At 43.3% G+C, this 144,179-nt stretch overlaps 6 protein-coding genes across 15 annotated transcripts in view; 2 read left to right on the top strand and 4 right to left on the bottom strand.

Moving 5' to 3' along the window:
• The first annotated feature begins 1,460 nt into the window (after positions 1-1,460).
• LOC308311933 (ras-related protein Rab-9A-like) lies at positions 1,461-14,607 on the top strand. 3 transcript variants are annotated; one of them, XM_080758740.1, is made up of 4 exons: positions 1,461-2,035; positions 5,053-5,100; positions 6,903-7,344; positions 11,169-14,607. In XM_080758740.1, exons 3-4 carry the CDS (start codon positions 7,001-7,003, stop codon positions 11,506-11,508), a joined length of 684 nt encoding a protein of 227 aa, XP_080614866.1. In that variant the 5' UTR covers positions 1,461-2,035; positions 5,053-5,100; positions 6,903-7,000; the 3' UTR covers positions 11,509-14,607. The 3 variants fall into 3 exon arrangements, with proteins under 3 accessions (XP_080614866.1, XP_080614865.1, XP_080614867.1); XM_080758739.1 differs by having other exon boundaries at positions 6,895-7,344; XM_080758741.1 differs by having other exon boundaries at positions 1,466-2,035; positions 6,895-7,339.
• An 11,305-nt stretch (positions 14,608-25,912) lies between these two features.
• On the bottom strand, positions 25,913-67,662 carry jam2a (junctional adhesion molecule 2a). The gene is made up of 9 exons (XM_080758274.1): positions 67,231-67,662; positions 53,919-53,984; positions 50,778-50,888; positions 48,037-48,186; positions 46,895-47,088; positions 45,917-46,019; positions 38,820-38,927; positions 31,270-31,309; positions 25,913-30,169 (listed from the first exon to the last, which is right to left on the bottom strand). The coding sequence occupies exons 1-8, from the start codon at positions 67,286-67,288 to the stop codon at positions 31,272-31,274; spliced, it is 828 nt and encodes a 275-aa protein (XP_080614400.1). The 5' UTR covers positions 67,289-67,662; the 3' UTR covers positions 25,913-30,169; positions 31,270-31,271.
• Positions 67,663-72,797: 5,135 nt separating this feature from the next.
• Positions 72,798-91,384, bottom strand: mrpl39 (mitochondrial ribosomal protein L39). Its single transcript, XM_080758401.1, has 10 exons — positions 91,245-91,384; positions 89,013-89,219; positions 88,468-88,607; positions 87,518-87,617; positions 86,041-86,108; positions 85,584-85,696; positions 85,029-85,094; positions 79,685-79,838; positions 79,058-79,105; positions 72,798-72,964 (listed from the first exon to the last, which is right to left on the bottom strand). Exons 1-10 carry the CDS (start codon positions 91,279-91,281, stop codon positions 72,890-72,892), a joined length of 1,008 nt encoding a protein of 335 aa, XP_080614527.1. The 5' UTR covers positions 91,282-91,384; the 3' UTR covers positions 72,798-72,889.
• Positions 91,385-97,000: 5,616 nt separating this feature from the next.
• Positions 97,001-117,918, bottom strand: LOC308311543 (ras-related protein Rap-2a-like). The gene is made up of 2 exons (XM_080758278.1): positions 116,959-117,918; positions 97,001-97,732 (listed from the first exon to the last, which is right to left on the bottom strand). The coding sequence occupies exons 1-2, from the start codon at positions 117,270-117,272 to the stop codon at positions 97,495-97,497; spliced, it is 552 nt and encodes a 183-aa protein (XP_080614404.1). The 5' UTR covers positions 117,273-117,918; the 3' UTR covers positions 97,001-97,494.
• Positions 106,774-108,852, top strand: LOC308311441 (long-chain-fatty-acid--CoA ligase ACSBG2-like; the record flags this gene model as incomplete). Its single annotated transcript, XM_080758129.1, has 1 exon — positions 106,774-108,852. The coding sequence occupies one exon, from the start codon at positions 106,774-106,776 to the stop codon at positions 108,850-108,852; it is 2,079 nt and encodes a 692-aa protein (XP_080614255.1).
• A 9,808-nt stretch (positions 117,919-127,726) lies between the features above and the next one.
• The window catches only part of LOC308311995 (muscleblind-like protein 2a), a 102,077-nt gene continuing 85,624 nt past the window's right edge, over positions 127,727-144,179 (bottom strand). For 3 of the 8 annotated variants that reach the window (XM_080758833.1, XM_080758832.1, XM_080758834.1), the window contains 6 exons: positions 142,744-142,797; positions 142,026-142,176; positions 139,775-139,807; positions 137,283-137,380; positions 136,365-136,454; positions 127,727-128,399 (listed from right to left, as the gene is read on the bottom strand). In XM_080758833.1, coding sequence (XP_080614959.1) covers positions 136,425-136,454; positions 137,283-137,380; positions 139,775-139,807; positions 142,026-142,176; positions 142,744-142,797 — 366 coding nt within the window. In that variant the 3' untranslated portion in view covers positions 127,727-128,399; positions 136,365-136,424. The remainder of the gene's footprint in view (positions 128,400-136,364; positions 136,455-137,282; positions 137,381-139,774; positions 139,808-142,025; positions 142,177-142,743; positions 142,798-144,179) is intronic. The other 5 variants (XM_080758836.1, XM_080758835.1, XM_080758838.1 and 2 more) reach the window with 5 other exon arrangements.

Genomic DNA, 144,179 nt, shown 5'->3' with positions numbered 1-144,179 from the left:
TGTGTGTGTGTGTGTGTGTGTGTGTGTGTGTGTGTGTGTGTGTGTGTGTGTGACTTTGTGTGTGTGCTCGCGCATGCGTGTGTGTACAGTATGTGTGTGTGTGTGCGTGTGCGTGACTGTGTGCGTGTGCGTGTGTGAGATGGGCCAAGAACCCTACAATATCCCATTCATTTGGAGCATAGCAGACCGGTTGGATGAGACATGTGACCCTTAGAATACAGTGAGCATGTGACTCAGTAATCTAGCTCCTTAGGAGTGTGTGTGTGTGTGTGTGTGTGTGTGTGTGTGTGTGTGTGTGTGTGTGTGTGTGTGTGTGCACGTGCAGGGGGGAGGTGGGTTGCTAATGTACCAGGATTCTTTGCTCTCCGCAAGGCTTATGTGGCACAATGACTCACATCCTGCGACATCCTAACCTACTGACTGGTTTTGGCTTTAGTTGAGCAATAGGAATTTAAAGCCTAAGACGCCTTTATTTTTATAATTGATGATAAGACTTGCCATTTTGATGAGTCGTATATTGTGGATCCATTTGGAATAATACATTGTACAAATTGTATTTTCAAAGGATTTTGATACATTTGATAACTTCAAATGGAACATACTGCACAATGAATACTTTTACTTTTGGTACTTTAAGTACATTTTGATGCCAATAATGTTGTACTTTTACTACTCAAGTACATTTAGATTTTGGGACTTTTACTTGTAACAGTAGTTCTACATTGCAGTATTGATACTTTTACTTAAGTAAAACAATTGAGTACTTTTTTCCACCACTGGCTATAAGTTCTGAACACAGCATTAGGATGGGTGCTATCACAACTCAGACATCAATCACTTAAGTGCCTGCTTTCAAGATAGCTCCCTATCTTTCCTGTTCCTGTGGAACCACAGCAAGGCTATCACTTTCCCATGCCCTTGTCTGTGACAGCCAGCATGTTTGACCACATCTATCAGTTGTGAGATGATCTAACTAAGCAAAACACCCACACCTAAAAAAGAAACATGATTGCAAACCAAGCCACAGATCCACCATGCACCCTCACTCAGCTACAGGTGATTGGTGAATCAAGAAGAGTTGAATTGGGGATGAAGTAGGCTATTTCACTCTGGTCCTTTTGATACAGTCAGTTTGACTGATACATTTGTATTATCCCCCGAGGGAAATTTAGTTGTCAACTTGTCATCATAGCAGCAGCACAGTAACGGAGAGATACAAGAGTTAAGGTAACGTTAAAACAACTATAGTTATTTAATTGGCTTCATGAATTAATTAATAATAAATAAACTAAACACATAGATATGGTAGACTTAAAGTTCCTGCACCATGCAGACATGTGGCAACAAGGGAACCCCATATGGGAACAAGTCAGTGTAATGCAATTATTTATGGTGTCGTCCACAGTTAACAGTTTTTGTATTGAGTTGTGCTTGAAATGTACTGTAATTCTGCAAACTGTTAATAAATACTTCAATCAATCAATCAATCGATCAGTCCTTGGGGGTATAGGGGGTATATATAAATCTACAAACTCATTTTAAACATTTGGAACATTTTAACAAATGTATGGGTGCTCCCTAAAATATTTTCAAACTTTTATTAACAGTTTGTAGACCTACAGTTCAAGGAAAGTAGGGTACAGGTCTGGTCAATACAAATGCAACCATTACGGGTCTATATTTGGTTTCATTTTACGCTCTCAAGAGTTAAAGATCTATAAAGGGTCCATTTAATTTGGTTACCAACTCTCCATTTAGCTGGGGACCACCTGGAACGCCCTCAGGACCACTGCTGGTCCCCGGAGCACTGGTTGAGAACCAGTGCATCTCCACTGAGGAGCGCATGATGTGCGGAGGCGTGACAAACTCGGGTCATATGAGCGTCATCAGCGGCTATCAAGGCAGGCGAGCAGCATAGTGTCACCCATAGGGTGTCACCGACCCTCGCCTCGGACCACCATATGTAAAATAATGGACCACATATTAACTTAACGGACGTCAGGCAGATGTCACGATCTTTGAATTAAAAGCAAAGGTACGTACCATCAATGCTGTCTTTTAATTCAAAGCGGATAGGAGTCGGGTTGTGCGATGCAGAGTCTGATGTCGGTCTTGCTCATTAGCCTGTTGGCAGCTGGAGAGCCGAGGAGGGTTAATTAATGTTTAAAAAAAAGCATGTAGGCTACATTGTTTGTATTTCACAGTTGTCGTTATCTAGAATATGTCGAGCAGGTCAGCCAGTTCGTTTCCTTTTTACACGGTCTGCGCGTGTCGGCTGTGGGCATGCAGTGCACACTTTAACAAAGATTTATATTGTATTTCTAAATAACTTTTGACAAGCGATGGACATTTTTTTTAACAGACAAAAGTTGTGTACGGACTTTTCTTTGCTTGCAAAGTTATACTATAAGCTTTGTTTTTGTTTTTTTGAGGAGGGTATGGCATGCGGATAACAAACTAGGCTGTGCTTGAAATGTAAATGAGTTAAATATAAGTCATATTAATTGGTAACTTTATAGGATATTAATTGTAATTAGGCTATTTGTGTTCTGAGTCTGACCCTTCATTGAAATAGGCACCCCGGCCCTCTCTCTCTGTAATAATCAGAATAGGCACTGCTCAGTTGTTTTGATAGAAGCTGGGTTATGTATGGCACTCCTTCATTTAGGCCTGTTCAATATATTTTAAGAAAAATGCAGTGTCATTGTCATGGGACACTGTATTAAACTACACATCATCCACATCTCTGTAGTCTGCAAAACGAAACTTGGATAATTCATAATTGGCTGCAGACTGCTCTTGAATCAACCATTGAAACTTAGGAACAAGTCTGATGTATGCTCCCTCCAAAGATATTAGTAACCCAACCCTTACTGAAATGGGTGCCAGTGGTCTATTGTGAATCAGGGTGTAACTGTAACCGATACCAGGCCCATCATGTCTTGACAGTCTGCTTTTCAGATTGTTCCCTGAATTCTCTTTTTCAATCACAGTGGTGCAATGATCTCTATGGCAATTTATCAGGCCTATATCTCCCGCAGACATCAACAATGAGTTTATCAAATGAAACACTATTGGAAACCTGGATATGCTACTTAGGGATCTGTTTATTTTGAAGCCAATAATTTGTATGGTGTGTTATATTTTTCTTGGTATACCATCTTGTAATGACCACATCATATTTGCTAAATGAATGGCATGCATTGCACACAGTATGCAGATTGAGTGTGCAGATTGAGTGAGCATGCCTATCTCAATCACAGTAAACTCATTTCGTTATCCAGAATGATGTATGAGGCCCCTTGCTGAATAGAAATGTCCCACCATCGTCTTCTGTCATATTCATTTGTGTTCTTCTCCAGTGCTGCACATAATTCATCTAAAAAAGATTGAGATCTAATCTCATTTTGTGAAGAATCATAAAGAATCGTTCAGCACTAGTTGGCTGTCCAATTCATTTTAGTTACTCTTATATTACGGTAGGACTATTTTGTTTTGGAGTTGAATGTGGCTTGAGTGACCACTGCGATACTAAGACTCCCTCTGTTAGTTAGTGTTATTGGATTAAAGGTACACTTAATATAAGTTCTCTTTGAAGGTGAGAGATTTAAACCTTACTAAACTATTTCACCCAATAGGATTGGTCATAGGAAAGGGAAAAGGAATGAACCTAGGTTACTACCATACTAAGTGAATGAATGAAGTCCCTTTACTATGGCTATTGGCCAACAGCCACATGGATTTAGTCAAACTGCATAGTTGACAAACTTCATTGATGATGGAAGCATAGCTCTGCTGTCTGGAAGAAACCACGAGTCAAATGTTCATTTTTCAAGAAATTAATAAAAACATCAAGCTCAAGGAGTTAGGAGGTTTTTGCCAAGGCGCTTTTTAATACTCTTCATTGGTTCAATATTTCTGTAATCAACACACAGAAGTAAAGGGTGTTCAATACCACTGATTTATGGAGAAAGTGAAAAGATGGCTAAACTGGTGGAGTTGGCTGATTTGGCAGATAGTTTGAGGATCCAATGGAGTATAGGAGGTTTTCACTGGAGCACTCTTTAATACTTTACAAGTTTCCATTGGTTCAATATTGTTTTGAGGGGTGCTAGCCCCTGTATATTCAGCTATTAGTGTAGATTTCCGTCCTACACAAACATTCAATTCCCATTGACGATGGGTCATAGTGTCTGAGCATATCGGCTTATTGTCTATTTTTGTCCTACACAAACATTACATTTCCATTCCCATGGAGAATTTTACGTCATAGTGTCTGGGCAAAAAGGCATGTCTATTTTACGTCATGATGATGTACGATGAAGCACCCCTCACTTCACACGGGTGTGATTTTTAACCAACACACAATGCAAAAAATCAGACCTGTCTGAAGTGAGTGGTGCAACAGTCCCCCCTGTTGGTACCCTAACATACATAGGCGGGACGCAGGGACACAGCCAGGGACTGACAAAGCTGGGCATCGGAGTGGCTGCACCCTAAGGTTGCACCACTCAAAAATCCCGAACCTGATGGTTTGATAGATGGTTTCTTCCGACAGCAACGGCAATTTATTGAACGTTCTTTCTCCAAAACACTGTCACATCACATTATACTGTTAACAAGCACCACACAACAACAGCCACAACCTTCCTGGAAGATTATTATTACCCTACATAAATCCCCCCACCACCACACACAAACACTTTGTCTACCTTTGGTTTCTATATTTTAACCTTTTTAAACTAGTTTATTTTTCTGTTCTAGTGTGAATCGACTTTGAGTACCGTGGCGCTATATTAAAATGTATGCATTAGTATTTTTATTTTTTTATTAATTCCTACTTTGCTATACAATAAATGGAAATGATCTACTAGCTCACAATGCGTCGCATCACAACATCAGGTTGTAGACCTGCTATTCATTCTGAAAAATGAATGCATTGGAAAATAAATTTAAGAATTTCTTTACCCAAAATAGGGTGTCAGGCGTCAGGACAGGGTTAACGCGGTTATTGAGAATGACCTTCTGTTGGCACTCTTCTCTCCCTCTCAGGTGCTTGCCTTGGATGGAAAATGAGCTGCCTGCAGTAATTGTAACACGGTGAGAAATGCCATTAGCAGTTACTTGTCATGTTTTATACATTTGTTCGTTTCATGTACATTAGTGTAAATCAGTGGTTCTCAGCCATTTCAGGCCACCCCCCCCCCCAACCTAATCATATTTGAACTGGTGACCCCCCACCCTGACAATTACTTGGAATTTGTTATCTAGAATTCTAGGAGTCGGGGCATTTTGTTTTTGTCACAGATACTGTGAAAATGGCAGATCTACCAGCTCACAATGCTACAAAAGCTACTTTTACAATTCACCTCTTTCTTACACACACACACACACACACACACACACACACACACACACAGGTATATGGTTTTTTTTAATGCTAAAGGTCCTTATTTTGTCACTACACTATCATCTGGGGACTCGGTCAACATTACGTGGGGACCTCCCTAGGGGTCCCAACCCATAGGTTGAGCACTACTGCAGTAAAGGACTGAGGAACATGTGGCCAAACAGAAGGTCCTGTGATCTCAGTACATGTGATACCCAATGCTGCACATCACCGACATCCTACATGTTGCACATACTGTAAGAAATTAATCTGATTAATCGTCGGCTAATGAGGAAGCTAAGGCAGTGTAACTGTATTACATTATAGCTGACTGACATCAATGAGTCGTTTACGTCACATGGACATCGACATGCTGATCAATGAATTTGAAATCTTCAGTTGGAAAGTAACTGAGAGACATAAAAGTGCATACGCCGCCATTATGTGCATTTCCCTCTATAGTGGCAGTTATCAGCCACTGGAGTAGTGTGCTGGCGTTTACCTGCAGAAACACACTGATCTCCAGTGACAAATCATTGTGGGGGTCCTTGACATGAAATAGTTTGAGCAATTGTTTAAGTTTAAGTAGTTAATTTTTTTTTACAGTTATCAGAGCAAAATAACTATACATCCCAGACTCTATGTATGTAATTAACTTCCCAGTGCAATCAGAATTGCAGGCTCACTCCTAATCTTCCACTGTAGTACTATGAACACTCACCTCTTCAGACTCCACCTTAGCCCATAGCACTTGCCGTAGTGTTTGCACTAGCTTAAACGACCTTACAGGCATATGCAAAGGCTACATTTAGGTCATTTAGATAGCATTTTTATGTAGACATCGCACGCTATAGTGTATACTCATAGTTCCATTCATTGTACAGATATTCTACTGTTAGACGGAGGTTAGGCTTGCTTATGATCCTTGATGACTATTTCTATGTATTGCCATGTGTTGTTCTGGCTTACTGTAAATTTCTCTGGACTAAATGCTGTTTGCTAAATGCTGTAATTGTCTCCACCAGGCCGAAGGCATGGGGATGGAGTATGTTTTGCACTCCGTCCATGTGTGTATGCGTCCGTGCGTGTGTCCGTCCGTCTGTTTCCAGCTAATCTCCGGCACTGTTAACCCGGTCTTGGTCTTGGCTTTGAAAGTTTGCAGGATTGGCCCCTTTGAAACAAAAAGCCTCAAATCATGAATGCAGCTTGCAATTTACGTGAAATCTTTCAGACTTTCCTACTAGGCTGAGGAATATATCCCACCCTTTTCACATTGGCCACCAACAGGTGGATTCTTGCAAAACACATTTTTGGAACAAAATCATCCAATAACCATCCAAGGCGTAAGAAGAAATGGCACCCTTTTCACATTGGCCTATTATAGCGCCACCAGGAGGCCACAACCTGACCTGACCTGTGCCCAGAGGGGCACTTTATCTAGTTTCAATCTGCTTTCTGCTCCATATTCTATTGTTTTATTTAATAAATATCGTCTTTGTGGTTAGATTCTCAGGTGGCAGGCTTCTGTGGACTCCTGAATCCTGAATAGATAGCCACCCTGACCCAGCCGGTGTCCAGCCTGGTCCGTGCCCACCCCGGGCGGCTCCAGCCATGATGTCTCCCAAGTCCACCCTGCTGAAGGTCATCCTTTTGGGCGACGGTGGCGTGGGCAAGTCGTCGCTCATGAACCGCTACGTCGCCAATAAGTTCGACACGCACCTCTTCCACACCATCGGCGTGGAGTTCCTCAACAAGGAGCTGGAGGTGGACGGCCGCCACGTCACGCTGCAGATCTGGGACACGGCGGGCCAGGAGCGCTTCCGCAGCCTGCGCACGCCCTTCTACCGCGGCTCCGACTGCTGCCTGCTCACCTTCAGCCTGGACGACGGCCAGAGCTTCCGCAACCTGGCCAACTGGAAGAAGGAGTTCGCCTACTACGCCGACGTCAAGGCAAGGTTATAATAGTTCATTGGGGTTTTTCGTTGTTGGGATCTTTCGTTAAAGTTTAGTTTCAGTTTTGTTTTGACTTTTAATTCACATTTAACTTTAAAGCAGCTTTTAAAAGCTGAAGCTTTTAAAAGCTGCGTGTAGCCAATCAGTGCACAGCGTGGTTTGAGGAGGCGGAGTTGAGCTCATTTCACAAAACCAAAAGCCTCTGCGAAAGCTGTCCGGCCAGATTCTCCGCATTAAAAAAAAAGCTTTTTAAATATGGGCTGTATATGAAATATGAATGGATATTTGGCAGACCATAGTATATTTATGGAAAGAAATTAAAGTTTATATGAGAAACAAGTTGTCGAAGCGGTGAAAACGGGTTGTGTTCCGTGTTCCGTCGCGAGCCAGTTCTATCCCAGTGGATTGGCACGGTTTCTGGGGAGATGTGCTCCTGCATTCACCCCCCCGGTTCTCACCGCCGAAGCTATGGACTACTGACCAGTCCGAAACGCTATCCGTCTGATTGTGGACTAAACACACACACACACACACACGGTTGATAAATTAGCATATATAGATAGATAGACAAACAACTAACCAATATAGTTCAAACCGGTTGTTTTTTCGTGTCTGACCCGCTGCCTTTTCCCCCAAACTTTCCCCGAGAAGAGGGGAGGAGCAGCCCGCTCTGCAGGTCGTCAATTTCGTCGTGTGTGTGTGTGTGTGGGTAGCTGCATTGTATGTTGATTGTTGAAACTTGGGCACCGTCAATCATACCTTTAAAAAATAATTAATCGCCTTTATATCAGTTGTATGTACCCCCTCTATTTATGCAATATGTTGCCCGTGTTTTGTGATTGGTTTGCTGCGTTCTGAATCGATAAACCAATCGCATAGATAATATTTTTTGAGGGAATCATTTCAATTGGTTTATTGCGTTCATGTAGGCCTATCGATGAACCTCATAGCAAAAGTTGAAAGACAGTAGATAGCCTATATTTATAGATAGATAGACCACTGTGTGTGTGTGTGTGTGTGTGTGTGTGTGTGTGTGTGTGATATTGATTATTTATGGAGTAATAAAAGTATGCCTACTAGGCTACTATAGTGGCCCAAGTTTTACATAATCTGCTAAATAACAAGCAAAACTTGCGCTAATGGGGAGGGAGCGGTGGTGGAGCAGTGAGCACCGTGGAGGAGCCGACGACACGGGGGTCACTTCTCTCTCAGTGCCCCTGCAGTAATTACCCCCTCCAGTTCTCTCTCAGTGCCCCTGCAGTAATTACCCCCTCCAGTTCTCTCTCAGTGCCCCTGCAGTAATTACCCCCTCCCGGTTCCCACCGACCGGAGAGGTGAACAACTGAACCCCGTAAATGACGCTGACCGTGGACTAAACACACACAAGGTTTATAAATTAGCAGATATATAGTCTATAGACAAAGAACTAAAGTCCCGAGTCCCCAGCGCGCTCTTTCGGTAGTGTGCACCGTGTGTGTGTGTGTGTGTGTGTGTGTGTGTGTGAGAGAGATATAATGGCCCGTATATATATATATATATATATATATATATATATGCCATATACCGTATATACTGGCCCTATTAACTATTAATGTTAATGTTAAGTAAACGATATCTCTCTCTCACTCATGCACACACACCCCCCCCCCCCCACACACTTACTGCTTACTTACTTACACACACACACACACACACACACACACATGCCTGTTGCAATTCAATTCAATTCAAAGGGCTTTATTGGCATGAGAAAACATACGTTTACATTGCCAAAGCAGAAAGAACAATACAGCAATACAATCAAAACAAAAATGATGTACATTTGAAGGTCAGAATCTTCAATAGATCAAATTCTACGTACCAAGGTCCGTTGCACTGTACTCCGTTCCGGTGATATTGATTATTAATTAAGTAATTAAAGTATGCCTAGCCTACTAGTTGGCACAATGTTTCACATCATCTGCTAATTAAAAGCAAACTTTAAATGTGCTGATGCTGTAGTGTAAATGGTGAGGGTCCGGGGGGGTGGTAGAGGAGCGGTCTCTTACTGCCACGATAGCCAGCCGAGGAGGGTCAGTGACAGACAGACAGCGCCGCGATAGGGGCTCCCTTTCCCGGGAGACTTGGGACTGAATGTCCGGAAACGACACGTAAACATAAGCTGTTTTAATTGCTTTTACGACGTGCTGGATATATACAATTGTATTTCTACGGTATGCTCTTTCTAAATCAACATTAACATTACATACAGAGCCGTTATTTAAAAAAATGCCCGGAGGGTTTCGCTCGAGAGGGGGAGAGGAGAGCGGAGTGGGGGGGAGATGAGCACTGAAGACGGGGGAGGATTGAGATCCGGTCCGTTAGGTTATTTACAAAGAAGTTTACCAAGATTATATTATTTATTCATCGATAAATAGGTTATGATGTAACTAAATATATAATTATTTCTCCTCTACAGTCGCTATTTTACATTTTAGACTTTCAAATGCAAATCTGCTTAAACTGCCTGTTTTCTTTTTCGTCTCAAAGCCAGTCCAGGCAGCTTGAGTGACAGGTACCTTGTACACGCCCACTTTCTCATAAAAAAGCTGCGTCGAAATGAGTTTTGCTGTGGTTTTTTTCCAGCTTCTTTAGGTCTGAACGGGGCTTAAGTAGACCGGAAAGGGGGAGAGAGATGCAAAGTTTGTCGGGATCGGGAGTCGAACCCGCGATACGCTGTAAAGCTGGCTTACCGGTGCCTTAAAGGTGCCTTGACCGCTGAGCCACGGCCCAGGCCTAGTTGTAGTGTTAGTTTTAGTTTTTTGGGGGGGTTATTTGTCAGGTGCAGGATTAAAAAAGGTCAGAGTAAGTAGGTATTGTATAATAATAACTCAACCAAAGGTACCATTTAAATAATACATATATTCAGTTACTGTTGGTAATGAGAAAAACTAAAACTAAGTGCATGTTGTGTATCATTTCAGTTAATTTTAGTTCGTTTTGTAAACACATAATACAGTTTCAGTTAGTTATCGTTTTTTTATATAGTTTTTATTTAGTTCAGTTGACGGAAATTATTTTTTCAAGTTACTGTACAATTTTGTGTCCTTTTTCCACCACTGGTTTTCGTTAAAGGACCACTTCATATAATTGGTCCTCACTAATGATCATGATAAAATAGCACCTTTTTTCTTCCTACTCAGTCTGTGTCTCAAGGGAGGGCTGAGGGCAGTTCAAAAACCCGTCCACCAGTGACATCATCGATGGGGAATACAAGCTAATGGAAACTGCAGGCTTTCTATTCCAGAAAAGCCATCGTTCTCACAATAATAAAAATTGAAATATATATATATATTTTTTTTAATATATTTTTTATCCCACGATTTTTGTAACCCATTTTTCACCCCTGTGCCAATCATCTACTGTGATCCTGGGCTCTACACACCCTCCGCCAACCTGGGGAGAGCAACGGACTTAACTCATGCTCCCTTCATGCCTGAGTGTCCAAGTTGCTCCTTTACACCTGACAGGGGGGGAGTTTCCCTGGTTGGACGTAGCACATGGAAGGAACACGTTATTCCAACCAGTTCCTTTCCCCTCCATCAGGCGCCCCGGCTGGCCAGGGGGAGGCAGTATATATATTTTTTAAAGATCTTTTAAAGAAAAATCTGCCTAACGATGATGTCACTGATGGATTTCTGAACTGCCCACAGCCCTCCTATGAGACACAGACCGAGTAGACAAAAATGGTGGTGTTTTATCATAAACATTAGCGAGGACCATTTATATGAAGAGCGGTTAAAAAGTGGTCCTTTTAACCATAATAACCTTGATGTGTCAAATCAAGGACCCCGAGGGCTTCCCGTTCGTCGTGCTGGGCAACAAGCTGGACGTGGGCGAGCAGCAGCGACAGGTGTCGGGCGAGGATGCGCGCCAGTGGTGCCGCGAGAACGGCGGCCACCCGTACTTCGAGACGAGCGCCAAGGATGCCACCAACGTGGCCTCGGCTTTCGAGGAGGCGGTGCGCCGTGTGCTCTCCACGACGGACGACCGCGGACAGCACACGGTGTCGGACGACGCCGTCGACCTGCACCGCAAGAAAACGCCACCCAACGGCGCCCCCTGTTGCTAACCAGACCAGATGCCCCCTCCCATTTCCAAGACTTTTCAGCCGTCCCACAAATTGAGACCCTTACGCACCCACATTGTGACATGGCAGGCATCAGTGTTCAAATGTCCTGCAAGATGAGTGTTGTTAAGTCAGATAAAATAACATGAGAAATATCCCCTAGGGCAGCGGTTCCCAAACTAAGGGTGCGCGAGTGGCCACCAGTGGGTGTGTGACATGAAAAGGGTAATGGCGGACAGTTTATGGTGTTATTTAACACAAATAGCAAAATCGGTAAAACACCGTTTTATGGAGATGTATAGAGCCGCAGCCGCTCTGTGTCTGAGAGAGTGCAGTCAACATTCCAGCCCCCCGCTCCTCCCCCTCCCCTCACACATGCACAGTGGCAGATTCTTTAGTTTTAACTCAAGACAAGACCACTTACTTTGTCCATGCTTTGCTGTTCTATCTTTAGTTAACCAAACTAAAATCCAGTAATCCACACGTGTCAGAATGTTAACCAGGAACTCGGCGCAGTGCAAGCTAAGTAATGAACACCACCAGCTGGAAATGCTTAATTCGTTAATTGTGTGTGTGTGTGTGTCACACTCCCTGAAATTAAACTGAAAGGATGCGCAGGACTAATAATGCAAAACCCCCCCCAAAAAACCCAAAACAAATACCAAGTGAGCCATGCCACCCATGACCAACATTTGCATTTTAAAACTTGTGAGACGCTAGAGGGGTTTTCACTAGTAGGAGACCACACCTTTTGCTCGAGTCTAACAGTATTTATTGCACAAGTGAAATGTATGTGTATTGATGAGGAGCCAGAGGTGGGGCGAGACTCAATGTGGGGGCGTAGTCTCGGGAGCCTGACGGCCGCCGTAGTTCTGCTTGGGAGCGGTCAGTCGCCTGCCTCAGACACTGCCCCCCTCGGGGCTTCTAGGAGCAGGAAAGAGAGAGAGAGAGAGAGAAGTGTCAGCAGGGCAAAGCTGAGGATAAAGGGAGTTTTTTTGGGGAGGAGTGGGGTAATTTGCACAGGTAGCCAAGGACGAGATCCTGAGATTTGATATATTGGTGTTAATCCAAACTAGAGTTTTTTAAAAAGCCACCACTAGCGTCCATGTAAGAAACTCCATGTGTGCACACCATCTTTATTGACATTATGGTTCATAATGAGATGAAGTAGGCATGATCGGAGCCTAATGCATATTAATTCAAACTCCTGCTAATCAAAACGATGATCGCATCGCTAATAGGCCTCTGTGAGCCTCAGCACCGGGGGTTTAGTAGTTTCACTTTCAGCACAACAAGACCTCTTCTTCTCTGCTCATGTTGCACATTTAGCTGGCCCTCGCCACCTACCGCCCCCTGGCGTCTACGCAGTTACGTGATAAGTTGCTAACCCCGTCCCGCCCTACTTGTCCCGCACAAGCGATACTTCTGTCCCTCAAATGAACAGTTTGGATCTGGTCACCCTATAAACTGCTAAATCCTGACCTCATGTTCCTTCTATGCATGAGGAGTCCAAGCTGCTTCTTTTCACCTAACAGGGGAGAGTTCCCCCAGCCGGACGTGTGGAAGGAACACGTTATTCCGACCAGTTCCTTTCCCCTCCATCAGGCGCCCCGGCTGGCCAGGGGGAGGTAACCCTGTGTTGCGGTACTGACACGTCATGACGCCTACAAGACGGGGACATACAGCTCTTATCATTTTTGTTCACAGATGTCTGCGATATGCAAATCAGTAGATTCAAAATGAGGAAGGAACTTTGAACTGCTTCAAATAGCCGTGATATTTGTGGAAGAAGCAAAGACATTAAGGAAAGGGAGAGAAGTTTACAGATGTATAAGATCATATCAATATAATAGAATTACAAGCATCATGGCTAAAGAATAAAATGTCTGAAAATCAATTAAAGAAATTATTTAACTTCAGATATGTTGGATTATGCAATATTTCTTAGGTTACTGTAGTACAAAGTGAGGTTGCATACTACCAAGCGTGCTGGTGTCAATTCAATTCGCAATTTGCAACACGTTGCGCTGTGATGCGTTGTGAACTTGTAGATCTATTTTCGGCACACAATGACACACTGCACAAAGTATAAGTCGGGCTTTAGAATCTGGCTTTAAAGTTTCTATTGTTGCCTAACGAGAGATGGAATGGCTGACTCACCTAAAAGACAGTTACGAGTGTCTGTTCTCCTTTTTCCATGAGGTTTCGTAAAGCACAGATCACTCAGCTCTGTTTCTCTCTCTCTTAGCTCTGATCCATAGCTCTAATGCGTTTCATTTAGAGCTATGTTACTCTCAACTTCCGCCGCTCGTATGAATGCAGACCAGCCTCTACTCTTTGGCGTAAATACGCCAAAGAGGAGAGGCTGGTCTGATTTCGAATTTTTGAAAGTCCCATAGCCTTACTGCGCAGGGCAGAATCGTAGAAGCAGTAGAAGGCTATGGACCAGAGCTATCTCTCTCTCACACTCGCCTCTATTCTTCTCTCTTCCTCACTCTATGCACTGCAGACTGAAGGTTGTTCAGGCAAATGTAATACTCAGGATGTACAGTTTGAAGGGTACACACATTCACGGCTCGGTTTTGTTTAGCCACTGCCTGACCCGGAAGATGCACTAATGATAGAACAACTACATTCCTTTCTCTGATGGTAGACTACTATGCTAATGTCGTTATCAAAGAAATTCTAATTATGAGTCTTTTAGATTTAAATTATTTAAAAATAAATAACATCACATTGTATTATGTTGTCGTGAATGTGCCAAATCTTAATGTTGTTAATGTCACTGCATGAAACCTCTGTACTGTGTGTGTGCATCAGGATGTCTCAAGAAGTTTGTTCTCTGTTTCTCAACCCCTTTCTTAACGAAAATTATATATTTTCAAGTGAAATTATATTGTGCAGCAAAGTATGAATAAGCCTTAAATCTGCTACCTAGTTGGTCAAATAAATCCAACAGTCACTGCGACTAATGAATGACATAGGGTAGTTTCCTGCCCTGAGTAGACAAGTTGGTCGTTCTCTAAACAAGACGACAATAGTATACAGTATACAGTAGTATGATGTTGATGTTATTCCACAATTCTGTTCATGTTGATGGCAAACAGTTGAATTGATACTTATTGTTTTCATTATTCCATTTCATAAAATACAGGTTCAATGTCAGTCTTGATATCCAAGTGTGTCCTATTTTCGGTGGATATTGGTTTGGATTGACACGCGTCAGTTTATTTAAGTTTTTCCATTGTTCTCAGTACTTTTTAATTTTCTCAATGGTGAAAAAGTGACTCATGAGTCATATTTTAGCCATACACACAGCTCAGAAACTAAAATAAACTGTTTTGACAGATGCTCATTAAATCAATGATCTCACAGACATTTTCACCTGCCCATTAATAATTATGGTAGTGTAGCAGAATACCAATATTCAAACTTCACAATACATCATTCTACAAAATAGGTACTTGAAATAGCCTTTCCCCTAAAATATTACAAGATGCCCCTCCAAGTCTACCACACATGGCACATTTCCCTGGAAACCCCTCCAGAAAAGGGAGTTGGAACACTGTTTACAGACAAAGGAAACTGCAGCAGAGGAGAGATGTAAGTGGCAAACAATTAATTTAATTTCAGTGTAAATACAGTTCCATTTTGTTGAATAGGCCGTAAATTGTCACTTTCTGTAATTGGGCCACTAAATGAGCGCCCCTCACTTCACACAGGTGTGATTTTTTATTGTTTTCTCAGAATTTTGAGAACAATGTAAAACGGGGGCAAATATGTTCGCATGCTTATTAATTGTGCATAGTACAGTAGTGTTATCTTTGCCATTTACATTTGTTGCAACATCTTGGCTTGATGTTGGTTTTATGTTTTCTGACTTCTGTTGGTTACTTTAGCTTGGAAGTTGCTGCCAGGTGTAACTCGATCAATCCAAAGTCTGTGGATCATCAACATAGAAAGTTAAAAGTATTGAGTTATGATGCATTAGATGTCCAGAGTCAGCCTACTGTGCATCCTACAAACTTGTGATGTCAACCTTTCATGTATACTGATAGGCCTACATTGTAGGTTAATAAGCATTATGCATGAGGAAACGTCCAGTATGCGTTAGTGAAAATTAACTTCTGTTTAACAGAATTACAGTGAATAATACTGATATGCATGTCCATAGAGAATGGATGACTATGCTTCTGAGGAATACCCAATTTCCTTGGCATGTTCTCAGAGAACTGTGTGTACTAGTGTCTATTTATAGATTTGCTCCGACCATGTCACTGGGTGTATAGGAGCTCAGTTTCAGTTTTCAAAGTAGGGAGTGGTGACCCCCAATAAAGGTCCTTGAGGAGATGCCAACTTCCCTGTCAAATGTAGTCCTAGTTTGAGTTCAATTCACTTGACATTTCAATACAATAATTGTATGAGTGAGTGCTTTCCCGCCTATTTCAACACCATCATTAATGTATGTGTCAGTGACACTTTGAACAATGCTAGAAAAAGGGTTAGTTCTCCAGTTACCATCACTATCTCATGTCCAATATAAATAGTTGAACAGCACCATCTAGTGTTTATTTCATGCAACTTCAAGCACTGCAGCATCAACTGACATCACCATGCATGAAATATTGAACGTTTGGTGCTAGAGTCAGCGCAAAACACCTCTGCCCAGGATAGGCTTAGTGTAGTTTTAATGGGCCTCATTCGCCAATAATCTTTTTAAGTTCCTTCTTAAAATGTTGTGTAAGAAAATTCCTAAGAGAAGCCAAGTCAAACAGACAAACACACAGGCAGTCACACCAGCTATTTCAGAAATGATGGGAGTGGTATTGAGGCGGCATGGTTTGGGGGCTTGTGCTTAAACTCTGTTGTGTTCAGGCCTGTTGGACATTCTAATGTCCCTGCTCCTGGTCCCTGGTTCAATTCTTGGTTTCGGCAGTTGAAATTAGGTACAGAAAACTGTATATGGTTTCGGAAGACATATGTTGGGTTTCATGATTTGGAGGATTAAAAAATATCAGGCAAACTCCAACACCAAACTCTAACTCATAGGCAAAGGAAGACTGTTGTTGCAGATAGCAATAGGTAACTGAGTTAGGGTTCTGTCGTCATTGTCTGGAGATTGTATAGGTTCAAACCCCACTCAACTATTTACTGTGAAGTTTTCCTTTAACCACTGACATCAAGTAGCCTGGCAATTCCAGCTGAACTGTGTGCCGGTAAGTGGCCCAGCAGATTTAATTCACTAAACTATGTAAACATTTCTCTTAACAAAATATAAGCACATCCTTGTCCTGTAAGGGATTGTGACATGGTTAGTGTTGCTAGACGGACCCGAATGTATGTAACACCTTACTCTGCTTCCGCCCAACCTAAAGTAAACAGTTAACTACAACAGCTCGATCTCTCCGTCTCTTATTATATGTGAACTATAATAGCCTAAGGCTTACACAACATGGTGTCAGAAGCTCGGAATGAATTTAGAAGAACGCACGGAAAGAAGAAAATAAAATAAATAAAAAGGAAATAAAAAGACGACAGGATGGCAGACGCAGCACCCTCGCTACCACAGTTGGCCCCGCTAGGCAAGTTTGATTTCAGCAACATTAATGACTGGCCGAGATGGATGAAGCGATTTGACCGCTATAGAATAGCGTCGGGATTGGATAGACAATCAGAAGAATTCCAAGTAAATGCCTTCATGTATGCAGCGGGGGACGACGCCGAAGACATATTAAGTGTGTTGCCGCTCACCAGGTGAGAGTGTTGAGTCCTTTCTCACTGCTGCACACACATTCGCTGAACATTGTCAGTTTGGAGCCGTAAGAGAATAATTGATTAGGGACAGAATTGTAGTAGGCATAAGAGATGCCAAGCTATCAGAAAGCCTGCAAATGGATGCAGATTTAACTCTGGAAAAGGCAATGACCAGAGTGAGGCAGAGTGCAGCAATAAAGAAACAACAGCCCACCTTAAGAGGCACTGAGCACCAGGCAGCAGCACAGGTAGAGGCGATACAAAAAAACAAGTGGCAGAAAGCACCATACAAGTCTGACACACAGTCTTCAGGATGTGGCAGATGTGGAAATATGAGAAAACATACGTGGAAGGAATGCCCTGCTCGTGATGCCGAGTGTAGAGTGTGTCATAAAAAAGGACATTTCATGCAGATCAGGAAAAGGAGTCCATGATATCACACTGGCACACACAGAGTCTTCTTATGACGAAGAGGAGGAGGCCTTTGCATTCCTGAATGTAGTGAACCTAGAGGAACCAGAAGATGAATGGCTGGAGCTGAATGGTAAAAAATAAGAAAGAAAGAGCCAGCGATTAATATCAGTGCGTTTGAAGCTGGGTTTTCACTCAGTATTTCTACCAAAACCAGCTGACATTATAACAACAAGATGGACTGTGGCTGGTGAACTTGTGAGAGACATTCCAACAAGTTTCTGAGTGAGTATGGATTCTATCTGAGAAGTGTAATAGGACATTTAGTTAATGTACTGTCAGTCTAGGACCTTTATAGCCCTAGAATGCTGTCATATTGCATACATTTCACCAACACAGGATCGAGGGCATGTGTTAGTATGTAATATCTGAGCCATTCTAGGGCTAGAACCTTTAATAGTGTTCCATGTGCAGGATAGGATCCAGGTGCACACTAGCCCCTTTCGGCACCCTCAGTTACTGCATATTTGTGTCCAAAATTCAGAAAAGGTAAGGGTTCCGAAAGGGGCTATGTGCACACAGACAATGATTTACAAACGAAAGCAGAGAGATTCACTGCTTTTTTCTCTTTTTCATTTGTGACGCAGCTTTAATCTTAAATTAATAAAAAAAATTAGACCACTCTTTCAGGCCGTGACCACACACTCTGACAAGCAAATGTAGGCGTTAACTATAGGTCTGCCGCCTACAGTAGGCTACGCCTATTAAATTTTGTTTGACTCAGTTCCATAGATAAGTATTGTGAAAATATAGCTGCTGATCTACAAGATCACAACGCCTCGTGTTGCAAGCTGTTGGGAGCTTGTAGATCAGCTATTTTCCACATGTTTTACCTCTTTCTTATATTTAATTATTTGACAATTTAGCCAATGTTTGACTAGTTTTTTTAATACTACCGGTATATTGTTTGTTGATTACTTCTGATGCAATAATAAGTTATTAAAAGTCCTTAAATTGTCACTTTACTGTCATCTGGGGTCCCCCCTAAAAGCATGTGGCTCTGGGGGTCCCGACCCACATGTTGAGATCCTCTGAGTTAGATGTTAGTTTTGTTACTATTGGTTGATTGACATGTCACTGATAGGCCTGTCTGTCACACTTATGACATACTGTAATCGCCATCATAATCGTTTCCATGTCGCAAAAATGTTTCCAAAAATAGTGGAAATGGTTGATCTACAGCAGAGCCTAGGTGACCAGACTTTTTTGACTTGAGAGCTACTTTCAAAATGACCAGCTCAACCAAGATCTACCCACCAAAATAAATATGATCTCATTGCTGAAAATAGTTAGAGGGGCTTTGGAATAGCGGCTCTGGCGTTACACAACATGAGAAACACACTTGGAATGGGAAATAAAAGGGGGAAAATGGAAATAGTTTGTGTAACTATTTTTTTTATGTCAATCAATCAAGTCACCTTAATTCAAGTGTCAGATGCCAAATGAATAAATTATATATATTTTTATTTAAATTATACATGTTTTAGTGACATGTCATGCGATCCACCTGCACAGGCTTTGTGATCTACTGGTAGATCGCAATCTGCCTTTTGGGCACCCCTGATACAGGCTCACAATTCATCGCAATGTGACACATTGTAAGCTTGTTGATCAGCTATTTCCTCTACTTAGATATATTTATTCATGATTAATCTTTTTTATAAAAGCTAGACAGATATTCAATTTATGTATTCCAATGTTCAAAGGAAAAATGCAATTATTGTTAATCACAATAATTGTTAATCACTATAAATTGACAATTAATTGTCAAGTGAAATGTCATGATGGTGACACTGATCTAGGATCTGATGCTTATATGCTCCTTCCTATTAGTTGATTGTAACAATTAAACACTCAACTGTTTTTTCTCTCTCCAGTCTCCACTCCTCTGCCAACTCCTCTGAACAGCCCATCGACATATTCTAGCTGTTGCCAGACTTGATCCTGTAGGCGTGGCCGTTTTCCGCTCAGAGCCGGCGTCTCTTCTGGGTTTTTAGACAGCTGGTGGTTGGAAATTAACCCGTGTTGGATTTAGTATGTCGCAGCAGACCAAGAGGTCAGGCTTCTCTTCTTCCCATGTAAGTCCTGTCTCCACGCAGGATCTCACTGTTGGCAAACGATGTACGTCATAACTCATAAGTGCTCCAAAAGCCATGCATTGGGGGGGCTAGCCAAATAATTAATGGATTACCGGTATGTTAAAAATGTAATTTAGATATCATGCTACTTGGACAGAATCATTGGTTACCTGGTATTTCAATAATAATAATACTTCGACATGATCATTGGTGTTTAGTTTAACTGGTATTTCAATGTACAATTGTGTCGCAAAATTATCCTCGTTTCTCATCATTTATTATATAGGCTATCATTTCTTTATGTGCTGATCGACCAATATGTTGGGGACACATGCCTACATATTTTATCTGAGATTTGGGAACAATTTATTGATTCAGCATGAAGACTAAAGCCTTCTGAATAAATCTATACGCAAGTGTATGCCTCCGCAAATGTCTACGCCACCTAAAGAGGATTTGACGGAGTTTCCGACCAACCTACGTGAGCGTCAAGTTCACGGCCATTTCCTTGAATTCCAAATTAAAATGTGGGAAATCCACGTAAATTCCGCTAGCACGTCACGTCATGTTATCATCGTAAACGCCGTTGTGAATTTGGACCATGGTGTTGCAAAGCAAAAGAAAGCGCTGGTAGTGTACTATCCAAGCTTCTGCCTGGATATAGGGTTCGAAGCCCTACAGCGCTGTAACCTGCTAACCTTAGTCCTGTTGTATGTTCACATTAAATATGAAATTCACTATTTCACCAGTGTGAAGTCAACTTGGAGAAATGGAGAGCAAAGGGTTAAATCTGGACTGACAATCATTGCCACTGACACTCTGCTGATTGTCACTCACTCACTCACTCCCCAATTGCCTCACTAATCAGCATCAGTGCATTCACTGCACCTGAGAGTAGGGCGTTGGCCAAACACAGGAAACACACAAACCTCCATGAGAAACAGCAGTGTGCATCCATCCAAACAGGAGCAACACACACAAACAGCAGAGCAGAACGGTGCAGCCATATAAATGCTGGAGAGACAGCCGGTGAGAGAACTGTATATCTGTGACAGATCATGCCAGTTGCATGCCAGTTCATGGACACTTGTTATTGTTTGTTGTTGTTTATGATGACTTGAGTTGAAGTTAAAGGAAACATGATGGCCAATTGACATGAACAATAAACATGATCATTTGATTTAAAATACATTTGAATTGATTATTGATTGATAAAAACGTTTCAATGATGCTAATTAATTCAGTTTATTTAATTTACATTTCATGAGTTTATTATGTTTAAAAACTGTTTAGAAACGAATTGAGCAAAAAATGAATTGATTTAGAAATGAGTTGATTAAGAGACACTTAAGTAAAAATGATATTTAGGTGTTTAGAACATGTAAAGTATGTGTATTGATTGAATGTGCATTATACTTACATTAGTTCTTTTTTATTTTCCCTTTAAGGTTTTTCACCTTACCTGACTTACCCACTAACTGACTTACACAATACCTGTACAACTGTACTCAACTACAAAGTAAAGAAGAGTAAAAAAAAGGAAACTGTGTGGTCATTGTATGAGTGAAACCCAGTAACAATCTCCATATGGTCTGTGCCATCCCTTTCAAGCAGGGAAACTGCAAAAAATACTAAATATCTTGACAACCAGTGTTAAGATGCTGTGTTTAGATTACCCCACCTGAAACTAATCTAATACGATATGGGCTATAGCCCATGGTCCAAAATGATGAGAAACGAGGCTAACTTTTTTTTTCAAAATTTCAAAAAACATGGGCTATAACCCATCGTTTTTTTATATTTTCATTTTTTTTAAATCCTCAGAAATTATGAAAAACGGCGTGCTATAGTATGCCGTACGATATGGGCTATAGCCCATGGTCCAAAATGATGAGAAACGAGGATAACTAAAAAAAATCAAAAAACATGGGCTATAACCCATCGTCGCATGGAGACAGAACTCTGCACCATGCATCTCACATGCCTTTGTGGCATAAACATAAAGACAAGGATGTATAAACCGAATGTTGTAGGTTCAAAAATGAGTCAATATAAAAACTGAAACAACAAATCACACTCTTCATTAGGAGTGACATATTGGGTAAGACTAAGATAACGGTTGTAAAAAGCCCCTTGCTGGGCTTGAACCTAGAACCTTCTGTTTGCGAAGCCTGTGTCTTAACCGCTGCTACAACTTTGCTTATACATTAGAGACAGGTAGGCCTACAAAGGTACAACCTTGCAAAGATGCAAAATGAAAAAAGAATAACTAAAGGCCCTGCTCTTTGTAATACACATACAAACTTGGAAAAACATCCTTGATGTAAGAGTGAGCTAAATATTGTATAAATGTCCGTACTAGTAGGCCTACTTGTGTGCAACAAGCAAGTAGGCACTACGATAGGGTGCAGTTCTAGTTTATTTTGCCATAACACCCACATTTTACTGTGTGGAAACACCGGGGGGGAAATACCCCCCCCGGCCCCACTGTACTGCATCCCAGTAGACCCAGGGTAACAGAGTACATCGATGAGTATTGGCTTCAGTGCTTGGGTACAGCTTGGTCCCCCAGGCTGGCCTTGAACCTGCTTTGGCCATGTACCTCGGTACACAGTCCCGGTTATACCTTACATGCCAGTGTGGCGCAGGTGATAAACCGGGGGTTTGTAAACAGGACATTCAGGGTTCAAGTCCCCTGAAGAACATTTTCAATGTCCATCTAAATTCTAAAAGGCTGGTTAAATATGAGTTCCCGGTTATACCGTACATGCCAGTGTGGCGCAGGTGATAAACCGGGGTTTTGTAAACAGGACATTCAGGGTTCAAGTCCCCTGAAGAACCTTTTCAATGTCCCTCTAAATTCTAAAAGGCTGGTTAAATATGAGCTCCCAGTTATACCTTACATGCCAGTGTGGCGCAGGTGATAAACCGGGGGTTTGTAAACAGGACATTCAGGGTTCAAGTCCCCTGAAGAACATTTTCAATGTCCCTCTAAATTCTAAAAGGCTGGTTAAATATGAGTTCCCGGTTATACCTTACATGCCAGTGTGGCGCAGGTGATAAACCGGGGGTTTGTAAACAGGACATTCAGGGTTCAACTCCCCTGAAGAACATTTTCAATGTCCCTCTAAATTCTAAAAGGCTGGTTAAATATGAGTTCCCGGTTATACCTTACATGCCAGTGTGGCGCAGGTGATAAACCGGGGGTTTGTAAACAGGACATTCAGGGTTCAAGTCCCCTGAAGAACGTTTTCAATGTCCCTCTAAATTCTAAAAGGATGGTTAAATATGAGTTCCCGGTTATACCTTACATGCCAGTGTGGCGCAGGTGATAAACCGGGGGTTTGTAAACAGGACATTCAGGGTTCAAGTCCCCTGAAGAACATTTTCAATGTCCCTCTAAATTCTAAAAGGCTGGTTAAATATGAGTTCCCGGTTATACCTTACATGCCAGTGTGGCGCAGGTGATAAACCGGGGGTTTGTAAACAGGACATTCAGGGTTCAAGTCCCCTGAAGAACATTTTCAATGTCCATCTAAATTCTAAAAGGCTGGTTAAATATGAGTTTTGCAAATTTCCGCAATTTCCGCAATTTCCGCAATTTTGAATTTTTTAAAAAATTCAAAATTGCGGATATTGCGGAAATTGCGGAAATCCGCAATTTTGCAATTTCCGCAAATTGCAAAATTGCGGATTTCCGCAATTTCCGCAATATCCGCAATATCCGCAATTTTGAATTTTTAAAAAAATTCAAAATTGCGGAAATTGCGGAAATTGCGGAAATTGCAAAATTGCGGATTTCCGCAATTTCCGCAATATCCGCAATTTTGAATTTTTTAAAAAATTCAAAATTGCGGAAATTGCGGAAATTGCGGAAATTGCGGAAATTTGCAAAACTCATATTTAACCAGCCTTTTAGAATTTAGATGGACATTGAAAATGTTCTTCAGGGGACTTGAACCCTGAATGTCCTGTTTACAAACCCCCAGTTTATCACCTGCGCCACACTGGCATGTAAGGTATAACCGGAAACTCATATTTAACCAGCCTTTTAGAATTTAGAGGGACATTGAAAACGTTCTTCAGGGGACTTGAACCCTGAATGTCCTGTTTACAAACCCCCGGTTTATCACCTGCGCCACACTGGCATGTAAGGTATAACCGGGAACTCATATTTAACCAGCCTTTTAGAATTTAGAGGGACATTGAAAATGTTCTTCAGGGGACTTGAACCCTGAATGTCCTGTTTACAAACCCCCGGTTTATCACCTGCGCCACACTGGCATGTAAGGTATAACCGGGAACTCATATTTAACCAGCCTTTTAGAATTTAGAGGGACATTGAAAATGTTCTTCAGGGGACTTGAACCCTGAATGTCCTGTTTACAAACCCCCGGTTTATCACCTGCGCCACACTGGCATGTAAGGTATAACCGGGAACTCATATTTAACCAGCCTTTTAGAATTTAGAGGGACATTGAAAATGTTCTTCAGGGGACTTGAACCCTGAATGTCCTGTTTACAAACCCCCGGTTTATCACCTGCGCCACACTGGCATTTAAGGTATAACCGGGAGCTCATATTTAACCAGCCTTTTAGAATTTAGAGGGACATTGAAAAGGTTCTTCAGGGGACTTGAACCCTGAATGTCCTGTTTACAAACCCCCGGTTTATCACCTGCGCCACACTGGCATGTAAGGTATAACCGGGACTGTGTACCGAGGTACATGGCCAAAGCAGGTTCAAGGCCAGCCTGGGGGACCAAGCTGTACCCAAACACTGAAGCCAATACTCATCGATGTACTCTGTTACCCTGGGTCTACTGGGATGCAGTACAGTGGGGCCGGGGGGGGTATTTCCCCCCCGGTGTTTCCACACAGTAAAATGTGGGTGTTATGGCAAAATAAACTAGAACTGCACCCTATCGTAGTGCCTACTTGCTTGTTGCACACAAGTAGGCCTACTAGTACGGACATTTATACAATATTTAGCTCACTCTTACATCAAGGATGTTTTTCCAAGTTTGTATGTGTATTACAAAGAGCAGTTATTCTTTTTTCATTTTGCATCTTTGCAAGGTTGTACCTTTGTAGGCCTACCTGTCTCTAATGTATAAGCAAAGTTGTAGCAGCGGTTAAGACACAGGCTTCGCAAACAGAAGGTTCTAGGTTCAAGCCCAGCAAGGGGCTTTTTACAACTTCTTAGGTGCTTTTTACACGAGGATGGTGTTCATAAAAAACGGCAAAATAAAGTATCGTTTAAGCTGCTGTCATTAAGACGAGAACCGTGTTCACAGGAGGTGAAAACGCAACGAAGTGAAACCACCTCCCAGAGTGGAAATCTTTTAGAACGCCGTTTCCTATGGTCTCCATATAAACAGGCAAAACGGTGGATACGCAAAAATTGTGACATCATGGCTTACGTCAGCTCTGGTCGGCTCACCCGTGTCCTACGTTTTTACATGGTGTCATAGGCATCAGTTGCTAGGGGAAACGAACAACAACAACCATGCTAGTGATGAGGACACGAGGACGCATAGAGTAGGACGCGACGTTTGTTTACTTTCTGTGTAGAAGAAGAACGGAAGTAGTTCTACGCATGCGTGACTTACGTCTATGGTTTATATATGCGCTGCGTCACACGGACCCCACAAGGCCACGCGCCACCTAGCGACCTCGCATGTATATGCATGCACTTTGTAGCGTTTTCATTCAAGTGTGCGTTCTCATGTAAATGGTCAATAAAAATGAGAACGTAACGGGACTTTGACGTTTTATCTGGAGATGGTCGCCGTCTAAAAGAGGCCTGAGTCTTACCCAATATTTCACTCCTAATGAAGAGTGTGATTTGTTGTTTCAGTTTTTATATTGACTCATTTTTTAACCTACAACATTCGGTTTATACATCCTTGTCTTTATGTTTATGCCACAAAGGCATGTGAGATGCATGGTGCAGAGTTCTGTCTCCATGCGGCGATGATGAAATACGGCGCGCTATAGTATGCCGTATGATATAGGCTATAGCCCATGGTCCAAAATGATGAGAAACGAGGATAACTTTTATATTTCAAAATTTCAAAAAACATGGGCTATCAGGTACTTCCTGCATGTAACATGACCATGACACCAGTCAATGAAATTAACACAGCACACAGACAAGTTTGATATAAAACCCTTTTTTAATGTTATCATTGATCATTGTCATTCAAATAAACCTCTCAGCAATGCACTCGCACTTCATGTCGAAAAACAGACACTCCATTGGACACAACAGTAGCATGATATACCAAATATAAAGACGAGAAACGATTAAGGCAGATCCTTTCACATAAAAAAGACAGTTCCACAGATAAACTCTGATAAACTCCAAATGAAAAAGGCACAAGGTATATAAAAAAGATTTCCCATGCAGGCACATTAGGGCGGGTCGGGGGGTGGTGGTTGGTCTCACATAAGGGCGAGGGGGGGGGGGGGGGGGGGTGGAGATGGGGGTTGGTCTCAAATCGGTCGGAGACGCCTCCCTTATCTACAGCAGTGGTTGTCAACCTGTGGGTCGGGATCACAATTTAAGAACTTTTTAATACCTCAAAGAAAGAGGGAAAAAAGACAAGAAAGAAGACCATTACTGCATCAAAAGTAATCAACAAACTACTATAAAAACGGGTCAAAGAAAGAGGCGACATTTTTGAAAATAGGCAATCTACGAGCTCACTGGCTGTAGATGTATTCACAATGTATCTGTGGAACCGAGTCAAACTGAATGTCACGCCTCGACTTCTACAATTCCAAGTGCTTGTCAGGGTGCGGGCCCTCAGTTCAAATAGGATTTATTTATTCATGTCATTTTGGGGGATTGGGATTGGGGGGGTCACGGCCTGCAAAGGTTGAGAACCACTGATCTATAGAAAACATTGCAATAGTCTCAGTGTTGAGATATGTACTGCATTGCGTGTGTGAAATGAACACGGCTTGGGGGAATGCTAATACTATGAAACAACAATGACAGACAAACAAACAAACACACAAACAGAAAAATGAAAACGGCATATTGTATTAGTCAATATAGCGTTTTACATATATTTGCAGGGTTGTTGATTTGTAAAACAGACAAACAAACAAAAAACAAAACAAACGGGGTTCTTTGCTATTATTCTTCTTTGTACGCGGAATTGTGAAAGTAGACCATCTACAAAGTCACAACGCAACTCACAATGCCACGCGTCCACTTTGCAGATTGTCTCTATTTTCTTTTCTTTTTTAATTGTCAAATTGACACATTTTGAAAATATACCCCAAACACCAGGGTTAAACACGATTAACATATGTTTTGTTTTGTTTCAAAGAAAATAAACATGGGATAAAAACACATTTCCAACTGGACATAAAAAATAAATAAAATAAAAAGTATGACCAGAGGGTAGGGATATCAAAAGCACAGGCAAAATAACACCCAGAAAATCCAATCCTGCATATTTACAATACATTGTGCAGCCCTACAAAATACTGTCAGATTGCTTATCGTTTATGTTGGGCAGAAACCTTGTATCTCTGTATTTCAAATGTTTATGTTTTTTAGTAATGCCCTTCTTCCTCATGCTACTGTGTCACCCAAAAGTTGTTAAGTGCGTCTGTGGGTTTTTAGAAATATCAATATGAAAATTCATATATTCACGATTATTGTGACAAAGATTATTGCGAATAAACTATATTATCGCGATAATAAAAATATGCATACAACACCATTTTTGTTGCAACCACTTGAACCCCCAGCATTCCTAATCTGGGGAGGAACATTTGCCAAAAAATAGCAGATCTACAAGCTCACAATGCGTTGCGTTGCATTGCAACACGTTGTGAAGTTGTAGATCTGCTATGTTTTGGCTGAATCGATTTGTGTAGAGAGAAATACCAAGTATGGAGGGTTTTAAGTGGCGTTGAAGTTGCAGCTCAACAAAAGTTAATTCCTAAGGGTATGACGGAGGACAATTTCACCATAAATGACAATCTCCACAATGCTTTTTTGTGTTTCTTTTTCAAAATTATCATAATAAATGATAATTTGAATAAATGATAATGATGAAACTACACCAGTAAGACGCGCAAACGCGGGAAGCGAACGCAGCTGAGACCCTGCAGATCATGTCTGTCTGTCTGTCTGTCTGTCTGTCTGTCCCGCTGTTACTGTATATGTGGACCTGGCCCCTTTTGTGCCCATATATGGAGCTGAGTGGACCTGGCCCCTTTTGAGCCCATATATGGAGCTGAGTGGACCTGGCCCCTTTTGAGCCCATATATGGAGCTGAGTGGACCTGGCCCCTTTTGAGCCCATATATGGAGCTGAGTGATTGCTGATGCAACACACTCCATATTTGGATAGCGGGACAGACAGACAGACAGACAGACAGACAGACAGACAGACACACGGACACACGGACAGACACACAGACAGACATGATCTGCTAGGTCTCATAGTAAGTGCTCACTGCATTCGCAATAACTACATTGGATCCATTGCAACTAGAGTTGTCCCGATCTGATCACGTGATCGAAAATCGGGGGCCGATCACGTCATTGTCAAAGTATCGGAATCAGAAAGGGAGCAAAGAAAACGTGATCGGGCCATCCCTAGTATCAATGGGTATATGGGTATAATTACCCATATCATGACATTAGACTGGATATTGTCTGTGATCTTGGATGTTGTACTGCTGTGATATGGATAGTGTTCTATACAAATATGAATATCGGATCGGGGGGAAAAAATCGGTATCGGCGGATACTCAAAATCCAATGTTCGGAATCGGATCGGGAGCAAAAGGGAGGGACATCTCTAATTGCAACAGAGGTTATTTCATTTACATTTCCTGAACGGTATACAAGGTTTCCACCAAACGGCGACGTCACATCGAGGTAAATAAATGGCACGTGTGTATACTGACTGGCAGAAGTGGGAACGAACGGCTGCATAATTAAGATGTTGTTCCCTATGGCTTTTTAAGTTAACGGCGGGAAAACGCGTTCCCTAGAGTCTCGCATATAGTGTGTGTAATACTGTAGGTAAAGAGTTTTTCCTCGATAAAAAGACAGTCTTTGGTAAAGGAACGCGTAGGTAGTTCATAATTTTGGCCTGCAGAGAGAGTAAATAAAAAGGGACACATGGAAGACCTACCTACTCTAGTGCCGCGAACCAGACTCTCGCCTCCCACGATCTTCAAATGCCTCCGTCATAGTCTCTAGTCTCCATGTATGTAGCATTCGGAGATTGTGGAATGGCGTCTCCCCTCTGGTTAGAGGAGACGAGTGGGCACCTAAACATTGTGGGTATCTCAATGTGAAATTGGCATAATTTACTTTTAACAAAATTAAGAATTTGGAAAATGGCTATGTAAATTGATTATTTGAACGTGCTTGAACATTTGACTTTGAAGGCCGAATGTTACTACACTTATACACAAAACCTGTAGCTAACCAGTCATTTTGGGCACATTTAAGTCTGTTATGTGTTCAAATCATGTACTTCAGACCATTTCCCCAAATTCTTATTAGTATATTTTGGGAAACATCGGCAATTTAACGATGAGGTGCTCATACTTGTCAGGCGCCCACTCTTCCGTGAGAAAATATAAATAAAATAAAAATCCAGTCATCAGTTCATCGAGGGGGAACACAAAACAGTTTCATCGTTTGAACACTAGGGGGAGGCCCTGTGCCATGTTAAGTGTAGTAAACCTCATAGGCCCACTTCAATGGCAACAGAATAGCAAGACATCAACACAACAGGATACTTTTTTTTAAAGCCTTGACGACCTGTTTGTCCCTTGTCGCTACCCATCCACAATAGTGTTTCTCAAAAGTTGGGGTCCGGGGACCCTCAGGGTTCCTTGAGCGCTTTGCAAATGGACACTTATTGGTCTGTAACTCTGAGAGTGTACAAATGGAACCAAATGGACCCTTATTGGTCTGTAACTCTGAGAGTACAAATACAACCGAATGCATCCTTACTGGTCTGCAACTCTGAGAGCGTACAAATAGAACCAAATGGACCCTTACGGGTCTGTAACTCTGTGAGCGTACAAATGAAATCAAATGGACCCTTACGGGTCTGTAACTCTGTGAGCGTACAAATGAAATCAAATGGACACTTACGGATCTGTAACGCTTCCGGGTCCATTACAGGTCCATATGCACTCTCGAGTTACAGGGGTCCTTGAAAAAAAAAAAAAAAAGATTGACAACAGTATGGTGTCTGCACTGGGGGAGGGGGAGGAGGCGAAGAAGTTCCTTCTTTTGAGTCCAAAAATAGAAAAATGAAGGAGAATAAAAATAAATCCAGTGTTGGCACATTAAAGCAAAACTGAACCAAAAGAAGACCTGCTTCTCACAGCATGAACGATTGGGTATGTTTGAAGTCCTGGGGCTGAGGGGGAGAGAGAGAGAGGAGAAGAGAGAGAGAGAGAGAGAGAGAGAGAGAGAGATTACATTGTGTTTATCTGTATTTGCACTGCAACAATTGTTTGAGTCACTTGTAAAGAACAACAGCAAATTTCGTGAGCAATTCATTGCGGAGTAAAGCACACTTGGGTAAAGGTTAGTGCCAGTGCCACTGTCGGGTGGATAAACCTTGTATGTCCAAAACGGTTACGTCTCAGGAAATGGATACAAAAACGAATGAAAATGAAAAAGAATGTGTGTTCCAATGGATCCAGTGTAGTTGGATGTAGTGTAGATACAGTCTATGGTTCCAATGGATCCAGTGTAGTTGGATGTAGTGTAGATACAGTCTATGGTTCCAATGGATCCAGTGTAGTTGGATGTAGTGTAGATACAGTCTATGGTTCCAATGGATCCAGTGTAGTTGGATGTAGTGTAGATACAGTCTATGGTTCCAATGGATCCAGTGTAGTCCCAATGGATCCAGTGTAGTTCCATGTTCTCTCTGTACCTCCTTTCATTGGCAACCCGCTGGGGACATTTTCTGCACCCGGTGCCATAATATGCAGTGGTGGAAAGAAGTACTCGCATGAGTAAAAGTATACATACTGCAATATAGAAATACTCTGTTACAAGTAGCCTGGACGGGAGCGGGTGATGAGTGACGATCTTATTTGGAAGGAATTTTATTCTTCCGGTTTGAGGGAAAGGAAGTTCCAGATTGAGGGTTCCGGCCTGATGACTACAAAACAATGACTACAACATGATGTAACGACATCATCCGCTCGCTATTTTCAAAAGATGTTGAACTAGTGAAATGGGACATTCTGCAATATTTTACTTTTAGTACATTTTGATGCAGATACATTTGTACTTTGTACATTTTGCATATGGGACTTCTACCTGTAACGGAGTAGTTCTACATTGCAGTATTGATACTTTTACTCAAGTAAAACAGTACTTTTTACACCACTGCGTATGTGCAAACACTGTCCATATATATGCATCTTTAGAGAGAGAGACAGACAGAGAGAGAGAGAGAGAAAGGCAGAGAGACACTGATATAGATAAAGAGAGAGTACTCACGCTCACTTCTTGCGGTGGAGGGATGTAGTTGACATTGGATCTGTTAAAACACACACACGCACACACACACACACACACACACACACACACACACACACACACAAGCACTTAGCAGGGACAGCTTGACACCCCCCCCCCCCCCCTACGTAGAGGACACTGTGACACACCGCACAAGGACAGATCTGTGGTGTCCTGCATCATGCTGTATCTGTACCCTGCATAATGAATGTATATCACACACACACACACACACACACACACACACACACACACACACACACACACACACACACACACACACACACACACACACCTCGGTGAAGAAAGACAAATGACCTCCCCCCCCCCCCAAGCCACAATGGACAGAAAAGCATTTAACCACATGACCCTGTTTCTACAGCCAAGCTTGTAGATTGTCTATTTTCAAGATCTGGCGTAGAGGAGGGGTGGTGGGAAAAGGAGGGGGGCCATGAACAGACCCCTGGGGAACTACGGTCAATGGAGTGTAATAGGGTTTAAGTGGTGACACATACAGTACTGCGACCGAGCGAAGTGACACGCACACACACACACACACACGCACGCACGCACGCACGTGCACAAGAGTTTCTCAAGGCAGCCGTAACGTAATGTTTGCTGGTTGGTTTGCTTTGGTTTCGTCTGCTCTCTCCGTCCCGTCCCGTCCCGTCTCGTCTCGTCCCCCCCACCCCCACCTGTCACTCGTTCACTCACATGTCGTCTGTTCTGGCGGTGCAGGTGTGCAGGTTTTGATTGCTGATGTGGGACACCCCGTGACACTGGGAGATCCAGAATGACCTGCAATGGTGGGGTGGGGAGGGGGGGGGTTCAGTGGCCAAATCGGAGGGCTTCAAAGAGTTGGATATTGTTGCTGTTGGGAAGAAACCTTGCATCTCCATATTTAAACTTACTTTGTCACACTACAGTGTCACACAAAAGTAACAAAAATAGCAGATCTCTCCAGTTTCACAATATGTTGACTGGCAATTTGGTGAAAGTTAAAAGGCTAGACCACTTTGGGTTTGGTAGGTACCTTGCCATGGTGCAACTGGACAAGAAATCAAAAATAATAGAGCACCCAAGACCTGACACTCGCTCATCCCCTGGTTCCAAGGGGTTCGCACAATTGTGGTCCAAAAATAAACAAACTGCCCTATTGTTGGGGACGTGTCTGATTCTTCATATCCATATGAGTGAAACGGCCCGGGACGTGTATTTTTCAAACACAGTTCTTATATGAGGCGATCTAAGATGGGGATTACAATACAAATAAATAAATACCGGGTCTCTTCACCTGCATACAATCTAAAATCAACGACGAGCATATATCGAATGATCAATTTCTAATTAATGGAGCAATTATTTTAGATTTTCTTTTCCTGATCTTCTGATGTGATTTTTGTGATTGTATTACTCAACGACACTGAAAATAAATAATAAATAATGATTTCTCGCCCAACCTTTGAAGTTACATCATGGCAAATAAGTGGCCTGCGGATTTCATCAATATTGAACCAATGAAGAGCATTAACAAGAGCTTGTGACTAAATAATAACTACCTACAGTACATTTGGATCCAATGGAACCTCTTCCATTTCCTGAAAAGTAGCTGTGTTGGACATACCAGGTTTCTACCCGACAGCGATGATATGTACATGGGTGACGTTAGGACTTACACTGCACACCATGCTCTGATATTAGGGGGGTGGGGTCTTGTCAGTAGAGAGCCAGTCACATGTCGGGGGGTGGGGTCTTGTCAGTAGAGAGCCAGTCACATGTAGGGGGGTGCGGTCTTGTCAGTAGAGAGCCAGTCACATGTAGGGGGGTGCGGTCTTGTCAGTAGCAGTAGCCAGTCACATGCAGCGGTTCGTCAAAAAAGCAGTTTTAAACGGGCATGGCAACCCTAGGCTGGTTTGGAAGTTTTGTTTTCCAGTTCAGGTAAAAATACAAAAAGAACACAGCAGATTAAAACATGGCAGGCTGTATAAGGCTGAGACTACACACTGCGATGTAAACACAGCTGCGGCTAATCAAATTAATTGATTGTCGGACATTTTTGCATAGTCGAAGTACAAAATGGGGCGTAATTGGTTAAAGGTACAGTAAGTGATATTATACAATATCCAGTGTATATATATAACAATGTAATTGGAAAAACACGGCCCTCCTCACACATTACAATGTACGTACTACTACCTGGCAAACGCAAATCACGGAACATCTGTGCGGAATGATTTCTGGAGTTGGGTCACTAACACCAAAAAATCTACACGCTCACAATGCGTCACGAACGCATTAAATTAAGGGATGCTTGGTCAGACGTGTGTGTGTGTGTGGTCGCGGTGTGCTGTGGGGCTCTCCTGCTGCGCGGCTTCACCGTTGGCGCATCAAAATTCATGTCACATCCTCTCACACTCCGTTTCTATAAATAGGAGTGTCTACACTGACAGGTCCAGTTAGCTCAGCGGGGATGAGCATCAGATCTTTACAAGAAACAAAAAGACGGGAGTCACATCTGAAGGCACCCAACTAATAAGTACAGCCCTGATGTATCCGCTTTTGGACGATATACGGGCTACTGTTTGGCTTTTTTGAAGGCATCGGGCATTGGCAATTATGCAGCGTCTGTGTCCTGATTTTGAACTTTTTTCAGTTTGTTTTGTTTTAAAAAACAGACAATCTACAAGCGCACAACATTGTGACGTGCTGTACGCTTGTAGATCAGCTATTTTTTATCATGTTGAATAAGGATTAAAAGCTTAAATATGTAAATATATATTTAATTGTATAATTAATGTTAAATGTTCTTTTCATATATCCTATTGCATTATTAGGTATAGACATAATTTCAAACAGTGATTTGATTTCATATTTATTCATACGTGGGCCTATATAAGCAAACAAATAGATACTTTAATCGTTTCAATCTTTAACATTGATTTCAAAAGTGGGTGGAAGGTACAGTGGACAACAAAGTGAGCAGGTCAACTGTATGTAAGTGTCTTTATATAGACCCATCGTTTTTGTCATTTTGTCATTTTTTTTTAAATCCTCAAAAATGATGAAAAACGGCGCGCTATAGTATGCCGTACGATATGGGCTATAGCCCATGGTCCAAAATGATGAGAAACGAGGATAACTTTTTTTTTCAAAATTTCAAAAAACATGGGCTATAACCCATCGTTTTTGTCATTTCGTCATTTTTTTTCAAATCCTCAAAAATGATGAAAAACTGCGTGCTATAGTATGCCGTACGATATGGGCTATAGCCCACGGTCCAAAATGATGAGAAACGAGGCTAACTTTTTTTTTCAAAATTTCAAAAAACATGGGCTATAACCCATCGTTTTTGTCATTTCGTCATTTTTTTCAAATCCTCAAGAATGATGAAAAACTGCGCGCTATAGTATGCCGTACGATATGGGCTATAGCCCACGGTCCAAAATGATGAGAAACGAGGCTAACTTCTTTTTTCAAAATTTCAAAAAACATGGGCTATAACCCATCGTTTTTGTCATTTTTTCATAATCCTCAAAAATGATGAAAAACGGCGCGCTATAGTATGCCGTACGATATGGGCTATAGCCCACGGTCCAAAATGATGAGAAACGAGGATAACTTTTTTTTTCAAAATTTCAAAAAACATGGGCTATAACCCATCGTTTTTGTCATTTCGTCATTTTTTTTCAAATCTTCAAAAATGATGAAAAACTGCGAGCTATAGTATGCCGTACGATATGGGCTATAGCCCACGGTCCAAAATGATGAGAAACGAGGCTAACTTTTTTTTTCAAAATTTCGGTGATTTTCACCAGTCCTTTAAAAGGAACCTACATTCAGTCACACTCCACACTGATGAAGGCTGGATAGCCGAAACGTTTGTCCCTGTTCAAATATGAAATAAACAATTTGAACTGAAGTCTTGCTGTGTGCGACCCACTACCGTTATTTTGTATATGTTTTGAACGGGTAGCGCACCTACAGTCAGAGCGCGGTGGTCACATGAAGAGTATCTCACTGGTTCCCATGTGAGATACACCCACACACAGTGTCATTTTGTTCCCTTATCAACGGCGACTGACAATAACAAAGCATTCCGTCTTCACACTTTCAATCTACCTTCTATACTTGAAAAGTAAAACGGAGCTTTTTGACTTTTTTTTTTAAGCCTTCTGTCTTGTACCGTCTGTGTGAGTGTGACTGAAGTGACATGGGTTTAGCAGCACGACAAAAACGATGCCCACTCTTTGTGCACATGCTGTTGTCTGTCATGATGGATGAGTAGGAATCCCACGCACGCACACGCTCGCACACACATACGTTTGTATTACTATAGTTGTGAGGACATCCTTAGCCTCAAGCTTAGGATCTTGCTATTTTGCAAGAAACCGGCACACAATTACGTGTGCCGGTTTCTTGCAAAATAGCAGATCTACAACTCACAACACACCACGAAGCGAGATGTTGTGAGCTTGTGGATCTGCTAGTTTGGAGGAGGGCACATCAATCCTGACTCACTACAGTATGCACGCATGAGCGCACAAGCAAGCACGCATGCACACTTGCACATCACGCGGGCACATCACACACACACACACACACACACACACACACACACACACACACACACACACTGTGCAAACGTTAGTCCCACCAGTGGTTCTTAAAGTGTGGTCCGAGGACCCCCAGGGGTCATTGGGGGGAGTTCAATATCATCAATATCAGCTTAACCACTTCAACCCCTATGCCTACTATATGCTAATCAGGAGTTGAGACGTTACATTTTGTTGTGACGTGTGACAGCGTCACAAAAAGAAAATAAAAGAACCATGGAAAATGTATAGAGGTTGTACGCTGTCATCAAATGCAACGTTGGCAGTGGAGCGCCCCTCATTGATTAACCCATTCTGACCTGAGATCAGATTCATACGAGGTTTCCACTGGACACACACTGGTCTGATTAACCCATTCTGACCTGAGATCAGATTTAAAAAATGTCAGTCGTTCTTCGAGTTTTCAAAAATAGCAGACCTACAAGCTCGTAGCGCGCCATTCTGTGGCGCGCAATGAGCTTGTAGATCTGCTATTTTTCAATAGCTAAAACATAACATGATGCTAACACTAAAATGGGTTCCCGTTGAGAATGGGTTAGAATAGAAACATTGCCTGCGTTCACGATGACGCAACACCGAAGGATTCTTTTTAGTCATTTTTGTAATGCCGTCAAGCCTATAACACACAAACATGATTGGAATTAATGCCGTATATATCCAACATGACAGCCATGTAAACACACCCACAATGTCATTTACAACTATAACGTTGCTCTCAAGAACGTTTTTGAGAACGCCTGAAGCGAGAAATAGACGCAGTAATCGAAAATGTATTCTATTTGATCAACGCCTCCTTGCTTTTCGAGGTGACTATGCTGCAGCTGGGCAGACGGTCCGGACGCAACACTGATGGAATACTTTCATTACTGTGAGCAAGGAAATACCTTGTTTTGTTGTTACTTTTGGGTCAATGTATTAATTTTTTTATTAAGTAGGCGTGTAATAAGCGGGCTAATAAACGGGTCGGCGGTCATTATCGAGAAATAGAATCCCTTCAGGATGATTAATCCATTTTGGGCGGGAGCCCCTTTTGGTGTTTTAAACATTATGTTATAATTTAGCTATTGAAAAATAGCAGATCTACAAGCTCATAGCGCGCCACTGAGTGCCGCGCTACGAGCTTGTAGGTCTGCTATTTCTGAAAAATCGTTAAAATGTGGCGCAAATCATTGAATATATATTTCAGAGCGAACATTTTTAACTAAAATATTGGCTTCTGGGGGGTCCCTGGAACTACATATTTTGAGATGGGGGTCCGTGGCCCAATAGAGAACATGAACATGAAAAAGGTTGAGCACCACTGACATAGAAACATGGGCTTTTCAGAGAATTGTTAGGATTTAGAAGCCTTTTTTTTAATCGACCTCAGTCCAAAATGCGTTAAAGACCTGGACTTCGTCTCAGTGTTTAATCATCCTGTCAGGGTGTGATTTCTCCATAATGACCACCGACCCGTTTCGTGTACTGTACGTGCTTTTCGGGGGGGAACGTGACGCCCCACAAACCGGACCACAGTTTGAGAACCACCGACATTAAAGATGTCAGTTTTCAACACAAAACGATATCTTACCTTCCTCTGTGTCCTGGATGGACGGACGGACGGACGGACGGACGGATGGATGGACGGACAGACAGACAGACAGACAGACGGTTAAAGAAGAACAGAAGCCAGAAAGAAAAGTCACAGTTATGTTATTGCAGGACAAAGACATCTGATCCAACAGAATCAATTCACAGAGGTCGTCTGCGGCCGGGGAACGCGACCGGCCTCCCTGATGAATGAGCACACAACTAGCAAACAACCATATGAAAACTAAAACTACCACACTGCAGGGAGAGAGAGAGAGAGAGAGAGAGAGAGAGAGAGAGAGAGAGAGAGAGAGAGAGAGAGAGAGAGAGAGGAGAGAGAGAGAGAGAGAGAGACACACAGACAGACAGACAGACAGACAGACAGACAGACAGACAGACAGACAGACAGACAGACAGACAGACAGACAGACAGACAGACAGACAGACAGACAGACAGACAGACAGACAGACAGACAGACAGACAGACAGACAGACAGACAGACAGACAGACAGACAGACAGACAGACAGACAGAGAGAGAGAGACACAGAGAGTTCTGCAAAACCTTGAGAAATTGCTATCCGTTTACACAGATACAGTCTTGACTGTCTGTATTTCACAATTGTTTTGGCAATGTCCTTTGAATATTACAATTGAGGTTGGGATGGATGGATGGCTGGATAGTTGCCTACACCAACCACACAGTTGAGTATAGTGACTTAAAATCACACTTAATTAAATGGCTCGGTTGAATGATTGATTCTGATCGGTCTGTTCTTTTATAATGAGCGCTGCTATCAATAACTGACAGCCGAAGGCAGCGCACCTGAATCATCTAACCCATGTTGGGCGGGAACCCCTTTTGGTGTTAGCATTATGTTATGCTTTAGCTATTGAAAAATAGCAGATGTACAAGCTCATAGCACGCCACCGAGTGGCGCGCTATGAGCTTGTACATCTGCAATTTTTTTTAAATCGAAGAACCACTGACATAGAAACAGCTTTTTAGAATCTGATCTCAGGTCAGAAACATAGCTTTTTCAGAAAACTGTCAGCGTGTAGAAGTCATTTTCAGAATCTGATCTCAGGTCAGAATGGGCTAATTAATAGGCCAATGCTGGGTCACACAATGAGTGAATCATCATGACTGGTGAATAATAATAATAATAATAATGTCTTTTTTGTCATGATTCACCAAACATTAATTTGAATCTGTGTGGTACCATCAAATGGTGCCACTGCTGTGCCCCGTAATGCATCATAATGCCAATTATAACGCTTCATATGCGGCGTTACTGAGCAGATCAAACCGGTATAGACTCGTATAGAGCAGGCAGGCCTATATACTCACGGCTGAAGAAGCCATTGCGGTGCAGGACGTAGCCGCCACAGCCACAGATGACCACCACCAGACAGATGACCACCACCACCGCCACCACCGCCGCTACGTTCACGTCCTCTGGAGGGGGGGGGAGGGAAGACAACAAGAGGAGACCATTACAATTCACAATGTATAGGCATTCAGTTATTTACTTATTCCGAGACCCGACATCAAAATTTAAAAATAAACATTCGCTCTGAAAGAATATATATTCAAAGATTTGTGCCGCATTTCGCGATTTTTCTAATCGCTATTTTCCAATAGCTAAAGTACAACATAATGCTTAGTTAAAACACCAAAAGGGGTTCCCGCCCAGAATGTTTTTTAAAGGGATATATATATATATATATATATATATATATATATATATATATATATATATATATATATATAATATATATCACTCATTCTTGAGATGAGGGACAAAAGTGGAAAAAACATGTCCCACACATAAGAGCCTTATTTTATGTAAAAAATAAATTAATTCATAAAAATAAAAGCACTTGCAAAGTTAAGTGTAATACAGTTGTGTATTATTATGCCCTTAATTTCATTATAATTGTTTTCATATTCCATCTGAATTAGTTAAAAGCAGGCCCTGTACCCAAAAAGGCCTGTATTTAGCCTGTCCCCAGCAAGTGGCCACAATTTCAAACTGCCAAAAAAGTGTCTAATACTGTCACAATCACATAAATATACATACTAAATTAAAGTAGATTGTCAACAACATAGCAAATAATATACACAGTTAATTTTAATTTATATTTTCTATTAAATATCTCATATCAAATGTTCGTCCCACGTCTCCGTCAACTCCGTCAGGTTTTTTTAAAAGTCTTAAATTAATCAGAAAATATTGTCGACAGATTTAGCCTGAAGACTCCTTTTCCAAGTCCCATTTATATTTGTTGCAACAGTGGAGTACCTGGTCTGACAAGCATTCAATTGTTTGATATTTTAAACAAACAATGTTGATAACAATGTGGTCACAGCTTTTACATGTCAACTCCGTCAGGACATTATTATGATCTTTGTTAAGAATTCCAAAATAATGTTTATTATTTTAGTTTAGGGGTTAGGTTTAGCTAACAAAATTAAGCAAAAACAAAATGGCTACATTGTACGAAAGAGGGTTAAGATGAAAACAAATGCCATTTTGTCAACTCCGTCAGACGTCAACTCCGTCAGATTTTGTGTCTGACGGAGTTGACGTGTATCTGACGGAGTTGACAAAAGTGTTCCTAAAACAATAAAATTATTGTTTTTGAATAATGGGCAGTATTCTAATTTGGCACACAGTTAGAGCATGCCTTAAGGAACATTTTTGGCTATGGGGCCATCACAGATTTGTCTCGTGGTGACCATGGCAGCCATATTACAAAAGAGCCGCCACCTGATGTTATTTTACAATAACTCAAGTTCTACACCACCTAGGATCTTGATTCTGGTGACTAAGACCTCATTTTCAAGGATGAGGGATACAGTGGTACAATTTAGACTTTCCCTGTGACCATGGCAGCCATTTTTCAAAATGGCCGCCACCTGCTGTTATTTTACAATAACTCAAGTTCTACACCACCTAGGATCTTGATTCTGGTGACAAATCATACATTTTCAAGGATGTGGGGTACATTGGTAATATTTAGATTTGTCCTGTGACCATAGCAGCCATTTTGTTTCAAAATGGCCGCCACTTGCTGTTATTTTACAATAACTCAAGTTTTAGACCACCTAGGATCTTGATTTTGGCGACTAATCATACATTTTAAAAGATGAGAAATACAGTGGTACTATTTAGATTTGTCCTGTGACCATGGCAGCCATTGTTTTTCAAAATGACCACCAACCTGCTGTTATTTTACCAATAACTCAAGTTTTAGACCACCAAGGATCTTGATTCTGGCGACTAATCATTACATTTTCAAGGATGAACTTTCTCTGGGAGAGGTAAGGGCTTATTTCAGGTGCAGGTTGAGTTTCTACTGACAGGACATTAAAAGGAGGTGGGCTTTCTGGCCTTTGACTTGCCCCTTTCAGGTACAGATGCACAGTTTGACTTCACTGGCCACTGCAGGGAACTGTGGGGGAGAAACTTTGGTCTCTTGACACCCCGATTAGGTTCAGGGTTTTTTTTGGTGGAGACTTGCCTTTCATGACATATTTGCTGCAGCAGTTGATCTCCTTACTGCCAGTGGTGGCACACTCTGGGTCTCTGGGGCATTGTATCTTGGTGGCCTCCTGCCAGTGTTTCTCCATCCTTCTCCTGAGCTCTGTGTTCTGGGGCTCTGTTATAGTCAACTTACATTGTATTGGCTGGAGATTGCTTTCCTGCAGGGTCCAGCCCAGTCTTGTGCAGATGGCTGCTGGCCCACCTGGAGGCCCCAACCTCACTTGTTCGGTTGGTGTGATTAGGTGGGGTGGTCTTCCCCAATCAGGATGAGTGGTTTGACCCTTTCAAACGGCAGTCTGGCCAAGTGTCTGTATTTAGTTGTGAGTTTAGATACAGGATACGATTGCTCACCCAGCCCCAGGTGACATGAGGTGAAGGCTCCTTTGATTTGGTAACATTGCTTTGGTTGACATGCTGGGGACACAGAGAAAGACACTGATGCCTTCAGTGTCTGCACATCCTGCCTGATGGTCCTGAAGCCAAATCTTCTGTCTTCAGTCTTTCGCTCACTGTTCACTGCTCACTGTTCACCTCACCGAATTTAGCCCAAGGAGTTTGACCCCTAGTTTGGCCATAGACCCCCTAGTTTGGCCATAGCCACTTGCCCAAATGTGCCGACATGTGCTGACCTCATCACATCTGTGATGATGGCTATGGCCGTTTTTAGCCAACGTAGTGTTTTTTGTGCAAAACTAATGCTTGGAATGGATCCAGAATCATGAAAAGCCCCTAGTTTGACATGCCACATGCTACTTAAAGCATAATGAAATTTAGAACATTTAGCCTTATATTGGTTGTTGATGGTACCCAACTTTCAGCAGCTGTCAAACATGCCCCTAGGGTGGTCAAATAGAAACCAATGTGGGATATGTTAGTAGACACCTTTACAAACATTGGTGAAGAAAATTCTTGGTAAGAAATGTATTCACAGATTTTATATTATTCTGATAATATTCCCTGAGTAAATTGGTAAAATAATAGCAGGTCCACCATTTTTGAAAATGTCTACCATCCATGGTCACAGGATAAATCTAAATAGTACAACTGTATTCCTCACCCTTGAAAATGTATGATTAGTCACCAGAATCAAGATCCTAGGTGGTGTAGAACTTGAGTTATTGGGAAATAACAGAAAGTTGGCGGCCATTTTGAAAAATGTCTACCATGGTCACAGGACAAATCTAAATAGTACCAATGTATCCCACATCCTTGAAAATGTATGATTAGTCACCAGAATCAAGATCCTAGGTGGTGTAGAACTTGAGTTATTGGGAAATAACAGAAAGTTGGCGGCCATTTTGAAAAATGGCTGCCATGTTCACAGGGCAAATCTAAATAGTACCACTGTATTCCTCATCCTTGAAAATGTGGGATTAGTCACCAGAATCAAGATCCTAGGTGGTCTAGAACCTAAATCAGTTAAACTTGTCAACTCCGTCAGATGTTCGTCAACTCCGTCAGACGTTCGTCCCGTGATGTTTTTGTTAATTTCCAAAGAAATAGAAAATTCGCTGTCAAATCTTTTGTGCTTATGTATTGAAACACCAACTGAAATGATACGTAATGATGATTTTTTTTTTTTTTACATGGTTTTCATGTTATAATATTGAAAATAAAGGTTGAAATGACGGTTTTGAGAAATTGGATATTTCATAATAGTGTGATATTGGAACAAAATAATATTAAAAGATTTGTATTACTTAACTTGATTACTGAAAGCCATTATAAGATAACTGAGGACTTTATATTATTGTTAAAATGATAAAATTCAATTAAAAGGGATTTTAGTGTGTCTGACGGAGTTGACATGAATCAGGTATTAAGTGCATAAATGTCCCATTTTAGAAAGAAATGTTATGCGAAAAACCTGTTCCTTCTCAAGATTGGTAGTTGAGACCTGTGTCTACAAATACATCTATTTGATTTGAATGTATCTTAAAAAAAAAAAAAATCCAGTTTGAAAAAAGTTTTGTCCCTTATCTCAAGAATGGGTGATATATAAAAGAATCACACACGTGTGAAGTGAGGGTCGCTTTTATCATCGTACAACATCATGACGTAAAATAAAAGACTATGTCTAATTGCTCAGACACTATGACGTAAAATTGTCCATTCATTGTCAATGGGAATTTAATGGGAGTTTGTGTAGGACCAAGTTTGTGCACATACACCAAAAGCTGGATATAGGAGAGGCTAGCGCCCCTGAAAAAAGAAAAAGGTCATTTAATCATCTATTCCGGCGAGAATATGTGAGCTAGCCTGGCATAGCCAGACTTCATCTGCCTGCACTCCATTATTGCCCCCAGGCAGCGCAGTGGTATATTAGTATCGCAACGCTAGGCTATGTGAGCACCCCAGACAGTGTTTTTTTACATTGCTTGATTCAGTATTTAGATATTTGATATTTATTTTAGCTGCCTTCCTATATGCCTTCCTATACAAACCCTAACCCCCATTTTAATTTATTGTTTATATTAAGAAAAGAAACATGCACCGCACGTATTGAGAGAGCAGTATCAGTCACCATAAAAAAGGACGGGGTGTTTTCGATGAATGTTTCATGGTTAAAACGAAGTTTGAAGTTACCAAAGGTTGCAACACTGCTATCCATCATTATCATTTGGCGGGTGACCCTCTGGGACCCCCTTTTCAAGAGCCCACTCCCCACTTTGAGAAGCACTGCTTTGCTCTGAGTTAGCGTCCGTGCCACCGAGCAGGCAGCAAGACAAATGGCAGAGGAGCGAGCCTTCTCCACGCCTCATTAGGCTGCATGGGTGCATCGTTTCACGTGTAAATATGACAGAGTACGCAGTGAGCAAGAATGAAAAAGCAAATAGCATTAGCGTTTTCGGGAACAGACTCGAAGCACATCGATTGTCATGCGAGGATGGTTGCAGAGGCCGACGGTGGATTTCTTTTGGGTGGTTTTCAAAATGTTTTGGTCTGTCCAAGGCACAGCAAAGGTCAAAATATAAATCATATCTGTGAAATCAGCAAAATAGCCTCTAACCATATAGCATCCACACATCGGCATCGGCCCATGTTTGTTCATTATTTTCAAAAAACATACGCCCCAAAAAAGCTAACATTTTCATCAATTCAAAACAAATGCAATGGTTATTTTCAGTAATTTCATGAAGATAAAATAAAAATCACACCCGTGTGAAGTGACGGACGATCTTATCACCGTACATCATACATCATCTCATTCCGGCCAATCAGAATTTGAGTCCGCACCTTTGTCTTCAATGTTTGTGTTACACTCAACATTGTCCATTCATTGTCAATGGAATTTCAGATTTGTGTACAGGTAGGTCAACATTTGTGCACTGCACACTAAAAGCTGGACATACGTAGGAGGGGCTATCGACCCTCAAAAATTCCATAAATTAGAAAACAAAATGTTTAAGAAGTAGTGAAAATAGCCAAGCTACAAGCTCACAACGCAGGGCTTCGTGACACATTAGTGAGCTTGGAGATCTGCTATTTTCACTAGCTCGGGTCCCGGGCAAACGTCTAATTTCTCTTTTGGGTCTCGAGCTACAACGTTTTTGATCCATAACGGCCATGTTTGATGCGCCGACATCCTCTTCAACAGTGAGGTCGCTCACAAGTGACAGCTCAGCACGCGGTGGCATTTACCACTGCCAGACCCTAGGGCTGGTGCTGTTTATCACCCAGGGGGCCAGGGCAAAACAAATAATAATGCTGGGCAATGTGACCAATGGAACACTGTGAATTCACGTCATGACAAGCCAGGTTTGTTTCAGAGGATCACTCAACTGTGCAAGACTGCAAGTGCATTGAAGATGAGGCTAAACATGGTCCTTTTTGAGTCAAACCTTATGCCCACACCTAACACCAAAAATGAAAAACTTGTCACCGAGGGCACAATCTTATTCATGATTTTTGACGAATTCTCTCCCAGCTTTCCTCCCGTCTCCTCTCTCCTTCTCTGTCTGTGAGCATTCCTACAGTACTGCATGTCCCTGTATCTCCTCTCTCCTTCTCTGTCTGTGAGCATTCCTACAGTACTGCATGTCCCTGTATCTCCTCTCTCCTTCTCTGTCTGTGAGCATTCCTACAGTACTGCATGTCCCTGTATCAATCCGTCTCCTCTCTCCTTCTCTGTCTGTGAGCATTCCTACAGTACTGCATGTCCCTGTATCTCCTCTCTCCTTCTCTGTCTGTGAGCATTCCTACAGTACTGCATGTCCCTGTATCAATCCGTCTCCTCTCTCCTTCTCTGTCTGTGAGCATTCCTACAGTACTGCATGTCCCTGTATCTCCTCTCTCCTTCTCTGTCTGTGAGCATTCCTACAGTACTGCATGTCCCTGTATCAATCCATGTCACTGGCTCAACCTTTTGGACCTCTTCCGCAGAGCTTTGGTGCTTTCTAGTTCCACATTAAGCTCTCATGGATAATGATGGTGGATCTCTCTGCTGTAGATCCATGGTTTGTTGCTGTTGTCCACCTTGTGTCCCTGTCTCTCTTTTTGTCTCCACCAGGCGGAAGGCATAGTCATGCAGTCAGTCAGTCAGTCTGTCCTCTCTCTCTCTCTCTCTCTCTCTCTCTCTCTCTCTCTCTCTGTGTCAGGGCAGATGGCAGCCCACCCAGAGTCTGGTTGTGCTCGAGGTCTCTTCCTGTAAAAGGGGAGTTTTCCCTTCCCACCGTCGAGAAAAGCACCGCAACGTGTTGTGATTTGGCACCGTAAGATAATTCAATTGAACTGACTTGAACGCGCACCATGTGCCCGCACACACGCATGTGGCAAGGCTCATGCTTATGGGGACATATCGGTCCTCACAAGTATAGTAATACACACACAAACACACACACACACACACACACACACGCACAAACACACACACCCAGAGAGAGAGAGAGTCACTCACCTATGGCCAAGTGGTTTCCCTCACACATCTTGGGGGGACCCACGTCGTTAGAGGACTGACATCGATATTGACCGCTGTCTTCCTTTGACACCGCCTTGAACTCCTGAGAGAGAGAGAGAGAGAGAGAGAGAGAGAGAGAGACTTAAAATGTGTTCAAGGTGAAAAAACTAAAGCCAGAGTAGTAGTAGATAAAAATGACTCCAAACATGTTTGGAAGTGAGATATCCCTTTAAAGGGACAGGTCAGCACTGGAAGAAACTGCAGTAACCCAATGCTAATAGTATTTGTAGTAGATAAAAGTAGCACAATTTGAAATTTGATCCCTATGGCCAGAATAACAATGAAGTCTGTTGTGTTTGACTGGATTGCTGAATTCCTACAATGACCATACTGCTTTGGTGCACTGCTCCTCCTTGTGGAGTGTGTGTGTGTGTGTGTGTGTGTGTGTGTGTGTGTGTGTGTGTGTGTGTGTGTGTGTGTGTGTGTGTGTGGGGGGGGGGGGGGATTACGTGGAGGTGTGACAACATGTAGCCCAGGAAGGAATACTAAAATATCTAAAAAACACACATTAATTACACACATAAAAAAACACCAGGAAAGTGTTTCTTGTGTCCTAAACATCATTAAAATAACATCTGAGCCAGAAAATAGGGCGAGCCAGAAAACAGCAGCCTGAAGAATGAGACTAGCAGGGCACTGCCAAAGACACCATGGACCTGCAAGCCAGCAAAGCAGTGCTGTGGGAACCAACACACGGGCACCGGTCACGAGGACGCCCCACATTAACATGATATGTGTGGTTGTACTCAAGAACGGACGCAGGAGCGCAAAGCACCAACGAGCTGGCCAGACGTATATGGAGAACCGGCATGACTGGAGGACGACCTAGAGAGATAACATCTGGTTGCAAAAAGGGGTGAAGTGGCACTTGAGCACATGGTACTTAGCACCATTGTATTATGGATGACATTGACTCACCAGCACTCCGGTGTGTGCGTTGATAGCGTACGTGGCGTTGGGCTGGCCCTGGCGCGGCGTCTTCAGCTGCTTGTTGTCCTTGAACCACACGTACGTGGCCGGGGGGACGCTCTGGTGGTCCCTGCAGCGCAGCTGCACCACGGAGCCCGTCACCGCAGTGGTGGGGATCTCACACTGCGGGGTGTGAGGGGGCACTGCAGGGGCGGGGCGGAGAGACGGTGTTGATTTCGTCGACTGTCTAAAACTATGACAAAGAATGTTCGCCGGACTACTGACCAAAACTAAATAAAAACGAGATGAAAACGGCGACTGTAGTTAGGGGTCCCAGAGGTAACTTATCGATGGCATTAAATGGGGGTCCATATATCCTAATACATAGGAATTAGGAAAGTATAAAATACTGGTTAATGTCTGTGGTTAAAATCTAAAGTGACACAGATGAGTTCCAGGTCTCAATGAGCTAGACATTGTCTGTAGGGGTTAGACCGTTAAACAGACCCAGGGCCCAGTGACGATGGGATATGCTATACAACAGTGGTTCCCAAAATGGGGTCCTTGAGGGGGTTCCAGCTAAATGATAGTTAGGAACCAAATTGACCCTTGTTGTGGGTCTGTAACTCTGAGAGTGTACAAATGGAAACAAATGGGCCCTGGCATTATCTCTTCAACTGGGGGTCCACGGGCAGATTAGTGTCAATTTGGGGGTCCTTCACACAAAAACGTTTGGGAACCACTGCTATATCCCATTTTGGGCGGGAACCCCTGTTGGTGTTTTAACCATTATGTTATACTTAAGCTATTGAAAAATAGCAGATCAACAAGCTCATAGCGCGGCACCGAATGCCGCGCTACGAGCTTGTAGGTCTGCTATTTTTGAAAATTCGTGAAAATGGGGTGCAAACCTTTATATATTCTTTCAGAGCGAACATTTTTAACTCAAATCTTTGCTTCTGGGAGGGTCCCTGAAACAACATATTTTCAGACGGGGGTCGGCGGCCAATTTCATATATCTTTGGGGGTCCTTGACATGGAATAGTTTGAGAACCACTGACATGGAAACAGAGGGTTTTTCAGAAAACTGTCAGTATTTAGAAGACATTTGTAGAATCGTTCCCATCGTCAAAATGGGATATAAGACGTACCCAGGACTCTGAGCGTGACGTTGGTCTCCCCCAGGCTGACCGAGTCCAGCGGGGCGCTGATCTCACAGCGGTACTCGCCCGCGTCCGTCTGGGTCACCCTGTGCAGGGTCACCGTGGCCCCGTCGATGGACGCCCGGTCCTCAAAGGAGCCTGGAGGGGACAGAGGACGGACACAGGGTCAGAATTATTGCTGTCGGGTAGGGCTTTAAGCAACTAGTCGACTAGTAAAACCACTAATTGACCTCGTTGGTTGACTAGCTGAAAAATGTACGTTTTTGTAGGCTTCAAGATCAGCTAGATTATAGTTTATATTATATATAGTATATACAGTATATATTATATTATAGTCACCAATGTACACAGTTTTTAAATGTACAAATATTATAAAAAAAGAAAAACGTTTTTTCTTCTTTTTTTTTGTCCAAAACTGTTACTTTTCAGGAAATGCAGGGGAAAAACGTGTTGCTGTGGATCCAATAATGGTTATTATTTAGTCACAAGCTTCTTGTTAATACTTTTGGTAACAACAAAACAGGGTGAAAATCTTAGGATATTTAGGACATGTTATGTCATGTTCTATAATGTTCAAAATGTCCTCATTTGAAGCACACATTACATTATGACAATTTATGAGCACTTTCTTTACTATAGCCTAAAACTAACACATTTCAGATCAAATCAAATCAAACTGTATTTGTATAGCACATTTACAATGACCGAGGTCGAACCAAAGTGCTTCACATTACAGAGCATAATAACATACACCGAGGAAAACAGAAAAAGGGGATAGAATATAGAAAAAAGGAAGGAAAAGCATTATTTCAAGGTGTCAGAGAGCAAAATGTATTAAAAGCGATAGAGTAAAAATTAGTCTTTAATAGGGATTTGAAAACCGAGCAGAGCGAACATGGAGTGGCAGGGCGTTCCAGAGGTTGGGTCCGGCCACGGCGAACGCACAATCTCCTCTGGTCCTGAAATGTGTGTCAGGCACCATCAAGGAGACTAAAACATGACTAAAAACTAAATGGCATTTCATTCTAAAAGGTCTATGACTAAAAACCAAATCAATATTTGCTGTACAATATCAACACTGCGCCCCAACAGGGAGGATATCATATGATTCATATCACATGGGAAGGAAGCAGCTGTGATGTGTTTTGTCGGGAGTGTCATTCTAAACCGTGAAGCGTTCATGCGTGACCCCGGCCTGCTGCTCTCCACTGATGATGACACCGCTTAAAGTTACTGCTGCTACAAAGTGGCTTTATGAGGGGTCAGAGGTCAGGTGTCAAAGGGCAAGCGGTGCTGTGACCAGTTAAAAGGGCGGTGTATCGTGTGACGTTGGACAACACGTTCACACACACTGAGTGTGTGTGTGTGTGTGTGTGTGTGTGTGTGTGTGTGCGTGCGCGGCTACGCAAGCGTGCGCTAATGTTGGTTTTTGACAGCAACATTTTATTAGGTTTACCGTTTTAGCCATGATAGTATTTTGAATAAAATTTTACTCAGCTGAGCTGACATTAGTTTTGGTTTACTTTTAGTCGACTAACTATAAATACCACAAGACTGCAGTTGATTTAGTCGACTAACAGTTATTTTACATGGAGTTGAAATGCCTGTTCTGATACTCAGCTGATAGCCGAAAATAGCAGATCTACAAGCAACGTATTGCAGCGCAACACATTGTGATCTAATAAAGAGCTGTAGAAGACATGGACACTGTTACAGAATAAACACTCCATAGCAATGATTACTATCAGAATATACAGTAGGGCTTAGGGCCTATCTTGCACGCCACCCATAGCCTGTGGTGCGCCTTAACCCTTATCCCTGAATATATTCGCCATATTTTGTAATATTTAGAAACATTTTAAAATAGTACAACTACCCGATCTACATCGACACATTGTGAGCTTGCAGATTGGCTATTTGAACTATTTTAAAATGTTTTCCAAAATGGCAAAACATGGCAAGGAAGTTAAGGGATAATGGGTAAGGCGGCGTGCAAGATAGGGCCCTAAAGGGCCCTGCACACTGCTCCGTTTGTCGGATTTTTGGTGGCGATTTTCAGAGAAACGCGTCCAGTCTGCAACTACCTTTATTGTAACAAAAGTCTGCACTTTGTAAAGCGTCTTTAAATTGACAGAATGAGCCAAACAGAGAGAAGGAGTGTTCCTCACCTCTGAACTGTCCATCAAACAGAGAACAGAGAGAAGGAGTGTGTTCCTCACCTCTGAACTGTCCATCAAACAGAGAACAGAGAGAAGGAGTGTGTTCCTCACCTCTGAACTGTCCATCAAACAGAGAACAGAGAGAAGGAGTGTGTTCCTCACCTCTGAACTGTCCATCAAACAGAGAACAGAGAGAAGGAGTGTGTTCCTCACCTCTGAACTGTCCATCAAACAGAGAACAGAGAGAAGGAGTGTGTTCCTCACCTCTGAACTGTCCATCAAACAGAGAACAGAGAGAAGGAGTGTGTTCTTCACCTCTGAACTGTCCATCAAACAGAGAACAGAGAGAAGGAGTGTGTTCCTCACCTCTGAACTGTCCATCAAACAGAGAACAGAGAGAAGGAGTGTGTTCCTCACCTCTGAACTGTCCATCAAACAGAGAACAGAGAGAAGGAGAGTGTTCCTCACCTCTGAACTGTCCATCAAACAGAGAACAGAGAGAAGGAGTGTGTTCCTCACCTCTGAACTGTCCATCAAACAGAGAACATAGAGAAGGAGTGTGTTCCTCACCTCTGAACTGTCCATCAAAGTAGACAAAGGACACGTCCTTGCCCTTCTTCTTCCATTCGATGCGAGGGTTCTGATCCCTCTCTGTGTGGAAGACACACGACAGCACCGCATCTGGACACCACAGGTATTACAGGTTAGCGTCAGTGGTGGAAAAATAAATAACTTACTTGAGTAAAAAGTATCAATAGTGGAATGTAGAAATACTCTGTTACAGTAAAAGTCTGGAATTCAACAATTGTACAGTAAAATGTAAAACTTGACCACATTTCAACCTACAGTATCTTCATATAATTGGTCCTCACTAATGATCATGATAAAATACCACTATTTTTTCCTACTCTGTGTTTCATAGGACTGTGGGCAGTTCAGAAACCCGTCCACCAGTGACATCATCGATGGGGAATCCAAGCTAATAGAAACTGCAGGCTTTCTGTTCCTGAAAAGTTGCAATGCAAAAATGGAAGCCATCGTTCTCACGATAATAACAATCTAAATGTTGTTTAAATATATATATTGTTTAAAGAAAATCTGCCAACGATGATGTCACTGGTGGACGGGTTTCTGAACTGACCACAGTCCTCCTATAGACTGGTGGAATTTTATCATGAACATTAGTGAGGACCAATTATATGAAGATATGATATGAAGATATGAAGTCCTTTAAAAGTACCAAAAGTAGAAAGTACTCATTATGCAGAATTTTCAAAAAGCTTTTGGAAATAGCAGATACGCATTGTGAGCTTGTAGATCAGCATTGTGAGCTTGTGGATCAGCTATTTCCAAATGGCAGAAAAGTATACAAATATGGCTGTGAGTGATTAAGTGATTAATGCATGTGTAAAGTTGCCCGAACGGCCAAGGCTCCAAGAATCGACAGTCCAAGAATGTAGATCTTTTTTGGTATTTTATTTACCTCAAAACATAGAGTGACCGACCCAGGCTGGATTTGACTGTGCAGGCAAAAATAATACTTCACGAATAAAGACTTACAATACACTTTCAAATAACAGAAAGTAAGAAAACACTTGACAACTCAACTAAGGAAAAACAACAAAACAAGAACTTAAGAAACTGAAAACAGGCTATGCCTTCCTGGCCCTGCCAGCTCTCCCCTGTAGTTGTCTCCTTTGTTAGTCTCAAGCTAAACTGATTCCCCCCCCAAACATTTCCACAAGCCTCCCTCATGTACCAGGTGAGACCCCACCCACAATGATTAGTAATTGGACCAATCTACTCAAACCAGGTAAACCATGACCTGAGTCTGAATGTTTTCCAAGGCATCACATCACACAAAACAATTACAATAGAATTAGGCAACACAGATAAGGGTATATGATGCTACACATGGCCACCCCTCCAAGGAGCTTGATGACAGTCAATTAATGGAACCATCTGTGCAGTGTGTGTTTGTCATGACCAGTTTTATATTGTGGAGTCTTCTAGTGTCTATAGGGCACGGGTTGCCCCGTGACAGCATGTTTTCATTGTTTTGTAATAATCAAAATCTACAAAATAACTACTAGTAACTCAAGTTTTCAAATAATTGTAGTCTCTGTGATGTAGTAGAGTACAGTAGAAGTAAAAGTATTGAAAACTTGAAGTACTCCATTAAAGTGAAAATACCATGAAATTGTACCAAGTACAGTACTTAACTAAATGTGCTTTCCACCACTGATGATTATTATGATGGAACATAAGAGTTATCTCATACATACTAATGTTTGTTTTCATTTATCCCATTTTGGGCGGGAACCCATTTAGCTATTGAAAAATAGCAGATCTACAAGCTCATAGCGTGCCACCGAGTGGCGTGCTACGAGCTTGTAGTTCAGCTATTTTTGAAAAATCGAAGAGCGCCTGACATAGAAGACATTTTTAGAATCTGATCTTAGGTCAGAATGAAAACTGTCAGGATGTAGAAGACATTTTTAGAATCTGATCTCAGGTCAGAATGGGTTATTTCCAAAAATCGTTATCAAGCCCAGTCCACACCAAGGCAACGAGTCACAACTTGCAACCAGTTGGAAGAGCTTGTAACGGTCCGGACTGCCGTTTGGGGATACTGGTTGTGAGTACCAGCTCAGTGTCGTTGTGGTTAGACCGTTAGAGTGTCCGCCCTGAGACTGGGAGGTCGGGGGTTCGATCCCCGGCCGGGTCATACCAAAGACTGTAAAAATGGGGACCCAAATGCCTTGCTGCTTGGCACTCAGCATCAACCGTTGGATTGGGGGGGGGTCAGGTCAACTACAAATGATTACCGAGCGCGGGACGGGTGCGGCTCACCGCTCCAAGAGATACAGCAAAGTGTGTGACAAATAGTAGGACTTTTAAGAAGTTGCATGTGCGTGGACTGGCCTGACGTCGACATTTTTTTAATGTCTTTTTAAAATGTATTATTTTTCTGAAAAACCTCATGTTTCTACATCAGTGGTGCTCAATATTTCATGTCAAGGACCCCAAAAATGATATGTAATATGCCTCCGCCCCCCCCGCCCTCTCCATCTGAAAATATGTTGTTCCAGGGACCTCCCCAGAAGCAAAGATTTGAGTTATAAGGTTCACTCTGTAATAATATATATTCAAAGATTTGAGGCACATTTTTACGATTTTTCTAAAATATTTTCAATAGCTAAAGTATAACATAATGCTTTAAAACACCAAAAGGGGTTCCCACCCAAAATGGGTTAAAGCACAAATCCAGATTCCAGACTAAATTAAATATAGGCAAATCTTCCTAATAATGGCCCTGTCGTCCATGTTTCCCCAGCGGCCCTCCCTCTGCATAGCATAGAGCGGAGAACATAAGCATGTTACGCTGTTATGATTATTTATTTATTTCCATCAATCTGTCATTAGTTATCATTAAACATGAGCCTCCACAGTCTGCTGAACAGATGTTATTCTGTTATGCGTTTCGGGCGCTGTGATTGGCCAGTAAGCGCTCAGCCCCAAAACATGATTCATGAGACTGTGGCACCCAAGACATGGATATGTGTTTGTAATGACAACTAATAACACATTGGAGGAAAAAAAAGACAAATAGCGTAAAAGCGATATGCTTATGGGCTCCGCTCTCTTGCACCACAGATACACTTTGTGGTGCAAATCACAGTAGTTCTTCCATCAGCGGGTCAAGCGTACCTGTGTTCTCCCTCGCCTCCACCTTGTGTGTTTTGGAAGTCACGGTGACAGAGACACAGAGACCACCTGGAGGGGGCAGGGGGGGGTAGGGGGAGGGGGAAGGGGAGGGGAGAGAGAGACATTAGACATTTGAATGAATTGAGGCGATTACATTTTGTTATGCGAAGGTTTCATAGTACCAATCAGAGTACACCATGGTTTTATGTTAGAAATGTCAAGTATGGTTCCCCAGCATGTAGAAACTACCGGATGCTAACTTGCATATGTTGAGCTATTTTCATAATTGGCATAATATGTGACCATACTGTGAACAAACTATAGAAGGCAAAAAAGTAATTAAAGCATGATGACATTTTGACTTTGACTTCTATAGGTTGTTAATGGTATGGTCACATATTATGCCAATTATGAAAATTGCTCAACATATGCAAGTTAGCATCCGGAAGTTTCTACATGCTGGGGATCCATACTTAACATTTCTAACATAAAACCTTGGTGTACTCAACATGCCTCGGTTCACATTCGGGCAAGTAGACTAAACGCATACACAACATTGAAAAACATTTGAATCGTCAGAGAGAGAGAGAGAGAGAGAGCAATACACAGAGAGAGAGAGAGAGAGAGAGAGAGAGAGAGAGAGAGAGAGAGAGAGAGAGAGAGAGAGAGCGAGCGAGAGCGAGAGAGAGATATTTGATTTTCAAGACCTCTATTCAATCTTTTTTCAGTACATGATAAACATGACAGTCAGATGATTATAGCCACAGAGTGCCTATAAATGATTGGAGATTTAAAAACACAGAAGTGAAATAAAAACATAGAGACAGAGAGATAGAGAGAGAGAGAGAGAGAGAGAGAGAGAGATATACGGAGAGAGATACGGAGAGAGAGAGAAGGGGGGTTGGTGAGCACAGCAATATGTCTTATCAAGCGTTACAGGAGGACAAGGTGAACTGGTAAACGGGTAAATAGTAAATACGTGTGGGCCGCGTCAGCTGCAAGAGGAGAATGCTTAATGTTCCACCTTCTGTCACGCCATAGCAGGCCTGCGACCTGCCATTATTCTCATAGCAGGCCTGCGACCTGCCATTATTCTCATAATCCAATCAGCTATTGATTATTGGCATTTCAGGGTTATTAGATTGACCACTTAAACCCTCGGCTACACCACATCATATGAGGAATAGCAGATAGACAATTTACCAGCTGGTGGTAGATCTCTAGAGTCAGCTTGCATTTCTGCTATTTTCGCTATTTTTGAGTGGTTTCCTAAACGCTCCACTGACTGACTGACTGACTGACTGACTGACTGTCTGTCTGTCTGTCTGTCTGTCGTACGGACAGCTCCAATACCACTGGATGACCTAATGTGTCACTGTTGAGCAGCCAGAAAGGGGCCCTTCACACTGAGCACTATAACCACCAAGAACTGCAGCCAGTCGAGCAGCCTGCTCTCGCTCAGTTCACACACACACAGGTGTGATTTTTGATTATACGTAATTGTTTTGCCGATATTTGAAAATGTTGGAAATGTTCGTCTACGACAGGTTGAAAGAGGTTCATCCAAATTATACACTTCTTAAGACCATAAAATAATAAGGCAACAATTTAGTACTAAATGATATTTATTCTGAACCCAAACAGATTAGCTATTAGCTTAATAGGTCTCACCCACCACTATGGCACAAAATTAAGACCTGAGGCCAATTCTTAAAATGTCTTTCTGGAAAAACGTATGTTACATTATATGTATTTGGGGCGTGGACCCCCACCTCAAAATGGGAAAAACAAACCAAAACATAGTTTAGAACATAGACGACATCGATTTGATAATGTGATATCAGCCACGACACATGACGCAATCACTGAAGCGACACTTTAATTAGTGTGAGTGAGTTAGATTGACGTGGTGTTGATGGATTGATGGGGGGGGGGGGGGGGGGGGTCAGGGGTCTCAGCCCGGGATCAAGATGGGATTACGGCTCATTGGTATAATCCTGTGGGTTTAAGGAACAGGTAAACACAAGGGCACAGTCTGTCGCTCATCAAGACCCGAGGCCCAGTCTAAATCAATGGTTCTGAAACCTTCCAAGATTTTTTTCCCCCCAGAAATAGCAGATGTACAAGCTTTGTACATCTGCTGTTTGACACGGATGCTTTCCTGGTTTTAATGGGTTAAGGCCTGAGGTCGATTCTACAAAATGCCTTGCCTGTAAATCAGTAGTTCTCAAACCATTTGGGCCGCAGATTATTTGATCAAAAAAGCAATTGATATACAATAATCGATAAGGAGATAATTGACAGTTGCAGCCCAAATAATATAATAATAATTATGTCTGTCTGTCTGTCTGTCTGTCTGTCTGTCTGTCTGTCTGTCTGTCTGTCTGTCTGTCTGTGGGTCACTGATAACCTCTGCCCAAACAGGAACAGGAAATAGGCAGTGCCTTTCCGGAGAGGTGATTGGTCAGAAGGCACGGCTGTTTGCTCATCCTGTTGTTTTGTGATGAGTGTGTGGCTCATCGATTACAAACGCACGGCGACTGGATAAAGCCCCATTAGGCTACTTGGCCGCACAGCTGTGCCGTGTGCCAGAAATAGGGGGTCTTCAACATTTCTCAGCTGAGAGCTGAGAGCGAGATGAAGCAGGGACCCCACTACACTTCACATTGTATACAATTGAGTTTGCAGAATAAACCTTTTCATAGATTTCCGACAGTACTGTTATCTGTGTTGTGAACATTTGTATTTTTGAGGGGCGCCAGCCCCCCCTATTCCCAGGATTTAAAAAAATCACACCCGTGTGAAGTGAGGCACTCATCATCGTACATCATCCAGATTTGCTCGTCCACATAAGATGTAAATTCTCCATTCATTGTCAATGGGAATTTAATGTTTGTGTAAGACGAAAATCTACACTAATAGCCTATAATACAGGAGCCCTCAAAAAGTGAAGACACCAATTGTGATTGGCCGGAATTACAGAAAAGTGAGGACGGCAATTGTGATTGGCTGGAATGTGATGATTATTTGTAACCCATTTTTCACACTATGCCAATTGCCTAAACTGTAATCCTGGGCACTACTCTGCCCAACCTGGGGAGAGCCCCGAACTGAGTTCATGCTTCCTCCTATGCATTCAAGCTCACGTGTTGTGAGCTTGAAGCGAGTCGTGATTGTGACGCTTGGAATCCGATGCGGCATGCTATTTTCAGCACTCGACTTTGTTCATGTCATTATGTGATAAATGGGTGTGAGGGTCTTGTGCACGCGCACACACACACACACACACACACACATCACGCGCGCGCACACACACATCTGAGTCACATTGCTTTTCCTGCCATTGTTCCTGTAAATACCTTTGAGCACAAACACAGATCAAAATCTCGCCAAATGTAAACGTATAAATTGCTTCCAGCGTTATCTTAATGTGCATTTTGGTGGCTTTTTTTTTTACCCCGCTGTTAGTCCCACAATATTTACTGACAGACTTCCAAGCTTTCAGCCACGGACCATTAGCCTCCGCGACCAAACAAACAAATGGCGGCCTTTACGCGGGTTGTGCCGTCAGCTAGCTAACTTCCTAGCTTCCTGTGTGAGTGTGCGCTTCCTGTGTGGCTGTGCTCTTTGTTTGAGGAATATAAGTTCTAGAACCAGGGGTCATCGCCATGCTGGGTTGCGGTGGACATTTCTGTCAAAGTTCTATTTTAGACTTACAAAATGAGTGGACAACCCTGACTGACCATAACCGGTCTGTAAACCCAGGATACACTCTCAGAGTTATGGGGGCATACATCACCGACCTCCTATCATACCCCCCCCCCCCCCCTCCCCTCCATTAGGAGCCTCAGGTCAGTAGACAGGCGACTCCTAGAAGTTCCACCAACAAAAAAAAGAGGCTCAGGGGCGACCGTGCTGTCACAGCTCCTACACTATCGGAACAGCATTCCCCTTGCTGCATACTAGGTCTGCCCGCTCCGTTGAGAGTTGTAAGTCCAGACAGTATTCACAAGCCTTTGCCCCCCCCTGATGCTCCTGCACTTTATATTGATAGGACATGTTTGCCTTGCTCTTAACTGCATGCCATTCATGTTTTGTTTAATGTTTAATGTTTGACTAACATAATTGTGCGTTGTTTTTATATTTAATTGTCTTATACCAGTGTATTGTATTGCACTGTATTGTATCGTTTTCTCTGACCTGTGACGCACTTTGGTACAATGACAGTTGTTTTTAAATGTGCTATACAAATAGATTTGATATGATTTCATTTGAAATTAAAACATTTGAGAACCACTAGTACTAGTGGACTCCTATTAAATAATATGCCATAGTGTCGTGGTATACAACAAGTGTCATACATATTCTGAATTCTGCATTGGTGATTTACATGTTTGTTTTGTTAGAAAATATATTAAAAAATGATGATAAAAAAAAAGAATACATACATATTCTGAAGATAAAACACAAAGACAAAAAAAAAGCTCCCCTAATACCACATGAGGAACGTTCACTAAAAATAATTGTTATTTAGTAGGTGACGGACTGATGGTATATAACTTTTAAAGAATACTTTAAGAGCCATTCCTTTTTTCTCTGTGTGTGTGTTTATAGGATGGCACGGCAGTATAGGAATTCAAGCATCTCTGACACTTGTGATTCAAGGGCAGGGCTACACAGAGCTCTGGACAATGACCTTGGCAGGAAGCGTGGATGGATTTGTAACAGGAAGGGAAGACAGCCATGCTGGACGGCCGTGGTGGAAACACATTCATACAGCCCCTATTCACTGAAACCTTGGGAGCCAAGTAACAATGATGGAAAGTATTCAATGTGATCAAGTAACGCTCTGCTTGGGACAAAAAGAAAGAGCAATACTGCAATGGGCTATTCATAAGGCGGGGGGGTGCTCAAACTCCTTCCATTTCACGGACAACCACGGTTCATATGCATTAGGCTACATACCCCCCATTTAATACCCTTTTCTCTCTCTTGGACAGCAATCATTGATACTATAAAACAGTGGTTTTCAAGACTTCTCATCTCAAGGCCCATTATTTATTCTGCATTTGAGCCACGGACCACCATTTTCATGAGATTTAGCCCCGCAGACCCACAATTAAAGAATGTGCATGCTGTTGGTACCATAGGAGAGATAACAGGCAAATGTTGATCAAAATAACAATTCTTCTACATTCTCTAATTGTGCAAAAAAAATAAAAATCACACTTTTGGTTACCATCTCTCCCTCATTTAGCTGGAACCCAGTTAAAGGACCAGTGGTCGAGAAGCACAGCTATAAAACAAATACGGGCCTTGTAGATTATATATATATATTTTTTTCTTTTTACATTTTGATGTAATAAAATAAAATAATTGTCTTTGAACATTTTTCTACCTACAACGACATGCCCAAAGAATTGGCCCGCCTCGCTGAGGCTAAAATAGCGATCATGCAGTACATCTAAACAATAGGCTATACTCGTGTTCTTTGCCAAAACCAGGCATTGTGCATTCAAGTTAATTTCTTGAAGCAAAACAACGGAGCTTTTTTTTAACAAAATGACTGCGACGATGACAAACGCTTGCTTGCTCAGACAATTTGGCTTAGTGGAAATGAGAGTGCAGACTGGCTTGCCCTCCCCTCTATCCCTGCGCGCGCGTGCGTGTGTGTGTGCGTGTGTGCGAGCGTATGTGCGTGCGACGTGTTAATTTGTACCAATGTAACAGGATTTACAGTATCAGCCGGTGGCCTTGAAGCCTAGTACCTAAACTCTCAGAAGGAGCATTGTATTGTCTGTCTGTCTGTCTGTCTGCCTGCCTGCCTGTATAACTTGCAATATTAGCATTATTACACTAACACACACACACACACACACACACACACACACACACACACACACACACACACACACACACACACACACACACACACACACACACACACACACACACACACACACACACACACACACGCCAATCTATAAGATGATTGGCTGTTTCCCACCACACCGTCCTATGGTGAACTATAACTCAGGCTTGGGGGAATGATTAGGTAAAGTGGGCGAGAGAGAGAGAGAGAGAGAGAGAGAGAGAAAGAGAGAGAAAGAAAGACAGACAGACAGACAGACAGACAGACAGACAGACAGACAGACAGACAGACAGACAGACAGACAGACAGACAGATGTGACAGGCATAAAAAAGGGGCGAGCAGCGAGAACGAACAACAAAGGAGTTTAAGAGGCCTAAGAATAGAATACAAATGAAATGACGGGCCGGACCGGGAGAATGAGACAGAGGAAGAAAGAATGACATGAGTGAAGAAAGAATTACAGAGAGAGAGAGAGAGAGAGAGAGAGAGAGAGAGAGAGAGAGAGAGAGAGAGACAGAGAGAGAGAGAGAGAGAGAGTTGGGGGGGGATGGGTACACGGTACAACATAAATAAAAGACAGAGAGAGAGGGGGAGTAGTAAGATTGACAGCTAGGGAGACATTCACAGTACTAACAATCCTCGGTCAGTGTCCATGTATGTAAGGTGTGTCCACGTAGGAGTATTGGGTAACAAATGGAACCAAGTGGACCCACACAGGGGGTCCATTTGGTTCCATTTGTTAGACACTCAGAGTTGTATGTTGTTTGTTATAAGGATATTTTGCCCGCCACGTTGATGGGTGTCTTTATGTCTGTCTGTATGTCTGTTCTGATTATAGGACCACAATGGAAACAAGTGCTTTTTGCGTCATCCTCGTTGTACTCGCTGTACTGTTTGCAATTTGCTAATTAAAGTATTCAATCAATCAAGCAATCAACCAATCAATCAATACATCAATGTTTGTCTGTCTGTACCGTCTGCCTGCCTGACAAGTAGTAGTATCAGACGCTATAGGAATTGGTTTCAGTCTCTCTCAGAGTCGAAAAGACGCACTTAACCCATTCAGGCCTAAATCATGACAATTTTCTGAAAGATTTGAGGCACATTTTAAACGATTTTTCAAAAATATCAGACCTACAAACTCGTAGCACGCCACTCGGTGGCGCGCTATGAGCTTGTAGATCTGCTCAATAGCTAAAGCATAAAATAATGCTAACACCAAAATGGGTTCCCGCCCAAAATGGGTTTTAAAGCCCAAACCACACCACTGGGTCGCCATGCAACTCCTTGCGACCAAACGGTTGCGAGTCGACATGCGCAGACGTGGACGCAACAGGACATATCACACTGCCGCGGCGGACACCAAAACCGCTTTGTTGCGTCTCGACCCATTGGTGTGGTTTGGGCTTTAGTGTTGACTGGCTCAAATGGTGTAGCCTACTCTTTGGCCTGCAGAGTACAGAGGCGTGATGTCACTGATCACATGATCATAAGTTCTAGGTCTCCAGTTCTAGGCTAAACCCATTGTTTCTCATTTTATTATTTCCACACAACTCTAAAGGTATATCATGAGTCATCATGAGTCAATGTTGAAAATGAGTGGTATTCCTCAATACCAATATATATATACCAATATCTACAATACAATATCACTATCATTTAGAAATAGTATCCAGTGCCAAATAAGAGTCTCCGTTGTCATTGTATCCTGGCACAGGTCGTCAATACGACGCGACACAAGGCGGGAATGAGATCCTCCCAGCTGTGTTATTTAGGAACGTTACTGAATTCCGAGCCGGACCTGTACGCGTGCAAACGCACGGCCCTAAATATGCTGTTCAGAGTTCTTAATTTTTTTATGCATGCATGAACGCACGCACGCACACGCGCGCACACACACACACACTCTCTCTTGCATCGCATCAACGTACCCCCCTCCCTGAAGCACCGTTAATTAAACTGGCAAGGGGAGTAAAAAGCAGAAATAGAAAGACGGTGGAGTCATAACTTGGCGCGCGGGGCTTGGCACGCCGAGTAGAGCAGAGTACCTCCCGTGAGGAGGAGAGTACACCGTGGTACTGACGGACCAGAACCCTGTGAGGAGGCGAGTACACCGTGGTACTGACGGACCAGAACCCCGTGAGGAGGCCAGAGTACACGCTGCGGTACTGACCAGTGGTGGAAAAGGTACTGACATTGTTTACATAAGTAAAAGTATCAATGCTGCAATGTAGAAATACTCTTGGCTTCAGAATGCACTTACAAGTGGCTTAGTTTCAAGTTTTCTAATGTTTACACGTCTTTTGAAAATAGAAGATCTACAAGCTTGCAATGTGTTGCGGTGCGACACATTGTGAGCTTGTAGATTGGCTAATTACCTCAACATTGTACTTAAGTACGACAGGAAATGGGGAGAGAGATGGGGGGGAAGACATGCAGTAAAGGCCGTCACGCTGCCAGACTGGATTACCAGCCAAGGTGCCTGGACCGCTGAGCCACGGCCCAGGCCAGTGGTCTATATATCTATACGATAACGAACACAATTGGCCCAGTTCTTGGGGGGGAGAGAGAGGCCGGCGCCGGCAGGGAGGGTGATGAGTGTCACGGCACAACTTCTGCAGGCTGGGGAATGCCGGGGGGGGGGGGCGGGAGGAGAGGGACAGAGGCTCCTCACGTCCTCCCGGTGGGGGCTCCTTGCTGGCAGGTGAGTCGGTAGGATACAACACAGAGAAATGTGTGTGGGGAGGAATTAATGTGAATAAATGACTAAACCGGGTAAAAAAAAGAAACACACACACAGTCACACGCACATGCACACACACACACACACACACACACACACACACCCTAGCGTTCCTGTTATGGACAGGTGAACATCTGCCAAGAGGGGATGAACATTGGGCAAAAATGGAGGACGCTTCTGCCAAAAAGAACATGGAAGCTCACTAGAGCTTGACCCCCGGGCCAAGCTATTTAATCTGCCCAGTTGGCTTGTGCCTTCTTCAGCCCCGACTGTGGGGTGTGGCTGTGAGTGGCGTTCACTCAAAGAACACAACAACAGGTGTACAAGCTCATGAGGTTGTTGTATGTACATCGGCTATTTTCGCTTGAGCGCGGAACAAAGTATGATATGTTGTAGGGATTAAGAGATAACTAGTTACAAAGCCACGGTGGAAACATGAAGGGAGATTCTATGCCGTGGCCCAAGACTGACACGCACACACACACACGTGCGCTTACGCACGCACACACACTTCAAGATTGTCCAGGACGAGGACAATTAGAGGGTGTGTGAGTGAGTGAGTGCGTGTGTTTGTGTGCGTTTGTGTGCGTGTGCGCTTTCCTCACGAACAAAGCTCCTCTGTGCAGCTGTAATCCTGCACTTCTCTCCGCAAGCAACAGCTGCCTCCGTCAGCCGTGGTGTGTGTGTCAGGGTGGAGAGGGAGAGCGAGAGAGAGAGAGAGAGAGAGGGGTGATGGATACCCACAGCTCCACCCCAACCACACAGATATGTGACTCACATTTCTACGGTACAACGCAGCGCCTGTAGTGGGGTAGCTCCCATATTCCTCCTTCACCTTGAAACTTCACAACGCGCTGTTAATCACACATGTTTTATACCGTAATAAATAGCAAATGGGGTGCATTGTAGCGCCTTTATCCAGAGTGCTTCCACAATGTGCATTTACTGCATTACATTCACCCCAGGCTCGCATACACACATTCACACACCGATGGTAGAGGAAACCATGCAAGGGCAAGGCGTTGACATGCCTATCGGGAGCGGTTAGGGGTTCAGTGTCTTGCTCAAGGACACTTTATTTGTTTTTACCTCAGTTTACCGTTGCTCTGTATTGTTGATACTTTTCTTCTACATCTTTTTTGCTGTACACACCAGTACACGTTGTGAGCTTGTAGATATACTTTTGGCTAATGTTTGCCCCACATAATAGGGATGAAACGATTCATTCATATGCAAAGGTATTGATGCGAAGACTCAAAAGAATTACAGAGATTACTCTAAAAAATAAATAAAAAAGAAAATACAGACGGACAGAGAGACATTAAGGATAACACAAAAAAAGTCCCAGGGACTTGTTTCTATTGTGGTCCTTCATCATAATTTCATCAACATAGGGTAACGAATTTACACATCTAGAACAGTGCCATTTGGTGGGTGATCAGGTGTGTTCAATTGGCTAATAAAGGGTGAGGTTGTACATCATTGCGGTTTTGTGGAACGCATGTGTCAAATGAATGCCCCACCCAGTTATTATGTCTGAGTCCCGTTTATGCCCATATATGGAGTTCTTTGTCAGTCATGCCCCAAATATGGAGTCTATGCAGACGTGGATTACAGACGTACCGTACAGACGTACGGAGACTTGGTGCATTTATAGTTAAGATAAGATGGATAATACATGTCGTCGACAAGTACAAACACCATTACAATGGAGATGTGAAATTACATTTCCTCCCCTTGCAGTCTCCTTGTTATCATAGATTCATCTTCCTAAAGGGGACACGCTACCCTCTAGCAATGAAGACGTCGTGTAATGAGGAGTCTCCTTGGATAGACTAATTGCTCGGAGATAACGACAGTACAGTGCAGTATGGACACTATCCGACATGCTTTATCTGACATGCTTACTGTGCACGTTCTCCTATCATTTATTGTCTGCAGAAAGCACAGCTGCGGGTGTATAAGTATGAGCCTTGCCGAGCGGTGTGGCCCACAGTGCAGGAGGAACACGACAATGCTCTGCCCGGGTCTAAGCCGGCCGACCTCGGAATGGTCGCACCCAGGTATTCCTAAACGTATAACCTCTGTAAAACCAGATGCCTAAAACTAACCTTGCGACCATAGTAAAACTGTGACTAAACCTAGCCTTATTCCTAAACTTAACCTCAGTAAAAAGGTTAAATCTCCGAGGCCAAACTATGCCTAGCCGTGAGACGTGAACTTATTTTTAACCTCGGTAAAACAAATACAAGAATACAAGAATGGCTGGGGGCCGCGAGGCTAGGGCCGAGGCGAGTGTGTTTTGGGTCTTCTGGTTACCGGCAGGACCCTATAGATCTATTGTTTCTAGACAAATCGGCCCAATATGCCAGCTGTAACCAATCTGTGCTGCGGTGTCAGATTAAGCGCAGCTCGACACCGCAGCATTGATTGCCTACAGATACACCCCCTGGACATGACACTAGTATGTTGGAGGGACTTGTACACCCCCTGGACATGACACTAGTATGTTGGAGGGACTTGTACACCCCCTGGACATGACACTAGTATGTTGGAGGGACTTGACATAATGTATGGTCATGATTCACCAGGATCCTGGATGGCTTGATTCTGGGCTTAAAGTTAAATATATATATATATCAAAATGTATGGGGTCTGCATCATTGGAACCAGAAAATGGCCGCCATCGCCATGCACTGCCCCATTGTGTGACCTCACAGCATAACAGGTGACCACCGGTGTTGTTGACAAACTAAACCCCCCCCCCCCCCCCCCCCTCCGTCCATGTATGTCTGCATGAGTGTGTTTGGTGGCCTGTCTCTGCCGGTCTATCTGTCTGTCTGGATGCTGTGTGTGTGTGTGTGTGTGTGTGTGTGTGTGTGTGTGTGTGTGTGTGTGTGTGTGTGTGTGTGTGTGTGTGTGTGTGTGTGTGTGTGTGTGTGTGTGTGTGTGTGTGTGTGTGTGTGTGTGTGTGTGTGTGTGTGTGTGTGTGTGTGTGTGTGTGTGTGTGTGTGTGTGTGTGTGTGTGTGTGTGTGTGTGTGTGTGTGTGTGTGTGTGTGTGTGTGTGACAGTGACAGTGACACAGTTCTAGAGGAGGTGTCATAATGAATCCATCCAAGCCACCAGGGCGCCGCGTCACGCAAGGAACACACAGCTATAGCTGGCACCTCTCTTGCGTGCCAATGAAGGAACACAGCTATAGCTGGCACCTCTCGGCTTGCCAATGTCCGTGCCCAGTGGTTTAGCCCAGTTAGGACAATGGATCGTATTTAAAAAAAACGCCTTTGAAATCCTGACCCAAGTTTTCTGAAAACCTTACATTTATTCAATACATTATACTTCCATTACACTACATCTCAGAGGTAAATATTATAGGCCTACCGGTATATATATATAGGCCTATAATATTTACTATACTACAATTATTTGAATTTTTTTGTTACTTTGTAGTTTTTGATTATTATTACAAAACATACATTAACCACTGACCCCATGTACTTAGGCAATTTGAATATATACCCTAAGCAACGCGTTGTGAGCTTGTAGATCTGCCATTTTCAAAGCATTGTTATGTTATTGGGCATGCTGCATAGTACCTTTACTTTCATTGCTCAAGCATATTTAAATTGCGTACATTTTGAATACAGGACTTTTAGTCTAGCCCATTTAGGCCTGACGTCAACATTCATAAAATGTCTTCTAAATCCTGAAAGAGTACTTCTTCCACCAATGCCAGTGCCCACATCTGCTCTAGTGCCCATGCAGTGCCCACCCACGCACTGCCCAGGCCTGGTGCCTGCCCACACCCCATGGGTGCCCACACCCGTGACACCCCAGCCTAGACAAACAACTTCAGGAACCCAGCCTGGATTCACCGCCATCACTTCCCACTCATATCATTTGTTGGATTCTAATCGTACGGAAAGTCAGGGATCAGTTTCAGTTCCAAAGAGATGACAACATCCAGTAATGACAACGTCCATGAATGGTTACTTTAGGGCAGGACTATGTGAAAAGAAACCCAAATAGGCCTACTAAATATCCATTAATTATGACTACTAATATTAAAACACACATTTTGAAATATCCTCAGATGTATGAAAAAAATGCATTGAAACATCAACAAATTGTATGCCCATGCATATACACATTAAAATAAAAAATGCCATGAACTATTTAAACTATTTCAATAAAAGTTTTTCTTTTTTTATTATGTTGAAATGTCCACAAAACATCCATGATCCACGAATATAATATACTTGTTTATGCTTTGAAACATGGCTAGTAGCTGTAGTAGCCTGCCTAGATACATGCTTTATCAAACAACCACGTTCGGGCTACTGTATGAAAGAGTTCTACTAGCCTACTGTCATTCATTTTAAACAACTGCGGTATTGAAGTGTTGACAATCACTGGCCACGGAACAGATCTAGGCTAATAAGGGCACTGGACGTCACATCAGTGACCACACTGTCCTGTGGATTGCACATTTTCAATAATCTGTAGCACTCACACAAACACACAGTAGTATGAATGACCCTTTGGGGACCCTAGGTTACCTTTTCTGTATTTGGGACGTTGGTACCAGTGTCCCGCATACAGAAAAGGTAACCAAGGGTCCCGAAGGGGGCTAGAATGACCCCCCCCCCCCCCATCCATCCCTCTATAAACGCCATGCTGTGAGTGAGGTACACTTACATTGCATCAGTAGAATAAGCACGGGGTACAGAGAGAGTGACGCGGTCCTCCTCTCCATTCTCCTCCACGGAACAATAAAGTCAAAGTCCTCCTGTCCTCGGACAGAGAGAAAGAGAGCCTTGCCTTGCTGGTGGGGGCGGGTGTCCGCTCTGGTTCAGAGCCACTTGTTCCACAACTCCTCCTCCTCTCAAATTAGTATTAAGGATTCCCCAACGCACAATGGCAAAATACGATAATTAAAAAAAAGAACGCACTGCTACACCGGTCCCGGATCACTCAGCCCTGGGGCGGTGATCAAGAAGCCGGCAGGGATCGGAGGGCTTGATCGGATCAAAAACGTTTTCTTCCTCCAGAGAGAGACGGTCGATCGATAACACGCACACACACACATACACACGAACGGGACTCCCAGCAGCACAACGTTTACTATCACCCACCACACCACCACCACCCGGCCGATTGATGCGTTTCGTTCATCCGTCCTGAGCTCCTCCTGCGCCGGGGAGGAGGGCTGGGCAAAGAGGCGGAGAGAGAGGAGGGACTTCCATAATCACTACTAGCTATACAAAAAAAGAGCAGATGTAAAAGCCAACAACGCAATAAACGCATCGCTGTTCAGGCGGTTGTGGCTTGTAGATTTGTTCTTTTTTTTTAGAGGGTGGGGTGGGGTGGGATTCGGAGTGCGACCTATGAGTGCGACACCCATGCGCCACGGAGCGACGCGCCGCGCAGCAACAGACCTTGTGGCCGGAGGAAGGCGCACGCCAACTGGGCAAATTAAATGGCTTTGGCCCGGGGGTTGGCTGCTCTGGCACGGATCTCCTCTACTAGTGCAGCAAGCCAGCGGCCAACCCCAGTTATTTATTTGTTTAGGAGGACTCCTATTAAAACAAAGAAATAACTGCATGGGGCTCCTGGAGGAGGAATGAGGATCACATAAACAAATATCTTTTCATGTCATAGACAAATTAATTATGGAGAATTACAGAACATTTCAAGCACAACTCAATACAAAACTGTTAACTCTGGACGACACCATAAAGCATTACACTTGGTTACAATAGGGTCCACCATGTTCAATTCATCATAACATTTAGAGGTGTACAAATATGGAAATCATCATAGAGGAGGTAAAAAGAGGAAAAAAACATAGTTAGGGGAAAAAGGGGTGGGTGGGGGAGACCACCCAAATTAACAAGGTTCAAGGTCGTAGGCTACTTTATTGTATCAGGTAGACCTACATAAGAGTAACACTTATTTTGGTTTGGCTTCCTTCAGACATGCATTTTTTTAGACAGGGACACACATACAATATGTGGCTTGTTTCAAAAATATATTCCATTTTATTTTGCAAATTTTATCAAGATTATTATATTATTTTAAATAGCAGATCTACAAGTCCACACCATGTCACAATACGACACAGCGTGAGCTTGTAGATCAGCTATTTTTCAAACCGCCGATACTTGAAGTTGTTTACTGACTGAAGACCGACTGTGATATATATTAACATTTCTTACAGGGGACCCCCCTCTGGAACCCCTTCAAGGACTACCCCTGGCTTGTCCCCAGAACCCACTTTGGGAATCACTGACGTATAGTTACAGTGATTTGGAACAAACAAGAGGACAAATGAGGTTATATAGGCCTCATTAGTTTAGGACGCTCTTCTTAACCCGTGAAACAATTAAACAATAGGGGCCATTGTTTTACCGTTTCCTGTACTAGTGAATAGGTGACATGCAATGTAGGACACCCACATTGCATTTATAGGGCTACACAACAATAGCAATGTAAACACGTGCTAGTCTCGGTCGGGTGGAAACCTATATGCGTCTTTTCAGGATTTCAATAAAACAAAAAATAATAGCAAAAGTAGAGATAGAAGATGGACAAGCACCACGTTTCCAGCTTCGATCCTCTACTATGTATGCCTTGGTGTGACGCTGTAGTATGATCAAGTAGGGCGTTCATTTTACCCCAAAAAGAAACTCAAAAAGTTTGAATATGGCGATAAGAGGTTTCTCTCTGACTGCAACGCTTTATTGGTCGATAAGTTTGACGCCTTGGTGGTCTACACTTGGGGGTTTGAAGGAGTCCCCCCTTTTTTGTTTTGCAAAAATACACAAGGGAATCTCTGTATTGCTTGGCTGAGGTCTTGTTACAGTCAATGGTCGTCATTGTAAAGACAAGGAGCCCCCCCCCCCCTCCCCTCAAATTGATGGTAGGTCGCAGACCCCCGTTTGAAAAGATTTTGTGACCCTAATAATGCAGGATGTGTTTGATGTTGGTTCCGAAGTCCAAACCGAAGTTTGACTTTGGTTTTACTCTCATTGACACTTAAGAAGTTGACTTAATGCCACTAAGACAGTCAAGAAGGCGTCGGGGAGTTGTTGCTATCTTCTTTTAAGGGCCATGTAGATTTGTGAATCATCAGCATGATGATAAGAAATGCCATGCTTCTTAAATTTTAAACCAAGGGGGATAAGGACAGTACAGTCTGCTAAACAGATATTCCCTAAATGAATGCACAGAACGTGCAAGTAGTACCACGATGCCAAACAAAACAACACATTACAAACAGCCCTCCTCACATCTGCCAGGATGTCTTTGACGGCGTCCTCCTTCCCGGAGACACTCCAGAGCAGGGTGCATGTGGACGCCCCGAGCCCCACGCAGAGCTCTGCCTGCTGCTGCAGCACATCTCTGCTCTCCCACAGCTGCTCTCGGAGAACTAGCTTGCCCTCTCGTTCCCCTTTTTTTAAAGTACAGAATTATACATCTGGAGATAACAGCCATGACGGGAAGAATCGTTCTTTCACCGAGGGCTGACTTCTAATGGTGAAAGTAAACTCTTAAAAATGTTGCTGCGAACCCGAAAATATGATATAAACGTGTACACTCTCAGAGTTACAAACGCATACAGGGCCATTTGGAACCCACTCAATGACACCTTGAGCCACTGGTGTAGCAGAGCGTTTCCAGGGAGGCAACATGCTCAATAACGGCACCCCGACTCTGCTTGACCAGAATGGAACAGAGCCTTCATCAGTATCATCGGTAACACCTGTGAAGGAGGTAGGGAAGGGGCCGAAGTTCTTTCCAAAATGGCGTGTGTGCTGTACATATAGCCCATTGGCCCATGTTCTGGGGAGAGAAGCCGTGTGGGGATGGAATACATGGGCTGGGGCTGCACCTGTCAGTAGGGAGTGTTATGTGGGAGGATGACGAGTAGGCTCTATAAGTCCTCCCGGTGGGGACACCTCACTGGCAGATGAGTCGGTATATGTTTGGAAAATAGCAACTTGCATGCTATTTTCAAATAGCCCAAGTAGCCTATACAAGGTCTAAAGGTCTTTGACGCTATATCAAATAATGTCCCTGGGGACCCTCTACCCTACAAGGACCCCTGGGGGGTCCCCCGCACCTCACTTTGAGAACCACTGTCATACATGTGGTGTTATAGAAAAGTAGAATTCATGGCTCTGTGTCAGACATCTCAATGTGCAGGCCCACATCGGGCCACATGTGTCCCTGCAGGGTGTGTCTCACACGTTGTCACTGTTACAGTATGTGGTGTGTGTGTGTGTGTGTGTGTGTGTGTGTGTGTGTGTGTGTGTGTGTGTGTGTGTGTGTGTGTATGTGTGTGTGTCTGTGTGTTGGGGGCGTGGGAATGGGGGGGCAACAGCTGCGGAATGGCTAACTTTTCTGTTCCAAGGCATGATATCTTTGCGGTGGGGAAATCTCCGTACAGTTTTTCAACCTAACTTCTACAATTGGGGTGGTTGTATTTTGTCACCCAAGCTCTTCTATTGAGACAGTTAGATTGTGTCAATTTATCCCACGGGCAAGCAAGCAGGCTCAATGGTAAAATAAATGTCAACACTTAAGCAGGAAAACCAGAAGAGGAAAGTCACATAGTGCAGCTTTAACATGAGCTTGTGACTAAATAATGACAACATTGGATCCATTGTAACCCTACCATGGAGGCAGCTGTCTCCCGAACTCCCTTTGAAAAACACACTGAAACAAAAAAAAAAACACACAAAAAACCCCACCAAACCTATTACTGAAGGAGATTGGCTCCTCGCACTATGCTTGAACACGATTGTGCTGGGGGTCCGTAGTAATTCCTGGAGACGCCACTGATCGTAACACAGGTTCTTCTCAATTTCCTGAAAAGTAACGGTTTTGGACATAAAAGGTTTAAACCTGGCAGTGGCTTTTTTTTCTCTCTCGGTCCGGTCGGCCTTGAATCATCGATGAATCACTGGACAGGGCTGCCGTATCGGAATTCATGATAAGATAGAACAGGGGTTTTCGCTGGGGACCCCCAAAAATGCTTTGGCCATGTCTCACGAACCCTGCCCCCCTCCCCACCAGTACAAATTGACCGCTACAATAAACTAAAATTCATTAAAGAAATCCACTATGTGTACTACTATGTAAACTCTAAATTTCCCTTTTCCAGCCATTCAGTTGCAAAAAGAACAAACAAAAATGTTTCTTTTGGGAAATAATCTGGGGACCCCCAAAATAATTTCAGGACCCCCGAGGGGTTGAGAACCCCTGAGAGTTAAGGCATTTAAACTATTCTTGCATTATACAGTCGCTCTATTGTTTTTGCATTGGAATTGTGCCTCGGACTGCCTCCTTGTGAACTGTAGGACTCTCCCACTTTTTTTCTGGTACGAGAAAGCATAAAACATGGCTTAAGAGGTTGAGCCAAAAGCCTTTAGAATCGCTCCGGTTAATCCTTCAAACTATCCTGTTATTAAAGGATGTTATCGTAGACAATAAGCCGAATGGGAAACTACGACTGAGAAAGCAGGGAGTGTTGTGTCTGTCTATTAAAAGTCAAACCAAAACAAAAGTGGGGCCGTGGCCGAAGAAAGTGACATCAGCGCTTGTTGTAGAATTCTTAGGCTCGGACACTTTCTCAAAGTCACTCACACAAACACACTGTGCCCCGGAGCGCGCACACACTGCCCAGGGGTCCGCCACACCTGTCTGGAAGTGATCGGCACGACAGCTGGCCTGTGTACGCACGCACACGCACTCCGCCTTTGTCTCCCCTTCCAAACCTGCTGACTGCACAATATACACACACAAGAACACATGCATGCGTGTTTCCATTTGCAGTCTCTCCTTCTCTCCCACCCCCTCGTTCATTATCTCTCCCCCTGTCTCTCTCTCTCTCACACACACACACACACACACACACACACACACACACGTTTGTATTACTATACTTCTGAGGATATCAACAAATGTTTGGCCTTTCCCCCCCCCCCTAATTCTGAAGCTGAAAATGGCAGATCCACAAGCTCACAAGCTTGTACTGTAGATCTGCTATTTTCTGTGTACACTACACAACAGTGTAAATCAGATATAAATCTGCAATACTCCACACAATGCCCATTTCTCAAATTCTACTATACTTGTGGGTACATTTGGTGCACACACACACACACACACACACACACACGCACACACACACACACACACACACACACACACACACACACACACACACACACACACACACACACACGTCGTTTGTCACATAATTTACACGTTTATTGGACAATCTTACAAAGACAGACAGGTGATAGCAGGGTTTTGTGTGTTTGTTTGTAGAAGGTTTATACGTAGGTCATTACGGGCTGGGTGGGGCAAGAGTTTCCTCGGTTGGCGTGGGTGGAGCTTCTTCAGTGGGCGTGGGCACCTCAATCTGTGGAAAGGATTCAAAATCAGTGGTGGAATTAAAGTAACTATAAGGATGTTTAGTTCCCGATCCGATCCCAATACCACAATGTCTGTATTAGCCGATTAGCCGAAAATAATCTTATTTTGACCTCCACCGCCCGGGAAAAAAACACTTATTTTGAAGTCCAACGACCGGAAGTCAAGGGTAGTTCTACGTTGCAGTATTGATACTTTTACTTAAGTAAAACATTTGAGTGCTTTTTCCACCACAGTTAAAGATAGGCATAGTTCCAGTGAGGTTAAGGGTTGGGTTAAGGGATAGTTTTACTGAGGTTAGGGCTACTGTTACATAATCGGGGGGTATGTTTATAGTTATGAGATGATAAAGTAATGATTATATTTATATATATATATATATATATATATATCATATGATAACGTGGTTATGTTTGTGTGTGTATATATAATATATCATGAATGGGTTGCATTGTACAGAGTGCTGATCAACACTTTCAGTCACAGGTCTGGTCTGCTGTGGGGCGTGGAGGCGGAGAAGAACCATCAACCTCCTTGCTGTCTGCCCACCTCCTAGTCACCAGGAGCCAATCCGTGCTCAGAGGACTAGACTGTGAAGACTACTTAGCTGCACCTGTGACATGCACTCATTGGCATTGTCTCTCAGTCACCTCATACTGAGCAGTACTTTGTCCGTGTGTAGGAGCTAAGTTAAAACGCTCAAGATCAAATCTGTTTAATAAGCATAGGCCAGGGGCTAAACCTGTGTGTGGTCCCCTGAGCTTTATTTCGGTCATTGGTGGTTCAGAGCTAAAAGATACAGCTGATTATAATTATATATATATATATAGAGAGATATATAATATATAATATATACTTACGGCGTATGGGTGCGTACTTTTTGTAAATCTTTGTTAGGCAGTAGTTAGCATAGACAGTTTAGGTAGATTGACTTTGTGTACATTTCATTTCATTCATTGGTTAGAGTTAGGTAAGAGTGTTGTGCGATACTTTAGAATAGGGCTAGATAGTTTTGATGGTTTCTTTGAGTTGCCCCATATAGCCTGTCTTTTCGTTTGTATTCCAGTTGTACATCTTTATTGTTTATTATTATGATACCTTATCCTTATAACGTGAATAAATAACAATTATCATGCCAGCCGGGTTGCATCCTCTTCTTATACCCCTAGACCTAAAAAGGGGAATGTAACAGCTACCTTGTATTGAACTGTACTTTCCTGTGCTTGTTTTTGAGTATTCAGGTTTAGGGCAATCTGAGAACCCATCAGCAAAAAACAAACGGCAACAAAAAACAGCACCCTATGCTGTTTGTCGCGCAGCTCAAATCTGTACTTGAGAGATTAGGCATAGTTTTACTGAGGTTAACGGTTAGGCAACCAAACCCTAAACTCAGTAAAACCATGCCTAACCCTAAATGTTAAAATGTTTACCTAGTATCCTAGTTACTTAAAAAAAAAATATATATATAGATATATATCTTTGCACTGAATTCTATGAGGCCATTTAATGTTGTTTGTCGACTAGGAGAGGATTCTTGACATTTACTTCGACCTTGCCCCTTTTATGTCGCTCTGGACGAGAGTGTCAGCCAAAACACTAAATTGTAACATATGGTCCGTTTGTCCTTTAACCTCGACTTTCACCTCCAATTCCAGCTGCACTGATTCTCTACAGGCAGCTGCTGCACTGGCAGTGCTGACATGTCTGCTTATTAGAAGCGATTTTGGGCTCATTTTTGTTTTCTGTAAAGTTGCTTTAAACCTATTGGTAGTTTACGGATTGTGTTTTTTGGGGGCTTGTTTGTAAAGTATAGTTGCTTATTTTGGCTTGTTTCATGATGTTGTTTAAACCAGTGGCTCTCAAAAAAAAAGATCACACACACAAAAAAGAAATCACACAAAATCACATTCCGTGCTCAGCCAATCAAATCATCACAAATGTCATTCCGGCCAATACACTTTTGGTCTTTACTTTCCTACCCTCACTGTTATCCTCAATATGTACTTTGCTCAGGCAATCAAATCATTACTATGGGGTGATCAGCCAATCAAATCATTGTGTTTGTGTTCACACAAACAGACATAGCTGGGTATAGGAGGTGCTAGCGCTCCTCAAAAAGTCAAGGTCTGTCTGGTCAGGACCCCACACAAATTGTGTAGGCTAACCTGCCAATACTGTCCACTACCAATGCAGCATTTTCAACATTCATACACTCTGAATGCAAACCACAGGAGACAACATTTCTTTTAGGTTACTAGAGTGGAGCCTGTAGAAGTTGGAGATCCATGCCCCACCCGGCTATGCAATACCCGTTGTACCCGTGTGTGAAAATTGAAGTCCGTGGGGCGAACGGTTCTCGAGTTACGTGGATCACACACAGACAGAGACATGTTGCATTTATAGATAGATAAGATAGATAGCGAGTTCACTCAGATGGTCACAGAGATCAACGTCACTACATTAACTAATGACATTACCTAATTAGTTAATGTTACTGTAGCTCTGTTACTCTAAGAGACTGTGCACCAAGACTGTATATACAATATCTGCTATTTTTAAATATCAAAAGTTTAAAATACTATGGTGAAAGCGGTTCGATCCTGGTCTCCCCGTTGGTTACAAACTACTGAACCCCTAATTGCGCTCGATTATCAGGTTGGTGCCTTGTATGGTTTCCTGAGAATGTGCGTGTGAATGGGTGACTGTAACACACGTTGTAAAGCACTTGCGACAATAACGCTATAAAAATGCATCCATTTACCATTTAACGATTAACGTTGATCATTAGCATACAGCTAAGGACTGTTATTAATGAGGTGGGCATCAAACCATTGTTCTAGGTCCGAGAACTTTTATGCCAGCTGAAGTTTTTTGTTAAGGTTTTCTTACGGTTACAAATGATGTCCATTGAACTCAATGAACAAAAAAGTTAATTTCTGTTCAACTTCAATGGACATCATTTGTAAACTTTTCTGTAATGCCAAGTCAATTTTCTGTCCCTTTTCTGATTGGACAAATTATAATGTCCAACCAGACAGGATTATTATGTAATGGCAAGACAGAATTCATCAAGAACAGAACTGTCTAGGATAAACCCATGAATTACAAGTGTGCAAATGGCTTCCCACATGAAGAACCAATGCAAGAACAAGCGGATTTTCCCCAGCATATTCCTCGCATCAGTGCAACCACGCTTGCAATTTCCCTGAATTGCACCTTTCTGTTTACACAGTAGTTATTGTTGCTGTCCATCTCTCTCTCCCCCTTTCTCTCTCTGATATGGTCTAGGCAGATGGCCCTACAGTCTGCTGGAGGTTTCTTCCTGTTAAAGGGGAGTTTTTCCTTGCCATGGTTGCCAAATGCTTGCTCAGAAGGGAAACACATTGGCTCTCTGCAGTCTGCACTACTATATGTAAAAAGAAAAGTGTGTAGATTCGCCACTATTAACCCATTAAGACCGATTCCAAGACTTCTAGACCAGTGGTTCTCAAACTTTTTCATCCGTGACTATTTGGCCGCAGGTTTGTGGATTTGCCGGTTTGACCTTATAAAACATGAAAACAAGCTAAAAGCTAATGCTAATGCTGCCGCCCAGCAGATGCTGCCCCTCCAACAGCAGCAACAACAGCAGCTGTATGGGGGCCACACCACGTGGTTAGTCAGGCAGCCCTTCTTCTTCTGTGGGTTTTCACGCACTGCTGGCACTGGCGCCACTTTTTCCCATAGAGGGCTAGCATGGATTGTGTTCATGAAATGAAACAAAAACGCGTAATGACGTGTAATCACATGAATAAATAAAAATCTGCACATCCAAAAAGACCCGTGGGAGGTGCAAGTGTAGTTAGCAGACATCAAAAAGAGAAAAACCTTCCAAGGAAGGAACTGCAGGGAACAGAGACGGACAACGTACTGCATCAACTTATTTATTAGCACGACACGTTTCGCCATGAGCTCCTGACGAAGCTCACGGCGAAACGCGTCGTGCTAATGAATACGTTGATGCAGTAGTACGCTCTCTGCCCAAACCCGGACCTACCCGGCGCTTTGGGGCATAACATAACTGTGACATAACCGGGGAATGGACTGGCAGAACCGCACCAGAGATGTAGGCCACATCCAGACCATGATGTAAGCAGCTGTGCCTATTAATGGATGTACATCTTATTACCCCACCCTGCGTGACGAGAGGACCACTGAAACTTTGCCTCGACGGCTCATCCAAAATTAACTGCTAGCCTAGTTTAAAGAACGAGATGGATGTACCGCTCCCTCTTTGAGCTCGCCGCGCTGAGCCGGCAAAGGCGTTTGGTTTGGGACGGACTTAGAGACGGCCTTTCATCAGTTTTGGGGAGTGAATCATGTCCAGACAAGCGTGAATCCGATAAAAATACCACTTTCTTTGATTCATGGTTAACGGCTGGCTCGTACTTTGATAGGACAAGTTCAGAAAACTGTGGTTTACCCTCAGAGCTCTGTTGACAGCATTGTTTCTTTTCTCTCGACTATAAGCTTCATCATCGCACGCGTGCGCGAGCACGCACACGCAGACACACACACGCACACACACACATTGTGCTTGCTTTTGACTATATATTAGACAAAAAGGACTAAGACTAGACTACCGGTAAGACTAAAATATTTAGATATTTAGTCAACTAAGACTAGACAAAAATAGGACGATAAACGAAATGGTGTCAATCACATGTTCACACATGCAGATGCAAAGATACAGTCTACCATTCATTGTCAATGAAAGCCAGTGACATGAAGATGCAAAGATGCCTCCGACGTTTGTAGCTGCTGCAAAAAGCTACAAAGCTACAAAAACGTTGAGCTGGTTTCAACTTCAGATACAAAGATACAAAGCTATAAATACGCCATACATTTGCATCTTTGTATCTGCCCGTGTGACCGCAGCATGAGACTAAATGAGAATTTGCTGTCAAAATTAACACTTACACTCTGTGCTGCCGGTGGCGACATAGTATAAAAAGACAGATCTTATCTCTAGCGCTCGGTGACTCGCCATCAGAGCAGGTTAAGCGTTCCAATATTTCAGATGCCCCGTAACACTTCGCCCAGATGGCCTCACTGTGGGAGCTATGGTGTGTGTGTGTGTGTGCGTACGTACGTGTGCGTGTCAGCATGCACGAGTGTGCTCAAGTGCACTTGCCCGGGCCAAATGTGCCCACACCACACATGACAAAATAGACACTGAGGGCAATTTTCCTGGTTCTCACAGGAGAAATGATTGTTTTAGGAGTTACGTCTATACTCTGGTGACTAGAGTCTAGTCTATACCATTAGGAACAAGATTCAGGTTATTGGGGTGAGGATTAGATTTAGAGGTTAAGGTTTAAGGGTTGGGTTTGGAGTTATTATGCCTTATTTAGACCATCAGCTGTTCAGCTAGTTTTAGATTATAGGCTTCAAGATTAGGGTTTAAAAATCTAAAATTAAACGTCAAAATGGCAGCTATTTTCGTCTTGAAGATGCAAGTAAATAAATACCAAATTTTTTTAGGGGCGATATGTCCAGCTTTTGGTGTATGTGCCAACACAAACTTTGCCCTACACAAACATTAAACCTCATTGACAATGAATGGACAATTTTGAGCGTTTGTGTAAACACAAACATTGCGTAACACCATCATTGAAGAGGAAGGTGAGGATGCAAATTCTGATTTGCCGGAATGGATGTGCTTTTTAAAATAAATAAATAAATAGCATTTATAAAAGTGCCGGCTGAGCAGTTGAGACGAATAACAGTCCAAGTCCACACTGATTATCCATAATGTATAAATGATGGATGAGGGGTCAGGACAGCTAGGCCCTTTCGGGGAGGGGTCAGAATAAATTATGGATTTAGACTGTTATTGGTCTCCTCACACAAACACACGCGTGTGTGTGTGTGTGTGTGTGTGTGTGTGTGTGTGTGACTGTTTTAATTATTTGTAGGTATGCGTGTGTGTAGGTGTGCGTGTCTGTATGTGTGTGTGTGTGTGTGTGTGTGTGTGTGTGTGTGTGTGTGTGTGGGCGTGTGGGCGTGCGTGCGTCCGCGTGCGTAGGTGCGTGTGTCTTACCAGCTTGGCTGATCTGGGTCGTAGTTTTCGCCACACTGTGTGGTGAGCCTGTGAGGACACATAATGGGACAATGTGACTGTCAGTCAGTCATTGCCTTCAATAAATTATGGACACATAACTCAAGCACACTCAATTACTTATTTAGAAGACAGCGACCATTACTACCCCCGCGCTGGACACTATGCAGGAGAAAGGTTTGAGACCAGTTAAGACATATTCATACTGTGTCGCAAGAATGTGTCCATCTGACATACAGTATGTCGACTCTTGTAAAATGAAACGGGTCCATTTGGTTTCATTTTACGCTCTCAAGAGTTATGTCATTGTTCACATCTGCATTATATTACTTAATTTACAAGAAGTCTACACAGTTAGAGAATGTAAAATAATTGCTATTTTGATCAACGTTTGCCTGCAGTCTCTCCTAATGGTACCAACAGACGAATGTAATTGTGGACAAACTCTCATCCAATGACAACACAATATATTCTATAGTTTTGAATCTGCAAGGCTAAATCTTCACATGGTGGTTGCCCGCTCAAATGCAGAATAAATGGGCCTTGGATATGAAAAAGGTTGAAAACAACTGCTGTAACCACACACACACACACAGAGAGTCTATTCACCGGCAGCTGTATAGGCAGAGAGAGGCCTTGGGCTCTGCGCTGAAGGCCCCACGGGCCTGGCCCCAAGGTGTGCACGGCCGTCACCTCGTACTGGGAGCACAGGCCTGTCCTGGCCACCAGGGGGCCCCCACTCAGCAGCACGTGGTCACCACATCTGTTGACAGGACAGAGAGCGTTCACACATCAATTACGTCCCATTTGATTGTACATATGCCGTTTTCTGTTGATTGTTGCTTTGACAATGTTTTCTCATGCCAATAAAGCCTATTTGATGTGTTACAGTACATTTTGGCACGTTTAATTAATGACCTTTGAGAGTTCGATTAAAGGACCACTTCACCACCTTTCAACCTATCTTCATATAAGAGGTCCTCACTAATATTCATGATAAAATGGCGCAATTTATTTCTACTCTGTCTGTGTCTCATAGGAGGGCTGTGGGCAGTTCAGAAACCGTTCTCCAGTGACATCATCGATGGGGAATACAAGCTAATAGAAACTGCAGGCTTTCTAGTCCTGAAAAGTTGCAATGCGAAAATGGAAGCCATCGTTATAATGAAAATCTAAACATTTTTGTAAAAATAATCTTGTTTAAAAAGGATGTTTAATGATGTCACTGGAGGACGGTTTATGTGTTTTAATATTTTTATTACGTTTTTTCAAAATAGGACAGACAGATAAATAATAATAAAAAAAAGAAAGAAAAGGGCATGATTTCATTCTGAATGAGTCATTACATTACAATAAATTACACTGCTAGATTGTGTAGAGTGGAGGACATACAACTAAATGCTGAGGTTCAATTTGACATTTGAGCAAGGTGATCTAGAAATGGCTGCCATATAACATAGAACTTATTTGAATTGTCCATCATGTCATAGCGATTCTTTCCCATATGTAGTATACAAGTAAGCTCCGTTAACCAGGTCTTGAAATGAGGTACTTCATCTGATTTCCAGAGTCTTAGAATCACTTTTTTTTAGCATACATCATTATATTTTGTACAGAAACATTGTGATTTGACAGTATTTGAGAAGAACCAAAAAGTGCGGTCTCTGGGTCAGGTTCAAACACACATCGACATCTGAAAAGTTGAAAAGTTGTGAAGTGGTCCTTTAACAAATTGTTTACATAATACACACACAGACATGTATCTATTATTATTTGTCAGTTGGCTACCTTATTTATTCGTCAGGAATTCACCCTTTGTCAAGTCTCGCCTGTGGTTGTGCCCCTCTTCGCACCCATTGGTTGCCGTTTCGTGTTTGGATAAAAATCATCTCTCTCCATCCACTACCATTGAAATAACATGTTTTTCAGTTGCTTCGTATTGATATTCTGTGCACGCAATTCGTATTTTAATTAAACTTGGTGTCAGTAAAAAGGAACATCACAGGTGCAGCATGGTGACTGGGCATTTCATTGTTTTTAGTTTTTTCCAAAAAATATGTTTTAGCAAATTCAATATAAACAAGGCGGAACCAGGGCGGAACAAGGCAGAAAGAGCCTGCTGGTCAGCCAGTCAGGGACCAACCAGAAGGCTGACAAAGGGTGAATTCACGTGTCTCTGATACATTTAACAAGAACAGTTATGACGCAATACAAAGCAAATAGAACAGTTAAAAAATGACCCCGTCAATGCACAACGCATACTCCGTAAGGCTTCCTGGTTCCTGCCACCTTCGGTTTGTGTGCTAGCCACCATGCAGACAAACGCTCTCACTTTTTTGTTGACAATGAATGGTGACAATGAATGTGTTAAAATGTAATTTAGATAGCATATTATACAAAGGGAAATTTTACTTTCAAACATGTTTGGGGTCATCTTGATGTCTACTCTATAGACAACAGTATGTAGTACAGTCAAAAGGATAACACGCAGTGTGCAGGTAATTACCATTACCTACAGTATATAATTACTACATGTCCAAAACAGGGCATTGATTAATGATATTTATTTATATTATATATTTTCACCCAGTGTCAATTATCTAATGTAATCATGGGCGCTAGACTATCTCTGCCAACCGGGGGAGAGCAACGGACTGACCTCATGCTTCCTTCCATGCATGAGCATTCTGCTTCTTTTCACCTGACAGGGTGGGAGTTTCCCCGGTTGGACGTAGCACGTGGAAGGAACACGTTATTCCAACCAGTTCCTTTCCCCTCCAGCTGTCCAGGGGGAGGAAGTTCAATAATGTTTTTTTTTTAATCAATTACATTAATTAGTTTGATTATGTGCTGCGCCCCATTTCTCCTGAGTCCTGAACAACCCTATCAGCGCACAGACAAATGTCTGACATCTCACGTAGTGGATGTCTTCTCACCACCTCAAGCTCGACGGCGACTCAGAAGAAAAGGCCAAGCTTCTCTTTTCTTGGCTGTAAAGTCCTTCACGGTGAAGGATTTTGTACTATTTCCAGAGACAACTCCCGGGTGACTCCTGCTCAAACAAGAGAGCCTGTGGGTTGTTGTCCTGGTCTGGAAAGTGGGCTGTCCTTAAGATGTCCTTCAGGACAACACACGGCAGCCTTCACTCAATCCTAGTGGTCAACAAACTTTTCCCCCCTTGGAGCCCCAACTTCTTTAATCTTATATCGATCCATCGGCCAAATACATATAATTCTGGAGGTCCTTGACATGAAATTGCTTGAGAACCACTGACATGATTTCAGAAGACATTTGTAGAATCTGATTTTCTCAGGTCTAACAACATGCATTTTCAGGTCACGATACAAATGTTATCCAAATTAATCAGGGGGGGGTGGGGGGACTCATGTAGGACAAACAAATGAAATTAGATGTGCTCCCTGCTGACACAAATAAATGAGTAGGCAACATTGGGAATTGGATCGCTATAAATGTGAAGCTGATGCATGCGTACCCAACCATCTATTGACATGGACAAAATTGTCAACCCACCTGGAAATTCTATTTATTAAAGAGCTGGAGAGACAGGGAGACCCCCGTTACTGAACTAACTGAAGCAATGATTACTGAATATAGGATCTGTAACTTTTTCTGCACAAAAAGGAAGGGGTGTAGGGGTGGAACCTTGTGGGACCACACAGTATTCAATCCAGATACCAAATGACCTACTTGAACAAATTGGGGACATACTGTACACATAGGAAATCATACAGTTACACAGCATTGGGTCAATGTCATTACTGAAGTGCAACAATTTCTTTCTTTTTTTTTAACCCATTTTGGGCAGGAACCCCTTTGTGTTTTAAACATTGTTATAATTTAGCTATTGAAAAATAGCAGATCTACAAAATATTTATTTCAGAAAACTGATCCGCACCAAAACACGTACCCTGAATCAGCCTTTAATCCTGTCCCAAAAGGTGTCAAGAGGTGCACACACAGCCAAATATTTCACAGGGTGCAGGATCCCCAAAAAATGACTGCGAAAGGAAAGAGGAGATCCGCACACGGTTTTAAAAGCTCCCAAAATAATTTATGAATGACAAAGCAATACAACGTTTCTGCCTAACCAGCATTCTGCAGGTGTACTCTATATATACTGTACTATAAATTATTTTGGGAGCTTTTAAAACGGTGTGCGGACCTACCGGTACTCTTTCCATTATCCGACTAAGTCTACTGGAGATTTCATGAGCCCAGAAATGGTGGTTAGTATAAACTTTTATGATAGAAATGTTAGACTATTATATAGGCCTAATGGATGAAATTCAGCTTGGTTGCTAAAAGCTGCACGTTGAGCAATTAGCATAATAAGTGACAATGCCATTAACATCCAAGGCAAAAAATAACTATCTAAATTTCACCAGTCTTTAAAGGACCACTTCACCACTTTTCAACCTATCTTCATATAATAGGTCCTCACTAATAATCATGAAAAAATTGCACGATTTTCTTCTACTCAGTCTGTGTCTCATAGGAGGGCTGTGGGTAGTTTAGAAACCGTCTTCCAGTCATCATTAGGCAGATTCTTTTTTAAACAAGATATCTTTACAAAAATGTTTAGATTTTCATTATCGTGAGAACGATGGCTTCCATTTTCACATTGCAAATTTTCAGGACTAGAAAGCCTGCAGTTTCTACTAGCTTGTATTCCCCATCGATGATGTCACTGGAAGACGGTTTCTGAACTGCCCACAGCCCTCCTATGAGAAACAGACCGAATAGAAAAATATTGCGCCATGATGCTGAATCCATTCCTAGCATTTGTTTTGCACAAAAACACTCAAAAAGGCCATAGCCACGGCTATGGCTGTTTTTAGCCCAAGGAGTGTTCTGGGTCTAACATGGGACCTATGGGGGCTTCCAGTAGACTTTTTGGCCTTGAATTATTTGTTCTCCATTTTGTTGTGAGCTTGTAGATCGGCTATTTTAACTATTTGAATACGATTTTTCAAAATAGTAAAACATGTCAAATAAGTTTAGGGATAAGGGGTATTAGTGAGGGTATAGCCCGAATATATAAGGGGTAAGATATATGGCTATAAGGCTTTTGACATTAGTTTGATTGATTGAATGCTTTATTAACAGTTAGCAAAAAAAGCACAGAAAAGTACGGTTTAATCAAATACAATGATAAAAGGATTTAACCCAAGAATGCAATATGGCTAGTTTATATTGGGGTCCATTTGTACACTCTAAAATGAGAGTCTGCAGGATAACTGTGTGTCAATTTGACATGAAAATGTTTGAGAACAACACACACATACAGAGGATCGAATGGAACCAAATTAAAGTGAATTGTACACTGCAGTGCAGTGGAGTCCTGACTGCAGCAGTGCTCAGAATGCTTGCTTCAACATATCCATGGTGTACTTTGAAGGGGAGGAAATGCCTCAACAGCACCCCCTACTGCTAGAAGGTCTCCTTTTAAATTGCAGCTGAGGCTATAGTTTGCTTTAGTGCAGTGGTTCTGAACCTTTTCAAGCCGTGACCCCCCAAAATAATCATATTTGAACTGGGGACCCCCCACCCTTTGTTGATTACTTTTGATGGACCAATAGTCTTATTCTTCTTCTTTTTGTTAAGGCATTTCAAAGGTCTTAACCCATTTTGGGGCGGGAACCCCTTTTGGTGTTTTAACTAAGCATTATTTAGCTATTGAAAAATAGCAGATCTACAAGCTCACAGCACCACCGAGAGCTTGTAGGTCTGCCATTTTTGAAAACCGTGAAAACGTGGCACAAATCTTTGAATATATATTCTTTCAGAGCAATACAGGCCTATACAGTAGGTCCTTAAATTGTCAGTGTGTGTGTCACACGCGTGTCTGTGTCTGTGTGTGTGTGTGTGTGTGTGTGTGTGTGTGTGTGTGTGTGTGTGTGTGTGTGCGCATGTGAGCGTGCGTGCGCCTCACCTGTACAGTGACACAGTGCCTTTGGGGTTCTGTGCTGCCATCTTCTCCACCTCTAGCTGTTGACTCCTGAGGAAGAGGAGAACACACTGACGATGAAGGTTCACAGCAAAAAAAGAAAATTGTGAGCTTGCGTTGTGAGCTTCTTCTACTTCTAAATGTTTTGTTTTCTAATTTATGGAATTTCTTAGATATTTGCTTTGATTTCTTCTTGAAATGACTGGGGGAAGAAAATATTGAATTTAGTTTTTAATTCATGAAAGATCTTTGCTTTTGTACAAATGGAAACAAATGGTTCCATTTGTACACTCTCAGGTTTACACACCCGTGCGGGGCCATTTGGAACCCACTCAAGGACACTTTGAGACCCACAGGTGTAGCAGAGTGTTTCCAGTGAGCCAACATGCACAATATTAGCACCCTGACTCCGTATGACCAGAATGTAACAGAGCCTTCATTAGTGCCATCGGTAACACCTTGTGAAGGAAGCAGGGAAGTTCTTTCCAAAATGGCATGTGTGCATATAGAGCCCCTTATTTCCCGTAGCAAGGTGTATACCTGCTGTGAGAGAAGACCTCCATGGCCACAGGGGGCGTCACCTCCAGAGGCTCCCAGGCCACGTCCTGATGGATCAGCTGGTGGGCGCCTCGGGTCAGAGCGCGCAGCGTGTCCTGTAGTACATTTTGATACCAATTATTTTGTACTTTTACTCAAGAAAATATTCCACTTGCAGTAGAGAGGGTATGCGCATGCATAAAGTGAATGGCAGATCAAGTGGCAAAGTGAGTGACAAAGTGAATTTAATGGAATTTAATGGAATCAAATAGGACTTTTCTGTTTGGATGTATGGGCTGTCAAGGCCAGAAAGTAGTTTTTTGCCACTCAGTTGGCATTCCTGGCAACTCCTGGGTATGATGATGATGTCACGCGCATACCCTCTATTGATACTTTAATTAAGTAAAACAACATGGATACTTTTTCCACCACTGTCTCGCACACGCACACACACACGCACCTCAGACGGACTCCATGAGTCCAGCTGTGGGTCCATCACCACATCGCAGCAGAATGCTCCTGAGGTCACTGCAGAGACAAGACAGAAAGGACAGGACATTTCACACCAACACCGACTCATTGAGGCCACCTTTACACGGCAGCGGTCTGTAGAGGAAAACGGCAACGTCCCGTTGCGTACTCACTTTTTCCCCCCGAAGTTTACACATTCACCAACAGTCAGTGATTTAACATGCTGTAGTGTGCATGCCAGGTGGCGGTGGCGCACTGCCAGATAGACCGGGCAGGCATGCGTGCGTAGTAGCGTTGATAGAAAAACCTAGATACCTCTAGGTAGATAATTTATCTCTGTGCATGCCTGAATGCACAGACTGCTATGAATGACGGTGACAAAAAAATATTTATTTAGATGTGGACGGAACTGAATATGTAAGTCAGAGAGACTACCTAATTCCTGTTATAGTGTCCGTTATTTGCAAAGACCATCGGAGGAGGGACTGTCGGAGGAGGGGGGTGATTTATACGAGCAAAAAGGAACGTGGGCTGCGGGCAGGTCAGGAATTCCCTTCACAATCATATAATATAAGTGTGCGCATCCTGGTGCTTATTCACTATTTCAGCACATGTTACCAATACATACACATTGGCCTCGGTTACATGCACAAAATGATGAATTGTCTATTCTGTAGACTGTACGGCTCTGTGTTCGGAGCTTATGTTTATGCGTAGTAGAACCACTTCCGTTCTACTTCCCATCACATGGCTGTTTGTTTAGTACATTCACCAAAGTAGCGGCTCGCTAAATGTGTGTTCGTAGGATGAGCGGGGCGAGGGAGCAGCACTTGCTCATCCTAGGAACTCAAATATCACCTAGGGCTCTGCACCAATAGAGCACTGAAGTCTGACGTCACTTTCAGTAGAGGGCGCCAATACACAGGTTCATGTATTTGTTTAGTTGCATTGAAATCCCAATGGGGCGATTTTAGATCGCCTTATATAAGAACTGTGTTTGAAAAATGTCACCCCGGCCGTTTCACTCATATGGATATGAAGAATCAACTGACTGAGAGAAAACACTAATGTTACTGCTGCTGAATTAGTTAGATTTTCGCTAGAGACACCTCCCTAACAATAACGCTGAGACATTCTTGGACATTCTAAGATCACCCCATGTTATTCTCCATAGAGAAATTACTTCCGCGAACCAGGGGAATCGTCGGGATGAGCGAGTTACGTCAGGACTTCGGTGCTCTATGTAATAAACATACGCAACGTCAGCAGACGTGCGCCATGATGATGTCACACGTTTTTTTCCGTTTACATGGAAACGGGCGGTGGAGCGTTATCAAAGATTTCCACTATGGAAGGGGTTTTCACTTCAACGGAAGGCACATCCGATATTTTATTTTGCCATTTTCTCTAGAGACCGTGTAAAGGTGACAGTCGGTACGGAACCTGCACCACAATCGGCTCCTTACCGGGAACCTCTGGCATGGACAGCAGCTCCACCACAAAGTCCTCTTTGAAGGCCGTCTCAAGAACCTGACCCAACAGGGCCGCACAAGACCGCCAATACGCCTGAGAGACAGAGAGAGAGAGAGAGAGAGACAGAGAGAGACAGAGAGAGAAAGAGACAGAGTGAGAGAGACAGAGACAGAGAGATAAAGAGACAGAGAGATAAAGAGACAGAACACGACAGAGACAGTTAGGGTTGTCACAATTTTTACATAATCGTCAAATCCCAATTATTTGAGGTAATGAATCCATCGTCATCACTGACCGACGGATGCCTATGATGATGAATCGCAATTATTTTGTCATAATCGTGTTCATATTGAAAAATGTTCATTCATAAAAATGTAAAAAGCAGAAATAGCAGATCTATAATGTGCGTTGTAAGCTTGTAGATCATCTATGTCTACTATTTCCTTAATTGTGTGACAATTAATTGTCAACTTAAATTTGTAATCGTGACAGCCCTGGACAGTTACTGGATTGGATGCAAAGTCAACCCTTGACACACAGACAAGACAATCTACTAGGAGTGTGGGTTGAGAATTGATTTAGCATACTAATAAGGAAGCTGTGCTCTGCATCGATTCTTTGATGCCAAGAAGTCACAACTGTTTTCACATCGACATTCTGGACCAATCTACCTGAACTTCATTGCCGAGCTCGAATGTTGTTCAAACAGTGAAATGAAGCCACTTAAAATGTATTGCTGATCAATTGCAAACTGGTTTTATGTGTTAGTTGGTCAAATAGTACTTGCAAACCAGACTGGTTACAACATGACGGAAGTTATCATCCGCCCCAGACCCAATCATAATAGCAACTAGACCGTGATGGCTACCTGGTTGACGGGCGTTGGGTCCGTATCCTTGAAGGTGAAATACTAATAGATTAGATACTAGACCGTGTTGGGTACCTGGTTGACGAGCGCTGGATCCGTATCCTTGAAGGTGAGCAGGGACAGCGTGCAGGAGTGGGTGAGGGGCTGGTGAAGAGGCCAGGGCTGTCCATCCACCAGTGCCAGTGCCGAGTTGGTTACGTGGTACTCCGTCAGGTCTGAGGGGGATTTGAAGAGAAGAGAGGAAGCAAGCACTCAGTTGAGAAATTCAACGTAATAATGTATGGGGTGCACGGTTCAGGTAGATAGTATTTATCGAGTACCCGGTATCAATAAGCATTGGGCTCATCAAGCCTGTTATCGAGCATAGCAGCCCATGACTTCATGTTTAAACAATCCTCCAAAGAGGAGTGAGATAAAATGTAATAATAGTATTAATAATAATAGTATTTTTGAATGATTATTCATCTTTAATGTCTTTTTTGTTAGAACATAGAACTAAAATAACCTAAAATGTGTAAGGTGTATAATGTGTAATGTGTAAGGTGTGCTAAATAAGTGCCATAATCTGATTAATCTGGTTATGAACATAACAGTCAGTTGCATCCCTAGTTATTACTCACGCCGGGCACAGCTGAGCGGGGTGGACATCCCTTTGTTCATAAGCATCAGGGTGCCCTGGAGCCCGGGGCCCTGCAGGGACACCTCGATCTTCTCCACGCGGGGATACAGGGCCCTCTGCCTGGCCTGCTCCCTGGAGAAGACAGCGTTGCGGTGGCCGCGTGCCTCCGTCACTGAGGGCCGCAGGGCGGCTGCACTGGACGCCAGGCCTGCAGAGAGAGGATGGATGGATGCATAATGACATATGATACAACACACGAAGCAGCTATTGAGCCAACCTACTTTAACCCATTTTGACCTGAGATCAGATTCTAAAAATGTCTTCTACGTCCTGACAGTTTTCCGAAAAAGCTATGTTTCTATGTCAGTCGTTCTTCGATTTTTCAAAAATAGCAGACCTACAAGCTCGTACAAGCTCGTACAAGCTATGAGCTTGTAGATCTGCTATTTTTCAATAGCTAAAGCATATCATAATGCTAACACAAAAAGGGGTTCCCGCCCCAAAATTTTAGACCTGAAAACAGATTCTACAAATGTCTTCTAAATCATGGCAGTTTTCTGAGAATCCCATGTTTCTACAGTATGTCAGTGGTTCTCAAACTATTGCACGTCAAGGAAGCCAAAACTGTATGTAATTGGCTGCCGACTCCCATCTGAAAATATGTTGTTCCAGGGACCCCCAAGGAGCAAAGAATTGAGTTAAAAACCTTCACTCTGAAAGAATATATATTCAAAGATTTGCTATGAGCTTGTAGATCAGCTATTTAAAGTATAACATAATGCTTTAAACACCAAAATGGGTTCAGTGGTTTTCAACCCTTTTCATATCAATATTATTTATTGGGCAACGGACCACCATTTGATGAAATGTAGCCTCTCAGACGCAAAACAAATTAGTTTTGTTGTTAAGATCGTTGATCAAAATAACAATTATTCTACATTCTCTAATTGTGTAGACTTCTTGTAAAATAACTGATGCCGATCTTTAACAATTATTTAACTCTTGGGAGAGTAACATGAAACCAAATGGACTTGTACGTGTTGGTTTCATTTTACACTGTCATGAGTTAAAGATCTATAGGGGTCCGTTTGGTTACCAAGTCTCCATCATTTAGCTGGGGAACACCTAGAACACGCACCACTTTAGCCGCAATTTGCAACTCTAGATGTTTTTATAATGGGATGAATCTAGAGTTGCAATACCCTCCATCGACTCCCCACTCATCCAATTTGGTTTGCGATCTGCTTGTCTTAAACGACATTAAACTCACCAACATTGCAGCTGTGTAGTCCAAGCTTGAATTATCCTCTTTCAATCTGCCGAGCTTGTTTTTCATAAAAATCCACTGTAGACATGTTCTGAGCTACTTTCTGTCAAGACATCCTTTGCAGGTGATTCTTTTTCTAAGTGATGGAGTTTGGAAGCACTCGTCGTATGTCACTGAACGGCCCTGCGTACCACCCGTTTCAAATTTGCACGTAATGCAGGAGGCAGCAGCGCGATCCATTAACAAAAACGAGTGCTTCCAAACTGCAACACTTAGAAAAAGAAAAAGAATCACCTGCAGAGGATGTCTTGACAGAAAGTAGCTCATAACATGTCTACGGTGGATTTTAATGAAAAACAAGCTCGGCAGATTGAAAGAGGATAATTCAAGCTTGGACTACAGCTGCAATGTTGGTGAGTTTAACGTTGTTTAAGACAAGCAGATCACAAACCAAATTGGATGAGTGGGGAGTCAATGGAGGGTATTGCAATTCTAGATTCATCCCATTATTTAAAAAAATCTAGTGTTGCAAATTGCGGCTAGGACCACTTGTGGTCCGCGGACCACTGGTTGAAAACCACTGCATTAAAGATATTCAATTATTCGGACAGGTATGTTTGGAAAACTACAATCCTCTTTTCCTATTAATTGAATATGAATGAAGGACCCCAATGGAAAAAAAGCCACAGGCTCTCTTGTCTTGGGTTTAAAATCCTCTTTTGTACCTTGTATTGAACTGTACTTCCCTGTGCTTTTTTATTATGCAAACTCAAAGTATTCAATCAATCTTTGTTTAGTTATGCAAAACTAAACAAAGAGACATCCACCAGAACACACACCTTCAGCAGAAGGTCGCAGGACAAACCCCACAACAACTGGGTGGAGCTAGCTGTTAGCTGCTAGCTCCCTTTCCATGTTATAATGTTATAAAGTAAAGGGTTTCTAATTAAAGTGAATTACACTTACGCCTCTGGAGAACTTGACGGACGGTCCGGCACGTCATTGTGGAGTATTATTTGATACTAGACCTGTACGTGCCCGTTATTGATATAAATCATAGACACAACACATCTACTGTGCACTGAAGGACGCCATGCCTGTAAACCCGCTGTGATGTACGTCCGGGTAGGAACTGATATGCGTTGAAACGTTCCGCGTGTAGTAGCACTGCAGCAGATGCAGTAGTAGTATTAGTACTAGTAGCCTAGTAGTAGTAGTTATAATTCATATTAGTTAATATTAATAATAATAGTTTATATAGGGCCTGGCTGGATGCTTGTCACCAATCACCATGATGATGATACCATGATTACCATCGTATATCCATATATCTACATGGCATGTCAGCACCAAAAATGTCTCTGTCATCTCCATATATGGAGCTCTCGATCAGCCTGGTCGTATGGCGTTTGTGATGTCAGACTTATTATATGTAAGATATGTGACATAATAATGTTGTATATATATCTCCATATATCGTGTAGGCATACCTACTAATATTCGAATACCCATATGAAGTGAAGTAAAGGTGAGTGAAAGCCACTGTTGAATTAGTCTCGTTTACTGTGATTTATTTGTTTTGTTTTGTGTGTGTGTGTGTGTGTGTGTGTGTGTGTGTGTGTGTGTGTGTGTGTGTGTGTGTGTGTGTGTGTGTGTGTGTGTGTGTGTGTGTGCGTGCGTGCGTGTGTGTGTATTATTATTGTGACCAAAGGTCGCAGTTAACTATGGAATCGTACATTTCCCATCAGTGTGTTGGTCGGGTGGCAACGGTGACATCATCAGGGATGGCCCATATATGGAGATCCCTGATGTCATCAATATTGGCCAGCAACTCTAACCTTACTCTAACCTCAAACCCTTAGATCTCCATATATGGAGCTGACCTGTTCTGACATTCCATATGATGATCCTTCCCCATTCATCCTTCCTCTTTGATGTCTCCCTTTTGACTGATACCCAAAAGTTATTAGTGCAGCCGTGCCCGGCAGCCGGCGAAAACTAGAGTTCTCAACAGGCCCGAAAATTAAGATATTACCCCCCATGCCAAAACACCAGCGCTCGTCCAGCAGTCTTCTGGCACTCAACCACCCAGGTGGATGAGTGCACGACCACCCCAAGGACCTTTGGGGGGCCCGAACCCCAAACCAGTAGCTATTAGAATAAACCTTTATTCCAATACATGACAGCAGTTATCGCTGTTGCCCTTGCTGTCAATGTACGTACAGTAAGTAACATTAGACATGTCACAGTTAACGATGGCTTTATTTCGAGACTAGACTATAATAGTTCTAGACTAGAATAGGCTACTAGTTATTCTTCTTATTGTCAATATTGCCATCAAGGCTGGGAATTGCAATACTTCTGACAGCGATTTACATCAGAATTAGTCTAATTTCCATTAAAAGTAGAAACTATTTCCCCCTGAAATTTTGGTTCTTTTGAAAGATTTACATGCTCCACAAACAGCATCCTCTAATGGACTCTAATGGAGCCCAGAATGTGACAAATGTTGGTTTGATATTTGTGGGAGCATGGAATCAGCAGTAAGTGTTGGCTCTAAAAGAAGCGGCAAACAAACATCATAAATCATCTCCTGCAGATGATAGATCTGGAATGTTGTTGACTAACGAGCATCACATGCACACACAGCCTGGAACCAAGCATGTCCCCTGGGACTAAGGCATCTGTTTTATTACGTGCAGTGCCCGGTGTCGAGTCCGTCGGATAGCCCGTTGTCCAGAACCAGCACAAAAGCCTTTGCCCGGGCTCTGGACCTGCATCACCCCTCTATCTCCATATATGGCACTGGCCTGTTCTGACATCATTATATGTATGTATTTATTGGTATGTTTATTTTTAACAGTGAACACCCAAGTCGTGCTACTTAGTCAGGATCGAACCCATGACCTTGTGGTCCAAAGGCAAGGGCTCTACTGACGGAGCTATACCCAGACACAACCACTATCCATCGTTCACAGAAAACAAAGAAGAAAGACAAACACATTTTGTGCAATAAAGATTTACTGTTGAAAATAATAAGTGTTCCTGACTAATCGACCACTAGCATATAGCTCAAGTGGCCATAGATACATACTGTAAGCTGTACATAGAAAAGTATTCAGCCTGTTTGATAACATACATCAGAGCAAGGCATTCTCGCATTGTAATCATGATGCAATTAGTGTCCGGTGCATCGTTCCCTTAATTCAGTGGTTCTTAGACATTCTTATGTCGAGGACCCCAAAATTGATATGTATTTGGACGTGAACTCCCATCTGAAAAGATTTTCTCCCAGGGATCTTCGTTTTTGGAAAATAGCCCATCTACAAGCTCGTATTGTATTGTGGCAAATAGCCAAAAAGAAAAACAATTGTTTAAACTGTTCCACTTCCTCAATTAGCTGGGGACCCCATGGAACCCCCTCAGGGACCCCCGGAGGTCCCCGGACCCCACATTGAGAACCACTGCATTAATTGACTTGGCTGACTGCACTGATTGATCAGCTGAGACTGACTGACTCACTGGGTTTCGTTGGTTGGTTGGTAGGTTGACTTGATTTGTGTGAGCTGTGTTGTCCTCATTGTGCCGGAACAACAAAGACCAAACATGCACACATCTTCCGCCATGAGCATTTCGAACGTTTCATCCAACGTCTAAAAGAGTTTATCTAAAGAGCACAACAATGCATTCTCATGTTCCACATTCTAGTCAGTGACTTTGGCCTGCAGTTCCACCAAACGTCCTCCACTCTCCAACACGACATCCCCTTCTCCACAGCAGGAGGGCGCCAGAGTGCCAGACCATGCACCACGGTCTGATAATGACATCTATTTGATTAATAATGTCTTGTCTGGCACAAGGTAATCTATTTAAAAAAAAAAAAAAAAAATGTCTGAAAAGTGCAACTCCCTGCTTGAAAATCCAGACAGGCAAGAGTGAATGCTCAAGGAAAAGAAAGTTATAAAGAAAAGTCACTTTAGTAAACACTGTGGCTTTCTTGGTCAGGTGTATTTCAAAATGGCTTTGGCCAAACTCAGCAGAGTTGGAGCTACTGTCAGTTTCAGGCCGACGTTGTTTGTTTTCAAAGCTGCGATCCGTCACTTTTATTGCCCTTGTATTATACCAGGGATTTTACTGTTGCGCAGTGGTGTAAAGTAACCAACTACATTTACTCAAGTACTGTACTTAAGTAAACATTTGAGGTATTTGCAATTTTGATACATTTGAAAACTTTTGTACTTTTTTTGGAATTCGGGACTTTTGCTTTACTAACGGAAAGCTAATTTAGGCAATGGATATACTGCGTTTTTACCTTCATGCAAAACCAACTAGTAGTCAACCCATGTGGTCCTATACCAGAATGTCTCAGTAGTAGAGCAGGGACTAGTCAACCCATGTGGTCCTATACCAGAATGTCTCAGTAGTAGAGCAGGGACTAGTCAACCCAGTATGTGGTCCTATACCAGAATGTCTCAGTAGTAGAGCAGGGACTCACACTCGCATGTTTTGTGTTAGTTATATTGAATTAACATAATCTACCATACAGGTTGCTCAAAATGACTAATAAAAGTCTCGGATCGCAGCTTTAATCTCCCACCACAGAACATACAGTAAACACAAAGCGCTACACTGGAACAATTCCAGAAATTACGTACTATACGGTGATACACGATTAATGCCTTGACATTTTTGAAAAAAAACTAAACAAATTATGGCACTTTTTATGTTGTTGTTGACAAAAACAGTATGTGAAGTATGTAACTTCAGTCCCAAACAACACATTCACCCAAACACACCCTCATATTTGAGTGAAAAGGAAATGAGCAGGGACTTCAGGTGTAATTGTCTTTGTGTGTTTCGGTGAGAACTCCTTACGATGTGTTGTACACTGTGAAACCTTCAATGTTAATTCAAAGCATACTTACACTGTGGTTAAAGTTTGGCTCGTGTAAGTTGCCTTTGCCACGATCCAAACATTGCCGAGATATATTCAATAGTAGAAACAGTTCACACTTTTAGCACGTAAATGAACGCAAACAAATAGGTAACATTACAAAACCAGACAAAGGGCACCTACGGACGGCTGCAATTCGAAACGGGCCCCTGTAAAATCTGAATCCCCCCCCCCACCCCTTTATCCCCTCACTGTATATGTTTTTTCCCCTGTTATTAACCCCCTCTATGATGATTTCCTGTTTTGGGCTATATACTGTAGAAGTGTATATTTGTACGTCTCTAAATGTTATGATGAATTGAAAAAGGTGGACCCTCTTGTAAACAAGTGTAATGCTTTATTGGGTCGTCCACTCACAGTTGACAGTTTTTGTATTGAGTTGTGCTTGAAATGTACTGTAATTCTGTAAACTGTAAATACAAAAATAAATACTTCAATCAATCAAAAAAACACAGAGCAACTTAATATAATTATTTTACTACTCATCCATTAACTATCTATTGTACTTTAAATCTGTATCTGCAGTCTAAATCTTCTTCATAATTTGAATAATAAAATTATGACATGTGTTATTTAAAAGAGAAAAATGCAGTGTTGGGTTTTGTAATGCTACATATTGTCAGAATCAACTTTGTTTGTTTAATGTGCATGTGCCAAAAGAGTGGCTTTGAGAGCCCATTCACTGTGCAGTGTAAGTCAATGGTGAGAATAATGGGACAGTTAGATCATGGCAGTTAAGGTAACTGCACAACCCAAAACCTCTACCAAAAGTGTCATTGTGCTTCAACTCAGAGCGTTACGGGTCCATTTGGTTGCATTTGTATACACTCTCTGAGTTAAAGGACCACTTCACCTATTTTCAAGATTACCTTCATAATAATTGGTCCTCACAAATTATAAGGTGCCTACCAATGGCATAATTGGATAGTCTTTCTTTTCCTGGAAAGTCAATATGCTGAAAGAGAAGTCATTGTTCTTGTTTGAAATATTCTTGAAATGAGCAAACCCGCCAACCGATGATGTCACTGGACTGGTAGACAGGTTTCCGAGCCCTGAGACACCGAGTGAGTACAGAGACACACAGAGAGACACACGCACACACGCATGTACGCGCGCACATACGCGAACAGGCACGCACACGCGCCGTGCGTGCGGACGCACGCACTCACGCTCGCACGCACGCACTCACGCTCGCACGCACGCACGCACACACACACACACGCACACACACACACCCCACAGAACACAAAAACAAGTGAACCTAGGAGCTATCTACATGCATGTTTTTAGTTCCTAGTATAGAGGGTCTATGAAGATAAGGTTGAAAATAGACGAAGCGGTCCTATGAATTAACAAAGAGGATTTCACCCATAGACATAGAAAGGTAGACGCCTCCTTTGGCGTCTGTACTCAAGTGAGGGCAAGCTTCCGCGTTGGTGCTTCACAGAAGCCTCTGTGTGTGTCACAGAGCGGACGTTCGGTAGGCCATCAGAGGCAATGTAAACGTTTGTTTTCTCACACCAATAAAGCTCCTTTGGATTGAATTGGCCCGGAAAAGACGTGCTGTGATTGGCCAGTAGTAGAGTCACTTGAGTGGCAGCGTGGCGTAGCGTGCCTTCCGCACTTCCGGCGCACTTCCGCCCTCACGTCAATACAGGTCGCTCCAAGCGGCGAATGAGGCGTCTAGCTTTTTATATCTGTGATCTCATCCACGTAACCCCCCCCAACGCCTCCACCCCTCCCCGCCCCCACCCCCGTCATTGTCGTCTGGCTATTGCTAGCCTGGGCAGCATTCCTTTTCGGGTTTATGATCCAGTCGGGAGCGGATGATACCGTTACTTCATGTTGTAGTCATTGTTTTGTAGTCATCATGCCGGAAACCCTCAAACCAGATAACCTATAATACCTTTCCAATAAAAGCATGACTCGCTCTCTCGTAGCCTGCGATGAGAATAGAATTTCCAAGTGGGATGACAAATATAGGGGTATACAGACCCTAAATAGTCTCTGGAAAGTACACTCACATTCCTATTTTAGGAAGCTACGCCGCATCAAGGCGTTTTATTGGGAAGCCATTATTCTTCCGGTTTGAGCGAAAGGAAGGTCCGGTTTGAGGGTTCCGGAGCTGATGACTTCAAAACAATGACTACAACATGACGTAACGATATCGTCCGCTCCCGACCGGATCACACACGGCAACTCAGTAACACCGACCGGGCTTTCCTCCGAGGTGGAAGGAAAGCCCGGTGACGCGAGGTTGGGCTATTGCAGGCTGCACGCGGGGCAGCAGGCGTCTTGGCGGTCGGGCAGCGGCATGAAGTCCATCTGCCGGACGATCTCGGTGAACAGCTCGTCCACCATGCTCTTGCTCTTGGCCGACGTCTCCATGAAGGGGCAGCCCCACGCCTCGGCCAGCGCCGCGCCCTCCCCGGGCGACACCTCCCGCTCGCCCTCCAGGTCCACCTTGTTGCCCACCAGCACCACCGGCACCTGCTGGTACCTGAGGAGAGGGGGGGTGGGGGACAGATGGAGAGAGAGAGAGAGAGAGAGAGAGAGAGAGAGAGAGAGAAAGAGTCAAGCATCAGTAGGGATGTATTTCACTTGCCCACGTAGGTACGAGCAGTGATAGCCTCGCGTAGCTAGCAATAATCTGCCCTTGCAATGCATATTGCCCCAGGCAGATAAAGCCTGGCCCGTCTCAATTGTGGGAGGACTTCACGGACCCGAAGTAGCGTAGGACCAACCAGTTTCGTCTGGAACCAGGCTGCAAATATGGGGGTGGGGGGGGGCAAAATAATCCTATTTGAACTGAGAACCCCCCAGGCCCCACCCTGACAAGCACTTGGAATGTAGGAGTCGAGGCATTACATTTTTCCGTTCCACAGATAAATGTTGTGAAAATAGCCGAAGTTGTAGATCGGCAATTTTCTCATTGTTATAGTATTCAAATTTTTTTATTATTTATTTTGGCTTAAATAGGCTATATGTTTCTTTTGACAAGATGGCCAAACATTGGCTTTTTTATAGTATTGTTTGTCTTTGTGAGGCTTTAAAAGGGTCTTAAAATGTATTAGTGAATTAAAAGTGTAACGGGTAAGGGCTAGTATTACTAACAATAAGAACCTAACATCCGTCTAACAATAGAATATACTGTAAATCACTGTCTACTCCAATGGTTCTCAACCTTGTTTGGGTCAGGGGCCCACCATTTTGCGGGTGTTTTCAGCTACTTGTGTGTTGTGTTGCAGTCTGTTCTTTACCCACCACAGCGGCCTGGAGCCCATGGGCAGCTATAAAAGCAGGGCTGGTAGCAGCATGCTGTGAGGCGCCGAGCAGTTTTATTTAAGTATACTTAATCCCTCTAGTCTTGAGACTTTGAGTAACAACTGCACCAAATCTCTTGTGACATATTTTGTGCTTGTGGACCTGCTACGTTTAGTCAAGTGGTTCAATAATTATCTATGGCCGGGCCGCGTGGATCATGTTCCCTCCCTTATGTGTGTGCGTGCGTGTGAGTGCGTGCGTGTGTGTGAGCAGGCCGTACAATCAAAACAATTTCCCTCTTAATAATATCATATATCATGAAATATTACTCTGTTCTCTGTTTTGGCCATAGTGCGTTGCTTATTTTGGTGATTGGTACCAGTCATTTCTGCTCACATTTAAAGTCATTTCGGTTCACAAAGCCAATGCAATTCTTTTTCTTCATTATGCTTCAAGGTTCCAATGCCAAAATCAATGAAATCGTTTATCTCAATAATTTGCATGACGATAAATGGTGCGAGTGAAATGTCAGGATGGTGCCGCCTGCTCCTTGGCACAGAGATGCTGAGACGATGCCAGATGTTTCCTCCCATGAGTCAGCACTGTGTGCCTCTCTCTAGCAACACAGCAGCCGATCAATAGAGCAGCCACACCATGCACTTAGCAATGACTGATAGCACGGCCTATTAGCCTCATACATGCTGCGATCCATGGAATCATTCCATTACCCTTTGTTCTTGTTGTTGTTGTAACTTGATAGTCTCATGGCGTACACACGAGGACTTCAAATCCCAAATTATACAACACAGGTCGTTTCGAGGAAGCAATCTGATTGGTTGAAGTATAGCCGTCTAGCCGGGCTTCAAACGAGCATGACAGAACGCCTACATCAAAACATAAAAATCAGCTGTGCTGAGTCTCGCTGCTCTCCCAGAGACGTATTTTGAAAAGCAATTTCGAGGGACATTTTCGGCCATAGTGGCTACATCTGTCATTAAAAATCACACCCGTGTGAAGTGAGGGGGCGCGGAAACTCCCCCCCTGTCAGGTGAAAAGAAGGGTCTTGGACGCTCATGCAGGAAGGAAGGAAGCATGAGGTCAGTCCGTTGCTCTCCCCAGATTGGCGGAGGGAAATGTAGACTAGAGCACACACAAACTTGACGATCTACAAGCTCGCAATGCGTCACACAAAGTCTTTAATCTGTTCCTCATTTTGCTTGGGAACCAGAGTCCATAGGGGTCATCACCATGCTGGCCTGTGGCGGACATTTTTGTCAAAATTACTTTTTTGCCACAGACATACACCATTTGTGGACAAAAATATTACCATACACACATATAGCTAACCCTGAATGACCATAACATCTCTGTAACTCTGAGTGTTCAAATGGAACCAAATGCACCCTTGCAGGTCTGTAGCTCTGGTCCATAGCCTTCTACTGCTTCAGTATAAGGACTTTCGGTTTAAAATCTCAAATCGAAATCAGACCAGCCTCTCCTCTTCAGCGTAAATAAAAAGAACGTTTTTGCTACTCACCAAAACAAAGGCGGGTTGTGTCATTAGAAAGCCTACTTTCCTTAGTGGACGCAATCTGAGCCCCCATGTATAAACGGTACTTTTTGGCCAGAAAGGGATTTTTTTTCACCGAAGGAAAAATATTCTCTATGAGGCAGTTCTCTGGGCAATATCGGTAGAGTACATTGGAGTAACTAAAAGTATTTTTTTCCCCCGGTAGAAACAAAATCCCCTTTTGGCCAAAAAGTACCGTTTATATGTGTGGTGGGGGGCTCAGAGTGCGTCCACTAAGGAAAGTAGGCTAATGACACAACCCGCCTTTGTTTTGGTGAGTAGCAAAATCGTTCTTTTTATTTACACTAAAGAGGAGAGGCTGGTCTGATTTCGATTTGTGTGCAGCCACCTTAAGAGGTCCTTGCAAATAAAACATTTGAGAACCATTAGTACTAGTTGGATGAAAACCTGGAGACTGACATTCAGTTATTTGGGTGTTATTATGATCAAAATATAAACACCATAATGGTGTGCAAAAAATAAAATCTAAAATTTGCCATGGACGAATCTTTGTCAGGGCCACATTTGTCCGTGTACGGACATGCTGATGACCCCTGGTTGCTTCTTTAAAGGCAACTGAACTGGGTGGTTAAGTCATTCAGTCAATTCGTGCTCTAGTTCTAGCGGTCTGTTTGTGGGTCTGTGACTCTGTGTGGACCCCCAATGGTCCTTGAGAGGGTTTCCCAGCTAAATGCTTGAGAGTTACGAACCAAATGGACACTTACAGGCCTGTAACTCTGCAGAGAGTGTGTACAAATGGAACAAAATGGACCCTTATAGAGGCCTGTAACTCTGAGAGCGTATACAAAATGGAACCGAATGGACCCTTACTGGTCTGTAAGGGTATCTCACGGAATTACGGGTGTCCGTGTGGGCCCTATATAAACGCACACATAACTGCAAGTAAATAAAAAGGTCTGTGAACGTCCGTTCTACTACTGTAGCTGAACCGCAAGCACAAAACATCACGCCCTCTGTCTCTGGCAGAAGAACATTAGCTTTATTCAATTATTCAACAGTCTGTGTTCCATTACTGTCCCGTCAGCCTCCGTCGTTCCCTTGTATCGACGGACGCCGCCTCAGAGAACGGTTAGGATGGGAATCGTCAGCGACCACTTTTCTTTATCAGTCAAAAGACATGCTTATAGTGCATGATAGGGGCGACCCGCCGTAGCTTTAGCCCATTTTGGGCGGGTACCCCTTTTGGTGTTTTTAAGCGTTACATTATGCTATTGCAAAATAACAGATCTACAAGCTCATAGCGCGCCACCCAGTGGTGTGCTACGAGTTGTTGGTCTGCTATTTTTGAAAAATCGTTAAAATGTGGCGCAAATCATTGAATATATATTTCAGAGCGAACATTTTTGACTAAAATATTTGCTTCTGGGGGGTCCCTGGAACTACATATTTTCAGATGGGGGTCCGTGGCCCAATAGAGAGAATGCTGGGGGTCCTTGACATGAAAAAGGTTGAGCACCACTGACAGAAACGATTTAGAAGCCTTTTTTTTCAGTCCAAAATGGATTAAACATTTGATGCATTGGAATCGCGTGAAGTGCACCGCTCGTACGCTAGACTAGAGCTGTACATGTACATACATTTACATTTAGCTACGAGCTTGTAGGTCTGCAATTTCTTTTAAATCGTGAAAATGCGGCACAACTTTGAATATATATTCTTTCAGAAGACATCAGGCCTAAAAGAAAAGAAAAGAAAAGAAAAGAAAGAGACTACGCCTCCCATCGGCGGTCGCTGCACTAAGTGCTTCATTGATCATACTCCAGAGAAGTAGACCAAAGTGCACTAGGTGTTCAAGAGGCTGTGGTTATTTTTAAACTCTTTTGTTTCTTATTAAGCTAATTGGCATTTTCATCGCAGACCAATCCTACGGCGCATCACAACCACATGCTGAGATACGCGCACACACACACACACACACACACACACACACACACACACACACACACACACACACACACACACACACACACACACACACACACACACACACACACACACACACACACACACACACACACACACACACACACACACCCCCCTCTCCTGGGGTTTTTTAAGGTCAAGATATATACACACAGAGATGACAGTTATCTGCAGCCACCCCCACCCACTCCCTCCTCCTCCTCTTTCCCACACACATACACATACGGTAATCATGCACTCTCACATGTACTGTACAAGCACTATCTGTCCTCTAGCCTACTATGTATGTCCACTCCGTCACGTCCACACTGGTAGAACGCAGCGGGACACACAGCTGGGTGTCCATAGCATCTCTAATACCCCCCCCCCCCCCTCACTCTCTCTCTCTCTCTCTCTTGCTGCATTCACACGGGCAGATGCAAAGATACAGGGCTCCATTTTCGTCACCACTAAAACCCATATCCCTAAACTTCTTTGCCTTTTTTTACTATTTTGAAAAACATTTTTGAATAGTTCAACTAGCCAATCTACATTGACACGTTGTGAGCTTGTAGACTGGCCATTTTAACTATTCAAAGATGTTTTGCAAAATAGGCAAAAAAGGCAAAGAAGTTTAGGTGTAAGGGGTTTAGCGGTGACGAAAATGGAGCCCAAAGTCTCTACCACTCATTGTCAATGAAAGCCAGTGACGTCAAGATGCAAAGATGCATCCGACGTTTGTATAGCTGCAAAGCTACAAAAAACGTTGAGCTGGTTTCATTTTCAGATACAAAGACACAAATTTACAATTTAGGCTTTTAGCGGACGCTCTTAATCCAGAGCGATTTACATTAAAGAACAAAACATGGCGATACATCAGTATACATAAAGACTAGTTATCATGAATCATACGTAAGCTACGAACATAACAGTGGAATATATCTATATAATAAAACTGTGCATATATATATATACTATATAGTGCTACAGTATGTCTACATAAAATGCTATTTACAAAGCTACAAATAGCATTTGAGTCCCTCTCTCTCTCTCCCAAGTATGGGCATAGAAGGGACACAGCCTGACAGGTACAGAAACCTCCATATATGGGCATGACAGGGACAGACGGACACAGACAACAAGTGTCGCATAACCGGATGGGGACCTGCTCACAGACTTACACACGCAGACGGACAGGGGTGAAAACATACCGGTATAATTGCCGAAGGATGACAGCAGCCCTCCTTCACACATCACCGGGTATGGACTAATTTCTTGTATATGGTCAAGAAGATGGGTTTGATTATCTTAACTCTTTTGGAAGTGGTCGGGGTGTACTGGGAGGAGCTCAGTACTTGGACCTTAGAGATTTAGTATAAGTCATTTTACATGGTTGCATGCTGAAAATAGCAGATCTACAAGCTCGACGCGTAGTGTGCTTGTAGATCGGCTATTTTCAGCAAGTGTAAAAACAGTCCTTACGACGTCATCAGTGCCCACCAAAGTCGACTAAATCAACTGTAATTTAGTCGACTAAAATCTCATGACATGTAGTCGACTAAAACTAGACTAACACCAACACATTCCAGGTGACTAAAATGTGACTAAAACTAAATTAAAACTATTCCAAAGACTATATGACTAAAACTAAAATCAAAAATTTCTGCAAAAAACAACACTGGTTGGGGGGGAGGCTGGGTGCTTGGCCTGTGTTGCCTGTGAGAGGTGCAGCAGATGTCACAGGGGGAGGGCCACATCACTCAACACACAGTGGTGGAACTGACACTGCACCAGCTCAGTGACATGATTTTTCACTTGGCTATCGCAGCCAAACTTATGTCTAGTGGAGCCATCAGTAATGTTGCCGTTAAATACACAGACGCTAAAGTCCATAGACTTGGCTGGCAAAGGATTTACGTCACAAGTGCTCTAAACAAATCAACAAAAATCTTGGCTGCACAATGACGTAATCTTCAAAAGCCATGCAAATCACACCTCAGCCTCACGGCATGCTGCTACCAGCTCTGCTTTCATAGCTTGGGTACAGGGTCGCGCACACAAACACAAACACAAACACACACACACGCGCGCACACACACGCACATGCACACACACACACACACACACACACACACACACAGAACGACTGCCTCTACATTGTGCACTATCGCAGCCCGCGGCTAGCAGGGTTTTAATCAGACTACCTGCTGTGATAAATCTCGCTACAACTCTGTTCACCCACGCGAGCCAAGACATGCTCACATGCGCACACACACACACACACACACACACACACACACACACACACACACACACACACACAGGCCATCTTTCACAAGACCCAAGACACGTGCACACACAAACACACTTATACACACCCCCAGAAACATTGTATCTCCGTATTACGCACTCAAGTACAGTCAAATTGATCTTAAGTGCAGTACTTAGTTTAGACTAGTCATTGGTCATCTAAACTAAGTACTGTCTAAACTAAGTACTGCACCCAAAGAGACTGAGGTAAACAGAAAGAGCGAAGTATACAGAGCCAATTCCGTTCCGTTTGACTAATAATAGAGGTTTTAAGTGGCTAATCGTTTGAAAGTGTTAAAAAAAAGGATATGCAAGCTCACCACCCATCGTGATATAATGCATTGTGAGCTTGTAGATCTGGTGTTTCCGACACTTTTGCCTATAATAACATGCCCAAATTAGGGAGGCAAGTTTGAAATAGTTGTTGGTTTTTACAAATATTGAACCAATAGTATTAACAAGAGCTTGTGACTAAATAAGAACTACATTGGGAATCCATTGGAACACAGGCAGGTTCTTTTTTATATAATGAATGAAGCGCTTTACAATGGTCCATTCATTCATACATTGGGAGGGGAAGCGGCGAACAGTCGGCGCCAGCGTCCTCACTTCCCACATTCACACGCCGACAGTGGCGAGCTAGCACCGAACGACTCATTGGAGGCAATGTGGGGTTCAGTGTATTGCCCAAGGACACTTCGACATGTGGACAGGAGGAGGAGCCGGGATTCGAACCCGCCGACCCAGGGATCATTGGGCGGCCTGCTCTACCTCCTGAGCCACACATTTATTTCCTATAACGGACATGCAAGGTTTTCACCCAACAGCGTCGATATACTGTACATTCATGCACACACACACACACACACACACACACACACACACACACACACACACACAGACAAACCAATTATGAGAACATCAAGCCCATCTCCAGCGTGGTGCCCCCCCCCCCCCCCCCCACAGCCCTGCAGCATATGTTGTTAATTAGCAGTGAGAGTGCTGCACACTGTCTGACAGCTATATGCTTAATGTATGTGCGCGGAGCCACACGTTTGCAGAGCAGCGCACAAATCAAATCACACGCACCAGCAGCTGCCACGCCAAACCCTGCATGCGCTTTGTCCCAGGAGACTGTATACATGATACACATAACGTGTACTTGCATGCAACTTATCTTTGTATTTCCGTTTTATCGCTGAAAACACTGGCACTGGCGTTTTAATTAAATCATTAATACCTAAAGAAGAGTCATTGTATTTGTGTGTGTGTAGGGGTGTACTAAGATGTTTTGTGTACGGAGAGAGACGAGACCATGAACCACAAACATTGCGGAGAGGAACACGCGAAGAGCATGAGGTCTGCATGGCAGATGGAGAATGTCTTTGGAGTCTGGGCCATTTACTTATTTATTGGTTAGACAATGAAAAACACTAAGTTCTTTGGCCTTTTTTTTAGAACTTCATTTAGAATGTCAGCGCACGCTAAAAGAGCAGTTCTCAAACACTGAGATGTCAAGGACCCCCCCCCCCCCAATTGACAAAACTGAGGTAATAATGTTCGGACCAAGTGTCATCAACGCTCCTCCCTTAGACCTGGGCCCACTTCAACCCTTTGTGGTTCCCATGGTTGCGAACTTACTATGAGACCTAGCAGATCATGTCTGTGTGTGTGTGTCTGTGTGTCTGTCTGTCCCGCTATCCAAATATGGAGTGTGTTGCATCAGCAATCACTCAGCTCCATATATGGGCACAAAAGGGGCCAGGTCCACTCAGCTCCATATATGGGCACAAAAGGGGCCAGTGATTTGTTTGTTGTGGACCTGGCCCCTTTTGTGCCCATATATGGAGCTATACGTCCAAAACCCAAATATGTAAGAGCTGCGTTCGCTTCCCGCGTTTGCGCGTCTTACTCGTGGCAATGCTATATAACAGGCTGTTTCACGTTTAGGTCGTATAGGCATAGGCATATTGCCTTATAGGCCCATTTCTGTATCTGCCATCTGCCTGTGTCCTTTTTATGCACATTTATGAAGATCTATCTGTCTACCCTTCTACCTCTCATGCCCATATAAGGATATACTGTATATCCCTGATGTCATTGGGCCCCGGCCTCACTAAGGAAGTGGTGAGCATGCAGTGGAAAAATCAGGCGCACAAATCAGAATCTTGGGTGACGCTTCGTAACGTGTGCGTGATGTCACTGTTCTGACATCACGCACAAACGTGTATATAGGCATTAACTTTGGTGACTTCAAAAACATTCTACTTATCTAATCGACGAGTCGATAGAGCCAGACAGCAGAGCAAAATAGCAGAGAACGTGGAAAGAGAATAAGGACAAACGATAACGAAACGGAAAGGCACGACAGAGCAAGAAAGGTGAGGCGAGAGATCACACAGAGCAGCACAAGATCACCTGTAGGTGCGAAGAGCCAAACACGCAGTCCACAAGCCCTCATCTGACCGTGAGCCATGATGATGGAAGCAACACCCACTGATCAGGCCTCCGCCACGGAGACCGCCCATAGCCCGGCGGGCCTGTCGACGTCCACGGGCAGCGGGGAGGTGACGCTGAGGATGGAGGAGTCCGGCGTGGCCGCTGAAGAGCCGCTGACGGTGTACAAGATGTTCACCTCGGCCGTGGAGCGCTTTGGCAACTTCAACGCCCTGGGCTGGAAGCAAGGCGAGCAGTGGAGCTTCCTCAACTACACGTGCTACTACGAGGAGTGTCGCACGGCCGCCAAGGGCTTCCTCAAGCTGGGGCTGGAGCGCTACCATGGCGTGGGCATCCTGGGCTTCAACTCCCCGGAGTGGGTCATCTCGGACGTCGGTGCCATTCTGGCGGGAGGGTTTGCGGCGGGCATCTACGCCACCAACTCCCCCGAGGCGTGCCAGTACGTGGCGGACAACTGCCAGGCCAACGTGCTCGTGGTGGAGAACCACGAGCAGCTCCAGAAGATCCTCGAGGTCCGCGACCGGCTGCCGCACCTGAAGGCCGTTGTCCAGTACAAAGGCGACCTGGAGGAGGCGCTGAAAGAGAAGAGGCCGAATCTCGACCTTTACACGTGGGAGGAGTTCATGGCGCTGGGGCGTGGCGAGCCGGACGGCCCGCTGGATGCCGTCATCGCCAGTCAGAAGCCCAACCAGTGCTGCACGCTCATCTACACCTCAGGCACCACGGGGCAGCCCAAAGGAGTCATGCTCAGCCACGACAACCTGACGTGGTCGGCTTATGCCCAGAAGTGCCATGTGCCTCTGGAGGACGCCACTGAAGTGTCCCAGGAGTCCATGGTCAGCTACCTGCCACTCAGCCACATCGCCGCGCAGATGATCGACATATGGAACCCGATCAAGATCGGTGCGTGCGTGTACTTCGCGCAGCCGGACGCCCTCAAGGGGGGCACCCTGGTGGAGACGCTGAAGGAGGTGCGCCCCACGTTCTTCATGGGCGTGCCCCGCGTCTGGGAGAAGATGGAGGAGAGGATGAAGTCGGCCGGCACCCAGGCGTCCACCGTGCGCCGGAGGGTGGCCGCCTGGGCCAAGGGCGTGGGGCTGCGCAGCAACCTCAGTAAGATGCAGCCGGAGGAGGCGGTCACCAACCGCTTCAATCGCTTCACCGAGAGCATCGCCAAGAAGCTGGTCTTCAAGAAGGTGCGCAAGGCGCTGGGCCTGGACCGCTGCACCAAGTGCTACACGGGCGCCGCACCCATCTCCAAGGCCACGCAGGAGTTCTTCCTCAGCCTGGACATCCCCGTGCTCGACGTGTTCGGCATGAGCGAACTGACGGGGCCGCACGCCATCTGCCTCCCCGGCGCCTTCCGGCTCGGCAGCTGCGGCCGGGAGATGTCCGGCTGCAGGACAAAGATCCTCGGGGGCGAGGGCGAGCTGTGCTTCTGGGGCCGCCATGTCTTCATGGGCTACCTCAACATGCCCGACAAGACACAGGAGGACCTGGACGCCGATGGCTGGCTGCGCTCCGGCGACCTGGGCAAGTACGACAAGGACGGCTTCCTCTACATCACCGGGCGCATCAAGGAGCTCATCATCACGGCAGGCGGCGAGAACATCCCGCCTGTGCCCATCGAGGACACCGTGAAGGCGGCCATGCCGCTCGTCAGCAACGCTATGCTGGTCGGCGACCACCGCAGGTTCCTGTCCATGCTGCTCACCCTCCGGTCCCAGGTGAACGTGGAGACGGGCGCCCCGGAGGACGAGCTGACGCCCGAGGCCGCCGAGCTGTGCAGGAAGCTCGGCAGCAAGTCCACGTGTGTCTCCCAGATCGCCGGCGGCCAGGACCGTGCCGTCCACGCCGCCATCGCGGAGGCGGTCGCCCAGGTCAACAGGAACGCCACGTCCAACGCCCACCGCATCCAGAAGTGGCTCGTCCTGGACCACGACTTCTCCATCGTCGGCGGGGAGCTGGGTCCTACCATGAAGCTGAAGAGGTCGGTGGTCATGAATATGTACAAGGACCAGATCGAGAGCTTCTATAAGCTGGAGGTGGCGGACTCCACCTCCGATACTCTCGATAACCCCACGTCTCCCAGTTAAGAGCTGCACGCCGTAGGCCATTTGGGGCTGCACAGGGAGCTGCCAATGCCAAATAACAGCCAGGTCCTGTCTAAAACAATAAAATAAAAACAACTAGAAAGATGCCATCCTGCGGAATTGTGAGTGTGGTTGCCTATCTCAGGAGTAGTAATAAAACTCAACTAAAAATACCATTTGAAAAATTATATATATATTCAGTTACGGTTGGTAACGAGGACTAAGGGCATTCTATCCATTATTAAAGTTTGTTTTAGTTTTGTAAACATACAATACAGTTATAGTTAGTTATTGTTTTTTTATTATAGTTTTTGTTCATATTTCGGCCCGGTGACTATTATGCCCGATCGGCGGTTCTGGGCAACCACCTATCCGTGCGACTCGACACTGGGCAGCGTACCCTCTCGGTTCCTCTGTGATGAGTGCGCCGATGTTCGTCAGACAGCTTGAGAGATGTGCATTACAGATATCCTGAGATATATGGTGGGAACTGGGATTATTATGAAGGGTTGGTGACAGGTTTGTTTACTGAGAATCATCTGGGGACCCACTAAAACCATTTAGGGACCCCCGGGGGGGTCCCGACCCCCCAGTTTGAGAACCACCAGAGTAATTAATGTACTTGAGAAGTTGGCACTGGGGTAGTCAGTGTCGAGCTGTAGCACATGTAGCATTCTAACGTGAAACCACCTGAAATTCAACTAAGGGACACCTGACCTAGCCCGGTTTCCAGCCTGATTCGCTGTGTTCTGTGAATTTGTTTTGTCACTTTGAGTAGCGATGTGACAAAACTAATTCACGGAACGGCAGCGAATCAGGCTGGATACACACTACACCAGACCAGGCGTCACTCATTTCTGACAAGGGACAATACCTTATTTCACTTGTGAACGGTTTGCAACCCTAATACATAGCTTCAATATGAGCCCATTCTATGCAACTACCTCAATGGATTCACTCGAGTGAAGCACTTTCCTTGCACTATAACTATAACCAAGTCTGTTCAACGTCCCTCTCCCTCCACATTATGTTTTCCCAAAACGCCCCGGGTCAAGCAGTTGTTTTCGCAGCTATAGCCCATCTCCACCGAAAGGCGTAGTTTTCAAAGGTCCCCCACCCTGTTCCCATAGTCAGCGGGCCGTACAGAGCAGACCTCCCTGTTATTAGACACAGCATCAGTGCACCGTGAAAGGCGGTCCGGACCAGAGTGCTTTGAACGTATACTCGATAAAAATAATCAAACGTTTTTGACATCCGAGCAAGATCATTAGATTACGAGGAGACTACGCCCCAGATGTTGTGTTCAAGAACCAGCTCATCAACACCGGGTTTATTTGGTTTACTCTATGTGGGCTGACCGCAAACGCTGTTGGCAGATTCTTCAAGGGAAACAAGTGGCCAGGTCTATAAAAACAAGCCCAAAAGAAGAATAAAACATCTAAAATGTTCAGGGGGAAAACAAATCCTATTTTTTTCTCCATCAAAACATTATAAAAACAAAAATGCATTTAAAATGTCAAAATGTCAAAAGATCCAATCTACAAGCTCACAACGTGACATGCTGTAAGCTTGCAGAACGGCTATTTTCACTAAGGCCACGGGGAGACATCAAATTTATCTTTTGAGCCTCGAGTTAAGACGTCTGGGAACCATGCTGTGTAGAAGTTCACTTCAGGCAAGCAGGTATATAGCTTCCCTCGAACAAAACAAACTTTGTGACCGGCCGCGTGAAACATCCGAAAGTTTCACAGATGGCGTTCCTATACTGTACTTGTGTCTGCTGTACGCGCATAGCCAGCGGCAGTCTCCCTGAAGAGGAGCACAGCTTGTACAGCTCAGTTTGGCAGAGAGACCGGCTGAACAACTGACAACAACGTGCTTTCACTGACGACACATGGCATAAATAAAATAATACCTCCAGGATTATTATTTTTTATACAACCACTTTCTTTTCTCACTTTTCTGTACCATAGCCTAATCAGTGGTTCTTGACCTGTGGGACGCGCGGGTACAGTAGGAACGCCACCTGTGAAACTTTCGGATGATGAAGGTCACATGATATGTCATGTCATGACATATCAGGCACACCTCACACCTACAGCCAGCATACAAAGATGGATGAATTGTGTAATTGTGTATTGTGTATATGAGACTGAGTTACTGCACGTAGACTAGACTACTGCCAATAGAGCATCGCAGTCCGGCCCCCTCGAGAGACCCGGAAAATAAATCCCCGTTCATTTTCCTCGTAGACTTTTCAGAAAGTATTTATTTAAAGAAGTTTACGCCGCGGACAAAGCCAACTCTTGTCGTGACAAATCATGACAACAAACACAATTTTTCGGGCTGAACTGATAATTAGAAAGAAGAAGAGAACGGCAGGTTACAACACTTTTTTGTTGTTTTTCTTCTATGTAATTATTTGTTTGGTCCAAAATATTGTGTTTGTTGTCATGATTTGTCACGACAAGAGTTGGCTTTGTACGACGCTTATAAGGTCTTTAAAATAAATAAGTTTTGAAATGTCTATGGGGAAAATGCATTGGGAACTATTTCCTGGGCCTGGTGTAGTCATGAAAGGGGGCGGGACTGCGACGCTCTATAGTACGGGGACGTTCAGACCCTTCTGACCCCCCCCCCCTCCTCTGGCGCCTATGATTTGTGATTTTGTGACAATTATTGCAATATATGCTGCATATATCAGCACTCATTTTCCAATAAAGAGGCACATTCTATATATTCTAACCACTTTCAAAATGGTGCCCATATAATACATCACCCTTTATCCAAGGTGCTTGGACAATGTTAAAATCTCTCCCACACACACAGTCACACACTGCGCACACACACACACACACACACACACACACACACACACACACACACAGGTGGACATTTTTGTCAAAATACCATTTTCTGCCACGGACATACAACATATTACCAGAAACACGTAAGAGCTAGCCCTGAATATAACAGGTCTGTCACTCTGAGAGTGTACACATGGAACCAAAAGTGATCTGTCCATTTGGTTCCATTTGTAAACTCAGAGTTAAGAGCAAAGGAGTCCTTGCAAATTAAACCTTTGAGAACCTCTAGCCTACTAGTTGTATAACAATCAGAACCAATTCACGTAGATCTTCTATTTTTCAAAATTAAAGTAAGCATCAAGTCATCAAATAAAATGGCAATGCATTGCTCAAAAAGGGAAAAGGGTATATTCCTCACCCAACCTTCAAGTCAGGAGGCCACAGCAGGTTCCCCTTTGTCCAAAACCCCTTAGAAATGTCCCTTGAACAAACTTTTCTTCTCCAGATCTCAAGGATTTTGGCCCGATTCTGGTATATCAATTTCTGATTATGCAGATTTGGAATTAATTGGCCTTAAAAGCGTTGCTCTGACAAACCAACGACAAACAGTCGTTTTGATACCTAAAATGGAACCCTAGTAGTCGCCCGCCTCACTTCCTCTCCTTTTATAGCTTTTCCTGGTACGTCACTTCCTGGAACTATTGCTAACATGCTTTTTCCCCACAGCTCCCCCTATGATCAAACCTTGTCAATAGAAAATGAATGCTATGGTTCAACTACACAAAACATATTTTCCGTACACTAGATTACATTTTGAGGTTATAAAATTCAACCATATTTTAACCAATATATTCCCTTGTTATCACCCATTTCATTTTCTTTCAATACTCAAACCAGGACAGTAACATTTCTTCACACAGTCATGTGGCAGTGGTGTCACAGTTGGACTAATATGCCATATTGTCATAGTAAATCAGTCAGTGTCATATATATTCTGAAGAAAACCTGGAGACTGGAGTAATGGGGTAAAAATAAGAAGATCATGGTGTGTCTTTGAAACAGAAACATTGAGTCTGTATATATGTGTACCATCTGGGATTTGAACTTGTGTCTCCCACATGAAAGTCTAACATCTTAACCACTAGACCAAAGGGACACCCCCGTGGACCAGGGGAAATATTAGACTATTACATCAAGCAGAGGCTCTGAGCCACTAAAACATTACAGTACAAATACACAATTTGTATACAAAAACACAGGTGTAACGTTACAGTACTGCAAATACACAATACACACACGTACAGGTACAAACAGTGCTCACCATCTCCCACACACAGCCCCAGCCATCAACTCATTTTAAAACAAAAATAATGTTGATTTATTTGTATATTTGTTGTATATGATTCCTGTTGTGCAAATCAATAAAGCAAAGTCGATAATCAATATGTGAGGAGGACACACAGCCCAAGATGAAAATCTTAACCACTCTGCTAGACCTACCGCAGCTGTTTTTCGTCATAAGGACCTCAAATTAATATATATATTTAGCTGCAGACCGCCCCATTTGAAAAGGCTTTGTGCCGGGGACCACCAGAAGACAATGTTAAAAACTATTTTTTCAAGATTTTTCCAAAATAGCAGATGTACAAGTGTAACACCTGGGAATCAAACCCACAGGCCTCTCCCACTAGGAAGTAAAGTTAGCAAACGTCTTAAGCACTAAGCCAAAGGAATTTGACTTGGGTTATATTGAACTGTCACGTGGTGGGAGATCTGAGTTCGAATCCCGGGTGTTACATTGGTGCCGTGACCCGGATCGGGTCGTATAAATGGATAAATGGATTGTGATGCTGTATTAACACATTTTGCTGGGGACCAGGCTTTGAGAAGCATTGATTGATTGAACATTGTATTCACAGTCTGTAGAATGGGGTACATTCAATGCAAAAACTGCTACGAGGATAAAACCATAAAAGCACTGAGACTTCAGGGTCATTTTAATTCATCAGAACATTTAAAGACGTAGGGGAAAAAATGTAGGCTACAGTATGAGGAAAAAGGGGGACTTTGACTTTTTATACCTGCGGTATTCAAACTATAGGTACACACACACACACACACACACACACGCGCGCACACGCACACGCACACGCACACGCACACACACACTACCTCCTGAGCCACTGCCACCCCGCTACGCTACAGTATATGAATATGGGCTATATATGCCTCGAGACAGTGTAACACGGCTGTGCCTCGGGTGTGGGGAAACATTCTAAAAGCGCCGCTTTTTCAATGCAGTAAAGGTGATAAGCGGGGGCTCGTCCGTGCGCCTCTGCGCCACCATAACTAACCTATACGATCTCACATTCCCGGGCACTTGCCAGGGGGGGGGTCCGGCATGGCATTATAGCTCTTTTTATATGACTATAGCTAATGGAGGCCTGATGTGTTCTTGGCCGACAGGCCCAGCACAATCCCATTAAGTTGTGGTGAGTGGGCACAAAGTTACCGTTAGCTCAGCGTGGGGCTTTCTTTTTTTCCTTTTTTTTGTTGACGCTTTGCTGGCTCAGCAACACCGCTGGGAGGAGGCTGGCTGACCCCGCTAATGGAGACCAGAAGCTGTTTTTTTTCCCTTCTTTTTTCATCAAGGATGGACATGCTGACGATGTGTGTTGTGTAGCCGGTTAAGACGGATATGAGGTTGGGGCCGGGGACTTACGTGGCGGGTTAAGACCGATATGAGGTTAGGGCCGGGGACTTACGTGGCGGGTTAAGACCGATATGAGGTTAGGGCCGGGGACTTACGTGGCGGGTTAAGACCGATGTTAGGGTTAGGAGATTAGGAGTTAGTAATGGTCGGACAACTCTGCGTTTCCTAATTGCAGCCAGTCGGCTCCAGACGAGCCTGCTGGCGCGATTGCATTCGAGTGATAAGTAAGCTACTGGTGATTATTGGTTTATTTTCATGGGAATCCGTTGATTAATCTTGGGGTCCTCGACATGTAAATATTTGATAACTTCAGAGGAGTGACACTCTTCAGACAGACAGACAGACAGACAGACAGACAGACAGACAGATTCTATGGGACTCAGTGTGGATGTGTTGATTAATGGAATGATATGATCATGTGATGAAAGCGTAGAACATCAAACCCAGGGAGGAGTGGGGGGGGGGGGGTCACCGGCTTGATGACTGACAGGTGAGAGACACACAGCTGGACTCTGATTCACACCAGATGAGCACACATAAACACACAGAGAGAGATAGAGAGACAAAGGAACTGAGAGAGCTCTCTCTCTCTCTCTCTCTCTCTCAGATTTTGCTAAATTGATATCCCTGTTAGAATGTGGATTAACATATTCAGCATAATCCAACCAATCGCACTGTATGGCAGTGAGGTTTGGGGTCCACTCGGTCACCATGACTGCACTAGATGGAACAAATTAACAAATTAACATCCCACACCCTGCATGCAGAATTGTGTAGGTCCATATACTAAACATTCAAAGAAAAACACCAAACAACGCGAAGTAGGAATTCATTAACATTAGAAAAAGAACACTAATATTTTGGTTGCACCTTAAATCAAGCCCTCAAGACATACTGAGATCCCAGGCATTGTAAGACCAGGAGATGAAACCTCAAAAGAGTCCCTTCTGCCAACTGGACTTGATCACTTATTGATCACTGATCACTTAGCCTACCACCCAACAGTGTCCAACCAGGCTCAGACCAGCACTGCTTTGCAACCACAAGTTGGAGTCAACCAAATTAGTAAAATAATAATGAATTGCATTTTTGTATTAATTGCATTTTTATAGAGCTTTTCCAAGTGCTCAAAGCGCTTTACAATGGTTCATTCATATCTTTGATGCTTTGGCAATATACTGTAATTGTTACATTCATGCCAATAAAGCTATTTGAATTTCATTGAGAGAGAGAGAGAGAGAGAGAGAGAGAGAGAGAGAGAGAGAGAGAGAGAGAGAGAGAGAGAGACTCTGAGCAAATGTCATTCAGCTCAGTCTGTGAGATTATTTCAGGTGTAAAACAATGAACACTTTACTGCCAAATATGGAGTGTCAATTAACCACGTCAGGAGGCCGGAGCGGCCGAAGGTGAGAGATTATGTTTTCGCTCCTGTAATTCCTTCTGTCTGTCTGTCTGTCTGTCTGTCTGCCCCAAATTGTTCTCATGGAGGCACTATAACAGACAAATTCAGATTTTGGTCTATAACTCTTGAACCGTATAGGTCTTATACATTTTTATTCTTCCTCTGGGCCCCCCCGAGTGTAGTGTACCCTTGGAGTATAAAACTTCCCACTTAGGCCACACCCATTTCGAACTAACAAGACTTTTTCTCTCGCAATTTTACGTTTGTGCCAAGTACACTTGTTGCTTCTACTCCTATAGACTTTGTCCAACACTCACGCAAATCTGTACTAATCAATCATCTTTATGGTCACGTGATTACAATGTATTAGCCTACGTATGTAGTTGTACGCATTGAAATGTATTACAATGCTTTCTGATTCCCTTCTAACTGACTATGTTAAGCTTTCAACGTTTCCAGGAGGGCCCCGTTTTACACAAAATGCCACACATCACAAACAGTGTTTGATTGCCATGAAATGGCGCACATATACACTGCCAGTATAGGCCAAGGACGAATCTCCACCCCGATATTTTTTTACATAAGCCTCACGGTGGCGCTATAACAGCCTGTTTCGTGTTTGGGCCTGTAACTCTTCAACCATAGATCGTACAATCAAAAGTATACCATTTCACGTTTTATTCTAAACAAACACACTTCTGATAATGCTCCCTCAATGTTCTCCAAAACTCCTATAAATCGGTACACATTACCTCCGGAGTCATGTGAGATCCAGACAGTCAGATCTAGCAGATTTCATTCCAATTGGGACACATGTAGGCATGACCTTCCAAATTGTGCGGCCCCTCTCGGACCTGGCCCCTGGGTATAGGCAACCTAGCCTGGCGGGGATTTGCGCTCAGAGCAGCAGCACCTTGCTAGTTTTTTTAATTTATTTATTTGTTTTAGGTGTCAAACTAAAACAAATAAAACCAGGCCTCTGAGTGTAAATCAATACAATTGAACACTTCACTGCGGTTTAATTTAACTCTAGCCGGGCACCAATTGGCTCAAAATGTAACTCTGAAAAGACAGGGGGATGCACGTTCACAAATTGCTTTCACACATAAATTGTCTCTCACACACACACACACACACACACACACACACACACACACACGAGTCACGACACACTCGACCCCACTCACCTCTTGACTCTGATGATCTGGTCTCGCATGGGCTTGATGTCCTGGAAGCTCTGCTGGTTGACCAGGCTGTAGACCAGGATGAAGCCCTGCCCGTTGCGGATGTACAGGTCGCGCATGGACGCGAACTGCTCCGTGCCCGCCGTGTCCAGGATCTCCAGCACGGACGGCGACGAGTCCACCTCGATCTCCTTGCGGTAGAAGTCCTCGATGGTCGGGTCGTACTTCTCGATGAAGGTCCCGGTGACGAACTGCACGGTGAGGGCGGACTTGCCCACGCCGCCGCTGCCCAGGACCACCACCTTGTACTCGCGCATGATGGTGGTCCCCTCCCCTGCCTTATCCCCCCTTCCTTCAAACTACACGATCCGGTGAAATCCCCCCCTCATGCAAAAAGAAGGAGACTTAGTTATTTCACAAAAAAGTATTGGTGCATTTACGCACGGTGCGCGTGTGCACGCGCGCGCACAGACATACACACACTCGGACACAACGGACAACAACACGCACACACTCTTTCTCAGACCGCAGCAGGCATGACAATAAAAGTAGGCTACCACCACCACCACCACCACCACACAGCCCTCAGAAAGGATCGCGATCCGATCCGGAGAATGATCCTGTCCACCCACACCACTGATGACGATGATGATGGTGCAGAAAATACTCGTCACGCTATCTTCTTCTTCTTCTTTAACGGGAAACGGCTGTAATTCCCTCTCTCCGCCGCCGACACATCGTCATCCATGAATAAGGCGCCGGCGGCCTCTCTCTCTCTCTCTGGAGTGGCGAATCCAATAAATAATGGATATCTGGAGGATCAAATGAGAGCCCGACTGCTTATGAGACAGCAGTTGGAGTCATGTTTTCTTCTCTTTCTGTTCCAGGCTGACGCTGCGTTTAGACCGAGCTGTGTGTGTCTGTGTGACTATTGTAAATGCTGGAGAAGAAAATCGGACTAGCAGTCTGGTCTGGTCTGGTCTGGTCCACGCCTCTATAGAAAGCCGGTGGATGGATGGATGGATGGTGGGTGCATCCTTCGTTCTCACAGGGTAATGTTACTACAAATAGCTGCCGTCAACTCTCTTAAAGGGAAAGGGACGGCGCGGCGCTCGCCCAACGGAAAACGGAACCGATCTCCAAGCTCACGACGCGCGTCCCGCCGATAGCAACGCGGGGTTGTGAGCTTTAGTATTATTACAATAATAGGCAATGGCATTGCCTACATGTTCATTAAGATATAGGATAGGAATAATGAATCAATTGATTGATCGATGCTACCTGCGTGTGTGATGAATATATGACTACTTATTGTACAGGGGCAGATGCTGTGTGAAATGGACATTAACTTATTTTATTGTTAGGAAATGGACTTATGATGACTGAACGTCTGACTAAGTGCATGTGGTCCACATGTTTGTGTAGGCCTATACTCCTACACAAATATATTATTTTTTAGATGCTGCATGCTTATAATCTGATACTGACTGTAGGCTATAGTCTGTCATTTCAAGAATTTATTCACTATAGGTCTACTGTAGAGATATCTGACTGTCTCGACTGTCTACCATCCATGTAGCCTACTCTGTATACTAGCATACCTACCCCGGCCCACATCAGAACCACTGCAGTATACTTTCATCCATTTAATGGGATCCATAGTGTATGTACTGTATGAACATATTGCTGACTACTCTAATCTCTCTGCTTTTGTAGTGCTGGACAGCAATACATTTCTGTCTTGAGTATCTGCACTTTAGTTGAGTATTTGTAGCCTATAGTGACCGCACGTCGCATTTACTATGAAATTGTGTATCACTCAAAATCCCCATACGTGGGAAAGCCCCCATATATGGTGCCCAGGACATGACATCACGTGACATCATCAGGGATGGAGATCCCTGATGTCATCAATACCTCAAACCCTTAGATCTCCATATATGGATGTATGTCAGAACCTGTTCTGACGTTCCATATGTTGATCCTTCCCCATCCATCCTTCTTCTTCGATGTCTCCCTTTTGACTGATATACGTGTCCATTCAAACTCTAGACGGGCCTGCCCCAAAGTTATTAGTGTTATAAACTAGAGGTCTCAACAGGCCCGAAAATTAAGGCCTGGCCCTACCTGGGCCCTCAAACATGTTAATCTGATTTTGTGGCGCCAACTTTTGTTTATTCCGAGATAACACGCTTGGCGCGAGCCCTTCACACTTCAAAGTAGTCAGCTAACAAACGTCGATAAAACAACTGTTTAATGAACAACAACGAAAACTAGGAATGTTCACCAAGAAACCCTACTTTAGACGACTTCTGCAGCGGTTTCTACCCACTGTTTTAACCCCATTTCAATATGGCGTAGAGTCTACGAAGAAGAAGGATGGATGGGGAAGGATCAACACGTCAGAACAGGTTCTGACATACATCCATATATGGAGATCTAAGGGTTTGAGGTATTGATGACATCAGGGATCTCCATCCCTGATGATGTCACGTGATGTCATGTCCTGGGCACCATATATGGGGGCTTTCCCACGTATGGGGATTTTGAGTGATATACAATTTCATAGTAAATGCGACGTGCGGTCACTATAGGCTACAAATACTCAACTAAAGTGCAGATACTCAAGACAGAAATGTATTGCTGTCCAGCACTACAAAAGCAGAGAGATTAGAGTAGTCAGCAATATGTTCATACAGTACACTACTATGGATCCCATTAAATGGATGTTCTGAATTAAATCTCACGCGTGACGCATGTGTAGGCAGAATGATTGATTGGTTGGACATAAGGTTGGTGAGTGGTGTGTTAAAACGACCGGAATAAGGTTGGTGAGGGGTGCGTTAAGGGTTGGGAGAGGGTTAAGGTTAGGTTTAGGTGTGCTGCCCTGTGGGAGGTTAGGGTTAGAGCAGTGCCGGTTCTAGGCCTTTTGAGGCCCTAGGCAACATATTATACAGAGCCCAAAATGTTTATAAACAAATCACAAATGTTTATAAACAAATCACAAATGTTTATAAACAAATACCAAAATGTTTATAAACAAATCCCAAATCCCTTGGTCCTACCCCCCCGACCATGAGACTTACTACAGGTAAACTGGTAGTGGTCCTACCCCCCCCCCATGAGACTTACAAATCCCAAATGTTTATAAACAAATCCCAAATGTTTGTAAACAAATCCCAAATGTTTATAAACAAATCCCAAATGTTTATAAACAAATCCCAAAATGTTTATAAACAAATCACAAATGTTTATAAACAAATCACAAATGTTTATAAACAAATACCAAAATGTTTATAAACAAATCCCAAATCCCTTGGTCCTACCCCCCCCGACCATGAGACTTACTACAGGTCAACTGGTAGTGGTCCTACCCCCCCCATGAGACTTACAAATCCCAAATGTTTATAAACAAATCCCAAATGTTTGTAAACAAATCCCAAATGTTTATAAACAAATACCAAAATGTTTATAAATAAATCACAAATGTTTATAAACAAATCACAAATGTTTATAAACAAATACCAAAATGTTTATAAACAAATCCCAAATCCCTTGGTCCTACCCCCCCGACCAATGAGTGAGGGTTTGAGATAGGTTGTAGGACTAATGACTGGTCTAAACTAAGTACTGCACCTAGTACCTTTACTCCACTATTATTATGTTACTTTGGATATTTTAATTTTGATTATAAAAACATACAGTAACCACTTCGACCCTATATATTCCGGCCATAGCAGATAGCAGATCTACAAGCTCACAGTGCGCATTGTGAGCTTGTAGATCGTCTATTTTCAAAATAATCTGTACACGTTTTGAACTTGTGAAATGGGACATTCTGCAAGGCGAGTGAATTCCGGATCTACATTGCAGTATTTATACTTTTACTTAAGTAAAACATTTGAGAACTTTTTCCACCACTGTGTAGCGGAGTAATATATGACCAGGAGTTATGAATCAAATATACTGAGGGTTGAGAAGGACCTACACCGCTTTAGAAACAACTTGAGTGTGACTCCATACTGTATCTCACCAGGGTATTTTAGAAATCTGTTCATTAATCGTGTTGCTTTAAAAAAAGGTGCAAAGTGCTCTAATTTGTGGGTTATAATAGGTCTTCAATAGCTCTGTATTGTGTTTAGTACTCATTGCTATATAGTTTGTGTTCAGTAACAGGAGTCTCCATTTCTCTCCAGCTCTTTATAACAGGAAAAAGTCGAGATACCAATTAATTTGATCCAATCAGGATAGAGAACTCAGTCAGCATACAGACTTATAAGGCCTCATTCACACGTACCTAGCCTCGATACCCAGGCTTTCATTTCGTCTGCGCAAAAAATGAAAGCCTGGATTTACGCATGTGCTGCACTGGTCTAAAAGTGGGAGTCAACCCTTCCGCGTAGGCGTCTCTCCAAATTACGTGACGTCAGGGCTCTGAGCGGTGTGCACACCTCAAAATAACACAGTGAGGAAATAATTACCAGTGGAACTTCAAACGAGGCTATGCGAGGAAAATGAGGAGAATGGCTGAAGAACCCACCACACCGTCTAAGAAAAAAAAACAACGTGTGCCGACTCTGTGGAAATAACTTTGACAGTCCGTTATATAGAATGGTATACTCCAGCAACCAGTGGTTTAAGCTTCTGGTCGACACAATAACAGTGCTGCACTGGGGGGGGGGGGGGGAGAGACCGGGGCTGACGGACAGATCGGTGAACCAATCAGGGTGCGCGTTTTTCTTAGCCGCGGCCCTCCCATCTAGGCCAGAAATGTCTAGCGTTAACACACCAAACACCCATCAAGCAAATGTTTGGTCTTTTTTTGGGCCACCACAATGCTTTTCCAATAGGAGTCACATGGTTTGACCAAACATTTTTGTTTGATGAGGGGGGAGGGGCAGAACACCACCAGCAATCGGCAATCAAACACAAATGTTTAACCACTCCCATTGGAAAAGCATTGTGGTGGCACCCAAAAAACTAAAAAACGACCAAACATTGCTTGATTGGTGTTGTGTGAATGAGGGCTAATAAGTGCAATTGTAAGTGATGACACAAAGACATGAGCAGACAAAATTGGAATTGGAACACTAAAAATGATAAAAACGATAAATGTCTACTCCATATTATTAAAGAGCTGGAAAGACAGAGTGACATATTTTACTGAACAAACACTATAGCAATGATCAGAAATTCAGAATAGTTAACTTTCTAAACAAAAATATTTGATTCCAAAAATATAACTTACCAAACCTTGATGTATTCCAGAGAACATAAATGGTGGTTGAATGAAAAATTAACTCACCCATTCAGAGAGCCACATTAAGGTAGCACGAATGGGAGGGAAAAAAACCCACATCCTTTAAATTTTCTTTATTTCTTTCTTTCAATAGATATTTTTTACACTATCTTGTTGGAACCAAAGAAACATTTGACTATTAGAAACATAAAATAGCACAAAATATATGCAAAAAGGAAAGGGGGAAAAAACAAAACATTGAAACTACAAACCTATCAAGGGTCTTCTTTGTCAAGTCATGTTTACAGTAAAATAGATTTTACTGCATCAGTGATGGCACAGCAGTCACGGTTAATTACATTTCATGTACAACAGTGCCCTCCGCTGGCGAAAGCTGCCAATGACAAACTGCTGGTTTCCCATCCTACACAGATGTGTTTCCACTCACCTATCATGAACACTGGAGGGATGGAAAACCAGACGCTGGACCAGTGAGAGCCGGAGTTGGGAACCAGTGAACCACTGTAAAGCAATCCATTCTGACTTTAGACCTGCTGGGACTGGCATACAATAGAGAATTTAATGTTTTTTTTGTAAAACAAAATGATCACTGATAGTTGAGAGTGGACCGGACCTATACTTAAGTATATACCGTACTTAAGTCGTACAATGGATAGCACAAATAGTCGTTCTGCAAGCACAATTCTATTTGCGCTTATTTTTTATGCGAGAATGCAGCAAATTCACACTGCGGATTATTCCAAGTGCCGTTATAAATATATATATATATATATATATATATATATTTTAAACGGGACAGTCAATTCCATTTTTAAAGCTCAATTCATTCTTTACCGAGTGGTGCTTTTCGGCCACCGTCGTACAGTCATATTTGGGAATAAGGGTGGCCGTGACCACTAATGGGACACAAGACTTGATAACGTACTTTCAATAAAAACCTTTTGGCCGAACGACGCAAATCTAAAAACCTTTTTTTTTATTTTTTTTTTACAAAATAACAACTTTAGAATAAAAGATATATATTTTAAATGAAACTGAGAAGTGGGTTGGTAGAATAGATGGGTCGTATGGGCTTGACTTAAATAATGTCGTATTAAGAACTCTTTTAAAAAAAACATAAAAACCTTAAGCGCGATGGATTCAAGATAAGGCAATGTTGTTTGGATAAGCCGAGTCTGTTCGACGTGCCCGACTGCTCAGAAAGTGCTTATATTTCATTTTCTTTTTTTAAAACCATCAGTCAGTCATTGTCAACACATACAAAAAGAAAAAAAGATGTTACATTTTTACATGTTACATTTCATCTCAATTCCATACAGGGCATTGTGGGTTGCAAAAAATAAAAGAAAAAAAGAAAAATGACTTTTTTCAGGTTTTCTTTACTTCCGCAGTTAGAACTAGAAACATTCAGTTACGTTATCGTTTAGTAAGAAACAAAAAAAGATTTATTTTTCCATGCAAGATGCTCAATTAAACATACGTTAAGGGTTGTCGCTGGTTGTGTCAGATCCACTGAGCCAAGCCTGATTTATGTTGTGCACGGAAGAAAGCCAATTGATACGTGACAAAGTAGGAACAAATTATATAATGTTTGTCTACAATGACTTCTAATACAAGTTCATGTGGGTGTTACTTAAGCTACGTAAGCACATGAGAGGGTGTGTTTTAACAGTGTTTCTATACAGGGACGAGGCCTTAGCCACGTTCCGAAAGCAGATTTAGCCACTACGATCGCAAATGTAGATCTGCTATGTTCGGGGATAGAAAATAGGAAACATTTGTGCAAATCTTTGAATACATATATATTTTTATGCAAATATTTATGGGGGGGGGGCTGGAACTAAATATTTTGAGATGGGGGTCCGTGAAGACATTTGTAGGATCGCCATCAGGTCTTAATGGGTTAAGAATGTATGGCTGCGGTGTACACTACAACACATAAGTCAGGCTTCACAGTCTGTCATTTCCAGTAACTCCCAGACACCCAACAAATGGAAGTCATAAAAAAGATGCCATCTCGTATTAAACCATGACAAAGAAAAGAGAGGAGAAAAAAAAAGTGCAATCCTTAACTCTAGTTATACATAATTATATACGGCTGGAATAAACGTCTCACACTGTGGAAAAACCATGGGGAGTTCTCTGTCGGGGAAAAGAGTTGTACGTCTGACTTATTCATTTATAGATTATTTAATATATATATTTATATCATCTATGCAACATTGACAACTTTATAATCTATGTAAGAGTTTACAGTCCACAGCTCTATGGGCGCTGCTTTGTTTCGTCAAAATAATCTCGGTGAGTAATAAGAAATGTTTTGCGCATCTCCGATACAATCTAACGTGTGTATAGTGTTCTAGGAAGAAAAAAAGACAAACAAAAAAATTATCAACGTAACGTAATTTACAAAAATACCCAACTTTTAGTAATTGCAACTTTTAAGGTCGTCACAGCAACAACTTAATATCGTTATGAAATACTATTATGCTAGAGTGAAAAGTACATATTTTTTTCAAATTTTACTTTCAAATTTTTTATGTATTTTTTGGTAAAATGCCATCTATTATATAATAAACCTCCCCCCCCCCCCCCCCCCCCAACAACACAAGCAATTCTATCGCCGTGACCCAATTGGATGTAGAAGGCGAGAACGATTCAGTAGCTCTCTATTGGTGGTTATCGTTTAAGCTCCACCCCTCTCTTCCTGATTGACTTCTCATTGGCTGACCAGACAGGTTAGACCTTGGGAGTGACCAACGGTGCAGTACGCAGCACAGCTCAATAAATTACATTCATCTAAAAAATACAATAGTTTACAACATTGTTCCGACTAAAATTTGACTTGAGAAAAACAAGATAAATTACAACAAAAATCATACATTTCTTTTTACCACTTTCCACAATCAAACATGACAAAAACCCTACAATGTATGAGAAAAGAAAGCCAAACATGATGAAAGAATGAAACCGAAAGTGAAACCAAACACAATAAAAGTCAGGAAAAGTGTGCTCCATTAGCTGGTTGAACCACTCCAGCCCCATTTGAGAAAAAAATTGCCAATGTCGTGAACTTGTACATTTAACTATGTTTAATTTATTTTCTAAAATAACTTCCGATATTTTTTTAGACTTTCTGAATCTTTAAAAAAATAATAATAATAATATAATAATAATAGTTTGGCTATAGGTGAATGAGTGGTCAACTCAAAGGTGTATCGTTGTGGATTGTCGATGAAGGCCAGTCAATCTAAGATTTGACCCAAAAGAGATAGCCTGATAGCAATCGTTCAATGATCCTTAGGGTCATCCAAATATCTTATTAAAAATGTATTATTATATACATTTTGGATCATGGTCAATTCAGGGGATGAACATTGGAGTACCAAAAATGTCAAATTTGAATCATGCTTTAAGTAGCATGTGACATGTCAAACTAGGGGTTATTCATGATTCTGAATCCATTCCAAGCATTAGTTGCTACATTCAAATGTGATTTTTTTTATTGCCATTTGAATGACTGTAAGCATCATAAAAAACCTTGACGATTACTATTGCAATTTATTTTGGGTCACGCCCCCTTTTAGCTTAGATTGACTGGCCTAATGTTAATCAAGCACCCTGAACATATATTATAATTTTCAATACGAGAAGTGGGGAAAAACCCAAAACAAGAGACTTGTTTAGTATCACATGAGTTAAAAGCACGCCCATAAAAACACGTTAGAACATAATTAATATGAGGGTTGGGTCGTCTAAAGCCGTGTAATAACATGCTTTATGATCTTGGCTGAAAGTGAAAGCATAAAATAAAAATGAAATGAATAATGATAAAATACAAAAATAAAAACGTTCTGTGGTCGGGAGGTGGGTGGATTGGAGATGGATGGGGAGGAGTTATGGGGGTTTTAGTCCAAACATACCTTGATAGTACACATAACACAGACTTTTAAATAACTTTGAATGCATTTCTGTAGAACCGTGAAGATATAAACTCTTGAGAATGAGAGACACATACGGATTACATACAGTACACAGTTCACATTCACAATAACTTTTATTTTTATCCGACTTTTTTTACTCACGGTCCTCATGTAAACTACTCGTAAAACCCAATGGTAGGGGAAAAAAAACAAAACAATGGTACACCATGAAATAGTCCACCTTAACATTCTACAAAGCTATTCTTGATTTGTCGTTTTGTGTAGTCTGGGGTTTAATTTTTTTTGTTATTTTGATTATTTTCTTCAAGTTATACAAAGTCACGTGTGACGTTTAACCCGCAACCGGCGGCCTTTTACGATAAGGACTTCTTTTTTTTGTTTGTTGTCGTCGTCGTTTGTTTGTTCTCTTTTTAGGCACTTCTTGCAGTTCCTCGAGTGGAACAGAGATGATTCGGTGACAGCCAGGTCGGATGGACAACCAAGACGGTTCACGGAAAAACCCTGCCAGTCAAAAAAAGGTTTCAAGTCATCGTTTTTTTGTTTGTTTTTTTTGCGCGCGACAATGTCGATCGTCAAATGCACCGTGTTGTTTAGCTTTTTGTTTTCTCTTTTGAGTCTTAGCACTTAAGACCTCCCCCTCCCCTCCCCTCCCACCCCACCCTGCCGTCCTCCGACCAGGCCCTCCAAACCTCCCCCCCCCCCCCCTACCTTAACCCTTTCTTTTTTCTGGCCAGGCCTAGAACTCAGTGTGATCCCCGTGGTGTTGTGTTAAGACACCCCAGGTTGTCAGACCCCCCTCTTTTGCTTGTAGTCTTAGTCTGCCGGCAGACCATCGGGTTCAACATTTGTCCACACACACAACAACAACAACAATACACGGCTCGGTGGTTCCGTTCAAGCCGTTGGCACAAACCCAGAGCCTCCGGGCTTCTCCGTTTTGTCTGTGTCTTTGTTTTTGGCCCACTACCGACTTCCGTTTTTTTTTTTTCCTGACACGGAGCGGCATTCTCGACCGCCTTCCTCCCTCGTTTGAGTTTGACACATGTGAACCACACGGGAGTCTAAAGCCCGGATTAATTACTCGCCGCCTCATGGCACCGGCAGACTGAAAATAGCAGATATATGATCTATTGCAAGCTTATAGGCCGGCTATATTCAGTCTGCGACGGAGCATAAGCGAGACATGACCCCTTACCCCATCCGCCCCAACTCCAATCCTGCCCCCGTTTTAACGTAAGACCAAAACCTTCAAAAGAATGGAACAAAACTTAAAAGAAAAAGAAAAAAACGGCATGACTGGGATTCCTTGAGAGGGGTAGGGGTGTCATTTGATTTACGAGCAACTCGGGTAATAGTGGCAAAAAGACTTTCGGGGGGGGGGGGGGAACCACCATCCCAGCTGATCTCAATCCGTGGAGCAGTGGTTGGGTTTTTCTTTTTGGCCAGATTGGCAGGGAACTGGAACTCTGTTGTCATGGCATCTTAATGGCGATCGGGAAACAGAGAGGGGACTTGGTTGACTTGGGGGGGGATGTGGGGGTCGGTGTGCGGCAAATCCCCCCCCCCCCCTTCCCCCAAGTGACATTCAACGTAGTGAGGAGAAACGTAGTTTCATTCAACGTAGTGAGGAGAAAGTTCAACGTAGTGAGGAGAAAGTGACTGCAAGGAAAGCAAAGACGACCGCCTTGAGCACGTCATGCCGCGTGCATCCTCTTCCCGTGTGGTCATCATCGTTTACACCTTGTCCTGCCGTGACATCACTTCCTGTTTTGGGTTGAATGTTTGTCTTACGTCGGCAATAAGCAACGTTTTGTCGCACCGTGCAAATCGAGCGTCTTTCTTTTCTCTTTTCGCCCCCTTCCATTCCGATTGAGGGGTGTGAACTCTGTGAGAAGGGGGAATAGAAGGGGCTTCAGTTCCCATGGTACTTTGAGAGGGAAACGATCGTGGTACCGCACTGCTGTATGTCGATTGTTCATAAGAGTATTGTTTCGTTTTTGTGTAATTTTCCATGTTAAACAGTATTCCCGTTTCCTCCTTGGTTTAGCGATACAGATAAATGTTTGTTTGTTTGTTTGTTTTTTTGAAATGGGCGTGTATGTAGCCTATCCGGTGGTTATGGTTAAGTTGTGACACTGGTTAGCATGCAGGTTGCTGGACCTCGATGGGAGAGGTCAGGTGGTATTTACAGAGGGTTGGGAGTCCAGACGCAGCTAGTCCACACGCTACTTCAGGATGATCTAGAGAGAGAGAGAGAGAGAGAGGGGGGGGGGGGGGGGGGTCATGGAAGACATTTTTATCTCAATTTCTGAAAGCCCGATCCCGACGACCTTTGCCTCGTGTCACCCCCCCCCCCCCCCCCATTTCCTGTCACCATACTGTGTACACTATCCAATAAAAGGCAGACCAAAGACCAAATATCTAGCCCTATTTATACTTTTACGCATATAATTAACACTTTACAAAGCTGTCTTGGTGTGCTCTGTATGCAGGCCCGGCACCACAGGGGTGTGAGAGAGGAACCCTGTGGCACCCTCAGCTCTGTATACAGACAGACAGACAGACAGACAGACAGACAGCACAGGGGTGTGAGAGAGGAACCCTGTGGCACCCTCAGCTCTGTATACAGACAGACAGACAGACAGACAGACAGACAGACAGACAGACAGACAGACAGACAGACAGACAGACAGGCACCACAGGGGTGTGAGAGAGGAACCCTGTGGCACCCTCAGCTCTGTATACAGACAGACAGACAGACAGACAGACAGACAGACAGACAGACAGACAGACAGACAGACAGACAGACAGACAGACAGACACCACAGGGGTGTGAGAGAGGAACCCTGTGGCACCCTCAGCTCTGTATACAGACAGACAGACAGACAGACAGACAGACAGACAGACAGACAGACAGACAGGGGTGTGAGAGAGGAACCCTGTGGCACCCTCAGCTCTGTATACAGACAGACAGACAGACAGATAGCATCTCGCCACATGACAAAGCAGCATGGTGCTTCTCATTGGCCAATGCCAGCAAAGGACAAGAGTCACACGTTGCGTGGTGCAATAACAGAAGCTCACTGCTTGAAGTGTGTGTGTGTGTGTGTGTTATGTATATATATATATATATATATATATATATATAAAAGGGGTCACGACCCCCAGGTTGAGAACCCCTGGTCTAGAGAAGCCTTCTTTCTGGCCTGGGTTGTAATTATGCTTACGGGTCCCAAATTGAGCAGATCTACAAGCTCACACATACGGTGTAGATAGGGGATAATGTAGCGCGTGGAGGTATACAGACTAGAAGAGCGAGCCCAGAATAGATCCACAGGGAGGGGGTTTACTTTACGTGGTCAGGTCAGCCAAATGGCCAACGATGTGCACATCAGATGTACTTCCCTGTTCAGACAGCAGGGGGCGGCGTGGCTTCACAGTCACAGTGCAGGAGCAACGTGACATCACCACCAGGAATCCAGCTATCACAGTCGGCTGCATTCATATGCCAGAGACATAGACAGAGACCAGGGAGGACAAGAAGCCATGACGGGGCATTTAACCCCCCCCCACAGCAGATGGCGATGAGACCTCTAATTAACCCATTTAGACCCGGGGCTCGATTCTACGAATGTCTTCTAAATCATGACGGCTTTCTGAAATGTTTCTATGTCAGTGGTGCTCAAACTATTTCATGTCAAGGACCCCCAGAATTATATGTATTTGGCCGCCGACCCCCATCTCAAAATATGTTGTTCCATGCAGGGACCCCGAGATCCGAGTTAAAAACGTTCGCTCTGAAAGAATATACATTCCAAATTTGAGCCATATTTTCACGATAAAAAATAAATAATCTACAAGCTTGGTAGTGCGGCACCGAGTGCCGCGCTACGAGCTTGTAGATCTGCAATTCTTTTCTGCTATTTTTCAATAGCTAAAGTATAACATAATGCTTTAAAACACCAAAAAGGGGAGTTCCCGTCATGAACGGGTTAACAAAGAAAAGGACGCCTAATTGGCCCCGGCTCCGTCCCGCAACATGTCCGCCGGCGGCGGCCCACTCATCTACGAGTGTGGTACGATGAGTGTTTGTTTGCTGTCCTGCTTTCCCTGAGGGCTGGGGAGCCACTTCACAACACTACACCACATGACTGCAACTCTGGAATCTGAAGTGTGAAGTGAGGGGGGGCGCCCAGCTTATGGCTGTGTGACGTTCATAAACGCAGCTATGGCTATCGGTACCTAAAGGTGCTAACTACGCGTATGTTCGTAGACAACCGTATACTGCATATATGAAAGCGTCGACCGTCAATTTACCTTTTAGCATTGCTACGGTTACTGGAGAGCCTCCGTCCCCTCCAACTATGGGATTTTCAAGTCCTGCTCCAATGAGCTTCCGTTATAACAGGATTTTCAAAGTGCTGTGTATCTCAAAAGGTTCGAGCGCTGTCCACGGCGAGCCGTCGCGCATCCCGACGATCGCAAATCATTTGTGAGTTTGTATCGCATCGCTGAGCACATGTAACTGGTTGTAATGATAGCTAAGGGGTCTGAGCTAATGCGACGGATCACTGTGCTCACAACCTCCCTGAATAACCCGGAAATGAAACAAGGATAGGTAGAGTTAGAGCGGACGGCTGGCATTCCTTAGGTCAGGTGTGCTTATGCTACCACATAGTGGCAGTAATACAGTTAAAAATCACACCCATGTGAAGTGGGGGGGGGGGCTCTTATCATCTCATTCCGGCCAATCACAATTTGCGTCCTCACCGTTCGTCTTCAATGTTTGTGTTTACGCAATGTTTGACAAGCACTCAAAACCAATGTTTGTGTTTACTACACAAACCCTCAAAGCTGGACATAGGAGGGGCTAGTGCCCCTCAAAAACTAGAAACCAAATGGACCCCCGTTGGCGCCCAAACAACAAACAACAGAGCCTCTTCATAATGAAGTGGGCTGCTTTTGAAGGTCCTCCGGTAGCAGGGGTCTCCACAGGAGACCCCTGCTAGCTGCGCCGTTAGCGTAGCGGCTGAATCTGACCGGCCTTAACCCTCTGTATAATTCACACCGAGAGGGGAGAGATGAGGGGGCTTGTGTGGTGAGGCAACATCAAAATGTACCGCACTCGCACAACACAGTGTGCTGTTTGCTGGGGTCGTTTTTTCAAGGTGTTTTTATAGCGACCTATAGCAGCTAGCGATGAGAGAGAGGGGCACAGGAGGATGGAAGGAGGGAGGGGGAGAGTGAGAGAGACAGAGACAGAGGGAGGGAGAGAGAGAGAGACAGAGAGGGAGGGAGAGAGATGGTGAGAGAGGGAGGGATAGATACAGAGGGACCAAGATGGAGAGAGGGATAGAGATGGAAAGGGAGACAGAGAGATGGACAGAGATACAGAGCTATAGAGGGATAGAGATGGAGAGATGAAGATGGAGAGGGAGACAGAGGGACATACCGTAGGGACAGAGGAAGAGAGAGAGAGGGGTAGAGACAGAGAGAGAGACAGAGAGAGAGAGAGAGGCAGACAGAGCTAGACGTGACGTCAGCCCCTCATTGCAGCTCTTGCTGGCCCACATGCATTTTTAAAGAGCGAGCGGGGGGGGGGGGGGGGGGGGGGCATACTGCTTCCTGCTGCTGCATGCCAATTACAAAAGGAAGAGGGCGGGGAGGGGGGACTGACTCACAGGAAGTGACAACACAACGCTTGCGGCCACATAAGGACACTAGACACAGCAGGTAATAATCTGTGCACTCGGGTGGGGGAGGACCAGGGAAGTTCATTGATCATGTCTCTTGACAAACCGTGACGGAAGCATCCGCGTCCATTCTGCATTATATAGCTATCATATCGATAGAAACTCCTAGGATTTAGAACAGTGGTTTAGACCAATAGCAGTGGTTTAGCCCCCAAACCTCGCTTAAAACGAGTCTGACCTTTTTTTTTCTTTAAATGCAAAAACAATTGCTTCTATTCCAGCATGCCAGCTTAAGATTTCCAATCACTTGTACATCTGCTCAAAACATTTTCAGATGGGGGTCAGCCGCCATATTTACAATATATCAAGTTGGGGGTCCTTGGCACGAAAGAGTTTGAGAACCACTTAATTATTTGTAGAATCTCAGGCAGGGGTGTCATCAATATGTCCATATACCATTATGATGTTCTTATTTTGATCATAAGACCAAATGACTGAATGTCAAGTCTCCAGGTGTTCTTCATAACATGTATGACACTGATTTACTACGACACTGTGGCATATTAGGAGCCCAACTAGTGCTAGTGGTTCTCAACGTTTTTATTTGCAAGGACCCCATTAACTCTGAGAGTATACGAATGGAACCAAATGGACCCGTAAGGGTCTATTTGGTTACATTTTTACACTCTCAGAGTTACAGACCTGTTATGGTCATTGATGGATAGCTTTTTATGCATTTATGGTGATCTTATTATCCACTCATTTTGTATGTCTGTGGCAAAAAACAATTACTTTGACAAAAATGTCCACCGCAAGCCAGCATGGCCATGAACCCTGGCCTCAGGTCTTATTTAATGGCTTAAGGAAAGGAAGTGACTTAAAAAATAAAAAGGAATGTAACTTCATTAAGTTGCTGTGTGGCCCCTCGGGGGCCTGGAAGCATCCGTTTCCTCCTGCTGCTCCCAGTATGACAGGGTCACGTGCATGACATGTCCCTGTGCTCATCTGTGCACGGACGGCTCACTCGTCTGGTGTTAGCCAGACAACCACAATGCACAATCTCCAAACGCTATCCAGACATCAGTCATATAATCAAACCTTGACTCCTTACTGGCCTATACCGGCATGTGCTCAACCCATTTTGGACTGAGGCCGATGTCCCCTTGATGAAGGCCACTCATGGCCGAAACGTCGCGTCCTGAATAAAATATCTGTGTTTTAACAAAATAAACACTGTTTGGAGTAGTGTACATACTGCCGTCCAGAAGGCTAGGGTTACAAAAGGGGTTCCCGCCTATAATTAGTCCCTCCCCAACCCATCCTTGTCCAATAGGCACGTTGGCAGCGAAGAAAGCTTGACCTGCATAGGACTATCTCTTTTTGGGGTGCGATTTAGTGAAGGGCTAATTGGTGTTCAACCAGCCACAATTATCACATGTCTCCCCCGGTTATTGCCCGCAGTAACCAGGGAGTACAAAACACTGATGTTTGCCTACAAAGCTAGGTATATGGCAACCCGATATCTTCAAAGTCACCTTTTCAGACGCCATCTTAGCCCGTAGCACTTTCCGTATAACTTGCACTAGCCTCAAGGACCTTACAGTAAAACGTATGTAATTTAAATAGCATATTATACGGTGCCTGTACAGCACTTTGGTCAGCTTCTGTTGTTTTAAATGTGCTATATAAAATAAAGTTTGAATTGATTTGATATTATGTAGACTGACATTCTACTGTTCGACGGATGTTAGGTTCCTAGCTTGCTTACGATCCTTAATGACTATTTCTATGTATTTGATGATGTATTACCATGTGTTGTTCTTGCTTACTGTAAATCACTGTGGATTAAGAGTGTCTGCTAAATGCATAAATTATATATTCTATATAGAGTCTGTTACCATACCTCCTGAATGCTATATAGAGTCTGGAACTACACCTCCTGAACTCTAAATAGTCTGGAACTACACTTCCTGAACTCTATATAGTCTGGAACTACACTTCCTGAACTCTATATAGTCTGGAACTACACTTCCTGAACTCTATATAGAGTCTGGAACTACACCTCCTGAACTCTATATAGAGTCTGGAACTACACCTCCTGAACTCTATATATATCTGGAACTACACCTCCTGAATGATATATAGAGTCTGGAACTACACCTCCTGAACTCTATATAGTCTGGAACTACACTTCCTGAATGCTACATATAGTCTGGAACTACACCTCCTGAACTCTATACAGAGTCTGGAGCTACACCTCCTGAACTCTATATAGTCTGGAACTACACTTCCTGAATGCTACATATAGTCTGGAACTACACCTCCTGAACTCTATATAGAGTCTGGAACTACGCCTCCTAAAAAATGCTAAATTTTGTCTTAAATTCCCATTTCTGATAAGCAGCAACAAAATGAAGCAGAGTTGGTGCTTGACATTTAAAAGTTAGAGATCCACTGGTACTGAAATTGTATAGCAGGTGTGTGTGTGTGTGTGTGTGTGTGTGTGTGTGTGTGTGTGTGTGTTTGTCGTAGGATTTCGACAACTTGGGATGCCCCGAGGCAGAAAGGCTGGCAAAGTGTGCCGTCTCTGCAGCGGAGCTGAGTGACATGTGTGTTGTATCATGAGCACTTATCCATGAGTTTGTGAATGTAACCTTGTCTGCACCTAAAATATTTGTCCCTGTATGCATTCCTTGTGTGTGGACATAAATAAATAGTTAAACTGTGTGTGTGACTGTGTGTGTGTGTGTGTGTGTGTGTGTGTGTGTGTGCATGTGCGTGCGTGGATGGGTGCATGCGTGTATGTGTATGTATATGTATGTATGTATGTACGCACGTGCGCATTTCACTTGCATAGCACACAAGCAACAACGAATCTACGAATCTTAAACCCCATATGGTTAACCGGAGTCCCTCAGGGGTCTATGCTAGTATTCTGTTTTCTGTTATCGTGTGTAAAGCTCTCGTGGAAAGTGTCAATCGACAAGGCTATGTCAATCGGGTATTTCCTTCAACAAAAAAAGGAAACATTTTCAATCAATTAAACAGCCCCCGACAAGGCGTTGAATTCATGGATTCTTTTTTTGTTTGTTTTTTGTCGCGTCCCTGAGCCAATAATCCGATGGCTGGACTCGGGACAAAAAAACAAAAAACAATCTCCATTTGAAATCTATTTGGAGGATCAGCACCTTGAGATGCATCATCTCGTTTTCGAGGGGGTCCTGAAATCAATTTATATTGATTGATAGAAAATCCCTACTTGTATTTTGTAGTATATGTGCAACACAAACATCTCCTACTATAGACAGTGTGGGAGCTCTGAACAGGTGCTGTACGCGAGCACACGACACAGCACGTTGTAACATTCCTCAGAAATTTAATTTGAATATTGGCCTTAAAAAATGGCGCGAATATCGAATATATTTGAATATATATACTGTAGTACCACAGACGAAAAACAGTCCAAGTCCACATTTCATTCTGACCCCTCCACGAAAAGGCCTCGTTGTCCTGAACCCTTATCTATCATTTATACATTATGGATCAATAGTGTGGACTTAGACTGTTTTTCATCTGTGGCATTCATTTTTTAATATTATGTTTTCCCCCCATCGAAAATTACTTAAACTTACTTGATCACCCCGGCTGGGTCACCTGAGTGAGGGGTATGATGTTGGGAGACCCAAAACCCTGATGACCTTGGGATACATCACTGAGGATACGTCCCAGGTGCATCCATGTACGTATGTATTTTGTTATATTACTGCCGAGGAATTAGCTACATTTTCGCTAGAAACGGACTGTATCAAATATGACAGTCTGACTGTCTTAAACGATACACCTCCCCGACAGTTTGTTTATTTTCACAATTCTTATACGAGAATTTCACAATTCTTATACGATGACCCCCCCATGTTATTCTCCATATACAAAAAAATCTGTGAACCAAGGGATGAGCAAGTGACGTCAGGACTTCGGCGCACTATTGTCCCTGTCAAATAAACCAAAAGAAAATCTAAATAAATAAAACAAAAAATAATGTTTTTTAAATTAGAATATTATTTTATATAACCTAATATACATTCCCCCCCATATTTGAGGAATATTAAAATGTAGAATATCTGTTTACCAGCCCTATTGTCTACAAATGACTTACTACACTGGGTCACTCCAGAGTGACCCGATCATTGGTCAGTGGTTTTTGGTTTAAAACCTGAACTGGACGGTTCACCCTGCACGGTTCACCCTGCACGGTTCACCCTGCACGGTTCAATACGCCTTCATGAGCGTAGCGGAGGTTTTCCGGTTTTGTAAAAAAACCCAAACAATAATACAAATAACAAAATCACTCCCCGAGTTCCCCGCGATCCGCGAGTGAATCCGGCTGCCGTTGCTCGCCAAAGCCAGCCCATTCACAAGCATCACGACACATTGCGTGGCTATAGTACATACAGTATAGGCGACACCAATGGCATTAATACATGAGCATATACAGTATAGTGATTAGCCTACCTGACGTTGCTGTTGTCCTCTCTACTCGTAGCAGGAGGTCATTAAAAGTTGTTATTTCCGTCAGATCAGTCCCAACAATGTACTCCATGACTGTAGCAGATAGGAACTCTTCTTGTAAGCATATTAACATCCTTAAATTCTTATGCAGAGCTAAACATGTAGACGTTTAACTGCCATGGAATGAACTTTGAAACAATGCTTTTTGCAGTGGTGCAAAACAAAAGTAAATGTATACACATCTTTTGAAAATAGCCAATCTACAAGCTCGCGATGCGACGCATTTTGAGCTTGTAGATCGGCTATTTTCAAATTTTCAAAATGTCTAAATGGGACATTCTGGGTCATTCATTGAGTATTTCTATATTGCAGTATTGATACTTTTACTTAAGTAACAAAATTGAGTACTTTTTTCACCACATTTCGTTGCGACACTATCCCCCCCTATTTGCGGAATTTCTGCTCCCTAATGCCATTGGCTGGGAGTGCAGCGAGGGCGGTTCTTCATTCGGTGAAGACACACATCCTACTTTTTCATACATTTTAAAATCAATGGGACCATAATTCACAAAAACGCATAAAGTGTGGTCATATCCCCATGGTAATCAACAGTGTGGTAATTGTTCTGCATCCAGCAGGGTGGGGAAACAGCGACACCTGCTAGGCCATTAATGGGAACTGCAGGGAATTCGGCACTTCCTTATTGGCTTCGTTATTTAAAAAAAAGCAGATGCTTGCCGCCTGGGTATGACGGAAGCAGTTTGAAAATTGCGTGAGACTTGTGTCTTGAGACTACCTATACCTACCTACCTAGCAATCACCTCTAAAACGCCATGCATTTATTCAGAGCTCCCGTGTGCGAGGCCTAACGAAGAAAAAAAAGAAGAAAGCTTTGTTTAAAAAAAAAAAAAAGGAGCAAACCTGATTGCCTGGTGCTGCTGCTGCATAGGCGACGCTTGCGGCGGCAGGAGATGTTGCTGCAGAGACAGTAGCAGGCGTAGCGCTGTACATCATTGGGACTTTGGTGGGAGAGGGGGGGGAGAAGGGGGGAGAGAGGAGGGGGAGGGAGGGGGGGCGGAAGTGAGAAGCAATGGACAGGTATGGGTGTAGCGTTTGCGGTCAACCGTGGCGTGTTGTGTGTGCGAGGTTTGGCGTGTTGTGTGCGTGTGGGAGGAGCCAGCAAGCCATCGTTACGGTGACACACCAGCAGATGGCATGCAGCCGTTCGGCGACGCAAAGCGAGAGAAAATGACAAGAGAAGGACAGAAGGAAGGAAGTAGGGGCGGAGAGAATAATAAATTAAAATAAAATAAAAAAACGAAAACAGAAAAAACCAGAAGAGAAATGCTGGTTACAATCATTTAAGTGAGTTCATGTAGATGGAAATCACTTTCGACATTTTTTAGAGAAGTCAGAGATGAGAAGAAACATGAAATGTGCCAATAGGTTCTATGCGCAAAGAATAACACTTCCTACTTCTGGGCCCCGCCTTCCCCACTTCCCTCACAGTTGTTACCAATGATACTTACCTACTTCGTTCACAGGTGTAACCGATGATACTAATGAAGGCTCTGTTCCATTCTGGTCAAACAGAGTCAGGGTGCTAATAATGTGCATGTTGGCTCACTGGAAACACTCTGTTACACCAGTTGGGTTTCAAAGTGTTCTTGAGTGGGTTCCAAATGGCTTCGCACGGGTGTGTAACCCTGAGAGTGTACACATTGACATTTGGTTTCATTTGTATACTTTAAGCCTTAATTAGTATCATCGGTAACACCTCTGAAGGAAGCAGGGAAGGGGGCCCCGGAAGTAGGAAGAGTTATTCTGTGTGCTAGAGCCTATTACGAGACAGTCAGACCTGGTTAACGTCTGGGAAGTTTGAAACGTCATTACGTGTTAATCGTACAGTAGGTGGGGAGCAGCTGCGGCAAGGCTCAAGCTCAAGACTGTTGGACTCTAACATGAGTAATCATCGCTGGAGGCTATTTCATTATGTCTGGCAAAAAGAAACACAGAGCTTTTATTTCTTTCAAAAAGGCGTCCAAAGGCTCCATTGGCACTCTCTGCCACCAGTTGTGTGCCTCCGTCGCGGTCAGAAACTATACTTTTAATCGGCCCAAAAACTAGTCTGCAGTTGTTGTAGGCGAGAGGCACTTCCGTGTTATAAGCACAAGCCGTGTAGGATTTAGAATGTTGCGGGAGCTACGGACCAGTGTGCGAACTGCCTTCCTATTTCGCTGCCATGACTGGAAACGCATATTGGAACGCTGTGCGGGACGTCATGGCGAGCGGGCGCGCGTCTACCTCCACCCAGTGTGGGGCGAGTACGGTACGTTCATTGACAATAATGAAAATGTCTGGGAGGTGGTCTGATAACGAGGCAGACATTTTAGCACATTTTCTCCAAGTCCTTTCTCTGGGAAACCGTTTCAAAGAAGGAAAAAAATGAAAAAGAAAGAAACATACAATTTGTAGTCAACAGCAGTGGTTCCCAAATTATTTTTGGAGGGTCCCCAGATTATTAGCTTAAAGTGCAACATTGTTTTCTCACTCAACAGTAAACAAACCAACATACAGCAGTACAGTATGAGTGTATACAGGGTATCTGCACATTTCTAAAGTGCCAATTTAATCACTTTCGCTCTAAGACCAAACATTGTGAAAATGGCCGTTCTACAAACTCTGCAACGCCTTGCATTGCGAGGCCTTAGTACGCAGACACATTTTCCGCTTGTTTGTTGTTTGTTTCCTACATTTTCTTTTTAATTATTTCAAATTGACGGAAGTGTGGGACTCTCCCTTTCCCCCCACCATTCTAGCAATTTCACGAAAGAAAAAGAATTATCAAAGAAATCCCATGAATTAGAAAACAAATGCTTAAGTAGTAGTGAAAGTAGCCGATCCACAAACTCACAAGCTTGTAGATCTGCTATTTTTACTTCTATATTTTTAATTTCTCTTTTGGGTCACTGCCTAAAAGGTTTGGGAACCACCTGGGCCACAGGACAGGTGCAGTGTGGCCGAGAGCGCCATACATTATTCGAGCCGTTCAAACCCACATCTGACAAGCTGGACATTAGCATGAGAATGTAAGTAGGGCAAAGGAGTAGGTCGGCGAAAAGAAAAAACCCATTCAGTCGTTCAGGTGATACAAAAAGGACACAGCCTTGAGCGTGCACATATACACGTGCACGCTTATGACTCACACAGCCACATGACTCATCTCCTCGAGAAATAATAGACCGGTGTCAATTGGAAAAAATAAGAAAATAGAAATCCTCAAAACGGGAGCGGGACCGAGCGCTGACATTTTTGTGTCACCTGCTTATGTCAGTCATCCACACAGGACCTCGCCCCTTACATTAAAGAGCGTGATAGAGAGAACAAGGAAAGGTAGTGAGTGAGTGACCTACCAAGGCTGCTAGGAGTCATGCACAAGACTGACCCTGTGTCACCATGCAGTGGGGACAGAGAGAGAGAGAGAGAGACAGACAGAGAGAGAGAGAGAGAGAGACACACACACACACAGAGAGACAGAGAGGGACACGGAGAGAGAGAGAGAGGGACATGGAGAGAGAGAGAGAGACACACAGAGACAGAGAGGGACACAGAGAGAGAGAGAGAGAGAGAGAGAGAGAGAGAGAGATAGAGAGAGAGAGATGAGATACGGGTTAATCAAGTGCGAGTAGGAAACAAAAACAAACAAAAACAAGGTTAGACAGGACAAGAGATAAATAAATGAAAAAGTTCAGATCGTTCTCTCAACTCAAATGGGAACCACATGCCTGTATGGCTAATTAACGAGATAAGACAAGCTGGCCACCGCAGCCGTGCAGTCAGTCACGTTCAGGTGTCAGAATGCAGTGGTGTACAGGTTTACTCTGTCGCACACGGCGCCGTTGCTTTGCCGCAAGTAAACGAACTACGAGCCGCCTTGTCGTACTTTGGATTCTAAAAGGACTAGAATTTAGGCTTAAATGTGCCATAGATTTGAGGAGCCACTTTGCATAATAATTACGTAGCAATGCCATCGCGACATTTTGCACAGTCAATCGCCACGGGGGATTTCGACTTTGCAGGATTCCGGCGAGTGACTGCAACGACGGTACAAGTGCTGCTGCACGCGAGACAGAAAATCAAGGTTTTGACCGGAAAGGTGAATTAAACACTGCCCAAGAAGCATATTAAGAGTCACACATGCTACAGATAATTTGCAGAGGCTTGAGCGGAATAATAACAGCAGTATTCTGCCCTCGTTTGCAGCGGAGCCAACTAGACAGATAGCTAACACTGTATGACTAAAACTATGACAACAATATTTGTTATTTCATGGAGAAAAACTAAATAAAAACTAAGCCATGATGACTAAAACCGGACAATATCCTCAACAAATAAAAACTAGACTAAAATGTTAGGGAGGGACTAGTGTAGAAGAGATAATTATATGTTTGGTTTGTTGGTTGGTATGTTTCTTTTTCAGACACCCAGTGAAAGGAACTGTACTTATCAACGGTTGGGGGATCAATCATAGTGGACATAAATATTCGGTGACTACTTAAAAACTAAGAAAGAACGGAAAATCACTGGCACTGGGTTATTTTACTAGTCTGGCATAGAATGAGTTGGAAAGCACCAACTTTTTTTTGACACACTTTCCTCTGCTTGCCCTTTTAGTGTTCATTATGTTGTCCAATAAGGAACAATGCCACCCAGACGGCAGGGCGAATAGATTAGTACAACAATTATTACGTTTTCCTCTCAGAGAAAAGATAAGGGATTAACCGTTTCTGCCTCGAAAAACCACAGAGAATACACTAAATCACTCTGCGAGTGGAAAAGTCCTAAATGCCGCTCTCTATACCTGCCGGAGAGATATTTTGAAGGGGTCATATGAGTTCAGGGTGTGTGTGTGTGTGTCTGTGCATGCGGGCGCATACATTAATTGCATGATTAATTTTTACTGCAATCCCCCCCCACCCACTACAGCTTAATTAATGCTTTGCCCATTTCGAGGACAGCACCGTTGTGGACAAGTCCTTACTCCTTCTTTCTGTTTAGTTAATCAGAAAATGTGGCTGATGTCACGCAGGAACCCCATATGTCCAAAATTGTTACTTTTCAGGATTCAAATTCACATGTGAAATGTACAAAATACAGTTACCGGTACTTTTGTGTGATAGCAAACAAGACTAAAACTAAAACATTTCCGATGACTAAAACATATAAATGACTAAATTAAATGTAGACTTAGGTATGCCATTATTTTTACTAATTAGATTTTTTTTTATTGTTCAACTAGCCGATCTACAGCGACATTCGACATGTTGTGAGCTTTGCAGCCTTTGAAGGTAGGTCAGCCGACCGAAAGCTTGCAAAATAAATACATTGATTGTGCGCAGTTTTGAGTGTGCGGAGGTTCCCTTTATTTCTTTCAGCCTTTGTAGGTAAAAAGGAATGGCTGAGTCTGATCGCGCTCAGCCTTATGGTTGTCAGTTTGTACTTTAAATACTTCCCACGGCCCAGACGGCCACACTCATAGCGCGTTCTCGGGTGCTGATGTACCGAAGCTGATGCACTGGCGAAAATAGGGCCCTACGACTACAACTAAATGGATATTTGCTGTGAGAATGAACGCGGCGTTGTGTGCGAGTATGGTTTGTTTACCTGTGGGAAAGTAGGCGGACTGCTGCAGCTGCGCGTTGGCCAGCGCCTGCTGGTAGTGCAACATGCTGGGGTTGAAGAGCGAGCTCGCCCCGTTGCTCTTCTCGAGTGCCTGTCTCTTTGGTAAGGGCTGGAGGACTCCGTGGGGGAACGCCTGCATTCAAGGTCAAGGTCAAGGACATTTTAGCCTCGCGTTTCCAAGCGACGGCGACACAAACACGTTCAACTTGTATTGCGTCTATGCACAGCACAATGTTAGAATAAACAACTGTAACTATCACACATATCTACGGAACTACTGTAGCAAGACAAAGTAAATGTGTCGACAGATTTAAATTAACATTACGGCTACTGGTCGTCAATTAAGAATCAACGTACTACTACGTACAACAGATGTTATTGAATGCTGTAAACAATACACTTGACATTACAACATATTGAAGCCTATTTCATGCTCTGACGTGCAAAGGAATCGCTCGCCGGAAATAGCTCTAGGCGTTCCTTCCGAACTTGTGTGTCAGCTATTTTTGGCGCGTGACGCCGCCAGCACGATCAGAGCACGAAGTTCGGCATTATCTGGGTCTTCACGGGAAAAAAACAAACAAAACGAAACAAAGCAAGACAACTTATACTGTTTCAGTGTGAGTGGCTACACAAAAAAGTACAAAATTACGAGAAGAAGCTGTACATGCAAAGCCAAAAAGGTGAAAGGTCAAAGTACCAGTTCTACGGATGTGTCGAGGGGTCGCTTCATTGCTTTGGCAGTCGACTGAGTCTTTGTAATTAGCAGGCAGCGAGCACATGATGGCAGTGGGCCAATGGGGTTCAAGCGTATTAACATACAGGTAACAGCAAGCAGTAGGTGCGTCATGGGGGGAGACAGCATTGCATTGTGGGTATAGGTGAGAAAGGGGGGAAAAAACAAAAAAACAAAAAATAATCTGAATGCAAGTAAATACCACATACAAAACAATAGGCATGCACAGAAACAAAAAAATAGTTTTTGTTTTGTTTGACTTTAAAACGCTACTTTCTTGTTTTGAATTAGTATAAAAGCAAATAAAAAGCATCTACCGTACATGTATCCTTTGGTTAAAAAATATATAAAGCAAGAATCTATGATGTACTCAAAACTACTGGGAAAGCATTTTGTTTAGTAGTAATGTAAGCTACTTCTTGCACAAGTACATCAACTTCTTTAAAATCTACGCCATAAACAGACTTTAGTATGGTGAAAACAATGTATACTGTATAGTGTATATATGTTACGGAAGATTTGGGAAAATGGGAAATATATGGATTTAGTCAAACTTTAGTGGTAAATGTTTCAGAGTGGAGACTGCATTCTCGTCGGTGTCAGCATGCTTACAGGTATTTGCTTTTTCTTTATTCACATTTCGCTGACTTCTGGGAAATCTAGAAACAAGCCGGGAAATGTGTAGATTTCCCATTCTACTGAAATGTACCTGTATACATTATCTATGCATTTCCCAATTTCCCACATTTTCCGTATGCTCACATGAGATCTGTCATCTGAAGAATTCATAGCAGAGCATTCAGACCAAACTAAAAACTCTAAATAAACACATAATTACAAAGCTAAAGAGGTCCTTTTTCTTGTTCTCGACAAATAGGTTATGGCGTGAGCTGGAATCGGTCTCTTAAGCAGTGACCTGAACGGCCATGACAAATTGGGTGCGATTAACCTTTCCGATCGAGAGCGGCTGGCTATTTTTACCCGTCCCACTCCCTTCACATGTGAGATCACTGGGCAGGTTTTGAACTCTTGCAGAGAATGATGAGACTCATGTTGAAATGCCTTGGGTTGTACACCACTTATATCTTATGCAGTCATGTATGTTAGCGAACCCGTCCTTCCCGGCGCGGTCGCGTGTGCTAGCAACGCTGCGACGTTACGGGACATTGTGACATTGCACACAACTTTGTGTGTGTGTGCGCGCTTTCGTATACAGATCACATTGTACAGCAGAGAGTACAATGCAAGTCTACTCCAGCGTTACGACTAATTTATACTCCATCACAGAACACTTAATAATAACGGAAAATCGTTATTCTTTCGCGAACGAACGCCCCACTCATACTATCATAATACTACAGTGTCACACAGAAGCATCAACGGTGGCAGATCTGCAAGCG

This window comes from Protomyctophum bolini, assembly GCF_963924005.1.
Source record: "Protomyctophum bolini genome assembly, chromosome: 24".
NCBI lineage: Eukaryota > Metazoa > Chordata > Actinopteri > Myctophiformes > Myctophidae > Protomyctophum > Protomyctophum bolini.
Note: the sequence above shows the minus strand (reverse complement) of the source record. Positions and strands in the feature narration are given on the sequence as shown.

What these genes read in the sequence shown, in the direction of transcription:
- mrpl39 (XM_080758401.1), bottom strand. Translation starts at nt 91,281, where the DNA reads ATGACGTGCCGGACCGTCCGTCAAGTTCTCCAGAGGC. An exon ending in CCGTCAAGTTCTCCAGAGGC is followed by an intron (nt 89,220 to 91,244) that starts GTAAGTGTAATT and finishes CTCTCTCTGCAG; the next exon opens with GCCTGGCGTCCAGTGCAGCC. An exon ending in ACTCATGGAGTCCGTCTGAG is followed by an intron (nt 85,697 to 86,040) that starts GTGCGTGTGTGT and finishes AATGTACTACAG; the next exon opens with GACACGCTGCGCGCTCTGAC.
- LOC308311933 (XM_080758740.1), top strand. Translation starts at nt 7,001, where the DNA reads ATGATGTCTCCCAAGTCCACCCTGCTGAAGGTCATCCTTTTGGGCGAC. An exon ending in TACGCCGACGTCAAGGCAAG is followed by an intron (nt 7,345 to 11,168) that starts GTTATAATAGTT and finishes TGTCAAATCAAG; the next exon opens with GACCCCGAGGGCTTCCCGTT.
- LOC308311543 (XM_080758278.1), bottom strand. Translation starts at nt 117,272, where the DNA reads ATGCGCGAGTACAAGGTGGTGGTCCTGGGCAGCGGCGGCGTGGGCAAG. An exon ending in CAGATCATCAGAGTCAAGAG is followed by an intron (nt 97,733 to 116,958) that starts GTGAGTGGGGTC and finishes CCCTCTCCTCAG; the next exon opens with GTACCAGCAGGTGCCGGTGG.
- jam2a (XM_080758274.1), bottom strand. Translation starts at nt 67,288, where the DNA reads ATGGAGAGGAGGACCGCGTCACTCTCTCTGTACCCCGTGCTTATTCTA. An exon ending in GGGAAACCACTTGGCCATAG is followed by an intron (nt 38,928 to 45,916) that starts GTGAGTGACTCT and finishes CCCCCCCTCCAG; the next exon opens with AGGACGTGAACGTAGCGGCG. An exon ending in CCGCAATGGCTTCTTCAGCC is followed by an intron (nt 31,310 to 38,819) that starts GTGAGTATATAG and finishes GTGTTTTAACAG; the next exon opens with ATCCAATGTCAACTACATCC.